We start from the raw sequence: 144,179 nt of genomic DNA on the forward strand, positions 1-144,179 counted from the left end.
TTTTTCTCTCTGTTTAAGGTGCAGCTCCATCCAGAGATTCGTCCGTGAATTGTTCTGTAATTTATGTTTGTAGCATGGCCCAAGCAGAGGGTCACCCCTTTGAGTCTGGTCTGCTTGAGGTTTCTTCCTTACCACTGTTGCTCTGGGGGTTGGTAAGGTTAGACCTTACCTGTGTGAAGCGCTTAGAGGCAACTCTGTTGTGATTTGGCGCTATATAAATTGAAATTTGAAATTGAAAAATCCGGCGTAAGACAATGTAGGCAGAGTTACCCGCTATTTGCAAAACGGCTCTTAGCACATTTTCCTCCCAAAACTCTGGAGCGGCCTGATTTTTAACAGAGTCCAGCACCCTTTCCAATACAGAAGACATTATAATATTGTTCAGCCTGCATGTGACAGCCTGATTTAAAAGATGCTACAGTTCATGAATGACATAACAATCCCTTACACCTCGACACAGATTAATCAGATAATTTCCCATGATAAATTGAACGTTGACATATATATATATATATATATATATATATATATATAAAAGCAAAAAGCTCTGCAGGTGACGATCAGATCAGGCCGTGCCAGACATCCTCCATTTCACGAATGTGAGTGGGATTTTCATGCTCCAAACAGCTGGGATATCTGCTTCAACACTCCACCAAAATTATCACAGTGTTTCAGCTCGTTCAAGATGTTTTCAGCCACACCCTGGCTTGCCAGCAATTTGAGCACTGCAGGAATAAACTGCTCCGTCCAGAGGCTTTTTATCACACGATGGAAATTGATTGGGTAAAAGAATTCAGATACCTCTTCCAGGCATTCGTGCTGCGTCTGACTCGGATGCTCGACCTGACAGCCATAACAGAGTTCCTTTCTACAATTCGCAATCACTCCAGCCAGCAGATGGATGACAGCCAGTTTCGTTGTTTTCAAAAATTCGTCGGAGAGAAGTCTGTCCGGCTGGTCACCGATGACTGGTGTGATGCACGACTTGCCACACAGCGCTTCTTGTATCAGGTGGGGTGGGAGGGATGTTTCACCCCAGACCTCCGCCGGAGCCGTAGGTTGACCCCCGACGTAAACACTGGGGGGTGATCCTGGTCCGTCATCTAAAATTACAGATGGTGACCAAGGGTACACCCCTTGGGCTTCTTCGCCCCACATCACCGATGCATCAGCCGAGGAAAGCTCGCGGTAACCCCGCCAGGATTCTGGCAGTGAGATGAAGAGGTCCTGCAAGCAGCCTTCTTCCTCGTAGCCGGTGTAATGACCCTCACGATCGACGTCCTCCTCTGGCGGGGGTGAAGCTGCAGGAATGTGAGCTGATGTGAAAGCTTGAGTCATGATGTCGGTTGTCTAATGGTAGCACATCCTGGCCGGCTAATGAATATATATAGTCGGGCGAGGTGGGAGTGGCCAGATTCCCCTTAACAAAAGAAAGGGTTCAGGTTTCTTCTGACTCCGATAATGTCTTTATATTCCCCATATGGCGAAAACATTTTTTCCCACGTTGGTACCGGGACTTCTACGATGGCCCGCTGATTACCGTGGATGCGTTCCAAAGTCATCCTGGCCGTAGTGGGTATCCCAGCAGGATATCTATCGAAGGTCATTTTATACAGAGAGCTGGCGTAACCAGTCCATGTAATCTGAAAATGTTTTTTGTTCTCAGCACGGATTGTCTGAGGATCTGCTAAACCCTCCCCTCTCAAATAAGCAGCGACCACAGTGGACATAACGCTCCAGTCATATGTGCACAAAGTCACTTTCAGGGTGTGGGGCTCGATCAAGGGTAACATGTAAAAACTCAGGTGGTCGAGCGGTAGAAGCAGTTTCACGTGATTTATGTATAATTTTACCTTCTTAGGCGCTGCCCCATCGTTAGAGACCGTTGTAATATTTACCAGAGTTTCGGCTATGCAGTGCGAAGTTAAAACATGTCGGGCCATTGCGGTTTGAAAAGCGAGATATTCCACCTCAGCACCAGCTTTAAAGGGAGACGCACACACACGTGCACGTGCGCACGCACACATCACCTGCAATGGGCGTTTCTGTCAGAACCTTTTTTTAAAGGGTTAACCCACAGGGCTCCCAGACTAAACAATTGTTTAATGAATTAAATAATTACATTTTATAAAGAATTAAATAATTACATTTTATAAATCTTTATTTTATATATAATATTATAGTGTCAGAGACTCATGGAAGGGGTGAAGCCCATCCATCCATCCATCCATCCATCCATCTATCCATTTTCTTCTGCTTTATCCGGAGTCGGGTCGTGGGGGCAGCAGCTCAAGCAAAGCCGCCCAGACCTCCCGATCCACACACACCTCCCCCAGCTCCTCCGGGGAACCCCAAGGCGTGAAGCCGGGGTGAAGCCCATTCGATGCAAATTGGGCATACTGTTGGGAGAGTGTAGGTACACGGACCCACAACAGGGGGCGCAAATGAACGGACAATGGAGGAGGTCAAATAACAACACTTTACTGTTGTGAATGGGCACAACAAATACAACAGATTACAACAATAGACAAAAGCCAAATCACAAAAGGTGTCGTGTGGGCAGGCTCGAAGATAGGAGACGTCTGTCCAAAGCAGAACCGGAACCACACGATTTCCTCCGCCACCAGACCCCGGGAATACTGGAGCCGCCAAGTCCCGAACTCCCAGGTGGCCACTGCCTCCGCGTGTCGGACCTGGTACTGCTGGCGAGGAACAAAAAACAATTAAATGTGGGCGCGTTTGCACCCAGCAATCCGCACGGCAGGAAAACTACCTCCACCTCTCGTTGGAAAAGGAGTCGCACAAAAGTCACAAAAGATCACTGTCAAACAGTCAGCTGAGTACGTTACCTTCCAGGTAGAACGATATCTCGGCAAAGAGGTGGAGACGTTGTCCTGCTGATGTACCCCTGCTGATCAGATGATTGGTAACAGCTGTTGCAGGTGATGCATGACAGCTGTCACCCTGGCTGCTCCTGTGAGGCGGCTGCGCCCTCTGGTGCCTGGAGCCCGCACTCCAGACAGGGCGCCCTCTGGTGGTGGGCCAGCAGTACCTCCTCTTCTGGCGGCCCACACAACACATACATGCCCATACATGCTCAGACTACCATTCAATGCAAATTGGGCTGATATGACACCTGTGTGTGAACTAATTATGGATGGGCGGGACTCCGGAGGCGGGCTCACGCTGATTGGCTGTGACGTCATGGGGTGGGATTAGGGGAGGGATTAGGGGTGTTTTCTCACGCTGATTGGCTGTGACATGTCATAGAGGGCGGGATTAGGGGCGGGTCTTTGTGACGTAGTCGATTCTGATTTGCTGTGACGTCATCCATCAAACTTTTGACAAGAGGTGGGTATTATTCTCTCTCAGGGGCACAAATTCATTTCATGAGGTGGAGCACAAAGTGTGGGGTGAAAGAAGGGTCTGTTGGGGTCATGGCTAATGTTTGGGGAGGGTACACACTTACGTTATGGTTACAGTTAGGAGAAGGGGAAGATTATAAATAGCAAAATAAAAAACCATGTCACGAAAAGTGGGTGCTTTTCCTGACGGGGCACGAAAAAAAAGTGAGACTGGGCTGGAATAACATCAAATGTATAAAGACATCCTATTACAAAATCAGCCTTTACGGAGGAAAGAAGCAGTTTATTTTTGCAGGAAGAAATTTTTATTTCATTTCCCTTTATCCTCATCACAGTGGATCCAATATGGACACGCATGTTGACTTGGCACGATCTCTACACTGGATACCCTTCCTCACACAACTCTAGATTAACATGAGAAATGGGTCACAAGTTGTAATGGTTTGGCAGATGACCCCAATGCAGAGAACCACAACAGAAGATTCATAAAAACCATGGTCCTGTAATTAGCAATAAGGCTTCACAAGCAAGTTCATTGGCCTGTTTGCCTTTATTTTGTTTTGCATGTTAAATGATACCAGTATCTCCCAAAAATAGGAGGTTCACTGATCCTCACCTGTATCTATGAGAACCTGAAATTTCAGTGCTGAATATGTAGCAGATTTTAAAGACTTAGTTAAGAAAGTATTACAGACCCATTCACTCATTCGTTGACTGACTAATCATTTGCATATTCTGATAATGGAGGGACAACTAAACTACACCATCACATTCCAAATCAATTTACTGACATTACATTTCCATTCCCTGTTCTGTCCTAATTTGTCCAATGTAAATAAAAAAAAGTGTGATTTGAAAAGCATAACCTGGTTTGGTACATAAGGTCGTGAGCAACAACTCTCCTCCAGACGAGGACCAACCTGGACCGAAAACCAGGAACACTGCCTGCTAAAAATGATGAGAGAATTTGAGCCAGGTGTACCAGCAGGGTCAGGTCACAGGGTCAGATGGAAACATGCTGAGGGCACTCAGAGGACAGATTGAATATGGCAACGTTTGATTTGATGAGACAGTTTGTAGATGAAGTGCAGAGCAGGCTGAAGAATAATAAATAGATTTTTGCAGAGATGGATGAAACTTTGACAGATTGTCTATAAGATTCTGATGGATAAATATATAAACAACGTACTTGAGATATTTACAGTAATATATTGCATGTGTCAAATGGACTCCATCCATCTCTGGAAGATAACTTACAAAATGACAGTTAAGGGCTACTCGGAAAACTCGCATATTACTGTAGTGTTGCTTTAATCAGGTAAAAATGAGAAGATTAACAGCGAAGTTCTCTGAATATAAAGATCCATGAGTAAAGTACCCAGAAGAAATTTAAAACCTCTGTACTAATCCACTGGGAATATGCTGGACACTTTTGCAGAACTATAGGGTTCACAGATGTGCCCAGTTTTTTTTTCCACACACTTATGGTTAGCTAAAAGATTTTCCAGAGGTCTTGGAGAGTTCCACCTGTTCATTACCCAAGATTACATTTTTTTTAACTGACTCTTAATTTGACCAGATTAGGCTCTTTCCTCACAGCAAGAAGGTCATGGGATCGATTCCCACCTGTAGCCTTTCTGTGTGGAGTTTACGTGTTCTCTCCGTGTTTGCGTGGGTTCCCTCCAGGTGCTACAGCTTCCTCCCACATCCAAAAGCATGCAGATTTGGTGAAATGGAAACTTTAAATTGTCCGTAGGTGTGCGTGTGGTTGTGAATGTGTTTATTTGTATGTATTTGTATTTATATGTATTTATAATGTATTTATAAATCTGGCAATAAGTGAAGTCACACTTCTTGTGGAGGTCTGCATGCAAACTGGAGGACTTGCAGACACGAGCATGAGAGACCCAAATTGAATATGAGAGTTCTCCTGTAAAAAAAGGCCTTGCAAGTTGCAGGGGATTTCATTGGGGTAACCAGAGGAGGTGCTTTCATATCTGATGACGCTCTCAAAATCAAATTGCGAAGCTCCTTGAGGTGACTTATATTGTGATCTGACACCATAAATAAATTGAACTGAATTCAGTTGAAGTACTGGGCAGTAAAAGGATGTAAGAAATTAAGCTGTGAGAACTCTCAAGCATAATTAATGAGCTGTTTGTTTGAAGAAGCTGTGATTAAGTGATTCACCATCTGTGGTATAGTGACCCTCAGACTGCTTACAGAGGAATCAACATGAGTTAAAATGACAAAACACTACTGTCTGTTCTTCCAAACATAAACCTCATCCCATTGTAGTTATGGAGGGTGATGGCGCAATCCTGACAGTTGTACAACACACTTGTGCTCTGGTTCAAGGAATCTGTGGTGTTGAAGCTGAGCTCCTCCAGGTGGGTGCAGATGGTGTTCTTCTGGCATTGCGAAAGATCTTTGTGCCAATGTGGGTCATAGGATCATCCGCATTGACTGGAAGAAAGGACAAAGGAGTAATCACTCTTATAACTCTCAGGAAAGAAAGGCTGATGGCTCAAATTGAAAATTTACAATTTTACTGCTTTTTGTACTGGAAAAGGTGCTTCCACAGTGGAGGTAGCTTAGCGGATAAAAAGCTGGCCTGTCAGTCTGAAGAACTGGGTTCTACTCCAGCTCATGCTACCTGTTTGTGTTGCTGGTCAAGGTAATCTGCACTGTTTCAATCCATCCAGCTAGCTGTACAGTGCATCTGGAAAGTATTCACAGCACTTCACTTTATCCACATTTTATTGTATCTTACAGCCTTATGCCAAAATGAATGAAAATAATTTTTTCTCTAAATTCTACACACAATACCCCATAATGACAATGTGAAAAGGGTTTTTTTTAAAAAATATATATTTCTGCAAATGTATTAGAGATAAAAAAAAAACTAACAAATCATATGTACATAACTTTCACAGCATTTGCCATGAAGCTCAAAATTGAGCTCAGGTACATCTTGTTTCCACTGATCATCCTTTAGATGTTTCTACAGCTTAACTGGTGTCCACCTGGGGTAATTTCAGTTGATTTGACATGATTTTTGGAGGCACACACCTGTCTACATATAAGGTCCCACAGTTGACGGTGCATGTCAGAGCACAAACCAAGCATGGAGTCAAAGGAATTGTCTGTAGACCTCAGAGACAAGATTGTCTGGAGGAACAAATCTGAGGAAGGGTCCAGAAACATTTCTGCTGCATTGAAGGTCTCAATGAGCACAGTGTCTTGCATCATCTGTAAATGTAAAAGTTTGGATCCACCAGGACTCTTCCTAGAGTTGGCTGCCCATATAAACGAGCAATTGGGGAAGAAGGAGCTTAGTCTGGGAGGCTGGAGGTGACCAAGAAACCCGATAGTCCTCTGTCAGAGCTCCAGCATTCCTTTGTGGAGAGAAGAGAACCTTCCAGAAGGACAACCATCTTTGCAGCAATCCACTAATCAGGCCTGTATGGTAGAGTGGCTAGACAGAAGCCACTCCTTAGTAAAAGGCACATGGCAGCCTGCCTGGAGTTTGCCAAAAGGCACCTGAAAGACTCTCAGACCATGAGAAACAAAATTATCTGGTCTGATGAGACAAAGTTTGAACTCTTTGGCGTGAACACCAGGCATCATCTTTGGAGGAAAGCAAGCACCATCCCTACAGTGAAGCATGGTGGTGGCAGCATCATGCTGTGGGGATGTTTTTCAGTGGCAGGAATGGGGAGACTAGTCAGAATTGAGGGAAAAATGAATGCAGCAATGTACTGTGACATCCTGGATGAAAACCTGCTCCAGAGCGCTCTTGACCTCAGACTAGGGAGACAGTTCATCTTTCAGCAGGACAATGACCCTTAAGCACACAGCTAAAATATCAAAGGAGTGGCTTCAGGACAACTCTGTGAATGTCCTTAAGTGGTCCAGCCAGAGCCCAGACCTGAATCTGATTGAACATCTCTGGAGAGATCTGAAAGTGGCTGTGCACCGACACTTCCAATCCAACCTGATGGAGCTTGAGAGGTGCTGCAAAGAGCAACGGCCAAAACCACCAAAAGACAGATGCCCCAAGCTTGTGGCATCTTATTCAAGAAGAATTGAGGCTCTAATTGCTGCCAAAGGTGCATCAACAAAGTATTGAGCAAAGGGTGTGAATACTTATGTACATGTGATTTCTTAGTTTTTTTTATTTTTAATAAATTTGCAAAACTTTAAAAAACATTTTTCATGTTGTCATTATGGGGTGTTGTGTGTAGAATATTGAAAATTAAAAAAAATTGACTTTACTCCATTTGGAAAAAGGCTGTAATATAACAAAATGTGGAAAAAGTGAAGTGCTGTGAATATTTTGTGGATGCACTGTAAATGGGTACCGGCCTTGGCTGGTGAAGTAAACCGCATCAGACTGGTGTCCTGTCCTGGGGGGGGGGGGGGGGGGGGGGTAGGGGGGGGGGGGGGGTCGGGGGGGTGTCATATACTCTCATTGGCTTGACACAATGAAATCCTGATATGAGCACCATGGGCCCGAGGGCCCATTAGTGCTGCAAGAAGCAATGATGAGCAATGCTTTCAGTGACTTCCTGGAGTCAGTCATGAGCTGTTTATCTGTATACTTGTATGAGACATCTGGGAAGAGCTAGAGGCAGTTTTCATAGCTGAATCATTTGTATAGTTTTATTTTATTACAACATTGGTTTAGACCGATTCATACTGTGAGTATTATTCTAATTATGTAATAAATCCTGTCTGAAAAAAGTTATACACTTCCTTTACGTGTGGTTTCTTCCAAAACCTGCTGGGGTCCTCAACACTGAGGCATCTGCATGCTGGATCATGTACACAGAAATGCACCACATGGCCAAATTGTCGTATGATGTTCCCTCACAAAGCAAGTGCCCCTTCCCACCTGAGCCTCCGTAATAATGGTTCATTCAACAAAAGTCATTTAGATTTACCCAAGAATCCTTCAAAGAGACCAAGCATCAAAGACATCTAGTTCATCTGCATGTGACTACAGGTCTGAACCATTCATGAATTTTGTTCACACCTACAAAAAACTTAAAATTCAAGAAAATAGGTGAATACTGAAAGTTATCTTAAATTGCTCCTACACTTATGAACAGATCTGTTTGTATGAGTGGCTTTTGCATGAGCCCAGTGTTTTAGGACTGTAAAAAAGTCCTTCAACACCAAATCCCAATGTGGGATCCAAGAGGTGTGAGGTTTGCCAGCTCTGAGTTTGTAAAAATTAGAAGTGCACTTCATGTTAAAGTCATAATAACACACTTACTGTACAACTGAAACTAATTAAAAAGCTTTTTTTCCCCTGAATGAACCAAAGACTTAATGGGATGAAAGAAAAGATATATGTGTAACTTTTGCAAATAAATAAATAAAATAAAACTAGAGCACTGTGCTTGTAGTGCACAAACCTCCACCAACACAAGTTTCCAATTCCACAAAATTTTACCTTGGAAAAGGTTTTCAAGGTCAAAGTCCTGTAAGAAGTGGCTTTTCATAAGCTAAAATATAATACAAAATATAGATCAAAAGGGCTTTTCAAAGTTAAAAAGAATCAAATAGCCACTAAATATGCAATACGGCTCAGATGTGGATCAAACGTAGTCTATTCACTGAGTGTGCCAGTTTGCACCTTATTGTCACAAATGAGAATGATTGAGGCACTTTTGATTGAGATATAGTGCAAAATGTACATCAGATATTCAATTCAAATCCACAATCTGGATCAGATCTGGATCAAACTTTGTCAGGCGAGTGCCAGTCTGCACCTTACTTCAAATATGAGAGTGACTGGGGCACGTTTGATTTAGATAAAATGTAAAATATACATTTAATGGGGTTAAATGTTAAATTTAAATGGCCACAAAATCTGTTATCTGGATCAGATCCAGATCAAACTTTGTCAGTCAATAAAGGATACCATCCTGCATAATGCTATCAAATATGAAAGAAATTTGTATCATTTTTGACAATGTTATGAATTTTTGAAATTCATTCAGTGTTAAAGAAAGGGATTTTTCCTGACTTTGTCCTTTGACCTATGACCTAGAAAACTGATTAAGTTCTTTCCTATCAGAATATGAATCTTCAGTAAAATCTTCATAACGATACATGAAGAATTGTGGACTCCATGCTGTTCACAAGCAAACAGACAAACAAACAATGGCAATAACATAACAATAAAAAATGTAAGCACAGGGTGTTGTGTGTGAGTGTGTGCGCGCGCATCTATATCACGATATAACTCATGGTTCTTCAATCACTGCCCTCCACTTACATCACCTCTGGTAAGGGAAAGGCAAGAAAGAGGAGGAGCAAGCATGGGTCCAAGCCTGACAGGAAGAGCTGCAAACCGGTGTCAGAAGAGACTGCAGTACTCCAGCCGGTGCCACCATTAGGGTGGGCTTCAGAGGAAACAACTGGACCTTTGCATCCGCCCAACACTGAGGTGGTCGTAGTATGACACATCTCACCTGATGTGTCCCTTGATTCTGAGTCGGTCGCGGCGCGACATGTGACCGGGGGAGGGGGACTTGGCTCCCCCAAGACAGCAGCAGTGGTCAGGCGTCGGGTCAGGGGGCCCACAGGAGAGGCGGATCTCACAGTGCTGTCTGGCCCATGGCAAGGGTGGACCTCTGTGGGCAGACCAGCAATCCGGCCATGGGTGAGACAGATCCCAGTGTGCCATCCGGAAATCTGCTTGCGGCTGAAGTGGATCTCAGTGCACCATCCGGCTATCTGCCTGTGGCAGGGGTTTATCTAAGTGAGACATTTGGCTGTCCACCCGCAGCTGAGGTGGATCCCAGTGTGCCGTCCGGCCATCCACCCATGGCTGCCACGGCAACCCGCCTGTGGCAGAGGTGGATCCCAGTGGGCCATCCAGCTATCCTCCACAGCAGAGGCAGATCCCGGTGGGCCATCTGTCCAACTGCCCGTGGCAGAGGTGGGTCTCAGGGTGCATCTGGCAATCCGCACACAGCAAGGTTGGGCCTCAATGGCCCATCTGGCAAGCCACCTGTCGCTGAGGCAGGCTTCAGTGCCATCTCACCATGGCCAAGGTCCAACTCTGTGTGTCAGCCAACTTGCTGAGAGACGTTAGCTGCCCCCTGTGCGGCTGTGGACCCTGACCACCCTGTCCACCCTGACTCCAACATGGACACAAGAGGGTTGCACAGTCTTCATCGTGACTCTGCCGTGGATACTGGAGGGTTGCACGGCCTCCAGCTAATCCCACAATGGACCCATGAGGATCGCTCGGCCTCCACTTTGACTCTGCCATGGACCCATGATGGTTGCATGGCCTCCACCCCGGCTCAGCCATGGACTCAGGAGGGTTGAACAGCCTTTTCCCTGGCTCAGCTGTGGATCCTGGAGGGTCACACAGACTCCGCTCTGTCTCCACCGCTGCCCCATGTGTGTCACACAGTCTCCGCCCTGGCTATGCTGTGGACCTTGGAGGGTTCCACAGTTGCACTCCTAACTCTGCCTTCGGCTCCATTCAGCATCGTGGTCAGTGACCGGACCCAACCATTGGCTTCTGCAGGCTTCTCTGTCGGCTTTCAGACTCTACATGTGATTGGACTCGTATATTTGACCCTTTGGGTGCTTCTACTTCACTGAGTTTGTGTGCTCCTGTGTTATTGAGTCAATGTACTCCTGTTTTGTTGCCTCAGTGTGCTCCCGTTTTATTGCATCTGTGTCTTACGGGTTTTCCTGATTTGTCTGTTGCCAGTTCAAACATTCCAGCCCCCAACTTCCTCCCTGGTTGTGCTTTTTGGGTTTGTGTTTTTTTTTTTTTTTTGTCATTTTCCTGTGTGGTGTCCCTGTTTTCCTCCCATGCCCGCTGCTTTTGTGTTGTTTCTATTTGCTTTTGGGGGTGGGTTGTTTTGGGCCATCACTGTCGGTGGTTGAGGGAGGGGGTCCTATTCTGTGCACATCTGTATCATGGTCTGTGTCTCTCTGGGGTTATGTTCAGTCTTTTGTCTTTTCTTGTACAGTGTTTGTCTTCATCCTGGTGTTGGCTGTCTGTCTGTCTGTCTGTCTGTCTGTCTGTCTGTCCACAGACTCCTCCTGGTGGCAGTGTCTAGTGTTGTCTGTGTTCAAGTGTCTGTGATCCCTCATATGTCTGTTGGATTCTTTTACCTTCTCCTGTCTTTGGTTATTTTTACTGTTTGCAGCCTTGTTTCCTGTAGTTTTTTAGTCTGGTTTTATTTGTGTTCCATTCCTGTGTTTATTTTATTATGGCTGCATTTCTATTTTTGTGGTACTGAAGATTTCCTGTTTTATTTTCATGATCAAGGATTGCTTGTATGTTTGGTTAACTTTCTTTCTGTGTCACTCCTCAGCTGTTAGTATTTTCCCACACCTGCCATTTGTTCATTAGTCCTTCTTTATATTTAAGCCTGTGTTTTCCCATGTTAGTTAGCTGGTTCTTTACATTGGTTCATGTCAGTTCCTTCTTGTCTTTTCCAAGACTTGTGAGTATGATGCGAGCCCTCATATGTCAATCAATCAATCAATTTTTTTATATAGCGCCAAATCACAACAAACAGTTGCCCCAAGGCGCTTTATATTGTAAGGCAAGGCCATACAATAATTATGTAAAACCCCAACGGTCAAAACGACCCCCTGTGAGCAAGCACTTGGCTACAGTGGGAAGGAAAAACTCCCTTTATATGTCTGTTGAATTCTTTCACCCCCTCCTGTCCTTTGTTATTTTTACTGTTGCAGTCTTGTTTCCTGTAGTCTGGTTTTATTTCTGTTCCATTCCTGTGTTTATTTTATTATGGTTCCATTTCTGTTTTTGTGGTAGTGAAGACATCCTGTTTTACTTTGATGATCTTGGTTGACTTGTATGTTTGGTTCCAGTGTCACTCCTCAGTCATTTGTTCATTAGTCCTTCTGTGTATTTAAGCCTGTGCTATCCCATGTTAGTTTCCTGGTTCCTTATGCTGGTTCATGTCAGTTTCTTCTGGTTATTTCCAAGACTTGAGTATGATCAACATTTATCTCTCCCCCAGTTCTGTCACTGTTAGTAGTTCTAAGTAACAGTTTAAGTGTGACTTTAAATCAAAATCAAATCAAATCAATTTTATTTATATAGCGCCAAATCACAACAAACAGTCACCCCAAGGCGCTTTATATTGCAAGGCAAAAGCCATACAATAATTACAGAAAAACCCCAACGGTCAAAACGACCCCCTATGAGCAAGACTTGGCGACAGTGGGAAAGAAAACTCCCTTTTAACAGGAAGAAACTTCCAGCAGAACCAGGCTCAGGGAGGAGCAGTCTTCTGCTGGGACTGGTTGGGGCTGAGGGGAGAGAATCAGGAAAAGGACATGCTGTGGAAGACAGCAGAGATCAATCACCAATGATTAAATGCAGAGTGGTGCATACAGAGCAAAAAGAGGTGAATTAAAAGAAACACTGGGTGCATCATGGGAAACCCCCCAGCAGTCTAAGTCTATAGCAGCATAACTAAGGGATGGTTCAGGGTCACCTGATCCAGCCCTAACTATAAGCTTTTTCAAAAAGGAAAGTTTTAAGCTTAATCTTAAAAGTAGAGAGGGTGTCTGTCTCCCTAATCCGAATTAGGAGCTGGTTCCACAGGAGAGGAGCCTGAAAGCTGAAGGCTCTGCCTCCTATTCTACTCTTACAAACCCTAGGAACTACAAGTAAGCCTGCAGTCTGAGAGCGAAGCGCTCTATTGGGGTGATATGGTACTATGAGGTCCCTAAGATAAGATGGGACCTGATTATTCAAAACCTTATAAGTAAGAAGAAGAATTTTAAATTCTATTCTAGAATTAACAGGAAGCCAATGAAGAGAGGCCAATATGGGTGAGATATGCTCTCTCCTAGTCCCCGTCAGTACTCTAGCTGCAGCATTTTGAATTAACTGAAGGCTTTTCAGGGAACTTTTAGGACAACCTGATAATAATGAATTACAATAGTCCAGCCTAGAAGAAATAAATGCATGAATTAGCTTTTCAGCATCACTCTGAGACAAGACCTTTCTAATTTTAGAGATATTGCGCAAATGCAAAAAAGCAGTCCTATATATTTGCTTAATATGCACATTGAAGGACATATCCTGATCAAAAATGACTCCAAGATTTCTCACAGTATTACTGGAGGTCAGGGTAATGCCATCCAGAGTAAGGATCTGGTTAGACACCATGTTTCTAAGATTTGTGGGGCCAAGTACAATAACTTCAGTTTTATCTGAATTTAAAAGCAGGAAATTAGAGGTCATCCATGTCTTTATGTCTGTAAGACATTCCTGCAGTTTAACTAATTGGTGTGTGTCCCCTGGCTTCATGGATAGATAAAGCTGGGTATCATCTGCGTAACAATGAAAATTTAAGCAATGCTTTCTAATAATACTGCCTAAGGGAAGCATGTATAAAGTGAATCAAATCGGTCCTAGCACAGAACCTTGTGGAACTCCATAATTAACCTTAGTCTGTGAAGAAGATTCCCCATTTACATGAACAAATTGTAATCTATTAGATAAATATGATTCAAATCACAGCAGTGCAGTGCCTTTAATACCTATGGCATGCTCTAATCTCTGTAATAAAATTTTATGGTCAACAGTATCAAAAGCAGCACTGAGGTCTAACAGAACAAGCACAGAGATGAGTCCACTGTCTGAGGCCATAAGATCATTTGTAACCTTCACTAATGCTGTTTCTGTACTATGATGAATTCTAAAACCTGACTGAAACTCTTCAAATAGACCATTCCTCTGCAGGTGATCAGTTAGCTGTTTTACAACTACCCTTTCAAGAATTTTTGAGAGAAAAGGAAGGTTAGAGATTGGCCTATAATTAGCTAAGATAACTGGGTCAAGTGATGGCTTTTTAAGTAATGGTTTAATTACTGCCACCTTAAAAGCCTGTGGTACATAGCCAACTAATAAAGATAGATTGATCATATTTAAGATTGAAGCATTAAATAATGGTAGGGCTTCCTTGAGCAGTCTGGTAGGAATGGGGTCTACTAGACATGTTGATGGTTTGGAGGAAGTAACTAATGAAAGTAACTCAGACAGAACAATTGGAGAGAAAGAGTCTAACCAAATACCAGCATCACTGAAAGCAGTCGAACATTTTCAGTGTATGGTGTATGTACTTTACAGTGTATGGTTTTGAGAACGCGTTTTTTAGTGTACTCCTGATTTTTTTTTTCCCTTCCTCGGCTGCCCTGGGGTTGTGGAACTGTTTGTCGTTGTTAAATAAATCACCATTGTTTGCACCTACTTCCTCATGTCTGAGACTGCTCTGCATATTGGGGTCAAATTGACTTTTTGCTGAAAACCATAACAGGATGCTCCAAGGAAAAATGGTTGGGAAGTACGGCTGTAGTAGAAGGAAAAGAATCACAGTTTAGATCTCTGCAATATCAGCATTTGGTGATTAAGTGCAAAGGATATAACACACCAAAATCAAGACATAAGTTCAAAAAAAATGTGCTGGGGGGGGGGTCGACTGTCAATGTATCAGGTCACATCATTGGAAAAATATGCCTGTTGAATTAAAATATAAAGGAACATAGTTTGTGCCTCTAATATGAAACAGTGTCACAGTATTTTAATAATTCATCAGTTTGGCTTTTTAATGCACAAAGGTCAGACTCAAACTGGGTAAAACAAAATAAGTAAAGATCAGTTCATCTTTATTAAATCTGAGGACAGAAGGACAAAGATGGGGCGGGGGGGGGGGGGGGGTACACGTAAAATGACACGATTAGTAATGTGCTCACAAATGTGGAACACTTGAATTAGCCTTGCAGCGTGACACAAAGTGTCACTGTTTTAAGAATGGATATTTCAGGCTTTAAATCAAAACTGAACAGCCTCCTTTAGTTGGTGAATAAATAACCAGGATATTAACTGTGATGGTGTAGATCTTTCAGCTCATTTCTAATCAATTGTGCCTGCAATTCTATGAACTACTGCACATTTCCAGCTCAAACACGATGCATTGCTTTTCATACGTTAGTTTGTGAAGCGCTGTTGCAGCATGAGGGGAAATGCGGTGTGGGTGATAAAGCAAAGTAATTTACTCAACCTGGCTGCATAGGAAATCTATACTCTGTGGCCCATCTGCCTTGTAGGATCACATGGCCCTCTCGCTGTGCAGATCCCCCTCATTCCACCACCTCCCCAAAAAGCCAATTGAAAGCTAATCCTATCATTGCTACTCTAAATCTGGAGCCACAGACTATGTGACTAGATGGGGGTGGAAGATAAAGGCGAGGAAGGAGCAGAGGATGAAGCCATGAAAAACAAAAGTTTCCACAAGTAGAAAAACCCAGTGTCAGTATTATACAGGGCTGCAGAAATAGCCAAGGTACTTGGTTGTGGCACATCTGCACCATATTTGATTGGTTCAAGAAGGTTGTGGGATCACTTCCTACCTGGGGCCTTTCTGTGTGGACTTTGCATGTTCTCCCAGTGTTTATGTGGGTTCCCTCGGGGTGCTCCAGCTTTCTCCCACATCCATAGACATTAGGGTGTCTCATTTTTTGCAAAGGTTCTCAGATCTTGCTGCTCTTTAAACCAGTTTGTCTCGCATGTGAACTGATGAAACAGTAAAATTTTCAGCAAAATCGGACAAGGCTTGACCACCCCCCCCGCCATCTTTCTTGCGTCAGCGTATTTTGCCGCCAAACACCCATTTTCGCATAAAAAACGTAAAAAAAAAAAAAAAAATCAACAGAAAACACTATTATCTGAACGGAAACTAGTTTACTGTGGTTTTGGGGGGTGCTGGTTTCATTTATGATGGTTACTTAGTCCATTTGTATGAGGCTGACATCAAGTTATATCAATTTCATAGAAAAATATACTCACATTTCACAATTTCATGTTATAAAAATCTTACTAAAGTTAGATACTTTTTTTCTAAGGTTACATTAACACATTTCCAACTAAGAAAGCATGAATAGTTGAGGGTTTTAACCACAGAGGTCACTGCAATGCTTTTGAGACTATTAATCAGTGCTGCTCCTAGTGGTCAAGATGCGTGGTTGTGGTGGTTAGATTTTCTGGTCAGCTTCCTTCAGTAAGTGCTTTTTTCCATGGTCTTTTAAAACTACCAAACAATACACCTACATGTTTTAAGTTAAACTTATTCATAAGTGTAATTAAAAGTGATTATGTAATGTTTGTGGAAATATAGATGTGAGCACAATTAATATAAAGTAAAATGTATATTTCAGATAGGTAGAGGTACTGTGACAGATGTAGATATGCCAACCCATCCAACGGGAAAGAAAAGAAAGACTGAGTAGTTCTGACAGACAGAAACATGCAGGAGGACCGTTCAAGAGGAGGGGAAGCTCAGTAGAGGAGGGGAAGCTCAGTAGAGGAGTGGGAGGATGTTGTTGGCCCGTCCCTGGCTGCAATGCCTGCCCACCAGCTTCCAACTATCAGAACCATATTGCAACACTACAGGTCCTTGCGCATTGAACGTGCCAGTGATGACACCTCTGCCATTGCTGAAGTCATCTCCACAGAAGCTGAGGCAATTTGGCAAGAACTGTGTCAAGAATGTTTCTGAAGTCATTGACAAATGGAAAAAGTGCCACAACCCAGGGGAACTGAGACACAGGCTGTCAGACACCCTGGACTCGCTCCTGGACTTGAAACCTAAGTTAAGGGGTGAGGCCAGTGAAGACACACAGCTTGAGAACCTGAAGTCTCTGATGAAGCAACAAAGAGACGGCTGGGAGACAGACTACAAGTTTTATATAGACCAGTACTCTGGAGCCTGTCTTCAACACCTAGGACCAGCTGATGTGACACTTCACAACAAAGAGAAAGCCAGAGAAGAACATGAAGCCAAGTGAGCCAAGTACTATGACCAGCAGACAGCTTCCACTGTACTTTCAGCCGGTGGATGCTCCTGTGGCCAAGGCTGTCAAGAAGCCCATCCAGAGACATCTGTGGTATCTGACAGAGCCACTCATTGTTCTCGGCCTCTTTGATAGCCATCTTGGATGTGATATGAAAGCTGCCATGGCTGTTCAGCTCCAGACTTCCTTGAAGCCACCAGTCTACACCCCTGGAAAGCCGACCTTTCCACGTACAGCTGTGCTTCTAGGGGATACCAGCCTTACCTCCCTGGTGGGAACACATTCCTGGCTGCTATTCGACCTGCTGGGTGAGACTGGGCACTGGCTGGCCTTGCCCCCTGGCCACTGGGACAAGGATGATGATTTTGTGAGAATCAAATCAATTGTGTGTAATATTTGGAATGGACCATCAAGGACATTCAGGACTTTGCAAATGTATCAAAAGATGAATCACACAGAGAGGAGGCTGTGCTAGTAACAGAATCCCACCGTCGGGTAAGATAGATGAGTAAGAGTATGGGTAAGAGTAAGATAGATGAAGGACTGTGAACCATGACTGTGCAATTATGTCAGATTACCTCAGGCTATTGTTTATGTTGTTTTATGTCAAGCATTATCTTATGTTTTGTATATTTTGCTGCTGTTAACAAAAAGATTGATATGTGTGACCTCATAATATTGTAACAAATTAAATATATATTGCCTACCTTACTTAGGTATTGTTTCATAGTTACCATCTGTCTTTAGAAACATATTTCACACATGGTTTTGATGATGAAAATGAAAACAAAAATCATTTAATTTCTATATAAATTGACTAAATAACCATCATAAATGAAATCAGCACCCCCAAAAACCATAGTAAGGTAGTTTGTGTTCAGATAATAGTGTTTTCTGTTGAACTCTTTAATGTTTTCTATGTGAAAATGGATGTTTCGCAGCAATGATGCATGAAAGATGGCGGGGGAGGGGGTCCAAACCTTGTCCGATTTTGCTGAAAATGTTACTGTTTCATCAGTTCACTTGGGAGACAAATTGGTTTAAAGAGCAGCAAGCTCTGAGAACATTTGCAAAAAATGAGACACCCTAATAGACATGCAGGTTAGTTGAATTGTGCTTAGGTGTGCATGCGGGTGTGTTTGTGTTTGTTTGTCTATATGTGACCCTGTAGGCTCCAGCCCCACCATGATCCTTAATTGGAGTAAGTGGGTATAGGAAATGAATGTTTTCAACATCTGCTATTGTCCATCTGCAAGGTTCATGACGTGCACGGTTGATGATTTGTGTGAATAAAGTACACTTCTTGTATATTTAGATACAAAGAGTTTCTGTATTTTTAAAACTTGCTTGACAGGTGCATTAACTGCTTTCACGGCAATAACACCGCGTGATGAAACACAGCGGGACTGAACTACACTATTTATCTGTGTGGAAAAAAACAGACTTGTGATGTATTTAAAGCGAAGAAGTGTGTCAATGCACTGCACTTTTAAAACATGAACTCAGGCTGTGCTGAACTCAGCAGCAGTGCTGACTGGCTGCTCCCTACACTGGCAATGCCTTTATCGTTATTTGATCTCACCTGGACATCTCTGTATTTACCGTATCCGCATGTCAGATCTGCGTCAAATTCTGCCTGAAAAGGAATAGATGCACGAGTGTTAGACCCATGCATCCGCCACCACCCCTTAGATCCACCAGTGCTGCATTGTGCAAAACTCTTGTATTGCAATCTTTGAAATTAACATAATTGTCAGGTGACTACTATTGATAAAAAAAAAAAACCAAAATGTTGTGACTATGGTAAAACAAATAATGATTAAAAAAATTCCCCATGCAAAATAAAAGTTATTGTGGGTCACCCAGTACATTCATGGAACTCGGGAAAAACCACTGATGACACTGTTAAGGTAAGAGGGTAAGACGCGGAAGCGATTAAGAAAACTTTGTGAAAGTGCATTTTTTGCTTTGTACAATGTGTTAGGGTCATGAAAGTAATTTATTTAAGGGTGAGCATTTAACCAACTTTCATTAAAAAAGGGGGTGGCTGGATCATTGGGTGGTGGTGGTGGTGGTGGTGGTGGGTGTCCAACATGCAAATATGGTAACAATGTCAGATCACTGCAAGTACAATTTAGCACTCATCTGGATGAACAAACTGATATAAAGCATTCCCTCACCACCAGAGAGTTTTTTGTGTCTCAATAGCAGTTGTCTGCTATCGAGACACAAGCTGTTATTTAAGGAACAAGTTCTCAGTACTAAAAGTATAGATTGTCCTTGCCCTCACAAACCTGGCTTTCCCACAACCCAAACAGACACCAGACCACAAACATTCAAGTTCTAGTATTACTATCTCCATGCGACACGCGTCTCAATGTGCCGAAAAAGTGCAGATGTCCACGTCTTTCGCAATTCCTGTGAAGTCAGATGACGTCCCGGATCAACACAGCATCCAGTGTGGAAATGAACGGCACATTCCACTGTTACAGGAGTTTTTGTCATGGAAAGAGGAGCGGAGGAGTTCCGCGCGTCACGGTGGAGCCGCATGGCGCAAAGCAACGCCGTGATGAAGCCTCACAGGACATGTTCTGGCATGTCCAGCTCATGCACAATTTCTCGGATAGTCACACGACTGAAAAGCAACCTGAAAGCCGTCCTGTGAGACCAACACGGAGGTGCTTTTGTCCCGCGCCATGAGTGGCATGAGTGGCGCATCCCTCCGCTTCTCTTTCCATGAAAAAAAACTCCTGTAACAGTGGAATGTGCCGAAAAAGTCTTGATGTCCACATCTTCTGCCATTTTTGTGGAAGTCAGATGACGTCCCGGATCAACAAAGCCTTCACGCTGGAAATGATCTGGTTGTTTCAGCAGGGTTTGAGCCTGTCGATCGGCGCTCGGAGTGCGCCGCACTCTCAGACGCTGTGGGCGGTCTTTAAACCGGCTGGAGCACTCTTTAATCTGTGTAATCCCCATAAAATCGTCCCTGAAAGCCATCTGAATCTTCCGAATGGTGTCCACCTGGAGGTCTCTCTCAGTTTCTGGAAAAAATTGATGCAGCAAAGCTCCAAATTGTTCAGACATTTATTCGCAATAAAAAGCCGACGAGAGGGGTGGACCACTGCTCACACAAAGCCTGCTCACAGGCGAATGACGCAACCAACAGGCGTGAAAAAACTCACGCATGCGCATGAAGGTTCAAGCTTGGCTGATGCAATCAAATGTGATTCAAATCCATATGGTTTTGCAAAAAATAAAAAGGTCGGATACTTTTCTAACAGACCTCGTATTGTCAAATATGCAAAACACACTGGTGTAAAAAACGACCATATTTTCCGAACTGCAGTTGTGGTCAGAATGAACAACAGTCCTTATTTCCTGTATGTGGTGTCACGGGCAGATTTCTATCAGTTCTGTCAGTGTGTACCTACCTGTCGTTGTCCCTGGCAGAGGAGTTTCTTCTTTTTTTTTTATAGCAGTTGGCATCCACCTTAATATTTCTTATTTGTCCAAAATTTTCTGGAATTATCTGTCAAATGGAAACTACTGTTTTTAATTTCATTAGCTCATTTAATTATTCATGTACATCTGGATCATCATCTGATCAGTGGCTGCACCAAGGGGGGTTTGGGGGGGCTTAAGCCCACCCAATAATGAGCCAAGCCCTCCCTCAGACCCCCCCAATAATTCTGCCAATAATGTGAATAGCGACTGACATATTTGTGGATCTCAACTGCAGTTTTGCGCTGAGAATGTCTCAATATTGCGTAACTGAACAAAGTGATGAATGTGTGTGTGTTTGGTGATCCACCAATGCTGAATCACCCTTCACAAACAGAATTTTCAGTTTTGCAAATAAACAATTATTTGTAAAAACCCACACACAAGTTACAAATCAGAAATTTGTGTTTGTGGATCCCAAAGCACGTGTACAAATCAAAGGCTATTTGTAAATCACCCTCTGTGCATTTGCAGGTATTAATGAAACAAATTTAACTGCATACTCCAAAAATTTCAGTTTCCTAAATATTTATTACAGCCACTCTTAAAACTTCACTTACCTTTATTTATACCTATGTGCAAGTTTACTGAACTTGCAGTCATTCTAAGTGATGTGTGTGTGCAATGATACCACATTTTAGAGGAGCACAGGTGACTAAAGCAAATACCTTGGTATTTATAAAGCAATTTACTATATTGTTCATTTCGACGACATTTTGTGGAGCCCCTCCAACTTTAACCACAGCCTCCCCTCAGCCCCCCCAACAAAAATTTCCTGGTGCCGCCACTGCATCTGATGTTGGTGCGCTCAACCTTATTAAAATTTCAGCTCTTTATCTTCTGCTTTTGGGGGTGTTTTGAGCCTTAAAGAAATCTACCCAGTGTTAAATACATGTATTAAAAGTTAGCGGTAACTTCCGCTCAGTGTTTTAGAGGTTTATTGGTGTAGCGTCATCGCTGTTAACTTTTCAGTTGGCGTATTAGTGGTTATAGAAGCTGTGCTCAGTTACCAGTGTCCACCATGGGTGCAAATGTACAGTTTTTGTGGTGTTTGATGAATGCCACGCAGTGTTTTTAAAATGCTCCACGGCCTTCTAAAGGTGTACTTCACACAACAGATTACTGACAAATGCCATAAGAAGCCACAGTCTTGTTTTTGCAAATGGAAAGATTACCAGTTGTCTCATCAAGCAGCTTCTGTGAAAGTAGATGAGACCAGAATGTGCTGCCATTTGTCTCAGCGTGCGCTCATGATTTATGTGGACACAGACATGCTGTGTTGGACTATCAGTGGTCCACCACAAATCCAGCAACTGTTCATCTCTCCCCATTCATTCTCTCATGCTGCCTGCTGTGATGAAAGAGCACAGTGGGGTCATTTTAACAGACTTTGATTCCATGCTGTCAATGCTTTGGTTTCTGACAAAACTGATAGAAAATTTCTTAAAGCTTTCACCAAATGCATTGTATTCTTGCTTTAAAAAAAAAACAAAAAAAAAAACAACTCAAAATCTAATCAGTTAATTATCATTAAACTTGGTCAAATGTTTGAACCTGGCCTGAAATACAAACCACTAATGTAGATGTAGAATTTTGTATTTTCTATCATGCCATTTTTTTTTTTGGCATTTCAGCCTTTATGATAGAGACAGGAAACATGGCATCGGAGAGACACGCAGCAAAGACATTGCCTCTGTTGGAATTTGAAACTGAGGATACTGCAAAACCCAGCATGTGGTGCACACCATAAGCCCTTAGCCATGGCTGCCCCTTTATTACATCCACCATGGACATAATAAAATCATCAGTTGTCTGTCTGTTAGCAGGATTACGTCAAAACTACTGCATGCATTTTGACAAAATTTTCACCACAGATAGATATTAGGCCATGGAAGGCGCCTTGGGGCAACTGTTTGTTGTGATTTGGCGCTATATAAAAAAATTGATTGATTGATTGATTGAATTACATTTTGGAGGTGATCCAGATTCTGGATCAAGATTTCACTTTATATAGGCTTTTAAGGATTACATCAAAACTACTGCACAGATTTTGATGAAATTTTCACCATGGACACATATTAGGCCATGGAAGAACCATTAACTTTTGGAGGTGATCTGGTTTGTGGATCAGAATTCAATTTGTACATTTCACTTTGACTATCTTTACATGCAGCCAGTAACCCTTTCATAACCCTTTCATAACCAGAATATTTGCAATAACCCGGTTGCGCACGGCCATGTAAACACCCGCAAAAACCCGAATATGTTCATATTCCGGTTTTTAAAAACCCAAATATGACCCCTGGGTTACTCCTTTTCTAACCCGAATATCAGGTCATATAAACGCGCATCGGGATATCCCCATAGAAAGGAACATTATTTTGTGTTCTGCACATGTCCTATCCAGAAGGAATCCAACCCGCAACCCACCAGACACCACAGAAGCAGAGGTAAACAAGTATGGGGAAATCCAGACGCGGCAGCACAGTACCACACTTTTGGAGCGAGGAGGAAACCGAATACTTTATTAGTATCGTGAAAGACATGAATATAATGTCTTTTATTGACGGTAGAAAGTACCGAGATAGCGACATTCACAAGAAGGTAGCCGAAAAGTTACGCGAAGCAGGATTTGCACGAATGCCAGACCAAATCAAGCACCGGTGGAAGACATGTGTCGCTGTTTAGATGGGGATATTCCAAATGATACCAATGACCATGTATACAGGAGTAACTCTGTCTGCTTAAGCATGTAAACGGGTTATTCCTAATGTTTCAGAAACCGGAATATTGACCTTATCCTGAATATTAACAGCATGTAAACGTAGCCTTTGTCTGATTTTGAGGATTATATCAAAACTACTTAACAGATTTTCACAACACATTGGTGTTAGGTCTTAGAAGACTCCATTAAATTTTGGAGGTAATCTGGATCTGGATTTTGGATCATAATTTCACTTTGTAGACTTTTAAGGATTACATCAAAACTACTTCACGGATACAACATCACAATTTAAAACCAAGATCAGGAAGACACTATTTTGTTCCAGCTTGTGAATTAAATATCAGTTTGCAAGATCTTGATCAGTCGGATTCTGGATCAGTGTGAAACTATTGCATTGTGTTGTGGAATCTGGATCCAGGTAAAGTCTGGGTGTGAATCGCATATCTTTTATCTTGAGTCCTCGTCAAGCCTTGGTGGATGTCAGAAATCACTGATTGCTCCTGTTTATTCATTTCATTAATTTGTTTTTTGGCAAACTGTAGCTGAAATTTTGTCTTCTTTCTTAAGAAATTTGCTCTGTTCCACTCCAACGTGATGATCTGTATTAACGTCTGTCCGTCTGTAACAAGGTGAAGTCCAGATGTACAAAAAAGACCTTACTGCGAGCTTGGCTCACTGGGATTCTGCTTTGGCAGACCTGGTGGAAGGTTGATCTTGCGAACAAGAAGTTCAAGTTTTCAACCCAGTTGAAGTTCAAGTTTTTAACCCAGTTAACTGGGTTAGAGTAGCTTTACAGCTAAGATTATTGAAGGCTTGATTTGACATAAGTGCAGTGTATTCACAGCATTTCACATTTCACTTTTTCCACATTTTATGTTACAGCCTTATTCTAAAATTATTTATTTTTTCCCCTCAAAATTCTACACACAAAACCCCATAATGACAAGTGAAAACAGTAAAGATTTGTTTGCAAATGTATTAAATATAAAAATCCCTAAGAAATCACATGTACATAATTATTCACAGGCTTTGCCATGAACCTCAAAACTGAGCACAGGTGTGTCCTTGTTTTTACTGACAATTCTTGAGATGTTTCGACAGCTTAACTGGAGTCCACCTGGGGCAAATTCACTTGATTAGACATGATCTGGAAAAGCATACACCTGGCTACATATAAGATCCCACATTTCTTATTTGAACCTACATATAACACCACATTTTCTGTATCCAGTGGCTTCACTTTTCAAAATACCACCCGATGTGCACAATTTCGTCCCAGATTTGTGACAGTAAAATTTCTGGTTTGCTGGGACAATTGCTGTAATCTTTGTGGTTCTTTTTGTGGGAATCTGTAGCATGATCTCTTGATCCCAAGCACCTTATCTTCCCAGACGAGTTGCTGCACAATGGAGCATCACAAAAACTACCTGTATGAACCACTTTCCTTCTTTTCAGTCCACTTAATTTGGGTGAATTACTAAAAAACTGGCACCTTCTGTGCCTGTCATTGCTCTCGTCTTTACCAGAATTTCTGTGCACTGATTTTAGTGCAAAAAAACATGTGTGGGAAAATTCTGGTGTATTTATGGAAATGTGAATCCACTGGATTAAAATAAATGTCACTATCATTTAAGGGTGAACAGTAAAACTTGAATTTGATATATTACAATATATGTTTTCAGGAACTCACAATTAAAATTGCACAGGATGAGAAATGATGTTAGTGTGTGGAAAGTCAATTTTTAAGAACTATCTCATACTTGTCAAGCTACTTGACAAGTACCTGGTGAAAAACTACAGGAAACACATATGATAAATATCAGAATCAGCAGTTCCAAAAAATGATTTAAAAAAATCTCCTACCTATGTGTGCTTTTTGGTTTGTAATGACTATGGAACTGTCGCTATAGGAATGATATCCTCATGAGCACTGTGTAAGCTTCTAATCATTTTATGGCATACTAGATTTAGTGTCCTGGTATTATGGACACATTTTTACGAAGCTTTAATGGAGTCGCTCAGTGTATGGAACCAAAGTGTGATTAGTGGAACCAAAATGCACAGTACATGACATCAGTCATACATTACACTATTTTTCTATGCAATAAGATAAACAATCAGTGATATGTGACGTACAGTCCATCAGGATATGTTTTGGTGTTGTAGCAGTCTGTCCCTAAATGTAGCCAAAAGTGATTCCTATATATGCCTATCAGTGTACTTTGACCAATCAACACATTTATGTCTTACTGCACTTGGTCTGATGTGAATGGATGAATCAGCTGAGCAACAAGGCTATTCATTTTCTTGTATAAACTTATGAAATTGGCACTTGGTGTTGGATGAAGTTGTCATGATATTTGACTGAGTTTCACTGCTTGAGCATCAAACAAACTACTTGTATTAGTGGCATTTATATAAAGCTGAGTGGATCCTTGTCATTTGATTGGTGCTTTGTCACATGACATGGATTAATTCATCCCATTTGTGTTGCATTGCATTTAAAGTGCACCTTGGTTCCATTTTGAGTGCAAATTTGGTTCCATACGTTTGGTACCATTGCACTCTACACATGCACACACAATGGGCCTCATGTATCAACGTTGCGTACGGCGATATTTGAGCGTATATGGGGTGTACGCCAAAACGGCTGCGCTACTTGGCATTTATCAATGTGGTCGTTGGCGTACGCTGCGCTGAAAATATACACCAGGTCGAGAGGTGGCGTAAATTATACACCAAAATGAACCAGCGCTGGAATCCACATAAAAATGAAGATGATCAACATGATAAACAGTGCCATTATACAAATCAATGCATATGTTACATAAATAACACTTTCTGATTATACTACATAATAATCAATACAAATCCCGCCTTTGCGGGATTGTTATGGAACACAATCCATGGTCACAGCGCTGACTGCAAAGACAGTGCTGCTCGCCTTTTTCTCCAGACTTCGAGCCTGGAGCCAGAGCAGCGCTGAGCTTAACTTCATGTGGTGTGATCGTTTTAAACAATGAAATTGATAATAACAACTGTAGTTTCGTCATTCCCTTAATTCGCCCGTGCTTTAACCAGGTTTTGTCGTCTCCATTCGGTTGTCACAATAAAATAAATACAGAAAAACATTTAAAAAATACAGAAATCTGACAGATTAGGCATGTCTTATTAATTGAGCGAGCAAATATCCACATGTTAAATGCCATCACAATTTTTTATAGGAAAACGTTCTATTTTTATTTCTCAAACAAATGTTTGGGCCTGAAAACAGTTTGGTATTATTTTCCTACTAAGGTTTGAACTTTGAGAGTGTTTACACACGAGAGAAAAGTGAGAAAATGTTCATGCCTGATTGAGAAAGTGTATAAACTGTGTAGTGAGGGGTTTTACAGCTTTGAAACGTCTATAATAATTGTAAAAAATAACGCTGACTACATCGCAGTTTCGCGTATTACGGGCTATTTTTTAGAACGTAACTCCAGCGATTAATGAGGGACCACTGTAACACTTTATTGATTATATACTACAAAACAATTGATACGACGGCCGCTTTTGATGCTCTATTGGCACGCGTCGTGATTGGTGAAGTTCTTTTTCATTGCCGTCTCCTGGCTTCCATGTCGTAAAATGAGGGTGTGTCTGAAGCGGAGGCTGAATATTTATGGGCGTGTTTATTATAAATACGATCGTTTCCACTCGCCGCATTTATCAAGATCACGTCAGGCATACGCCAGAAATGGGCAGGTGCGCACTGCTTGATACATGTCACGGCGACTTTGGTGTATTTCAAGTTTACGCTGTAAATTTACGCCACAAGTGTGCAACAATGATACATGAGGCCCAATGCGCACACGCACACACAAAACAGATCCACTGTACTGTCTGGAGGCTGGTGGCAGGAAGTTGGAATGAAAAGCTGGACTCATTTATGATGGGTTTTTTTTTTCCGCTGCACTGAGGATGTACACAGTCTTTTTTTGGTAGTACATGCATGCACAAGCGCTGACCAGGTTGTGTGTGTGTGTGTGTGTGTGCGCACAACTCCCAACGACTACCGAGACAGGATTTGATTGAGCTAGCTGATGCTGCTAATTCTTGTAACACACACACACACACACACACACACACACACACACACACACACACACACACACACACACACACACACACACACACACACAATACATATCCACTGCGCTATTATACTCTGTTGGCAGGAAGAAAGAATGAAAAGCTGACTAATTTCTGACGTGATTTTTTTTTTTTTGTTTGCTGCACTGAGGATGTACGCAGTCTTTTTTTGGTAATACACGCACGCACAAGTGTCTTGGTGCGCGTGCGGGGGGGGGGGACAACGACACGATGATTTGATTGAGCTAACTGACGCTGCTAATTCTTGTAACACAAACACACACACACGCACACAAAATCCACTCCGCTGTAAGGCGTCTGGATGCATGAAGGGCTGTTCAGATGAAAAGCTGACGTGATTTTTGGTTGGAGTGAGGGACTACACAAAATCTTTTTTTTTTTCTTTTTTTTATGGAAGTCTGAAGGCAGTGCACAGCATCACTGGACTACATGTCACAATTTGGACTTTAGCAGCAGTGGAGCGCCAAAATGTAACTCCCTTTTCTGTTGTTTATAAATTAATAAAATGTCAAATGACAAGGATCTATTTTAGCCGTTATATAAAACAAATAATGAATGTTTTTACATTCTTTCAATGGAACGACTATTTAATTCGGCTTTCACCTCATAAAATATTCATACCATTGAACTCATAAACATTCATTATTTGTATACAGGTACAGAATGCACACTGCGGAGTCATTCAAACCCAGATTAAAGACCCGTCTGTTCTCCCTTTAGTGTGACTAATATAATCGTGTTGCTCTGAGCTACCTTTCCCCTTTATCTTAAATTTGTGTTACTACTCATGAGCTGGACTCAATCTCATCAAATCTAAATTCTGCACTTGTTAGTGAAACATAGGGCGAGCTGCTGGTGCTTTCATGAGCATCCTGTCATTTATTTTGCTTCTGAGAAATGTTGTTCATGTCGGCTTATTTATTTCTGCCCTGTCTCTTTGAGGTGTTGCCAAAAAACTGCCAAGTGAGATCAATGGTGGCTGCAACAGGGAATATGAGCACTACAAGTTTTCCAACATTGGTCTCCTCGGTTCAAGAGTTAATTGAAGGCTGGATGTTGTGTGGGCCGCTGAAGAGGAGGTACTGCTGGCCCACCACCACAAGATGGCGCCCTGCTTGAAGTGCGGGCTTCAAGCACGAGAGGGCGTCGGAGCGACCAGGAGTGACAGCTGTCACTCATCATCCGTACCAGCTGTCACTCATCCACTACTCATCACCACCACCATAAAGACCGGACTGCAACTCCACCTCCCCGCCGAGAAATCAGTTACCATTCAGGTAACTTCTCTGCTGACTTAACACTGACTAATAGTCTGAACTTCTTTGCAGCCGTTTTCCTGTGGTGTGTCCTTATCTGTGGGATTGGCGTTTGGTGTGATCAGCGATGGCTTCGCTTCACACCCCAACCAGATAAGTGGTTAGACAGGAGCTGCACGAGTGTGTGATTGGAGGTGGAGGTTCTCCCTCCCAATTGTATACAGACTGTGGGATTACTGAGTGTGCGAACTCACACTCATCAGGACTGTCTCTGTTCTCTGCCAGCAGTACCGGGTCTGACTGCTGAAGACAGTGGCCACCTGGGGCGCAGGGCTTGGCGACTCCGGTGTTCTTCAGCTCCGTTGGTGGTGGAAGCTGTGTGGGATCTGGCTCTTCTCTCGCCAGGCGTCTTCTATCTTCGAGCCTGCCCACACGTCACTTTGTGTATAATTGACAGTCACCATATTGTTATTGTCTGTACGTCGTTGTGCGATTCACAACATTAAATTGTTACTTTTGGCTTATCCATTGTCCGTTCATTAACGCCCCCTGTTGTGGGTCCGTGTCACGACACTTTCACAACAGGATTTCTCGGCCAGCATCATGGATCCCGAGGGGCGTCAACCATTGCTTGAACAGCCAATGGAAGAGCGAGGTGCACAGGCGCCAGCAGGAGGCGTGTTGGGTGAGCTGCAGCACATCTTAACTGCCTTTACCGCTCGGTTGGACTTAGTTACCGAGCAGAGCAGTGTTCTCAATTGTAGGATGGAGGCTCTCACCGCCCAGGTGGAAGCGCATGCTCAGGGCGCTGCTGCAGCACCTCCTCCTGCTGACTGTGTGCCAGAAACAGACATTCCGCTGGTCATTCAACGAACCCCCCCACCTTCCCCTGAAGCATACATAAGCCCTCTGGAGCCGTACGGAGGCTGTGTGGAGACGTGCGCGGACTTCTTGATGCAGTGCTCGCTCGTCTTTTCACAGCGTCCCGTCATGTACGCGTCAGACGCTAGCCGGGTGGCTTACGTTATAAATTTGCTTCGAGGAGAGGCACGCGCCTGGGCTACGGTGCTCAGGGAGCAGAATTCACGGCTCCTAACGGTTTATACTGAGTTTGTTAGGGAGTTCCGACAGGTTTTCGACCACCCTCATGGAGGCGAGACCGCTTCAAGTGTGCTGCTGTCAATATGGCAGGGGCGTCGGAGCGCAGCGAAGTATGCAGTTGACTTCCGCATCGCGGCAGCGCGAGCTGGCTGGAATGCTGTTGCGCTCCGCGCCGCCTTTGTAAACGGACTGTCTCTGGTCCTTAAGGAGCACCTGGTGGCAAAGGACGAGCCGCGGGATTTAGATGGGCTTATCGACCTGGTTATACGGTTAGACAACTGATTAACAGAACACCGACGGGAGCGAGACGAAGGGCGTGGTCAGGCACAAGCTGTGCCTCTTCCTCCCGGGTCCGAAAGGGAGCCGACTTCCCCACGCTCCGCTGCCAGGGCTCTCCACGTGACGACAGCTCCCCCTGCTGACGCTGCTAGGGAAACGAGCAGGGCCAAAAAGGGATCAGATCAGAGACAAAGGAGGCTGATCCGTGGAGAGTGTTTTCTCTGCAGCTCTACCGAGCACACACAGAGAGAATGCCCCAAACGGTCAAAACAGCAGCACTCAGCCTTGGAGACTGGGCTAAGGGAGGGTCACAACACCCACATGGGGAGACCCTGACGATCTGCACGTATCCCAGTCACGATCCTGAGTGGGGATCTAACCCTTCACGCCCCAGCACTGGTGGACACAGGGTCGGAGGGGAATCTGCTGGATAGCAGATGGGCAAAGGAGGTTGGGCTCCCTCTAGTGGCCTTACCGTCACCATTGTCGGTGCGGGCACTAGATGGCACCCTTCTTCCACTAATCACACACCAGACACAGCCAGTGACATTGGTGGTGTCTGGGAATCACAGGGAGGAGATTGTGTTTTATGTAACACCTTCTACCTCCCGAGTGATTTTGGGTTTTCCATGGGTGTTAAAACACAATCCCCGGATTGATTGGTCGTCTGGAGTTGTGGTTCAGTGGAGCGAAACCTGCCACTGGGAGTGTTTAGGATCCTTGGTTCCACCCGGTGTGACAGCTAAGGAGGAGGTTTTAGTCCCCCCCAATCTGGCGGCGGTGCCAGCCGAGTACCACGACCTCACGACATCTTCAGCAAGGATCTGGCACTCACGCTGCCCCCACACCGTCCGTACGATTGTGCCATTGATTTGATACCGGGCGCTGAGTACCCGTTCAGCAGGCTGTACAACCTCTCACGTCCAGAACGCGAATCAATGGAGACCTACATCCGGGACTCGTTAGCTGCCGGGTTGATCCGGAACTCCACCTCCCCGATGGGTGCTGGTTTCTTTTTTGTGGGTAAGAAGGACGGCGGACTCCGTCCATGCATTGATTACAGAGGGCTGAACGAGATCACGGTTCGCAACCGATACCCGTTACCTCTGTTGGATTCAGTGTTCACGCCCCTGCATGGAGCCCAAATATTCACGAAATTGGATCTTAGGAATGCTTATCACCTGGTTCGGATCCGGGAGGGAGACGAGTAGAAGACGGCATTTAACACCCCGTTAGGTCACTTTGAGTACCTGGTCATGCCGTTCGGCCTCTCCAATGCGCCCGCGACGTTCCAAGCATTGGTTAATGATGTCTTGCGGGACGTCCTGCATCGGTTTGTCTTCGTATATCTATACGATATACTCATCTTTTCTCCGGATCCTGAGACCCATGTCAAGCATGTACGTCAGGTCCTACAGCGGTTGTTGGAGAACCGGCTGTTTGTGAAGGGCGAGAAGTGTGAGTTCCACCGCACTTCTTTGTCTTTCCTGGGGTTCATAATCTCCTCCAACTCCGTCGCCCCTGATCCGGCCAAGGTTGCGGCGGTGAGAGATTGGCCCCAACCAACGAACCGTAGGAAACTACAACAGTTCCTCGGTTTTGCAAATTTCTACCGGAGGTTCATCAAGGGCTACAGTCAGGTAGTTAGCCCCCTGACAGCCCTGACCTCCACAAAAGTCCCCTTCACCTGGTCGGATCGGTGCGAAGCCGCGTTTAGGGAGTTGAAACGCCGGTTCTCGACTGCACCGGTTCTGGTGCAGCCCGATCCCAAGTGCCAGTTCGTAGTTGAAGTGGACGCCTCTGACTCAGGGATAGGAGCCGTGCTATCCCAGAGCGGGGAGTCCGACAAGGTTCTCCATCCATGTGCCTACTTTTCCCGCAGGTTGACCCCAGCTGAATGGAACTATGACGTCGGCAATCGGGAACGTCTTGCGGTGAAGGAGGCTCTTGAGGAGTGGAGACACCTGTTGGAGGGAGCATCGGTACCATTTACGGTTTTCACGGACCATCGGAACCTGGAGTACATCCGGACCGCGAAGCGTCTGAACCCCAGGCAAGCCCGCTGGTCGCTGTTCTTCGGGCGTTTTGACTTCTGGATCACCTACCGCCCCGGGACAAAAAAACCAACGATCTGACGCCCTGTCCCGGGTGCACGAAGAGGAGGTCAAGACCAAGCCGTCAGACCCCCCTGACACCATCATCCCCGAGTCCACTGTCGTGGCCACCCTTACCTGGGACGTGGAGAAGACCGTCCGGGAGGCCCTGACACGGAGCCCGGACCTGGGGACAGGTCCGAAGGACAAGTTGTACGTCCCACCAGAGGCCAGGGCTGCGGTCCTTGACTTCTGTCACGGTTCCAAGCTCTCCTGTCATCCAGGGGTGCGAAGGACCGTGGCAGTGGTCCGGCAGCGCTTCTGGTGGGCGTCTATGGAAGCCGACGTCCGGGAGTATGTCCAGGCCTGCACCACCTGTGCCAGGGGCAAAGCCGACCACCACAAGGCCCAAGGCCTTCTCCAGCCTCTGCCTGTGCCTCGTCGCCCCTGGTCTCATATTGGCCTGTACTTTGTCATGGGCCTCCCGCCGTCCCAGGGCAACACCACCATCTTAACGATAGTGGACCGGTTCTCCAAGGCGGCCCACTTCGTGGCCCTCCCGAAGCTCCCGACGGCCCAGGAGACTGCAGACCTCCTGGACCACCACGTCGTGCGTCTGCATGGGATTCCATCAGACATTGTCTCGGATCGTGGTCCTCAGTTCTCCTCCCAGGTCTGGAGGAGTTTCTGCAGGGAACTGGGGGCCACCGTCAGTCTCTCGTCTGGGTACCACCCCCAGACGAACGGGCAGGCAGAGCGGACTGGAGCAGGCCCTCTGCTGCGTGATCTCCACGCACCCGACGGCCTGGAGTGACCATCTGGCCTGGATCGAGTACGCTCATAATAGCCAAGTCTCATCTGCCACCGGCCTCTCCCCGTTTGAGGTGTGTTTGGGGTACCAGCCCCCATTGTTTCCACTGGTGGAGGGAGAGGTCGGGGTGCCCTCGGTCCAGGCCCATCTGAAGAAGTGCCGTCGGGTGTGGCGTACCACCCGCTCTGTCCTGCTCAGAGCCCGGACGAGGGCTAAGGCCCTTGCAGACCGCCGGCGTTCCCCGGCCCCTGCATACCAGCCCGGGCAGGAGGTCTGGCTATCCACTAAGGACATCCCCCTGCAGGTGGAATCCCACAAACTCAAGGACAGGTACATCGGACCTTTTCCCATCCTCAAAGTCCTCAGTCCGGCCGCAGTGAAGCTGAAGCTGCCAACTTCACTGCGGATACACCCCGTGTTTCATGTGTCAAGACTCAAGCCCTGCCATACCTCACCACTGTGTGCTCTGGGACCAGCGCCGCCTCCTGCCTGGATCATTGACGGGGAGCCCGCGTGGACGGTACGCCGGCTCCTGGACATCCGTCGAAAGGGCCGGGGGTTCCAGTATCTGGTGGACTGGGAGGGTTATGGCCCCGAGGAGCGCTCCTGGGTGAAGAGGAGCTTCATCCTGGACCCGGCCCTCCTGGCCGACTTCTACACCCGTCACCCGGACAAGCCTGGTCGGGCGCCAGGAGGCACCCGTTGTGGGGGGGGTCCTGTTGTGTGGGCCGCTGAAGAGGAGGTACTGCTGGCCCACCACCACAAGATGGCGCCCTGCTTGAAGTGCGGGCTTCAAGCACGAGAGGGCGTCGGAGCGACCAGGAGTGACAGCTCTCACTCATCATCCGTACCAGCTGTCACTCATCCACTACTCATCACCACCACCATAAAGGCCGGACTGCAACTCCACCTCCCCGCCGAGAAATCAGCTACCATTCAGGTAACTTCTCTGCTGACTTAACACTGACTAATAGTCTGAACTTCTTTGCAGCCGTTTTCCTGTGGTGTGTCTTTATCTGTGGGATTGGTGTTTGGTGTGATCAGCGACGGCTTTGCTTCACACCCCAACCAGATAAGTGGTTAGACAGGAGCTGCACGAGTGTGTGATTGGAGGTGGAGGTTCTCCCTCCCAATTGTATACAGACTGTGGGATTACTGAGTGTGCGAACTCACACTCATCAGGACTGTCTCTGTTCTCTGCCAGCAGTACCGGGTCTGACTGCTGAAGACAGCGGCCACCTGGGGCGCAGGGCTTGGCGGCTCCGGTGTTCTTCAGCTCCGTTGGTGGTAGAAGCTGTGTGGGATCCGGCTCTTCTCTCGCCAGACGTCTTCTATCTTCGAGCCTGCCCACACGTCACTTTGTGTATAATCGACAGTCACCATATTGTTATTGTCTGTACGTCGTTGTGCGATTCACAACATTAAATTGTTACTTTTGGCTTATCCATTGTCCGTTCATTAACGCCCCCTGTTGTGGGTCCGTGTCACGACACTTTCACAACACTGGACTTCCAGTGCCCTCCAAAAGTACTGGAACACATATTTCATACATTTTAATTTGTTTATGCCATTTTGAATACAAAAATACAAATCATTCCAAAAAATTAAAAACTTCTAAAATTATCTTCCTTAAACTCAAAGTGAAACCATATCTCTACAACTTGATATAAATGAATTAAAAATATAAAAGCCAAGCTGATGGGTTGCATAACTAAAGCAATACAGGTATAATACCTGTAAATAATCAGTTTTATTGCCAGGTTTCTTCAGACAAGTCAGAGGATGAATACATGAACAATTCCCAAGTCACTGAATATGTTTTGGACTTTATTTACATCAATTATGAAGAAATACAAACAGTATAGCACTCTATGGTAAATCTGTGTGGAGGAGACAGTTCTCAAAAACTGACTGTACAAGAAGAAGTGTGAGGAAAGCCTCCAAGACACGCAGACAACCCAGAAGAAGTTATAGGCTTCTGTGGCTGTGATTGGAAAGATTGTGCACAGTGCATGTTTTGCATTTTGTGTACCACACAAAAATGCTAGAACACTCTTACAGTAATTCATGGACTACAAGGAAGGTACATCTTGTCATTGTTTACCGTAGCAAAGTTCCATTCATGTGATTAAACTGACTGGTAACAATCGCTGACAAACGTAATATTTTAATCCATCTCTTGAGCCCTTTGGGATTGTTCTTCTCAGTGGGAAAGTTGTGGGAAAGTTGCATAAAACAAACAGTGTTTTCCATGTGTCAAGTCTATAATAACGGTTTGCATGTTCAACAATAGTGCAATGTGCACCTGTTATGTTTCACCTGAACATATGGCTTAAGGTTTAAAAGCAGTTAAAGCCACACGTGTTCTGTAACGCACATAATCACACTACCTGGGTTTGGCCAGTGTTTGGTAGCGAAACAAGAGCGAGGCTCAGGGTTCGAGCTTGTACAGTCATGAAGTGCACTTGGCTTATTGAAAAATATCTTGCAGACAACCTATCTGTTGGGAAGGTGTCGTGACACGGACCCACAACAGGGGGCGTTAATGAAGGGACAATGGAATAGCCAAAAAGTAACAATTTAATGTTGTGAAGGTGCACAACGTGATACAGACAGATACAAATGTGTTATATCAATCCAACAAAAGGTGACGTGTGGCAGGCTCAAAGATAGGAGACGTCCGGTGAGAGAGAAGCCGGAACCCACACAAGCCTCACCACCAACGGATCTGAAGAACACCGGAGCCGCCAAGCCCTGCGCCCCAGGTGGCCACTGTCTTCAGCAGTCAGACCCGGTACTGCTGGCAGAAAACAGAAACAGTTCTGGATGAGTGTGAGTCCGCACACTCAGTAATCCCACAGTCTGTGTTCAGTCAAGGAGGGAGAACCTCCACCTCCAATCACACACTCGTGCAGCTCCTGTCTAACCACTTATCTGGTTGGAGTGTGAAGCGAAGCCGTCGCTGATCACACCAAACGCCAATCCCACAGATAAGGACACACCACAGGAAAACGGCTGCAAAGAAGTACAGATTATTACTCATTGTTTTGAGTCAGCAGAGAAAGTTACCTGTATGGTAGACGATTTCTCGGCGAGGAGGTGGAGTTGCAGTCCAGTTTTATAGTGGTGGTGATGGGTGACAGCTGGTGTTGATTGATGACAGCTGTCACCTCCAGCGGCTCCGACGCCCTCTCGTGCTTGGAGCCCGCACTCCAAGCAGGGCGCCATCTGGTGGTGGTGGGCCAGCAGTACCTCCTCTTCAGCGGCCCACACAACAGGACCCCCCCCCCCCCCCCCCCCTCAACGGGCGCCTCCTGGCGCCCGACCAGGTTTATCCGGGTGCCGGGCGTAGAAGTCGGCCAGGAGGGCCAGGTCCAGGATGAAGCTCCTTTTCACCCAGGAGCATTCCTCGGGACCATACCCCTCCCAGTCCACCAGATACTGGAAGCCCCGACCCTTGCGACAGACGTCCAGAAGCCGACGCACGGTCCACGCCGGCTCCCCGTCGATGATCCGGGCAGGAGGTGGTGCAGGTGCAGGGGTGCAGAGCGGTGAGGTGTGGTATGGTTTGATCCGGGACACGTGGAAAACAGGATGGATCCACAGTGAAGCTGGCAGCCGTAGCTTCACTGTGGCCGGGCTGAAGACCTTGGTGATGGGAAAGGGTCCAATATATCTGTCCTTCAGCTTGTGTGATTCCACTTGAAGGGGGATGTCCTTCGTTGATAACCATACCTCCTGCCCAGGCTGGTATGCAGGGGCCGGGGAACGCCGGCGGTCTGCATGGGCCTTGGCCCTCGTCCGGGCCTTCAACAGGGCAGAACGGGCGGTCCGCCACACCCGGCGGCACCTCCTGAGGTGGGCCTGGACCGAGGGCACACCGACCTCACCCTCCACAAGAGGGAACAATGGGGGCTGATACCCCAAACACACCTCGAACGGGGAGAGGCCGGTGGCAGATGACACTTGGCTGTTGTGGGCGTACTCGATCCAGGCCAGATGGGTACTCCAGGCCGTCGGGTGTGCGGAGGTAACGCAATGGAGGGCCTGCTCCAACTCCTGGTTGGCCCGCTCTGCCTGTCCATTCGTCTGGGGGTGATACCCGGACGAGAGACTCACGGTGGCCCCCAGTTCCTTGCAAAAACTCCCCCAGACCTGAGAGGAGAACTGAGGGCCACGGTCTGAGACGATGTCCGCTGGTATCCCATGCAGACGCACGACGTGGTGGACCAGGAGGTCTGCTGTCTCCTGGGCCGTAGGGAGCTTCGGGAGGGCCACGAAGTGGGCCGCCTTGGAGAACCGGTCCACTATCGTCAAGATGGTGGTGTGGCCCTGGGACGGCGGGAGGCCCGTGACAAAGTCCAGGCCAATGTGGGACCAGGGGCGATGAGGCACCGGTAGGGGTCGGAGGAGTCCTGAGGTCCTCTTGTGGTCTGCTTTGCCCCTGGCGCAGGTGGTGCAGGCCTGGATGTAGTCCCGGACGTCGGCTTCCATAGACGCCCACCAGAAGCGCTGCTGGACTACTGCCATGGTCCTACGCACTCCAGGATGACAGGAGAGTTTGGAGCCATGGCAGAAGTCCAAAACCGCAGCTCTGGCCTCTGGTGGGACGTACAGCTTGTTCTTTGGGCCGGTCCCCGGGTCCAGGTTCCGTGCCAGGGCCTCCCGGACGGTCTTCTCCACGTCCCAGGTGAGGGTGGCCATGACAGTGGACTCGGAGATGATGGTCTCTGGGGGGTCTGACATCTCGGCCCTGACTTCCTCTTCATGCACCCGGGACAGTGCATCCGACCTTTGGTTCTTGGTCCCGGGGCGGTACGTAATCTGGAAGTGAAAGCGCCTGAAGAACAGTGACCAGCGGGCTTGCCTGGGGTTCAACCGCTTGGCGGTCTGGATGTACTCCAGGTTCCGATGGTCCGTGAAAACCGTGAAGGGCACCGTCGCTCCCTCCAACAGGTGTCTCCACTCTTCAAGAGCCTCCTTCACTGCCAAGAGTTCCCGATTGCCGACATCATAATTCCTCTCAGCCAGGGTCAACCTGCGGGAAAAATAGGCACAAGGGTGGAGGACCTTATCGGACTCCCCGCTCTGGGACAGCACGGCTCCTATCCCTGAGTCAGAGGCATCCACTTCCAATGTGAACTGGCGAGTAGGATCAGGCTGCACCAGAACTGGCGCAGTCGAGAACCGGCGTTTCAACTCCCTAAATGCGGCTTTGCACCGATCCGACCAGGTGAAGGGGACTTTAGTGGAGGTCAGGGCTGTCAGGGGGCTAACTACCTGACTGTAGCCCTTAATGAACCTCCTGTAGAAATTTGCAAAGCTGAGGAACTGTTGCAGTTTCCTACGGCTTGTTGGGTGGGGCCAGTCTCTCACCGCCGCAACCTTGGCCGGATCAGGGGCGACGGAGTTGGAGGAGATTATGAACCCCAGGAAGGACAAAGAAGTGCGGTGGAACTCGCACTTCTCGCCCTTCACAAACAGCCGGTTCTCCAACAACCGCTGTAGGACCTGACGTACATGCTTGACATGAGTCTCAGGGTCCGGAGAAAAGATGAGGATGTCATCTAGATACACAAAGACAAACCGGTGCAGGAAGTCCCGCAAGACATCATTAACCAAAGCTTGGAACGTCGCGGGGGCGTTTGTGAGGCCGAACGGCATGACCAGGTACTCAAAGTGACCTAAGGGGGTGTTAAATGCCGTCTTCCATTCGTCTCCCTTCCGGATCCGAACCAGGTGGTACACATTCCTAAGATCAAGTTTGGTAAATATTTGGGCTCCATGCAGGGGCGTGAACACCGAATCCAACAGAGGTAACGGGTATCGGTTGCGAACCGTAATGTCGTTCAGCCCTCTGTAATCGATGCATGGACGGAGTCCGCCATCCTTTTTACCCACAAAAAAGAAACCAGCACCCATCGGGGAGGTGGAGTTCCGGATCAACCCGGGGCAGCTAACGAGTCCCGGATGTAGGTCTCCATTGATTCGCGTTCTGGACGTGAGAGGTTGTACAGCCTGCTGGACGGGTACTCAGCGCCCGGAATCAAATCGATTGCACAATCGTACGGTCTGCTCGTGTCCATAGCTTCGTCAGCAGGGGGAGCTGTAGCCACACGGGGCCCTCTGGCTGTGGAGCGTGGGGACGACGGCATCCTTTCGGACCCGGAAGGAAGAGGGACGGCCCGTGCCCGGTCACGGCCCCCGCCCTGCTCCTGACGGTGTTCCTCTAACCGGTTGTCTAAGCGTATAACCAGGTCGACAAGCCCGTCAAAATCCCGCGGTTCCTCCTTAGCCAACAGGTGCTCCTTCAGGACCGGAGACAGTCCGTTTATGAAGGCGGCGCGGAGTGCAACGGTATTCCAGCCGGACCTCGCAGCCGCGATGCGGAAGTCGACTGCATACTCGGCTGCACTCCGGCGCCCCTGTTGCATTGACAGTAGCATGCTCGAAGCAGTCTCGCCTCTGTTGGGATGATCAAAAACCTGTTTGAACTCCCTTACAAACCCAGCGTATGACATTAGGAGCCATGAATTCTGCTCCCAGAGCGCCGTAGCCCAGGCGCGTGCCTCTCCTCGAAGCAAATTGATGACATAAGCCACCCGGCTAGCGTCTGACGCGTACATGACGGGACGCTGTGCAAAGACGAGCGAGCACTGCATCAGGAAGTCCGCGCACGTCTCAACACAACCTCCATACGGCTCCGGAGGGCTTATGTATGCTTCAGGGGATGGTGGGGGGGGTTGTTGAACGACCAGTGGAGCGTTTGTGTCTGACAAAGGATCAGCAGGAGGAGGTGCTGCAGCAGCGCCTTGATCGCGCGCCTCCACCCTGGCGGTGAGAGCCTCCATCCTCCGATTGAGGATAACGTTCTGCTCGGTGACCAGATCCAACCGAGCAGTGAAAGCGGTCAGTATTTGCTGCAGCTCCCATAACACGCCTCCTGCTGGTGCCTGTGCACCTTGCTCTTCCATTGGCCGTTCAGGCTCAAGTTGATGCCCCTTGGGATCCATGACGCTGGCCGAGAAATCCTGTTGGGAAGGTGTCGTGACACGGACCCACAACAGGGGGCGTTAATGAAGGGACAATGGAATAGCCAAAAATTAACAATTTAATGTTGTGCAGGTGCACAACGTGATACAGATGCAAATGTGTTATATCAATCCAACAAAAGGTGACGTGTGGCAGGCTCGAAGATAGGAGACGTCCAGTGAGAGAGAAGCCGGAACCCACACAAGCCTCACCACCAACGGACCTGAAGAACACCGGAGCCGCCAAGCCCTGCGCCCCAGGTGGCCACTGTCTTCAGCAGTCAGACCCGGTACTGCTGGCAGAAAACAGAAACAGTTCTGGATGAGTGTGAGTCCGCACACTCAGTAATCCCACAGTCTGTGTTCAGTCAAGGAGGGAGAACCTCCACCTCCAATCACACACTCGTGCAGCTCCTGTCTAACCACTTATCTGGTTGGAGTGTGAAGCGAAGCCGTCGCTGATCACACCAAACGCCAATCCCACAGATAAGGACACACCACAGGAAAACGGCTGCAAAGAAGTACAGATTATTACTCAATGTTTTGAGTCAGCAGAGAAAGTTACCTGTATGGTAGACGATTTCTCGGCGAGGAGGTGGAGTTGCAGTCCGGTCTTTATAGTGGTGGTGATGGGTGACAGCTGGTGTTGATTGATGACAGCTGTCACCTCCAGCGGCTCCGACGCCCTCTCGTGCTTGGAGCCCGCACTCCAAGCAGGGCGCCATCTGGTGGTGGTGGGCCAGCAGTACCTCCTCTTCAGCGGCCCACACAACACTATCCAAAACATGAGGTCTATTTATCACTCAAACAGCATTTTACTTACAACCCAAGTGGTCATAAAATGGTCAGTACTATACTAGCATCACAAAACAGGCAATTCAAATTAAAATTTCTGGATTTGCATATGAATTAATAAAAAATACAAAATATGCTACTATACAGTGAGGAAAATAAGTATTTGAACACCCTGCGATTTTGCAAGTTCTCCCACTTAGAAATCATTCAGGGGTCTGAAATTTGCATCTTAGGTGCATGTCCACTGTGAGAGACATAATCTAAAAAAAAAAACAAAAAAAATCCGGAAATCACAATGTATGATTTTTTAATAATTTATTTGTATGTTACTGCTGCAAATAAGTATTTCATCCCCTACCAACCAGCAAGAATTCTGGCTCACACAGACCTGTTATTTTTTCTTTAAGAAGCCCTCTTATTCTGCACTCTTTACCTGTATTAATTGCACCTGTTTGAAATTGTTATCTGTATAAAAGACACGTGTTCACACACTCAATCAATCACACTCCAACCTGTCCACCATAGCCAAGACCAAAGAGCTGTGTAAGGACACCAGGGACAAAAGTGTAGACCTGCACAAGGCTGGGATGGACTACAGGACAACAGGCAAGCAGCTTGGTAGAAGACAACAACTGTCATGATTATTTATTAGAAAGTGGAAGAAACACAAGATGACTGTCAATCTCCCTCAGTCTGGGATTCCATGCAAGATCTCACTTTGTTGGGTAAGGATGATTCTGAGAAATCTCAGAACTACACAGGAGGACCTGGTCAATGACCTGAAGAGAGCTTGGACCACAGTCACAAAGATTACATTAGTAACACATGATGCTGCCATGGTTTAAAATCCTGCAGGGCAGCAAGGTCCCCCTGCTCAAGCCAGCACATGTCCAGGCCAGTTTGAAGTTCACCAGTGACCATTGGGATGATCCAGAGGAGGCATGGGAGAAGGTCATGTGGTCAGATGAAACCAGAATAGAGCTTTTTGGAATCAACTCCACTTACCATGTTTAGAGGATGAGAACAACCCCAAGAAAACCATCCCAACCGTGAAGCATGGGGGTGGAAACCTCATACTCTAGGGATGATCTTCTACAAAGGGGACAGGACGACTGCACCGTATTGAAGGGAGGATGGATGGGGTCATGTACGAGGTCTATTAGAAAAGAAACCAACTTTTTTATTTTTTTAAAAAACTATATGGATTTGAATCACGTGCGATTACGTCAGACAAGCTTGAACCCTTGTGCACATGCATGAGTTTTTTCACGCCTGTCAGTTGCATCATTCGCCTGTGGGCAGGCTTTGAGTGAGCACTGGTCCACCCCCCTCATCGGAATTCCTTTGTCTGACTTCTTCCTGAGAGACTGGCGCTTTGCTTGATCAAAATTTTTCAGAAACTGTGAGACACATCCAAGTGGACACCATTCGAGAAATTCAGACGGTTTTCGGTGAAAATGTTAACGGCTAATGAGAAATTATGGAGTGTTACTGTCGCTTTAAGGACTGCCCACGGAGCCGGACGGTGCGCTGCACCCCGAGCCGCCGTCGTCAGCCTGTTTCAAGCTGAAAACTTCCAAATTTAAGCCTCTGTTGACCCAGGACGTCGTGAGAGAACAGAGAAGTTTCAGAAGAACTTGGGATCAGCAGTTTATCCGGACATTCCACTGTTAAAGGAGATTTTGTAATGAAAGACGTGCGGACGGATTTGCGTGTCGGCACCCAGCCGCTCATGGCGCGGCGCCACATCAGTTAAAATCATCTAAATCATCAGCCGTTAAAATTTTCACCGAAAACCATCTGAATTTCTCGAATGGTGTCCACTTGTATGTGCCTTACAGTTTCAGAAAAAATTTTGATCAAGCAAAGCGCCAGTCTCTCAGGAAGAAGTCAGACAAAGGAATTCCGACAAGTGGGGTGGACCAGTGCTCACTCAAAGCCTGCCCACAGGCAAATGACACAACCGACAGGCGTGAAAAAACTCACGCATGCGCACGAGGGTTCAAGGTTGTCTGACGCAATCACACGTGATTCAAATCCATATAGTTAGTAAGAGCATTGAAGATGGGTCATTTCTGGGTCTTCCAGCATGACAGTGACCCCAAACACACAGCCAGGGCAACTAAGGAGGGGCTCCATAAGAAGCATTTTGTTGTGTGGGCCGCTGAAGAGGAGGTACTGCTGGCCCACCACCACCAGAGGGCGCCCTGCTTGGAGTGCGGGCTCCAAGCACGAGAGGGCGCCAGACCCAGAAGAAGTGACAGCTGTCACTCATCCTCTGCACCAGCTGTCACTCGTTATCATCACTACCATAAAAGCCGGACTGCAACTCCACCTCCCCGCCGAGAAATCGACTACCGTGAGGTAATTCTCTGCTGACTGACACATTGTGTTATTTGCAGCCCTATTCCTGTGGACGGAGCCTTATCTGGAGTGGCGGAGATTAACGACGACGACTGCGCCTTACTCTCTGGACAGATAAGTGGTTACACAGGTGTTGCACGAGTGTGTGATTCGGAGGTGGAGGTTCCCCCTCCTAACGGTGTACAGACCGAGAACCACTGAGTGTAAAGACTTACACTCATTCATCTTGTTTCTGCTTTTTGCCAGCAGTACCAGGGTCGACAGTCGAAGACAGAGGTCACCTGGGGATTCGGGACTTGGCGGCTCCGGTGTTCTTCAGGCCGTTGGTGGTGGAAGCCGTGTGGGACGCGGCCTCTCTCTCATCGGGGTCTCCTATCTTCGAGCCTGCCCACACGTCACCTGGTGTTAATTGACTTTGCAGATTTTGTGTATTTAGTTGTGTATTGTCACAACATTAAATTGTTACCTTTTGGCTTACTCATTGTCCGTTCCTTTGCGCCCCCTGTTGTGGGTCCGTGCTACGACACCCTCCCAACACATTTCAAGGTCCTGGAGTGGCCTGGCCAGTCTCCAGACCTGAACTCAATAGAAAATCTTTGGAGGGAGCTGAAACTCCAAACCTGAAAGATTTGGAGAAGATCTGTATGGAGGAGTGGACCAAAATCCCTGCTGCAGTGTGTGCAAACCTGGTGAAAAACTACAGGAAACATTTGACCTCTGTAATTGCAAACAAAGGCTACTGTACCAAATATTAACATTGATTTTCACAGGTGTTCAAATACTTATTTGCAACAGTAACATACAAATAAATTATTTAAAAAATCATACATTGTGATTTCCGGATTTTTTTTTTTGATTATGTCTCTCACAGTGGACATGCACCTAAGATGAAAATTTTCAGACCCCTCCATGATTTCTAAGTGGGAGAACTTGCAAAATTGTAGGGTGTTCAAATACTTATTTTCCTCACTGTATATTAGACTTTGAAGTAATGTGAAACGGTTTGAAAATTGTTAATTTAGCATATAATTTAAAATGTGTGATAGTTTACCAATATGCTCACAGGCCACTAGGGGTCACCCATGGGTTTGAGAAACATTGCTCTGGTTGTTAGGTTTGACGTTACCCTGATGAAGCACCTTGGGTGACTTATGCTGTGATTTATTGTGATGTAAATCTATTGAATTGAACTGAATATACTTTCCTTCAGTCTTAATAATCTCAGCTACATGCTCAAACCAGCCTTTACCCCAAATTTTAATCCTCAAACAGCCTTTTGAAGCAGTCAACATTATTGTTTATTGTTTATTTGGCTGAACTGCAGCTATTTTTCCTGGGATCCACACAAATCAACAAACACAATACACAGGAATCAAAAATGCATTCAAAAATATATAAAATGAGAAATAATAAAAAAGGGGAAAAAGCATAAAACAAAAACAATCAAGTTCCAGTCAATTTAATCTTCACATCTCGTCAATTCATATATACAAAAAACCTATCTACAAATGATCAAAAAATTAAACCCACATTGTTTATTATGTCCATAAATGTCGTTCTAAAGTACCTTAAAAGAACATTAATTTAAAATGAGTCTGATGCATTCCGGTAATGAATTCCATTCCTTCATACCCCTAAATATGACAGTGTTCTTTATGGCATTTAGTCCTGGCTACAGGTAGCGTAAAGCTGCCCACCACAACCTATCTAGTTATGTATTTATGATTTTCTGAACTGAAAGAGAAATTCCTAAACAAAATATACGGTAACTTCATGACAATAATCTTTCTGGTAACAATGATCACTGAATATAAAATTCTATCTTTAACTAACATCCAGTTCAAATTTTTAAGCATTGTAATAATATTTGTCCTATAACTGCAGTTGAGTGCTATACGAGCAGCCTTATTTTGAATAATCTGTAATTTATTTATCATTTCCCCAGAGGCATTTGACCAACCTGTTGGGCAATAATCCATTTATACTAATAATAATGCTTTAATAGCATAATTCACAGTTGAACAACTTAAAAACCTCGCATGTCTTCTCATAATCAATAAACCCTTGCCCATTTTTACAGAAATATCATTTATATGTTTTTTCCATGATAATTGTGAGTCTACCATTACATGCAGCAGCTTAGTCTCATGTACTTGATTTATTCTCATATTATTAATTTTAATGTTTAATACGGGATTTTTCAAAATAACATGACTGGAACCAAAAATCATGCAGTTAGTTTTTACTATGTTTATTGGACGTTACCCAGTCAACTACCTTGTGCAATTTCATATTTAACAGCTTCCAAGTCATTGTGTGAGTGTGCTGATGTATACATTAACTATACTAACTTTATCAAAGATATATGGTAAATCATTCGTGAAAATTGTAAATAATAGTGGACTGAGGCAACTCCCTTGTGGCACACCACATACTACACTTCTGGTGCCAGAAAAGCTGCTTTTAAAAAACACTGTCTGAGTCCTGTTAGATAGATAACTATAAAACCAAGGAAGAACTGATAGCTCAAAACCATAACCAGCATGTTTTTCCAATAACAACGCATGGTCAATGATATAGAAGGCAGCAGAGAAATCGAGAAACACAGTGCCGACTATATTCTTCTTATCAACCTCTCTGAGCCAATTATCAGATATATGAGTCAACGCCGTGGCAGTGGAGTGACTCTTTCTATATGTATGCTGGAAGTCCGTGATTAAATTATTCGACAAAAAATAGTTACTGATTTGCTCATATACAATAGACTCCATGATTTTTCCTAACACAGTACTTATTGGTCAACTGTTTAAAGTCGAGAACGGAATTTTCTTATTTTTCAGTAGTGGAATAATTTTAGCCTGTTTCCACGCATGCGGACACGTATTATAAGCAAAACAGAGGTTTATTATATGAGCAAGAAAAGGAGTGATTGGATCAATCCTGTTCTTGAAGAAGTCTGTGTACAGAGGGCCAACGTTCAAAAGGTGTTCTCGCAAAGTTAGACACATTTCTCCTTCCTCAACACATTCACAGGTAGCAAGGGAGAGTCAATTCCCATGCTTCATTTGGCGATGGCCATTCTTTCTCATTTCATTCAACCGAGTAACACATTTGGGAACATGGACTGGCTGTTCTCAGAGCTCACAAACTTATAAAGCACTCCATTTCCTCTGAGAAATGTCAAACCTCACTGGCAGCTTCTCAACAAATGAAACAACAAAACATACACTCCTTTAAAATTTGAAATGGAAAGTTGTTATAGAACCTGGTTCCTCAAAAAGCCCAGTTTTTTGTCGTAGTCTCTCCTGTAGGTGTGTTGCGCTCAGCAGGTGTTTGCTGCTCTGTAAGTTTGAAAGCAAATGCAGATCGATACAGTACCATCCTCGCTGATCTCTGTTCTGATAGCGATTTCTATCAGAACAGGCGCAAGCTGCAGCACATTAAAGGGACAAAGTGTCCTTCTGCTTCCTGTGAAGTTACCTTGACATGCACATTCAAAGAACACACACCGAAAATCTATTAGCACTGAATGTGGCTAACGCCGACTGATGGGGAGAACAATTTATACTGACAAACACACGAGAAGCAGACCTGATGTGAGTCCTTGATCAGGTCAGATTTGAGAGGCAGCCGCACATCGCTGCATCCATCCACAAAGCAGAACCACGTTAAGTCCTGGATGGCAACAATGGGTGGCTGTTCACTACAGTGTGCTGGGGTGCCACCCCCTCCAAAATATTGCAAAAGGAAAATGTACTACAATATAATTAATAAATAATAAATAAGTGTTAATAAATAAAATTTAATAAATAAGGAATAAGAGCTACTTTTGTCTTGTCTGTGTGCTTTTGCCATCACCATATGACTTCACATAATTCAAAAAAGATCAGGAATCTTAAAGCATGCTTCAAAGCTTTGAATTGAAATGTGTCGTTAGCTGAATTCAAAACAAGAAGCCAACTGTTAACTAACTAAGCTATGGTACCTAGTTATTGAGCAATCTTTGCTTTGAATTATGTGATGTCCTACATTACAGCTGAAGCACTCTGGAGGATTTGAATCTCTGAATCAAAGCTAGTCTCGCAGACTGAATTAAAACAAGAAACAGATGCTTAGCAGCATGTATCAACTTCAAATTTCAGCAGCTTCATCAAGCAGTAAGTTTTAAAGCATTTGCATAGTCCAACTACATTAGACATGTTCCCATATACTCCAACAGAGTGATGATAACATGCTGTAAAGGGCCGCCTGAACACTTTATAGCCATTCCACACTGTAATTGTTAAATACATTAATTATTGTCATCCGAGGACAGGTGATACTCTGTGTGTGTGTGTGTGTGTGTGTGTGAGAGAGAGAGACGGAGCGAAAGGTTACTGTATTTGGTTACAAATATAGACTCGATTGCCCATTTTTAGGTACACCTCGTGGAAAGTCATTTAGCCCTTTATGAAGAAGTGAAGGGATGCCCTCTGAAAAAGCAATACCACCAGCCGCCACTGATGGCAACCTCGTACGGAGACAATCAAACCATGCTCACCTGTTGAAAGTAGCCACTTACCTTCTGCAGCTGTTGTACAGACTTTTGGACTGAAGTCCCCAGACGTAGTTTCAGATTAAAGGTGTTTGGTTGTCCAAAAACAGATCTTCACAGGAGTTGATTATGGCAAAGTAACAAAAATACCTTTGTCGGCCAAAAGGAGAACAAAGTTCAAACAACAAAGAAATAACTTGTTCTGAACCACTCTGAATGTATGATGTCGTGTGCACATCATTTATACTGCATTGTACTGGGAGTACACAGTTTCTGGGCAAAATTCCTCAAGGGTACACACCTGGGGTGCAGTTACAGTACATGCAGAAAGTATCCACTGCGCTTCACTTTTTCCACATCTTTTGGCTGCTTCTAAATGCTTGTGATCACCACAGCAGATCCAGTACAGATCTGCATTGTGATTTGGAAATACACCCACAGCCCCTTCTGATCCCAAGCAGTCTCCCAGTCAAGTACTAATCAAAAATGAAGTGAATCCTGTGTGACGGGATCAGGAGCACACTAATGGGTATGGCTGCACTGAAGCCTTTGAGTCACTGTATTTTGTATGAAAAAAATTGAAAATGACTGGCATTTTTGGTCCGGCCCTTTCACGGCTGACATCTTTCTCGTCAGGTCGATCAGAGCGTGGTCATTATAATGTCACTGTTGTGGGTGTGTGTGTGTGTATGTGTGTGAGCACTCCCTGTCCTGCGTTTGTCTGTTACTTGGGTGTGTCCTCTTTGTGGGTCACCCTCTGTCGCTGTCTCGTGTCTGTCTCTCTGTGTTTTGTCTCCTTTGTTCTGAGTTCCCTGTGTAATGTTTCTCCTGTGGCCTCCTGGTTACACTCTGTTCTCGGTTGAGTTCCATTGTTATGTGCTTGTATTTCTTGGTTTAGTTTTTGGTTAGACCCCCATCACACTTAGTACGAATGAGCACGAGCCAAGCCGAATCAGGCAGAATGTGAAAAATACAGGATTTGTGCTACATCTGGGAGGGAATAAGAATTGCAGCAGACAGCCGTCCAAATAATTCGTGCACACGCCGTGCGCATTAAGCAGTACAAATGTTGTACAGTATGCAGTACAAATGTTGGTGGAACACCTTAGGATTACAGCTGTCAAGATGCAGTGAGAATATGACGAATCCACTTACTTACTTAGTGAGGTCTGATTGGAAGTGGAGGAAATATAATCCAGCAGCATTCGAGGTGCGCTTGTGGTGCATTCAGGCACATTCGGCCGTGGCGAATGCCATTTTAACGCCGTCCGATTGTTTAGAATGCAGTCAGATGGCACTTCGACTGCCAATCGATAGTTTTTCCACTTCGACTGCGCCAAGACTGTTTTGGACATTTGGAGCGGCCGCACAAATGGGCCCAACTGTGTCGACCCTTCTGAGACTGCTGTCTGACGTTTTCCAAATGCACATTGACGCTTCCCAACTGTGGGTTGACTTTTCATTCAGGTGCCATTTGTTGGTCCCCTTTAATGTGTTAATTTTTATGTTAGTTTTTCTACTGTAGCACTTTTATTTCTATGCTCAGCTCCATGTTGCTTTTCTGTTTGAGTTATTGACTTAGTAGTCTTTGGTTTTTGTATTTGATTGCCTCTTTTTATGTACTTGTACTTGAGTTTTCTATTAGAGCTGGGCGATACTGGGAATTTTGGTATTGATCCGATACCAAGTAAATACAGCCCCAGTATCGCCGATATCAATACTGATACCGATACTTTTTCATATTTAAGCTTCAGAGAGCCAAAGGATCCAAAAGACCTAGGATAGAATTTCGCCAAACATTGTATGTGACAACAAAATACTTTATTATCACAATCAACATTTTTGTTTAAAAAAATATCACTCAACACAACTTAAAACAAAATCTCCTGAGGTCGAGGGCTGACTCGAGGAGAGCGCTGAGTGGGCGGGCCAGGCTGAGCCTACTAGCATGGCTGTTGGCTGGCGCCGCTGAACCACGTGACGCGCAACAACAAAAGACTGGGCGGGGGGGGGGGGGTGCACTACAGATCACAGACAGAGAGGAGATTTTGATGAATCTGTGTGCGCAGTCAGTGTGTGCGGGAGAGAAAAAAGCTTGAGTATCGACCTTTTTACACGAGGATCGTTCAATATCAGTACCAGCGTTGGTATCGATATTATCAATATTAGGTTCGATCCTCGATCTACGCAACCTCTATTTTCTATTATATTACACTTTTTACACCTTTGAGTTCCATGGTTGTTTTTTCTTTTGTGCTCTGATTTATATTTTGGTTTTGTGTTTTATTATTATTTTTTTTACATATTTTCTTATAGTTTAATTTTTGTTTTTTTTCCTTTTCTCACCTTCTGTACTGTTGAGTTTTTGCCACCTTCCTGTTTGTCCTTGACCTTTAACTTTTGCACACACCTATCTTCGTTTCTTATCAGTTCTTTTTGCATTTAAGCCAGACCTCAGTTCCTGTTTGTTTTCCAGCTGTTTCATGTTGCTACCTGCTTCCTGTGAGTATCCATAGTTTGACTTTGCTGCTGTATCATTCCAAATCTTTCTTGTTTCATTTCCCTGTGACCCAGTTTAGACTCTGTTTTGTGTGTTTTTGGACCCTTTTCCCCACATCTCACTTTATGTCAGTGTTTGGAGTTTTTGACTGTTATTTGCACAATAAATCACCTGGTTTTTGAACATACCACCTGCCTCTTGCTACCTGCATTTTGGGATTTTGGGGTTCTATTAGACATTGTATAAAATGTAACAGTCACATCTGAATTCTCAATTATGAAGTATGGGGTACCTCAAAGCTCTGTTCTTGGTCCAGAGTTGTGTTTTTCTTTATGTAACACCTCTTGGTCAGATTATATTTCATTATGTGATTGACTTTCACTGTTATGATGATGACCTGCTTAGGTACATGTCTGTTTATGTAGGTAATGTCTCTCACATTGCAAAATGGCAGGTTTGTCTCTTTGTGGTGAAAAATTACATTTTTATTTTTTATTGTTGAAGTCAGAGACTACAGAGATGACTACTGTTGGCCCTGGTAGCAAAAAAATAAATAAATTAATGACCCATTAATCCAGTGCTGAAATACTGATTCATGCATCTGTCCTCCCCAATTGATTGTTTTATTGTCAGGAGTACCACATAAGATGTGGCGATGCATAAAATCATGCTGGGATGTTACCTGGAGATTGTTGTCTATTTTTCCTTTTAACCCTCCGATGTCTCGGGGTATTTTCTAGATTTTGTTCATACTTTCATTTATTCCCATTTGAACATACTTTGTGAAAGTGCCCATATATTTCATATCAAAATGTTCACAACAATCTGACCTTTCAGAATATGTCACATATTTGTCCAGAACACTACAAGCAGAAATTTTTCATCTCTAAATCTGAAAAAATGTAACTTCAGAAAATTTTTCAAATCTTTGTTGAAAATGCTCATTTATTCAACCATATGAACCGTTTTGGTGCTTGGAATGGCATCTTTGGCTCACAAACACAGTATATTATGCAAAAGAAATTGTATATCAATTATGGTCTTGCAATGTCAGACTGAACCCAGTTTTCAGGCAGCAACAAGGAGGAGGGTGAGTTGCAAAAACCAAGGTGATTTAATCCCACTGGTGACAAACAGTCCAAACCAGTGACATGGAGGAACAGGGGTAAAGACTACAAAAACACAACAAAGGGATCTAATCCAGGAGTACACACACAAACTGAATACCCCTGCAACAGGAGGTGACAAACAAGTGCCAACATCGAAACCAGGAAAACCAGAGTAATAGTGATTCAAAAAACAGGTGTACACAAAGGATTAAATGTCTGACCGAAGCTGAAGGTAGCACCTGGAGGCTGACTCAGCGGCCAACAAGGGCTGATAAGAGTCCACTGGGTGGTCGAGTGGTCAGTGGAACCTTCCGGCTGGATCCATGTGCAGACCATGAAGCCGGCTGAAGTCCATGTACTAACACTATCAAAGATGTCCTTTGAATGAAATTTTAGTAATATTTAATTTACATATTAGCACCATTAAGTAGGTAGCTTGGCGACATTAGGTTGACTGTTTACCAAGGCAATATGCCAGTCATACACAGTAAAATCACCTATATCAATGTCTGTTTAACACTGTCTGTGTTAGTTTTAAACTGGTGATTTTACTGTGTATGTTTTAATTCCTGCACCCAAGCCATCCCTTATGAAAACTACCAACCAGTCCACAAAAATATGCATTAATTAACCACATAAACCAATGTTAGCTTGTTAGCTTTGCTTGTAGGGAACCTTGAAGTGGACGGCATGTTCGGGCTTCATTATTAGGTCAAACTGCTCTTGATCCATTTCTTTACCCATTTATGGGTTGGCCTGGAGTTAAGTAGAATCCGGCTCTGCCAAGATGGTAACATATGGAGCCGAACTATTTTTCAGCTTCAAAACTGCTCTTCAGATATCCTGTGGGTGATGTCAAGGAGGATTTGTCCAGTACATAAACGGTCTGTATTCCCAGCTGGATCTCTGGTGACCTGCAGTTGTGACTGTCGCTGTCTTTCCCCCATTTAATGTAGTTTTTGACAGTTGAAGGTCTACTACATTTCTTTGGCACCGAAGCTAATGCGAGCATATAATGTAGCAGTGCCCTTTGACCCTCAAATAGTATGCTAGTAAAGTGAGATTTTAGTGTATTGTTATGGAATCTTGTCATGTGATTCAAAATTTTAAATCTTTTCTAGACAAGGTGAATTTGGAGCACATTAATGATATTAGTTTGTGAGTACTTGTAGAATAAAACTGCAGTGTGACAGAAAAACATTCTTTTATAACTTAAATGACAAGAAAAATCCAAAGGGAAGACGTCATTAAACACATTCCTCTTCAGACATTTTTGTTTTCCTCTTAAGATACTTTGAGTGTGAGAGCCAAATTTATATCTTGTTGGGGTTTTTTTCCCCCGTACAAAATGAAATTCAGGCTCCCATCTGTTGGATGACCGGTGGGAGTTTGGTGTTCTGATGACTATCATGTCCTTCAGTACTGAGGACGGCACAGAGCCAGACACTGGACAAAAGCTGAACAGTCACGAAACAGAGTTTTGTTTACAGTTTCGTCTTCATGTTCACATCTCACTCGTCGAGATGCGCTGTCATGTGACTTTATGTGTGTCTCTGTGCACTACTGTGTCATGTGTGGCAGATTTCTGTGTTGTGGTAATCACATGCCGTGCGCAGGCCTTATATAAACCATCACTGTCCATTTTTTGCTACAGTACTCTTCTCTCAGCTCCAACAGGTCAAACAGAATGAGAAATGATTTTTTTTCTATCTTCAAATTTATTCAAAGCAGGTAACATGATTGCTTCTCAGACTGTTTCTGTTAGTCCACGAGTGCCTCATACATTTTAGAATTTCGGTTGTTCAGCCAAACACAGTTAAAAGAAACAACAGCTCCTTATTCCATGTGTACGTATCAGCAGTGATTTATAATAAATTATTTCAATTTGAAGGAGGTAATGTGTTCTCAAACATAATGAAACATGTTGTAGCCAAAGCATGTGCAGTGATTTGTGTATGCATGTGGCATTAGAATTCAACCTCGGTCTCAAAACCATCTTAGTTTAGTCTCAGTTTTGAAAGCAATTCAACTTGATCTTGACTTGGTCTGGGACTATAATAAGTATATGCATTAATTAATTATTAAGTTAATTAATGATAATAATAATAATTATTATTATATGACTATAATGCTACATGCTCTGATTGGCTGATTTCGGGTCTGATATTTTCCCATATCAGACCGTTACCATGACAATTGGTCCAGATCGCGTATCCCATTCGTTACAAACCAGAAAGTTAAAAACACCATTAGAAAAACCAAAAAACCACATCAGACATGAATGTACTCCATAAATATCTAAATCGGATTGGAAAAAACACACAGATTGAATCAGATGCGCTCCTCTTTCCATGACAAAAACTCCTGTAACAGTGGAATGTACCGTTCATTTCTAAACTGGACGCTGTGTTGATCCGGGACGTCGTCTGACTTCCACAAGAACTGCGGAAGACATGGACATCTGCACTTTTTCGGCACATTGAGACAGACGTGCGGAGGAATTCTGCGCGTCGCAAAGCAACGCCGTGATGAAGCCTCACAGGACATGCCCTGGCATGTCCAGCTCATTCACAATTTCTCGGATAATCATACGACTGAAAAGCCACCGACAGCCGTCTGAAAGCCATCTGAAAGCCGTCCTGTGAGACCAACACGGAGGTGCTTTTGTCCCGCGCCATTCGCGGCTCCGTGCTGCATCCCTCCCCTTCTCTTTCCATGAAAAAAACTCTTGTAACAGTGGAATGTGCCAAAAAAGTCTTGATGTCCACGTCTTCTGCCATTTTTGTGGAAGTCAGACGACGTCCCGGATCAACAAAGCCTTCACGTTGGAAATGATCTGGTTGTTTCAGCGGGGTGTCAGCCTGTCGATCGGCGCTCGGAGTGCGCCGCACTCTCACACGCTGTGGGCGGTCTTTAAACCGGCTGGAGCACTCTTTAATCTGTGTAATCCCCATAAAATCATCCCTGAAAGCCATCTGAATTTTCCGAATGGTGTCCACCTGGAGGTCTCTCACAGTTTCTGGAAAACTTTGATGCAGCAAAGCTCCAAATCGTTCAGACATTTATTCGCAATAAAAATCTGACGAGAGGGGTGGACCACTGCTCACACAAAGCCAGCTCACAGGCGAATGACGCAACCGACAGGTGTGAAAAAAACTCACGCATGCGCATGAAGGTTCAAGCTTGGCTGATGCAATCACACGTGATTCAAATCCATATGGTTTTTGCAAAAAATAAAAAGGTCGGATACTTTTCTAACAGACCTCGTGTGTGTATATATATATATATATATATATATATATATATATATATCTCACTTGCTCGGTCTGTACAGGAATACCAGACCTCAATGTTTTTCGTACAGTCAACACCTCAGTCTGATATTTTCCGGTACACAACTCATGCTATCATTTTTACAATTATATTATTAACACACTCTGAAACATATATTTAGTGCTTTAGATGGCTCACATTAGAGACTTTTATAACATTCAGTTTTGGTATATTCTTTCCCTCATACAACCCATCAGAGGTGCTGAGCCGTTCTCCTCTAAAGAAACTTCACTTTTGAATATTAGCAGGGGTTAAGACCAATTAAAATCATGGTGTTGAAAACAGACTTGTTTTTTTTAGGTCTTGGTCTCGTTTCATCCAGAGACTCAGCCTTGAATTGATACTGAGTGCTCATACTCAAAGCTTTACGGTCTTGGTCGTGACTCATTTGATGTAGGTGGTCTTGTCACCAGCCCTGTGCGTGTGTATGTGTTTATTGTGTAACCTTCGGAAGCTAATAATGGTTAGGGTAGTGGTTCAAACTGACTCAGTCGTCTTCATTTCTATGGAGATTTTCTGTTGAAAGCAAATGCTTGTAATGTTTTGCCACCAAGGTGCAGCACACTAGGGGTAGGAATCTTCAGGCAACTCACGATTCAGTTTGATTACAATTCAGAGGACTGTGATTAGAATATAAAATGCTTATCAATGCATCTTGCTGTATGCAAGTACTTGCAATGGTTCATATTAGAATTTATTTCCAATACATTCTTAAAATTGTATTTTGTGATTCTTATATATATTCATTATTGCATAAATTTTTTTAGCAACTCAACCATGTTTGCACCTGTGTGCCTCTCATTCACTGACTCTAAATTCTAAAACCCCCTGGGGGGGGGGGAGGGTATGCACGTGCACACTGGCTGTGCTGCAGTACACTTTGTGCTTGTGTCAAGGTAATTAAATCAGGAAAGTGTGCATGTGCACTTCACTACAATGGGCTGCACAGTCCATGTTAAAATCAAAATAATGGTGGAGATGATTTTAGGTGCCCAGCCATGATACCAGACAATAACGTCCCTCATCAGTGCATGAAGACTGGAAACTTCCAAAGACTTCAACATTATACCCCCCAAGAAAGAGTGAGAGTCGAGCACAAACAGGACACACTGGTGGCAATCAGCTCATCTGTTCTAACCTTGCTGTAGATAAAATGGGTTCACAAAAAATTACTTTTATCAATGAAAATGACACACATTATATCTGAAAATGTTACATTTGTGTTTAGTAGCATCACATTTAATATTTTATTACCATAATCACCTATATTTGCTTGCCGATGTGTTTTATTTGCACAGATAGTAAGTGGTGGGCATAGTACCACTAATTAGCAAAGCTAATGTTTTCGTTAGCTGATTAGCTTTTTGGCTAACTTTGAAAACCATCAGCAGACCAATTCTCAAGGTTGGTGCTACGTCATCAGGCAAAGTGGCCAATCCAACGGCGAGAATTCGTACTTCCGTGTCCACTCGGTGACAACACACTCAGTCTCTATGCTGTTTTATTTAAATGAGACAGTTTTTTATTGTCTCTAACTTGCTGCTAACGGCCAGCTGACAGCTATCATTGCCTTGAATGGTGAGATTTATTCATTAAGACAGAGGTGGGACAAAGTCACTGTCAAGTCTTTCTCAAGTCATCAATCTACAAGTCCAAGTCGAGTCTCAAGTCAGCTTGTAAACAATTGGTGGTCATTATGACTTGAGACTTGACTTGGGATTTGCTGATTCATGACTTGAGAGTGACTTGGTTACTTTGTCCCACCTCTGCACTAAGATGACGTGAAATGAACCATTGTACATTAAACTGACTTTATTGACGAGTCTGACCCCTTTGAAAAGTGACCAAATTTGATGTATTTGAATGACCTCGGCAATGTTTTCACCGAGAAAACCCACCCCTCGAGGTAAACTGCCTGGACACTGACCTTGAGAATTAACCTCTGCTAAATTCCACTAACTTTAGTTCCACTAACTTTCAGTCTGCTATCTTTTTTTTTCTTTTTGCTGGTAAAGTGAGTAAATTTAATGGTCAAAAACATTTGTAAATGACTAAAATCATATATGTTAGTTCCTGTTTATGAACACAGAGAGCTAACACTTCTGGTTCATAGGTCAAAGCACACAAGTGCTGCAGTTGTTGCAACACAGAGCTGAAAGAAGTTACACTGTGGACAAAAACGGTATGCAAGCAGCTCAAAAGTTAGCATTTTTATTTATTTATTTTTTGTGCATTAGTTTTGTGTTTGTGATCCTGGGAATGCTCAGCAGCCCCTGTGGCATTTAAATGGCAAACTGGCTTATCACTGGCTGACAGTGTAATCTGATGTGGTCGCGATTGAGTCAATACTAAATGTTAGCGGTAACTTCCGCTAAATTTTTTAGCGGTTTATCAGTTTAGTGTTATTTTTAAACTTTATTTAACAAGGTAATCCCATTGAGATCAAGACCTCTTATAGAATTTAACTTTTCAGTTAGCGGTTTAATGGTTATCAAAGCTAACTTTTCAGTTAGCTGTGCCCACCACTGCAAATAGGCTGTATTTTTGGTGGCCATATTGAAAAACGGCCATCATTTTAAAATTTGATGTGACTAATGGCTTTTTTTTTTTTTAAGAAAAGGACTTCTCAGAAATATTTATACCACATTTGGTGCTTGTATCATCAACTGAATGTTTTTTACACTTATCTACTGGACTACAACTTAAGATGATGACAGCACAGCTTTATTATTAGATCTCTCCGGAGACTCTTGAGGTACCATTGGAATGACTTTGTCAAATGAGCGGTTACTCTGGGAGACCTGGATCTGGCTCATTATATGCATGTTGAAGGAGCATCAGCTGCAGCATCAACTGGTATGTGGCCCTCTCCATGGGGATGATCCAGCATGCGAGGACCATCACTGACAAACAGTGTTGGGGAAAGTAACTTTGGAAAGTTACTTCATTAGTTAGTCTCTACAGTTATATTTTACAGTTACTTCTTACATTTACTTCATTAGCAGCTGCGGACACCTTGTCGGCAGCTGCTGAATGTAATTAATAAAGTTACTCATAATCTAATTTGGTTATTTTTAAGATTTAGTTCTCAGAAAAGTAACTATTAGTTACTTTGCTGATTAGTTACTTTTCTGATTGCTCAATTTTACGAGTAACCAAGTTAGATTACTCGTTACCTTATTAGTTACATTACTTATTAGTTGCAAGTTTTCTGCAGATTCTAATAAAGTAATTGCATAAAGCTGCTAATAAAGTAACTGCATAAAGCACCTGTATAAAGCAACTAAAAAAGTAACTAAAAAAGTAACTTGTCAAAGTTACTTTCCACAACACTGCTGACAAACTTACCTTGATGTGCACTAATTTGGAATTTTAATTTCTGCCCCATTGGTGTTGTGCCTAATAACAAGTGGTCTTATTTTTTCAGCTGGGAAATACTGCAAACCACAGTCCCGAGGTGTCAAAAGTAGGGATGGCAATGTTACTACTCCATGCTGTGATATCATCCTGCTTACCAGGTCAACAAATTGCTGACAAGTTCTCCAAAATGTTGCTGCTAAACTGTTGACCAGGTCCTCTGTAAGGTCACTTGTGACATATTTTATTTCCCCTACCTGGCTGCCTATTGAAAATTCAAGTGGCCAATCAGTTTTTTTAAAGACTTAATGTCTATGGATTATTTGTGCCAAATTTGATGCTTGTATCACCATTTGCAGGATTCCACTCTAAATATTCTCTTATCTGCTGCACTATATATGAGATGTAAGATGCTGCTCCTCAGTGTTTCTCAATTGCCCTCACAAGTATTGGAACACTTGGTATTTCACACATTTTAATTTGTTTATTCCATTTTAAATACATTTTTTTCTAAAATTATCTTCCTAAACTCAAACTGAAAGCAAATCTCTACAACTTGATATAAATGAATAAAAAATATAAAATCCAGCTTCCTGATGAAGTGGTGTAGAAGAGGATTTTCTTAAAAAGAAGACCTGAAAGTTCAGCTACAATTTGACAGAAAGTACATTTGAGATGAAAGTCTAGATTTGATGTTTTGGTGAAAGAAACATTTGTATTTCTTAATAATTGATGTAAATAAACTCCAAGATATATTCAGTGACTTAGAAATGTTCATGTTTCCATCCCCTGACTTGTAAATAAATAAAACTGATTATTATTTACAGGTTTTATCAAGTTTTAGAGATTAGCAGCTGATCTGCTCTGTGTAAGCCTGATCCCGTCAGATCTCAGAAGCTAAACAGTGTGGGATCTGGTTAGTACTTGGATGGGAGACCTCTTTGGAACACCAGCGGCTGTATGTGTTTCTCCAGGTAACACTGGTGTTGCAATGCGGATCTGGTTGTATCTGCTGTGGCGACCCCGAACACAAAACGGGAGCAGCTGAATGGACAACAACATCAAGTTTTAGAGATTAGCTTTCAGTTTGAGTTTGAGGAAGATAAATTTATAAACTTTAATTCTTTATTTTTTGTATTTCTTGTATTTAAAATGGCATAAACAAATTAAAATGTGTGAAATTCCAAGTGTTCCAATACTTTTGGAGGGCACAGTATCCTAACCTTATGATGAGTGTGGTATTATTACTGTTTTGTTTAAGAATGTTTAATTTTAACTGTTGCTGCACTTTGTGTCAAATTATGGTCATATTATTTATCATATTGATATGAAAATTCAGTAAGGTATATCTTCTATTATACATTCCAAATCTAAGGTGGAACTCTACTATAGTGTTTACTAAGGTACACCGAAATATCTTAAAAAAAGAGACTAGAGTCACTTAGGTGCTTGGTCTTGAGAACCAGGGATGGTAGGTTGAAAAGCTTTTTTATCCCATGGGGACTCTCCCTACCCACCTAAGCGGCTCAAGAATATGGACAGCATGTATATAAGTGACATGTGCATGACAATTTATATGACAATATTGAGATACGATAATTTGGCCATATTGTACAGCCCTACTGTCAACTAGCTGAAAACTTTGAATATTAATTTACATCTACATTTAAAAAAATGCTTAAAGTGGCAGGGGGTTAAGAGGGCAGTAATGAGGGGGGTCAGCTGAAAAGCAAAAAAGAAAAATGCTTAAAAAGATGGAGAGTATAGGGGGCAGAGCTCCTCCAGAAGCTTAAAGGTTTTAGTCATGCTCATGCTCCCAAGAACCATTTTACTGAAAAACGTCTGAAGGATCTAAAGAACATGGTTAGATGGCGAGGAGCTTTTCCAAGTATGTGAGAGGCAAATAAAGAAAAATGCTTAAAAAGGCGGGGGGTCTGGAGCTTTAAGGTTTTTGCCATACCAATGCTCCCCTGAAGCATTTACTCAAAATAAGTCTGAAGAACTTAAATGACATGGTGAGATGCTGACGAGCTTCGCTCGTTCATGTCCGCGACATTTTTGCTTTTGTCACATATTAGTTTCAGCCCCTGCCTTTAATTGTCTTGTTGATCACTTTCCAGTTCTCACCTTTGTTTTTCTTGGTTTTGTTTCTTTGCTCCTTCAGTGTGTAGATTCTTCTGCATTATATTTAGGATTCACCTTTCAGTTTATATCTGTCTGCTTAGTGTTCACTCTACTGGACTCTCTTGCACCTGCTCACCTCATCTTTGTTTCCTCCCTCCATGCCTCTGAGTTCTGTCTGTTTTGCTTTTTGTCTGACTGCACCCTCTTGATCTCATCTTCATCCCTTTGTTTCTCACACCTGTGCCTTGTTTGCTGTGATTGCCACCTCTGTTATTTAAGCCTTGTGTTTGGTTCTTCTTGCTAGTTCGTTGTCTCTGTAAACCTCGTCCAAGCCTTTTGTCATAGTCCTGATTGCCTTGTTGATTTTTTTTTACTTTGCTTTGTATTTTTGTATCACGGCTTTGAACTTACTGTGTTACTGTGTTTTTGACCTCAGCCAGTTTTGACCACGCCTCAGTCTTACCCTTGCCTGATACCTCTGCCGCGCTGACTGCTACTCTGTGTACTGAACAACTGCCTGCTTATGAGATAAAGCCTTTTTTATCAATCCTACGCTCCTGTGTGTGAGTCTGTCTTTGTGTCCCCACCCTCTCTGATGCCTTACAGCATGATAATATTATAGTATCACTGAACCACAAATGGGTAATTTGCATGAATTTTTGTCAGGGCCAGGATCAGTCATTGGTGTTGTCAGTGCCTTGGACAGAGAGAAAAAGTGCAGAATCAGTTTGCTGGAAATAACTGCACCTGAGGCATTAATTCACCAGCAGTAAATCAGCAGAGAGATTACTAAGGTGGTCGCTGGCAGCTAGCCCTGTGTTTCACTAACAGACTCAGAATTTAAATGTAATGAGGCAGACACCTGCTCTGTTGCTACTAATATGAATTAAAAGGAGAGGAAGCATATGGTGCATCCGGAAAGTATTCATAGTGCTTCACTTTTTCCACAATTATGTTACAGCCTTATTCCAAAATGTAGTAAATTATTTTTTTCTCTCAAAATTCTACTCACAACATCCCATAATGTCAACATATTTTTTTTTTAATTTTTGCAATTTTATTAAAAATATAAAAACAAAGAAATCACATGTATTCACACTCTTTGCTTAATAGATTGTTGATGTACTTTTGGCAGCAATTACAGCCTCATGTCTTCTTGACTATGAGGCCATAAGCTTGGCGCACCCATCTTTGTGCAGGTTTGCTCATTCATCCCTGCAGCACCCCTCAAGCTCCATTAGTGTTGGTGCACAGCCAGTTCCAGATCTCTCCAGAGATGTTCGATGGGATTCAGGTCTGGGCTCTGGCTGAGCCACTCAAGGGCATTCGCAGAGTTTCCTGAAGCCACTCCTTTGATATCTTGTCTGTGTGCTTTGGGTCATTGTTCGCTGAAAGATGAACTGTCAGCCCAACCTGAGGTCATCCAGGATGTCTCTGTACATTGCTGCGTTAATCTTTCCCTCAATCCTGACAAGTCTCCCAGTTCCTGCCATTGAAAACATCCCCACAGCATGATGCTGCCACCACAAATGCTTCATGGATGGTGCCTAGTTTCCTCCAAACATGACGCCTGGCGTTCACCCCAAAGAGTTCAATCTTTGTCTCATCAGACCAGAGAATTTTGTTTCTCATGGTCTGAGAGTCCTTTAGATGCCTTTTGGCAAATTCCAGGTAGGCTGCCATATACCTTTTACTAAGGAGTGGCTTCCGTCTGGCCACTCTACCATATAGGGCTGGTTGATGGATTGCTGCAGAGATGGTTGTCCTTCTGGAAGGTTCTCCTCTCTCCATAGAAGATTTCTGGAGCTCTGGCAGAGTGGCCATCAAGTTCTTGATCACCTCCCTGACTAAGGCCCTTCTCCCCCTATTGCTCAGGTTCAATGGGCGGTCAGCTTTTAGAAGAGTTCTGGTAGATCTGAACTTCTCCCATTTATGTATGGATGATGGAGGCTACTGTACTTATTGGGACCTTCAAAGCAGCACAAATGTTTCCGTACTCTTCCCCAGATTTGTACCTTGAGACAATCCTGTCTCAGAGGTCTACAGACAATTCCTTTGACTTCATGCTTGGTTTGTGCTCTGATATGCATTGTCAACTGTGGGACCTTATATGTAGACAGGTGTGTGCCTTTCTAAATCATGTCTAATCAACTGAACTTACCCCAGGTAGACTCCAATTAAGCTGTAGAAAGATCTCAAGGATGATCATTGGAAACAGGATGCACCTGAGCTCAACTTATGTACCTGCAATTTTTTTTTTTTTTTTTTTTTTTTTTAGATTTTTGGTTTGTAATACATTTGCAAAAATCTGAAAAAAAAACTTTTTCACATTGTCATTATGGGGTATTGTGTGTAGAAATGAATTTCATCCATTTTGGGATAAGGTTGTAACATAAAATGTGGAAAAAGTTTAGTGCTGTGAACACTTTCCAGATGCACCATCATTCTCTGTCATCGTAGTTATGATAAACATAGAGGACAGCAACAGAGGTGATGCAAATCAGATGGCAGTGAACAGGGCACCTACTTTATGATGGAGGGAGCATACTGTAACGAAGAATTTTTGATAGTAACTGTAGTAGAAATGGCTTAGTGAGTTTACAATAGTACATGTCTGCAGTGTCAGTTCAGAACCAAACATCTGAAAGTGAGGTACGAAGAGGTAAGAGAAGTAATTCTGCAGTGGACATGGTTGGGTGTGTGTGTGTGTGCGTGTGTGTGTGTGTGTGTGTGTGTGTTTCTAAAGCACTTAAGTCAACAGGTTCTGCCCTGCCACACCCACAGAGCAGAGAACACACATTAAGTAAACAGTTTAAAAACAAAAAACACCACAAATATGTGCTAAGAGTTTCAGGCTTACCAAAGCTGACTGTGGGCTAGACCAAAAGAACAAACGTCTTTGTACAACAACACAAAGTTGCAGCATTCACATCACAGCCGAAGCTTCATGAATCTGTCTTTTTCTTTTTTTGGGGGTACATTTTTTGAGAAGATAAATTCTAAGAATAAAATTGAGAGAAATTGTGGCTGTACAGTTTTTTTTTTACCAAATTGTTTACTCACTGCATAATGAAGTGTGTTGGGTAAATTCCAGCACCTGTGTATCCATTTTTCCTCTTCTTCTCCATCATACTGTTCCTGTTGCTGAGACTAAGTGATGGAGAAACTGCACAACTCTTATGATCCAGTTTTTGATCCCAAAGAAATGTGAGTCAGCCCATAGATTCCTGGTTCAATGCCACCACTGCCCATTCTCCATGTAATGTGGAGTTGCGTCAAGAAGGGCATCTGATGTAAAACCTGTGCAAAATCACCATGCAGATCCACCTCAGATCTGCTGGTTTGACCCCTAGTGAAAAATACAAGGGAAAAGCTGAAGGGACCTACTCTATATAACCTTCCATGAATTCATCACTCCAGTGCCAGATTGTCTTGCTGCTATGCTTACTGTCTCACATTCTGTTTTCGTGTTTGGTTCCCAGTGGGGGACCCAACTGACATCCTGTGTTTCTTTTTGGATTTGTCACGTGGTATGTTTGACCCACAGCCTGTTTTTCTGGTTAACCCATTTGCTAACTCTCTCAAAGAGCTTGTTTTCTTGACTGCTTTCCTGTTGCTGGAATCTTTGCTTACATCCACGGTTAATCCAGTTCATTGTGAACCGGCTAATTTTTTTCCTGTGTGCCTTCAAATGCTTTTTTGTAAAGGCTATAAATAAAGAGTTTGCTTTTCAAATTAGTGTGTTTCTGGACTCAGGGGTCACTCACTATACTTCCACCATTATCCTGTGTGTAAAACTGCTGCCTGTATGACTCTACAATGCAATATTTAACTCAAAGCTAACAAACGAAGTATATAACTCGCAAATCCTCCACCAGCTATTACTGCAATTGCTGTGTGTGTTCTTTTTCTGTCCACTCTTTACTGAGACAGCCAGCATCATATACTGTCATCAACAGTTATTGCAGTATTTTCTTAAAAACTTTACTGTTCATGTTTGCTGCTTCCAGACTAACCTTTGCTGAAAAATGTCTTCAACAAGCTCAGTTTTGGCATGTCATACCATACCAACTTTATTTATAAAGCACTTTAAAACAGACAGCGCTGACACAAGGTGCTATACAATACAAACATAAGACAAATTAAAATAAAAGAACCACTAAAATTCAATTAAAAAAATTATCGAAGTAAGCCCTGTTTGTGTCAAAAGCCAAGGAAAAAAGATACGTTTTTAAAAATACTATTGAGGATGCCTCCCTAACACCCAGAGGCAAGCTGTTCCAAAGTTTGGGAGCAACAACAGACAAAGCCCTGTCCCCTCTGAGCCTTTCTCTTCGACCTAGGCAGGAGCAGCTGGTCAGCAGACCTGAGAGACCGATGAGGTGCATAAGGCTGAAGAAGCCCAGAGAGGTATGATGGAGCTAGACCGTGGAGGGACTTAAAACCGAACATAAGAATTTTAAAATGAACCGGCAACCAGTGAAGTGCAGCCAGGACAGGAGTCATATGCTCCCTCCTCCAAGCCCTCGTCAAAAGCTGCGTTGCAGCATTCTGGACCAGCCGTAAATGATAAAAACCACATTTCACCACTGCTGCAATTTGACTGTCCAATTTAAGATCACCATCAATCTTAAAATGAAGATTAAGAATAACTGGTTTAAAAAATGCTTCCAGGGGTCCCAAATCGACAGAGGAGGACTCACAAAGATTACTAAGTCATAAACAATAAATTAGTGTAGCTGCAACGCCAGAGTGGAAAGATAAAGATGGGGTTTTGAAAAAATCACTGGATTAGTGTGGGATTACACCAGTCTGGGTTTAAAAAAAAAAAAAAAAACCCATTTGAACTGCATGAACTTCCACCATATCAGGAATCCAAATAAACATAATCAGAAGGTGCAAAATGTATAACTCCACCAACCTCAAACAATCCTGAATTTGAGCAGACCCTGCACTGAGTGTAGCCTTTAAATAGGAAATTACGAATTTAATATGCAGGGGTGGTGGCCAAGTGGTTAATGCACTTGGTTTCAGTTCAGAAGGTTCTGGGTTCAAATCCCACCCCTGCCACATTTCTCCATATAATGTGGAGTTGCGTCAGGAAGGGCATCCGGCGTAAAACCTGTGCCAATTCAACATGCAGATCCACCTTGGATTTGCAGTGGCGACCCCGAGTGCAAACAAGGGAGCAGCCGAAGGGACTTACTTTATATGCATGCACAATTCTGAACAGTCCAGTGTTGGCAGCACAGCACGATATGTTTTATTTCATGCGGACTCCGGAACAATGTTCATAGAACGGATGTCAAAATGAAACATTTTGAAGCAGTGTTTTAGTTCGGCATCAGTAATTCACAGTTCAGACCAAGGGACACATTCTGATTTGACTTTCCCATTCTGGTTTGCATTTCAGCTTGTATTATGTCTTCCTTTTTGTGTTTACTCTGGAAATGGTCCAAAGAAAAGGTGTTTCAAAACATTTTGAAGCCATGTTTCAAGTTGTACTTTCGAGTTGCAGTAATGACAAAACCCTCTGGCACCATTCAATGTCACACACTTAATTCAGATTTTACTTTCTCACTTTCTGTCGTTTTTAAAACTTCATCTCGAATGTGCCCACATAGTGTTCATATGACTCATTAAGTGATGCTAACAATGGTGTGAAGCAGACTATTGGTTGCAACATATTGTATATATGTTTTTGGAATGATGTTGGAATGATGAACAAATGATCTTCTTATGGCCTCGGACAGTGGACTCATCTCTGTGCTTGTCCTGTTAGACCTCAGTGCTGCTTTTGATACTGTTGACCATAAAATTTTATTACAGAGATTAGAGCATGCCATAGGTATTAAAGGCACTGCGCTGCGGTGGTTTGAATCATATTTATCTAATAGATTACAATTTGTTCATGTAAATGGGGAATCTTCTTCACAGACTAAGGTTAATTATGGAGTTCCACAAGGTTCTGTGCTAGGACCAATTTTATTCACTTTATACATGCTTCCCTTAGGCAGTATTATTAGACGGCATTGCTTAAATTTTCATTGTTATGCAGATGATACCCAGCTTTATCTATCCATGAAGCCAGAGGACACACACCAATTAGCTAAACTGCAGGATTGTCTTACAGACATAAAGACATGGATGACCTCTAATTTTCTGCTTTTAAACTCAGATAAAACTGAAGTTATTGTACTTGGCCCCACAAATCTTAGAAACATGGTGTCTAACCAGATCCTTACTCTGGATGGCATTACCCTGACCTCTAGTAATACTGTGAGAAATCTTGGAGTCATTTTTGATCAGGATATGTCATTCAAAGCGCATATTAAACAAATATGTAGGACTGCTTTTTTGCATTTACGCAATATCTCTAAAATTAGAAAGGTCTTGTCTCAGAGCGATGCTGAAAAACTAATTCATGCATTTATTTCCTCTAGGCTGGACTATTGTAATTCATTATTATCAGGTTGTCCTAAAAGTTCCCTGAAAAGCCTTCAGTTAATTCAAAATGCTGCAGCTAGAGTACTAACGGGGACTAGAAGGAGAGAGCATATCTCACCCATATTGGCCTCTCTTCATTGGCTTCCTGTTAATTCTAGAATAGAATTTAAAATTCTTCTTCTTACTTATAAGGTTTTGAATAATCAGGTCCCATCTTATCTTAGGGACCTCATAGTACCATATCACCCCAATAGAGCGCTTCGCTCTCAGACTGCAGGCTTACTTGTAGTTCCTAGGGTTTGTAAGAGTAGAATGGGAGGCAGAGCCTTCAGCTTTCAGGCTCCTCTCCTGTGGAACCAGCTCCCAATTCAGATCAGGGAGACAGACACCCTCTCTACTTTTAAGATTAGGCTTAAAACTTTCCTTTTTGCTAAAGCTTATAGTTAGGGTTGGATCAGGTGACCCTGAACCATCCCTTAGTTATGCTGCTATAGACTTAGACTGCTGGGGGGTTCCCATGATGCACTGAGTGTTTCTTTCTCTTTTTGCTCTGTATTCACCACTCTGCATTTAATCATTAGTGATTGATCTCTGCTCCCCTCCACAGCATGTCTTTTTCCCGGTTCTCTCCCTCAGCCCCAACCAGTCCCAGCAGAAGACTGCCCCTCCCTGAGCCTGGTTCTGCTGGAGGTTTCTTCCTGTTAAAAGGGAGTTTTTCCTTCCCACTGTCGCCAAGTGCTTGCTCACAGGGGGTTGTTTTGACCGTTGGGGTTTTTACATAATTATTGTATGGCCTTGCCTTACAATATAAAGCGCCTTGGGGCAACTGTTTGTTGTGATTTGGCGCTATATAAATAAAATTGATTGATTGATTGATGTAGTGCACTGAAGTTCAGCATGAAATAACTTCATCCTCATTATGCACTCTCTTCAATTAGGTAAGTTACAAAATGATTGCATTTATTGTTTTTGAGTTATTGTCTACACAAGCTGGCTGGGATCAAGAAAAACCCACTCATCTACATTTGTGCTGTCCAAAAATCCTCTAAAATCAATCAATCAATGCTTGGAAACTTTAAACTCACATTTAAAAAGTCAACTGCTCCATTTTCCCACCAGATAATATCAGGTTTAAGGCTTTAAGGACCGCCTCAAGAGGTGTTGGAAGATAAAATGTTGCTGTGTGTCTCAAAGCAGTTTTAAAATAACATTTGTTTGAAACCAAACCAGATTATTAAGCATGCTCCTTATTCTCATGAAAAAAAATTCCTTGCTACTTGCTCATTAAATGAAGTGACAAGACAACATTACAGGCCTAGAATTTCATTCTACAGAAAAATAGCAATTAAAACAGCAATAATGGGAAAATATAAACCAATTAAATGTTGAGCTGTTTGGCAGAGCTTCATGCTCGATACCTTTGTACAAACATTTTTATGCTTTTATAGAATTTTAAAATAGGCCAAACTCGCATGCCGTGTTAGTAGCAGCAAGATCATGAAAATTATTACAGCATGGGCATGGCTGACCTGTTTGCCTCTTGCTTCTGCAATCAATCAGCGCAATTTGAAAGACCGGCTCATTCATCCACTCCATGCAAGTTCATTGATGCACCTCCTCTGCTGGCCATACCTAGCCTTGCCACCTGTTTTGTCCACACCTTTGTTACACTTTGGACTGTTTGGATGGATCCCTGTCTTTTGGACTCTGATTCTTCTCACTTGGTAAATAAAATCACTTATATCACCCAGTCAGTGTGTGGGTGTTTGCATTTTGGGGTTTAAGATTAATCCAAGATTGAAAATCCCTCCCCTTCCCCCAGTCCCAGAAGGAAGATGGGATTATTCAAAATGGAAATACTATCTGAAGGCAATAAAGTGGCATTTGTAATCTTGTAAAATTTCTAGAATAATTGTTTTGTGTTTTTGTTTTTCCGATTAAAATTTGGTAATAGTCTTAAGAGTGATGATACTTTAATATCAGTTCTTAACACCACCCCGATGCAACTGGCCTGTTCAGATTGAGGCTGGGTTGGGATTGCCCTGGTCAATTTGTGAGTCGGAGCTTGTTGCTATGAGCTCATATAGCAGCAGATGATTGTCAAAAGTGACAAAATCACCACATACATTATAATCAATGGAAAATCATAGTGTTAAAAACAAATCTTATCAGTTAATGCAATTTTTTAAATTCATTTTGGTAAAGTAATCTAACAACCACACATCATTTATTCTTTGTTGCATGTGAAATAATGCTCCTGTCGATATGATGAATAACTATTGATAAAACATTTTCAAAATTACACTCTCATGAAACAGATTTAGTTTGTCTCTCACTTGGGTTTTTCCTCATTCTTCCTCCTCACTGCACAACTTTTTCCGAGAAGAATTGTATCTTTTTCTCAGTACTGGCCTTCTCTCTTTTCCTCAGTGTCATTTCATCTTGTTCTCAAAGCCCTCTTTAATTTAACCTCTTCACAAACTGCTCAATAAGAGGGAGTGATTGTTGCCAAGGTAACACTGAGTCTAGTTCAGTATATTAACAAGGGCAATCGGATTTCAGATCCTAACCTGCCAACATTCAGGTCGTCTCTACAGCTGGGTGATTAGAGCAACATCAATAGAAAAATCAGAATACAAATGCATCATTTGATTACGTCACATAGTTTATTATTCATTAGTAGCCAGAAATAATCTGTTTTATTCATTTCAGGATTTGGGGTCAGGATCCTGGCCCAGATATGGAAGAGTAAATATAGATGTATTTTTAAATGAGCCTGCTTCACAATGAGAAAGAATAATTAAAAATAAAACTAGAAGCACTCAGAGAGTGCAAACCTCCGCCAAGGCCATAGGGTCACTGACCCTAAAGAGATTCCTTCCTTGGCACAGTGATCTATTCAACAATTCAGTTTTACAACCAAAACTATGATACATACACTTTTCTTTCTTTTATATTTGACATCCTTGACCATGAAAACATACCACTAGAACGTGGAATCACTTTTATGTCTTTATTAGTTCAAAAGTTATTGTATAAAAACAATTTTTCAGTAATGGCGGTTTTCTTCTGGATCTAGCTCCATAACATTTGAAGCTACATCAAATCTGATGACACCTTACTGAATCAGTACAGATTCAGCTACAATTTTGTGTTAGTTGTGCATCTCTAGCTTCATTTGTCACCTCACACTGACACATTTTCTATTTTCCCTATATTTTTGCATATTCTGGACTTACGCGTAGCTAGGGGTGGGCCTGGATGGGCCTGGGCCCACCCACTTGTCAGCCAGGCCCGCCCCATCCAATGAGAAGGCTGAGTCGCCACTCGACAGTCACCTGTTGTTGCCTCTTTGTATTCCTATGATATGGTATTGCATTAGCACTGAGTGACAATTAATAAACTTTGTCAAAAAAATCTGGTTCATCTTCTGTGATTTTTATTAATTCATTTTCAGAGTACAATGGTCCACCTTTCGCAGCCTCGAAGTTTCGCGGATTGTTTTTAGAGCAATTTTGCATGCTTTTTTTTTTAACGGCGCATTATGTTCTGCGTCCTTATCAGGCGGACCGGTCGCGGCACTGGTTGGCATCACCGCGATTGCTCTCACTGCCTCTGATGCGCTTTCTGCAGGCTCGGTAAACGCAGCAGCAGGCCACTCACACCGCCCTCCTGTCTGCTGTGCGGAATTGCGCCAAATCTGGCAACAGGTCCAGAGACTACACTCACTGTTTTGGAGTTTATGTTGACCGCAGGCACAGAGCTCCGTGGCCACCAAGAGAGGACTTGGATTCTTTGCGAGTCCCGCATCCGTACCTCCGGAGGCAGTGAGCAAAGGGAGAGCATGTGCACTGTGTTCTGCGTATGTCTGTTTATAATCTTCTCGCACAGAAGAAAAAAGAGAGTGTTTACACAAGAGAGAAAAGTGAGAAAATGTTAATGCCTGTTTGAGAAAAGTGTATAAAGTGTGTAGTGAGGGGTTTTACAGCCTTAAAACATCTATAATAATTGCAAAAAATAGCGCTGACTACTTCGCGGATTTCGCTGTTTTCTACTGTTAATCGGATAAAAACGTCCACCAGAACATCCATGTTGACTCTCAGACTGAATGCACTCTCCGTGCTTTCCCTTGAAAGAGAACTGACCGAATCGTTGGACTATGATGACGTGATAAGAGATTCAACAAAGAACCCCGTCGTCTCCTGTTGTAGCATTAAAAGGATTCATCAAATGTAAGTGTGAGACCATTAATTACTTTATTTCTTCTAAATAGGCCTAATTATTGTTAATATTATATTGCAACTGCCACGAATCATGTTGGTGTCCATTCTGATGGTTTTTAATTTGGCCGCCGAGCCAACCTGTTTTCATGTTGCAGATATATTTGGAATTTTAAAGGACTTTACATGACTAAGCGTTGCGTTGCTGCATTGTCCATGGGGTGCTTGTGTCTGACACTTTGCGTCTGTGTAACTGTGCACACAGCGTCTGTGCAGTTGGCTGAGATGTGTTCATCATTAAACTTGGAATTCATTTTTGAAACAATGCCTTATTTAAATACCTATTGACGTTTTGGGTTTAGGCCGAGCCAAGTAGGCTACCAGACTTGCACTGAATGTGTGTGTGTGTGGCGCTGCAATGCAGCTTGCATTATCCATGAAGAGTACTTGTGTCTGACATGTCGCGTCTGTATGCTCACTTTGCCAGAGCTGTAGGCTAAGTGATAACATTGCTTGCGATGTCCAAACGAGGCATACTTTTTCAAACGGTGTATTATAATACCTACACCTTACCTACAACCCCAAAGGTTGGGCCTGTCTGATTTTTTTTCTGGGCCCACCCGTTTTCTGATTTCTGCCTACGCCCCTGATTCTGGATCACCAGATCCGGAATCCAGATCCGATCATCACCAAACTTTGTTGTTTGATAGAACATTTGACTATGTTACACCCTAATTTTTTTCAAGCCTTTCTGCCTTGTTTTTGTGGCGTTAGAAACTAGAATGTCAAAATTCCCCGTATCCCACAATGGTGAAGAATCCTTTAAAAAGTTTCTGGATCGTGATCCGGATCACCACTAAAATTTAATCACTTGTCCTCTTGTCATTTCCAACCACTCCACAAAATTTCATCAAAATCCGTTCAAAACCTTTTGAGTTATCCTGCTGACAAACAAACAAACAAACTCGACCGAAAACATAACCTCCTTGGAAGAAGTAAAAATCCCAAATGCACTTTATATTGTGACCTATAGGGATGTAGTGCATGATGACATCAAATATTTTTGAAATAATATTGAGTTAAAAGTTTGATTAAAAAAAACAAGGGTGCCAGTAATGATTTTTTTCTACCAATAGATGGCACCCTTGCACCACATTTCAAGAAGTAAACAAAGCTTCCCTCTTTGGCCACTCCTCTTCAAATCACCCTCTTCTGCACTGAGTAGAAGGCATGGCAGGTGGAGGGTTTTAACAGGTCTAACAGGTTTCTATGTGGCAAAAGGCAAACATATGGATTCTAGTCCTACCACATTCTTGGCCAGAGGCATTTTTAGCTGCTGAATATGTTTTCTGGAGGAATTTCTGGAAGGTAGTTACTTCCACATTTCATAGCTTATTTTTAATTTGCACTAATTATACTTCTTTATTAATAATTCTTTTAAGGACAAATTGTGGTGTAATTATTGAAAAAAATATTTTTAATATCTAGACACAGTTGATTCATCAATTGTGTAGAATCATTCCAGAGAGATTTTCTATCACATCTGTTATTGTAAGTGACTATTTGTTATGGTTGGAACCACTAAGAACTAGGTTTGTACTAGAGGGTGACACGGGAGTAGATTTTCACTCCTGCCATCCCACTCCCATTCAAAATGACTCCCGCTTCTGTACCGCTCCTATTTTGTTCCTTTTAGCTTTTAGGCAATACACTGAATTTGATTTGATCTTCTCCCTATTCTTTTTTAGATTACTTTGTGTTCTGCAGTTTTATTTCAAAAGATACGGCAACAAGAACAGTTCACCTGCGGTACTATAGAGAGGCACTTATTGCCTAAATCTAAATTTAATTAAATTAATTTAATTTAATTAACAGGGGTGGTGGCCAAGTGGTTAATGCGCTTGGTTTCAATGCAGAAGGTTCCGGGTTCAAATCCCACCCCTGCCACATTTCTCCATGTAATGTGGAGTTGCGTCAGGAAGGGCATCCGGCGTAAAACTTGTGCCAATTCAACATGCAGATCCACCTTGGATTTGCTGTGGCGACCCCAAGTGCAAACAAGGAGTAGCTGAAGGGACTTACTTACTCGCTTATAATGCGCCAAATCACAGCAAAAGCCGTCTCAAGGCGCCTTACATAAAACAGTTCAACATAAAATTTAATAAATAATTTTAAAAAATTCAAATACATAAATAAAAACAGAAGTAAAAGAATAAAACAGATAAAAAAATGAAAACTATTCATAAGAGAATAAAGGGCCTATCACACTGAAAGCTTCAGCGTGACGCTTTAATGCCAGACCGATGCGTTCCAACGCGTCGTGACATCGCACGCGTGCTTCGGAAGCGGCAAGGGGGCAGAGAATGCGGCTACTTCGCACTCTGGGCGTGGATGAGCACTCCGACAGTCGTCATCATGGATTCGCTGCAGGAGAAAGCTTTAGCGCTTGTTCTGCTGAGAAGAAGAAGACGACGACGACAACAACGGCATTCAGTTAGGAGACTGTGGGTTCATGAGACCCTCAGGTCGAGGGCACAGCTTGGGAAATTTTGCCTTGTGAAGGAGATCCGATTTCACGACGACCGCTTCCAGGTCTATTATCGCCTGAGCAGTTAGCAGTTTGATCAGCTGCTGGGGAGAGTCGGGCCTCGGATTACCAGGATCCAGACAAATTTCACAGCTGCAATCACTCCGGTGGAGCATCTGGCAATTTGTCTGAGGTGGGTATGAAAAATTTAAAAGCTCATTAGTATATTGGCAAACACTTGTTTGCGTTTTGTTTCGGCTAATGTTAGCAGTAGCATACGAGCTACAGGTGCTACCTTGAGCCAAATTGCGCTCCAAATATTTTCTGTTTCTTTAATTCTGGGACTTTTTTGTTTCCAGCATTTTGTTTAGATTTCGTAAATATTTAATAGGCTGTAACCAGATTGAAAATGGCACATCTGCCTTGATTGGAGATTTTGCGACCCTTTTCAATATCAGAACAGGCCAAAACAGGCCTTTTTTTCAAGAGCGATGTTAGACCAAAGTTAAAAAATAAAACTAGGTTATAGTAAACAGTTATAGTAAATAATTCTTTGCATACACTAACCAAATATTAAAATGTCTGAAAATACTGGTGGAAAAAATCTTAGACAAGTCTTGTAGCAACAATACTAACATTCTTCTGGCTAGTTTCATTCAAATTCAGTAAACCGTGATTTATATAAAAAAAAATGCCTGAAACATGACATGGGAAAGTTGCTTTGTGTGTGCGTGTGTGTGTTTAAAAAAAAAAAAAAAAAGCTTGGGTCGGGGGGGGGGAACTAAAATTATGGTATTTTGGTGATTTGGTTCATTAAATATTAGGTGGTATTACACCAGTGTAATAATATCACAACCCATCTGTATCCACACATACAGGCAGGAACATGATGATACTCATCAGGCGTCCCTGTGTTTTTACTGTTTAGATCTGTTGTGTTGGTTTGTACTCATTTTGATCTATTCTTGATTGCATTTATGATGTGTCCAAGGCCATTTGGGATAGCCTAGTGGACGACTACCTGCCTGTACCAAAACCTGCAGATTGGCAGGAGATTGCTCAAGGAATTAGGGAGAGGTGGAACTTCCCCAACTGTGTGGGGGCCATGGATGGGAAACACATACTGATCCAGGCACCACGTAATTCTGGTTCCCAGTATTTTAATTATAAGGGAACATACTCCGTCGTACTTCTGGCGGTTGTGGATGCCAAATATCTTTTCAAATCAAATCAAATCAATTTTATTTATATAGCGCCAAATCACAACAAACAGTTGCCCCAAGGCGCTTTATATTGTAAGGCAAAGCCATACAATAATTACGGAAAAACCCCAACGGTCAAAACGACCCCCTGTGAGCAAGCACTTGGCAACAGTGGGAAGGAAAAACTCCCTTTTAACAGGAAGAAACCTCCAGCAGAACCAGGCTCAGGGAGGGGCAGTCTTCTGCTGGGACAGGTTGGAGCTGAGGGAGAGAACCTGGAAAAAGACATGCTGTGGAGGGGAGCAGAGATCAATCACTAATGATTAAATGCAGAATGGTGCATACAGAGCAAAAAGAGAAAGAAACACTCAATGCATTATGGGAACCCCCCAGCAGTCTAAGTCTATAGCAGCATAACTAAGGGATGGTTCAGGGTCACCCGATCCAGCCCTAACTATAAGCTTTAGCAAAAAGGAAAGTTTTAAGCCTAATCTTAAAAGTAGAGAGGGTGTCTGTCTCCCTGATCCGAATTGGGAGCTGGTTCCACAGGAGAGGAGCCTGAAAGCTGAAGGCTCTGCTTCCCATTCTACTCTTACAAACCCTAGGAACTACAAGTAAGCCTGCAGTCTGAGAGCGAAGCGCTCTATTGGGGTGATATGGTACTATGAGGTCCCTAAGATAAGAAGGGACCTGACTATTCAAAACCTTATAAGTAAGAAGAAGAATTTTAAATTCTATTCTAGAATTAACAGGAAGCCAATGAAGAGAGGCCAATATGGGTGAGATATGCTCTCTCCTTCTAGTCCCCGTCAGTACTCTAGCTGCAGCATTTTGAATAAACTAAAGGCTTTTCAGGGAACTTTTAGGACAACCTGATAATAATGAATTACAATAGTCCAGCCTAGAGGAAATAAATGCATGAATTAGTTTTTCAGCATCACTCTGAGACAAGACCTTTCTAATTTTAGAGATATTGCGTAAATGCAAAAAAGCAGTCTTACATATTTGTTTAATATGCGCTTTGAATGACATATCCTGATCAAAAATGACTCCAAGATTTCTCACAGTATTACTAGAGGTCAGGGTAATGCCATCCAGAGTAAGGATCTGGTTAGACACCATGTTTCTAAGATTTGTGGGGCCAAGTACAATAACTTCAGTTTTATCTGAGTTTAAAAGCAGGAAATTAGAGGTCATCCATGTCCTTATGTCTGTAAGATAATCCTGCAGTTTAGCTAATTGGTGTGTGTCCTCTGGCTTCATGGATAGATAAAGCTGGGTATCATCTGCGTAACAATGAAAATTTAAGCAATGCCGTCTAATAATACTGCCTAAGGGAAGCATGTATAAAGTGAATAAAATTGGTCCTAGCACAGAACCTTGTGGAACTCCATAATTAACCTTAGTCTGTGAAGAAGATTCCCCATTTACATGAACAAATTGTAATCTATTAGATAAATATGATTCAAACCACCGCAGCGCAGTGCCTTTGGTGCCAGTGGTTGATGTTGGGGCTTTTGGTAGGAGCAGTGATGGAGGGACCCTTGCTGCCTCTGCCTTTGGAGAAGCTCTGCGGGAGGAGAAGCTGGGTCTCCCAGAAGATGCTCCTCTTCCAGGTGCTGACCATCTGGGATCTTTGCCTCATGTGTTTGTGGGAGATGAGGCTTTTCCCCTCAGGTACGTTTTGGGAGAGATTAGAACATTAATTGTATACAGTGATTTTCATGGAAAACTATTACTATTTTATAGTAATCATTACTAAATTTGAGGGTTCATTACTATGCAGTTTTAGGCCTTTGTACATGTACATTGTCATCGTTACTCATTTACTAATTTGAAATGTTTGTTTTCAGTTGTAATGATTTTCTGCACATTTCTTCTTTCCCCCTCCCCTCTCCAATTCAATAGGAGGAATCTGCTAAGGCCCTACCCTGGAAGACACCTTTCCCAACCAAAGAGCATCTTCAACTACCGCCTATCACGAGCCAGGCGAGTAGTTGAGAATGCCTTTGGTATCTTTGCTGCACAATGGAGGATCGACCACCGGGTAATTGGGGTGTGCCCTGAAAATGTGGATGCCATTGTGAAAGCCACGGTGGCCCTTCACAATTTTCAGAGGTGGAACAACACAACAGAAGCCCCTGTCCCAGCGGATGACCAGCCCATCCCTGCTTTTAGAGATGTGAGGAGAATGGGTGCAAACAACTCTGCCCAACAGGCCACAGCTGTACGGGAGGCCTTCTGCAGCTACTTCTCCTCTCCCGCTGGTGAAGTTCCCTTGCAGAACACTTGAACATCTGTCGTCTCTGCAACCCACACCTGCTGCTGCTCGTCTGTCTTCTTCGAAATAAAGGCCCTTTTAAGAGCCACTCTCATTTTTGAAAGGGCTCTTTCCCATTAAATGTCAACACACGTTTTTGCATGTTATTAGTTATTTTGTAGTGATTACTACATTACAAGCAGTAACAGGCCCAGTGGTGATGGTAAGTATAGAAAACATAAATTGTGTACATATTGTTACAGTTATTCTCTAGTGATTACTACATTTTAAGCAAAATCAGACCCAGCGGTGATGGTAAGTATTGAAAACAATGGATATTTGCGCACTGGAAAAGTACTCATGACTGTTAACTGAAATATGACTTAACAGACAAGGTGCAGAAATTTTGTCATTTCATGTTGTTGCACACAACGTGAAGTTTCTTGTTTAAGCATTTAACTAAATTCACCATGTCTCTCATGGTTGAAATAGAGATAAGAATACATTTGGCTTTTTAGAACAAACACTTTATGTAATTTTAAACAGTTTTTGAACAGAAACATTAACAACAATAAATTACTGTACACAAACATATGAATAAATAACTATATACAATCAAAAGGAACAGGAAAATAAAACTGTATAAACTGAACTGATTTTTTTTTTTCTCTCTCTCATGGAAACTCTCGTTTATGAATCACTGCTCTGCGTTTGAGGCAACATGTTCCTCAAACGCGGAGCCAAACTGTGGAGGAACTCCTCCTCATCATCAGGGGGCTGGGTCAGGATCCTGGGGATCTCCCTTTCGAAATTGTCCTCTGTTGGCTGTCTCCTGCGGGGACGTTGCTGGGGTGCCTCTGGGGGGCAAGAGGCAGGTGGTGGGTGGAATGTTGATGGGGTGTCCTGGGTTGGGGGCAGAGGGAGATGTTCTTCTGGGATGGGGTTAAACAACTGGGGGAGACACTTGGGTGAGGAAAAGGGTGAAGCTTTCTGGTGATGGGGGAGGTGAGGCAGAGGTGGATGGAGCGGCGGTGGAGGTGGATGGAGCGGCGGTGGAGAGGTGAGAAGACAGCCATGGAGCAGAGCCAGCCAATGAAGAGGAGGAGGAGAAGGTGGTTTGGCTCAGGGACCGGGACATGTTTGAAGAGGTGGCCCTCTGCTTCATATGAGGCTCCAGGAAGCTCATGATGTGGAAGAACTTCCATGGCTTCCTGGAGTCTACAGCAGTACCACTTCTTTTTTCTTTGAGGGCCTTCTGCTCCCTAATGTACCGGTCCCTGAGACTCTTCCAACAATGTCTACATTCTTCTATGTGATGTGAGATGTGATGTGAGATATGTTGATGACACATGGGTTAAAATCAAGCAACAGGAAGTTGAAGACTTTACAGAACACATCAACTCGGTGGACGCCAACATCAAGTTCACGCGTGAGGATGCCAGAAACAACCATTTAGCCTTCTTGGACTGTGATGTTACGATTGGAGAGAACAGGCAGCTCCAGACAGGGGTTTACAGAAAACCAACTCACACTGACCAATATCTGCTCTTTGGCTCAAACCACCCCCTTGAACACAAGCTCGGGGTGATCAGGACGCTTCAACACAGAGCCCTACAGGTGCCCACAACTGCAGAGGGAAGGGCTAAAGAACAACAACGTGTCCGGAAAGCCCTCACAGTATGTGGGTACCCACGATGGTCCCTGAACAAAGTGCAGAAGTCCCAGAGAACAAAGAGACCAGATAGACAAGAGATGGAGACAAGAAGAAGAGGAGTGTCTCTCCCTTATTTAGCAGGAGTAGGGGGAAAAACTACAGAGGATCTTCAGACAGCACAAAATCCCAGTTTACTTTAAACCGATTAACACCTTGAGACAGAAATTAGTTCACCCTAAGGACAGGATCCCTAGTTACAAACAGAGCAATGTAGTGTATTTTATCAGATGTCAGGAAAACTGTAACAAACACTACATAGTTGAGACTAAGCAACCTTTACACAAAAGGCTATACCAGCACCGCAGAGAGGGCGCCAGTGGACCTCAGTCTGCAGTTCATCGCCACCTTAAAGACACTAACCACACATTTGAGGACAAGGAAATGAAAATATTAGCCAGAGAGAACAAAAATGGTTTGAAAGAGGGGTCAAGGAGGCATTCTTTGTGAAACGTTTGAAACCCAGCCTTAACCGGGGAGCGGGTCTCAGACACGCTTTACCCCCTGTTTACAATGGGGTACTCAGGTCAAAGGAGTTTCAGTCTTTTGTTCATGGTAATGAGTCATTCACGTCATCAGGAGAGTCATCAAGGGAGCCATCAAGAAAGGCATCCATCCCATCATTAGGAGGGACAGCTGCCCTGTCATTAGGAGGGTGCTAACTAGAGCACAATAGCTGCTAATTAGAGCTATTGTTTAGTCACTAGCCTATAGCAGTCTGCCTCTCAGTAGGAGGGGTCTGCTTAGGTTTAAAACTCCAGCTTTTGTTGGCTTCTGTTCATTCGTCTCTACAAGAGTCAGACAGAAGTCAGACTACCAGAGCAAGAATTTTAGCTGAGGAAGCTTCTGCGATTTGAAGCGAAACATCCTCACGTTAAGCAACCCAGTCCAGTCGAAGATTCAAGCTTCTCTACTACATTCTTCTTCTAAATTAGTAGAGAAAATAGAAATTTTGTGTAAATAATGTGCCTGGGCTGACAAGTAAATTTTCTTTTCTCTGTGAATATATGGGGTGAACACAAACATACTCTGTGGTTTCTAATGTCACATGAATAATTTTTCAATTTTGAAGAACTGCAAAAGAGGAAAAAAACGGGTTTCTGCAACTATAGATACCAAAATTGAAAAAACCATGTGACTTTTGATATTGTAAATATTTTAAATCATTGTGTTTTGTTGTCCACCCTCTGTATGTATAGACAATAAGCACACACACGCTGTATGTGTGTATATATATATATATATATATATATATATATATATATATATATATATATATATATATATACACACACACACACACACTCAACAAAATATAAACGCAACACTTTTGGTTTTGCTCCCATTTTGTATGAGATGAATTCAAAGATCTAAAACTTTTTCCACATACACAATATCACCATTTCCCTCAAATATTGTTTACAAACCAGTCTAAATCTGTGATAGTGAGCACTTCTCCTTTGCTGAGATAATCCATCCCACCTCACAGGTGTGCCATATCAAGATGCTGATTAGACACCATGATTAGTGCACAGGTGTGCCTTAGACTGTCCACAATAAAAGGCCACTCTGAAAGGTGCAGTTTTGTTTTATTGGGGGGGGGATACCAGTCAGTATCTGGTGTGACCACCATTTGCCTCATGCAGTGCAACACATCTCCTTCGCATAGAGTTGATCAGGTTGTCAATTGTGGCCTGTGGAATGTTGGTCCACTCCTCTTCAATGGCTGTGCGAAGTTGCTGGATATTGGCAGGAACTGGTACACGCTGTCGTATACGCTGGTCCAGAGCATCCCAAACATGCTCAATGGGTGACATATCCGGTGAGTATGCCGGCCATGCAAGAACTGGGACATTTTCAGCTTCCAAGAATTGTGTACAGATCCTTGCAACATGGGGCCGTGCATTATCCTGCTGCAACATGAGGTGATGTTCTTGGATGTATGGCACAACAATGGGCCTCAGGATCTCGTCACGGTATCTCTGTGCATTCAAAATGCCATCAATAAAATGTACCTGTGTTCTTCGTCCATAACAGACGCCTGCCCATACCATAACCCCACCGCCACCATGGGCCACTCGATCCACAACACTGACAGAAAACCGCTCACCCACATGACGCCACACACGCTGTCTGCCATCTGCCCTGAACAGTGTGAACCGGGATTCATCCGTGAAGAGAACACCTCTCCAACGTGCCAAACGCCAGCGAATGTGAGCATTTGCCCACTCAAGTCGGTTACGACGATGAACTGGAGTCAGGTCGAGACCCCGATGAGGACGACGAGCATGCAGATGAGCTTCCCTGAGACGGTTTCTGACAGTTTGTGCAGAAATTCTTTGGTTATGCAAACCGATTGTTTCAGCAGCTGTCCGAGTGGCTGGTCTCAGACGATCTTGGAGGTGAACATGCTGGATGTGGAGGTCCTGGGCTGGTGTGGTTACACGTGGTCTGCGGTTGTGAGGCTGGTTGGATGTACTGCTAAATTCTCTGAAACGCCTTTGGAGACGGCTTATGGTAGAGAAATGAACATTCAATACATGAGCAACAGCTCTGGTTGACATTCCCGCTGTCAGCATGCCAATTGTACGCTCCCTCAAATCTTGCGACATCTGTGGCATTGTGCTGTGTGATAAAACTGCACCTTTCAGAGTGGCCTTTTATTGTGGGCAGTCTAAGGCACACCTGTGCACTAATCATGGTGTCTAATCAGCATCTTGATATGGCACACCTGTGAGGTGGAATGGATTATCTCAGCAAAGGAGAAGTGCTCACTATCACAGATTTAGACTGGCTTGTGAACAATATTTGAGGGAAATGGTGATATTGTGTATGTGGAAAAAGTTTTAGATCTTTGAGTTCATCTCATACAAAATGGGAGCAAAACCAAAAGTGTTGCGTTTATATTTTTGTTGAGTGTGTGTGTGTGTGTGTGTGTATATATATATATATATATATATATATATATGGGCAGCACGGTGACTTAGTGGTTAGTACTGTTGCCTCACAGCGAGGAGGTTGTGGGTTGAATTCCCGTGGCCTTTCTGTGTGGAGTTTGCATGTTCTCCCCGTGTTTGCATGGGTTTCCTCCGGGTGCTCCGGTTTCCTCCCACATCCAAAGACATGCGGGTTAGTCGGATTGGAATCTTTAAAATTGTCCATAGGTGTGTGTGTGTGGGTGTGTCTGTGTTTGTTTGTCTATTTGTGGCCCTGCGACAGACTAGCGTCCTGTCCTGGGTGTACCCCGCCTCACGCTCTATGACTGCTGGGATAGGCTCCAGCCCCCCGCGACCCTTAATTGGACTAAGCGGTGGAAGATGGATGGAGATATATATATACATAGATAGATAGATAGATAGATTACAGTGTGTATTGGTGGTATTAACTAATCTACCTTTATACAACAACCTCTCTTTTAAAAAACACCTGATACGCCCACTTGATCAGCAATTTGTTTCCAAGCTAGTGATCTCCTTCCATTATCTCTGTAAGAAGAGGAGGACATGTTAAAAAGCTCTGGGTGTGCAGACACGCAAAAAATTAGCTTCTCCTCCATGATTTCAGTGTCTTTTTCAGTCGCAGACCCAGCTTTCCCAGTTCTCGTTTGGATGTCTCATTTCTTTTGGCTGCATAAAAATAGCGCTCCTGCCTCGTTCCTATTGGACAACGTGAAGGTACGTCACAGCTCAGAGTGTCGAAAGCTGGATTGGATTGAACTTTGACCGCATCAGCCTGCCGACAAGCGGCAATACACGCTCCCGTCAAAAGCGTCATTTTAGCTCGGCTTTTGACGCGACACTCCTGATGCGTCCAAAAAGCAACGCGGCTCATTGAAAATAATGCTTTTAAGACCAATTTTTGACGCTTCTGACGCGTTCAGTGTCAAAGGCCCTTAAAAATAGATTTTCAGTCTTGACTTAAAAATGTCCATGGACTCCGACTGCCTCACGGTTGCAGGAATACTGTTCCACAGGGTGGGTGCACGATACGAAAAGTCTCTTTGACCTGCTGACTTCTTCTTCACCCTGGGAACACAGAGACGTCCCGCATCCTGTGACTGCAAAGCCCGGGCGGCACGGCCGGCAAATAAAAAAAAACTTCACTCAAGCACAAAACTCAAATAATGCATGGTCTGTGGTTGTTTTCAGTGGGGACCAGCTGCTACGTCCCTGTTTCCAGCTCTTTTGGAGGTCAGTTACAGGAGAAAAAAAAAAAAAAAAAAAAAAAAAAAATTATATATATATATATATATATATATATATATATATATATATATATATATATATATAATAATAATAATAACAAAAGAAAACACGGGTCACACCATGTCTACCTTAGTTGAATAAACCCAAACATAACATAAAACTGCATTTTACTAATTTACTGAGCAATTCTTTCCCTTAAAACAGTGGCATTACTTTTATGTTTCAAATTGCTAAAACCACAACACACAAGCAAGAGAAGTGTCCTCAATGAACAAAAGTGCATAAAGGCATCATCATTACATTTCACAATTCACATACTGTACCTGAGTTTTGGAAAAAGAAAAAAGTGCATATGATAATAAAAAATGCAACGGCCATATCAGTCGACTTTCTCACTCTTCAACGCACTTGAATATTTGTCTATTTGCAAGAAAAGACTAATTAGGGCTACGAACTATCAGAATCATCACGTTCAACGAACATCTAATACGTTCTTACCTTAAATATTGCTATGTAGGAAAAAAGTGCATCAACATTTTCTGGACTGAGGGTGGTTCGCCTCTCCTCATGTTTCACAAGCAGCACACAGCGTGTTAACACCGTCACACTTGACTCTCCTGAAGATCAGTAATATTTGCGACTTCCTGCCAATTCTGTGAACTTAATAGACAAGTCGTTATTTCTGACTTTGTGTTGCAAATCACTTTTTAACACACTGGTTTCTTTGCTGATGTTTGCTCCCTCCATTGCTCTTCTTTTTTGAATTCCAGTGGAAAGCAGCAGCCGGAAACACTGTTGGCTTCTGGGCCGTGTAGTTCTTTTGACTTGCGTTACAGTGTAGGCTTACTGAAAGAAAACTACAGAACGGCGGCACCGGTCCTTTTTCTTTTATTTCAATTAGTTGGTTCCCGCTCCCATCTGCTCCCATTAACATTTTATCCTGTACCATCCCAATCACGCGATGAACAGTAAAGTTGACTCCCATCCTGTGGGAATCCCATGGGAATCCCGTGACCTGTGGTACAAGAACGTGGACACAGATTCAGAGAGCCCAACAACAGGTGACAAGACACACATGCTCACAGACCACGGGAGACAGGACAGGTGACCAAGGACAAAAAAGACACAGGGACAACACACACACACACAAAAAACCCAGCGAACCCCAATCACGGATCAAACCCCAACAATTTCTTTAGTCACGTTGGCTTTGAGGTATCTTTTATTTATAAAGGGCTTCAAAATGTCTATGCATTGTGCTCAATCTGCCATGTCTGTTTGTGGATCCTATATCAGTCTGAAGCCTTTGTCTCTGCTGTTCACATTGTCGTCTGGAGGCTCCTTCTGCTTCGTTTCATGACCTGCTCTCCTGGGTGGTTGTCTTCATGCAGACAGTTTCCCCATGCTTCACTGGCTGTCTGAGAAGACAAAAAAGAGACTGGCACAGACAGCTTGGTGGTGGTGGAGATGGGGGGGGGGGGGTAGAGGGCTGGAGACGAGGATACAAAGACAGAGGGTGAAAGAAACAGAGAGTGAGAAAGATAGCCTGGGTTATAGAAAGAGAGATTCAGTGTCATTTTGTGAGAGAATAAGAAAATGAGTGGGTGGCTTTGAGTGAACAAGGTAGGAGTGGGTAGGAGGTGAAGACAATTTAATCACCCTTTTATCCATTCAGGCCATCTCATAACACCTTCCTGAATCAAGATTTTCATGGTGTCATGGCACACCTAGATTGAATGGAACCGCTGGACTCTCTTTTCTGGGTTCAAAAGGTTAAATGACTTGAGTCATTGTGGCACCCGAATCAACACTGCTGTGACTCTGCTGATGAAGAAGGATGGGCCTGGAGCTGCAGCTCCCTCTATTACCCATCTAATTACACCTACCATAATGATGGAGGGCAGACTTTTTGATATTTCTACAACAGCAACACACTGAGAGGCACACAACAGTGTGACATTCCAGTATCACAATAAATATAAAGACAGTGACATTTCAGACATACTGCGTTTATTATTATTATTTTTAGCCTGTTAGTTTATTATTTAATTTTTTAGACACTTCAACATTTCTGTCACTGCATGTTCTGACAATTCTGCTTATTTATTGTTTAGGATGGCCAAAGTAAATGGTCACCAAACTGAGTTTGGTCTGCTTGAGGTTTCTTCCTGTAATTAAAAAAAAAAAAAAAAAAAAAAAAACCGCTCGAGGGCACTTTTCTTTACCATGGTTACCAACATGCTTGCTCATGGTTTAAGGTTTAAGGTTTAAACCTTGCTAATGTGTAGCATCTTGTGATGACATGTTGTGATTTGGTACTGTATAAATACATGGAATTTAACTGAATAGTTAACCTTGTTATTTGTTAAAAAATTTCTGTTCACATATTTATTTTAAAACAATGTAAAATTCTTTCATCTGTTCCTGTTAGGGGTCACCACAGCAGATCATTCATTTCCATCTCATCCTGTCCTCTGTATCTTCCTCTGTCACACCAACCACCTGCATGTCCTCCCTCACCACATCCATAAACCTCCTCTTTGTCCTCCCTCTTCTCCTTCTGCCTGGTGGCTCCATCCTCAGCATCCTTCTCCCTATATACCCTGGGTTCCTCCTCTGCACATGTCCAAACCATCTCAATCTCACCTCTCTGACTTTGTCTCCAAACTGTCCCACCTGAATTGTCCCTCTGATATGTTCATTCCTAATCCTGTCCATTCTCGTCACTCCCAAAGAAAACCAGCTCTGTCACCTCCACCTCTGCCTCCTGTCTTTTTGTTCGTGCCACTGTCTCTGAGCCGTACAACATAGCTGGTCTCACTACTTAATTTATTGTTTTATTTTATTTCCTTTATATAGCGCCAAATCACAACAGAGTTGCCTCAAGGCACTTCACACAGGTAGGGTCTAACCTTACCAACCCCCAGAGCAACAGTGGTAAGGAAAAACTCCCTCTGAGGAAGAAACCTCAAGCAGACCAGACTCAAAGGGGTGACCCTCTGCTTGGGCCATGCTACAAACATAAATTACAGAAATAATTCACAGAACAATTCACGGACAAATATACAAGAATTGTTGTTGGTGCACAGGACAGGAGGATCGCCAACACAAACAAAACTCCCATCTCTGGATGGAGCTGCACCTTAAACAGAGAAAAAACAGAATCAGGCATCAGAAAGACAAAAAATACTGTATAATTTGCCAGCATTAATCAACAAGAAAAACAGAAGAAATACTAAGGTGATTGCCGGCTGCTAGCCCTAAGCTTCACTAAAAGACCCAGAATTTAGGTGAAGTTGAGGCCGCGGCCCGCTCCAATTATTAATACCATGAATTAAAAGAGTAAAAAGCGTAAAACAAAACTGTACCAGTATGCTAGCCATATGAAAGGGAAAATAAGTGCGTCTTAAGTCTGGACTTGAAGGTTTCCACAGAATCTGATTGTTTTATTGATGCAGGGAGACCATTCTACAGAACAGGGCCACGATAAGAGAAAGCTCTGTGACCCGCAGACTTCCCTAGGGAGACAAAGTAGTCCTGCACCCTGAGAATGTAAAGCCTGGGCCGGTACGTAAGGTTTAATTAGGTCAGCTAGGTAGGGAGGTGCCAGTCCATGAATAATTTTATAGGTTAGTAGCAGAACCTTAAAATCTGATCTCACTGGAACAGGAAGCCAGGGAAGAGACGCCAAAATGGGTGTAATGTGGTCAAACTTTCTGCTTCGTGTCAAAAGTCTAGCTGCAGCATTCTGAACCAATTGGAGACTCCAATGCTAGACTGCGGTAAACCAGAAAATAGAACATTGCAGTAGTCCAATCTAGAAGAGATGAACGCATGGATCAGGGTCTCAGCATCAGCCATAGACAGGATGGGACGAATCTTAGCTATATTTCGCAGGTGGAAGAAAGCAGTCCTAGTAATATTTCTAATATGGAGACCATAGGACAACGAAGGATCAAAAATTACCCCAAGGTTCCTCACTTTGTCAGTGTGATGTATGACACACGAGCCTAGGCTGAGTGTTAACTGGTCAAATTGATGCTGATGTCTCACTGGACCAAGAACCATCATTTCAGTCTTTTCAGAGTTTAAAAGTAGGAAGTTTCTAGACATCCAACTTCTCACTGCTGCAAGGCAATCTTCTAAGGATTTTATGTGAACGAGATTACCAGCAGTTATCGGCATATATAACTGAGTATCATCTGCATAGCAGTGAAAGGTAATCCCAAAACACCACAATATGTGCCCAAGCGGTGCTATATAAAGGGAGAAAAGCAGGGGTCCTAAGACAGACTCCTGAGGAACCCCAAATTTCATGTCACTAAGGTTAGTCAAAAGTGAGGCTAAGACATTAGGCAGTCTAGCTTCTAGTTCAGTCTTAGTTGAGGAGTTGATGCATCGCCATAATGATAAATAAGGTTGTTGTTCCACTAAACATGGCAGTGAAACTGTAAACTTAATAAGTGAGTGATCAGACACCACTGATGTAAGAGGCATGATGTCAATATTCATGACAGCAATACCACGTGCGAGAACCAGATCCAGGGTATTTCCACTAATGTGCGTTGAATCCCGAATGCATTGCCGAAATCCTAATGCCTCCACAATTTCATAAATGATTTGCAGAGGGGATCAGAAGGCTTAATGATCAGAATGTTATCTGCTCTCGATGACAAGTTAGAAATTAACGCACCAAATTCATCTAAGAATTCAGAATATGGGCCCGGAGGCCTATATACAGTGACAAAGTAATACGGCTGATTTTTTATTCTTCTGAAGTCTACAAGACTACTGTCTTGTAGACTTTCCCCTTCACTCTTGCAGATATTCTTCGGTCACAAATTACTCCTGATACTTTTCTCTACCCACTCCACCCTGCCTGCACTCTCTTCTTTGCCTCTCTATCACACTCTCCATTACTTTGACCCCAAGTATTTAAACTCATCTACATAAACCACCTCTACTCACTGTAACTACACCATTTCACTGGCCACTGCCCTACTTATCACGGCTTGGGACAGGCACTCGGAATGTACTGGCTCCACACCCCATGTGGCTACATCCTTTCAACTGAGAATTGAAATATGTACCACCATTAAAATGAATATTGAAGGATGAATATTAATTACTGTAACCAATTTTCCGTACCACATATACAGTTTATCCAGAATGAATTCACAGCTCTTCACTTTTTCCACATTTTTTGTTACAGCCTTATTCCAAAATGGATGAAATTCATTTCCCCCTCACAATTCTACACACAACACCCCATAATGACAGCATGAAAAACATTTGAGATTTTTGAAAAATTATGAAAAATAAAAAACTAAACATTGCATTTCCACTGGACATCCTTGATGTTTCTACAGCTTAATTGGAGTCTACCTGGGGTTGCGTTCAGTTGATTGGGCATGATTTGGAAAGGCACACACCTGTCTACATATAAGGTCCCACAGTTGACAGTGCATGTCAGAGCACAAACCAAGCTGGAAGTCAAAGGAATTGTCTGTAGACCTCCGAGACAGGATTGTTTCGAGGCACAAATCTGGGGAAGTGTACAGAAACATTTCTTCTGCTTTGAAGGTCTCGGTGACCACTGTGGCCACCATATTCCATAAATGGTAGCAGTTCAGATCTACCAGGACACTTCCCAGAGCTGGCCACACCTCTAAACTGAGTGATTGGGGGAGAAGGGCCTTACTCAGGGAGGTTAGCAAGAACCTGATGGTCACTCTGTCAGAGCTCCAGCATTCCTTTGTGGAGAGAGAACATTCCAGAAAGACAACCATCTCTGCAACAACCCACCATTCAGGCCTGTATGGTAGAGTGGCCAGACGGAAGCCACTCCTTAGTAAAAAGCACATGGCAGCCCACCTGGAGTTTGCCAAAAGGCACCTGAAGGACTCTCAGACCATGAGAAACAAAATTCTCTGGTCTGATGAGACAAAGATTGAACTCTCTGGCATGAATGCCCGGTGTCATGTTTGGAGGAAACCAGGCACCATCCCTACAGTGAAGTGTAGCTTCACTGCATGGGATGTTTTTCAGTGGCAGAAACTGGGAGACTTCAGATTTGAGGGAACGATGAATGCAGCAATGTACAGAGACATCCAGGATGAAAACCTGCTCCAGAGCACGCTTAACCTCAGGCTGGGGCGATGGTACATCTTTGATAGCCACTAGTCACATTCACTGTAGATGATAATAATTCATAATTCTTATCACAATGAAGCTCTCCACATACATTTCAACAGTTCCTTTGCGCTCCCGGGGAGGCATTATTATATGTGGCACGTGCAGGTCATACCGGCAGGCTTTGCTGTGCCAGATCCATCTCGAGGTTCCCTTGTATGCACTAAAATCATTTTGGATCCTGTTTTGCCACCATCGGAATATGTAAATTGCGGTCAGATGGCTCTCAGACTGCACATCAAATCAAATCAATTTTATTTATATAGCGCCAAATCACAACAAACAGTTGCCCCAAGGCGCTTTATATTGTAAGGCAAAGCCATACAATAATTACGGAAAAACCCCAACGGTCAAAACGACCCCCTGTGAGCAAGCACTTGGCGACAGTGGGAAGGAAAAACTCCTTTTTAACAGGAAGAAACCTCCAGCAGAACCAGGCTCAGGGAGGGGCAGTCTCCTGCTGGGACTGGTTGGGCCTGAGGGAGAGAACCAGGAAAAAGACATGCTGTGGAGGGGAGCAGAGATCAATCACTAATGATTAAATGCAGAGTGGTGCATACAGAGCAAAAAGAGAAAGAAACACTCAGTGCATCATGGAACCCCCCAGCAGTCTAAGTCTATAGCAGCATAACTAAGGGATGGTTCAGGGTCACCTGATCCAACCCTAACTATAAGCTTTAGCAAAAAGGAAAGTTTTAAGCCTAATCTTAAAAGTAGAGAGGGTGTCTGTCTCCCTGATCCGAATTGGGAGCTGGTTCCCGAGGAGAGGAGCCTGAAAGCTGAAGGCTCTGCCTCCCATTCTACTCTTACAAACCCTAGGAACTACAAGTAAGCCTGCAGTCTGAGAGCGAAGCGCTCTATTGGGGTGATATGGTACTATGAGGTCCCTAAGATAAGATGGGACCTGATTATTCAAAACCTTATAAGTAAGAAGAAGAATTTTAAATTCTATTCTAGAATTAACAGGAAGCCAATGAAGAGAGGCCAATATGGGTGAAATATGCTCTCTCCTTCTAGTCCCCGTCAGTACTCTAGCTGCAGCATTTTGAATTAACTGAAGGCTTTTCAGGGAACTTTTAAGCCAACCTGATAATAATGAATTACAATAGTCCAGCCTAGAGAAAATAAATGCATGAATTAGTTTTTCAGCATCACTCTGAGACAAGACCTTTCTAATTTTAGAGATATTGCGCAAATGCAAAAAAGCAGTCCTACATATTTGTTTAATATGCGCATTGAATGACATATCCTGATCAAAAATGACTCCAAGATTTCTCACAGTATTACTAGAGGTCAGGGTAATGCCATCCAGAGTAAGGATCTGGTTAGACACCATGTTTCTAAGATTTGTGGGGCCAAGTACAATAACTTCAGCTTTATCTGAGTTTAAAAGCAGGAAATTAGAGGTCATCCATGTCTTTATGTCTGTAAGACAATCCTGCAGTTTAGCTAATTGGTGTGTGTCCTCTGGCTTCATGGATAGATAAAGCTGGGTATCATCTGCGTAACAATGAAAATTTAAGCAATGCTGTCTAATAATACTGCCTAAAGGAAGCATGTATAAAGTGAATAAATTGGTCCTAGCACAGAACCTTGTGGAACTCCATAATTAACCTTAGTCTGTGAAGAAGATTCCCCATTTACATGAACAAATTGTAATCTATTAGATAAATATGATTCAAACCACCACAGTGCAGTGCCTTTAATACCTATGGCATGCTCTAATCTTTGTAATAAAATTTTATGGTCAACAGTATCAAAAGCAGCACTGAGGTCTAACAGAACAAGCACAGAGATGAGTCCACTGTCTGAGGCCATAAGAAGATCATTTGTAACCTTCACTAATGCTGTTTCTGTACTATGATGAATTCTAAACCCTGACTGAAACTCTTCAAATAGACCATTCCTCTGCAGATGATCAGTTAGCTGTTTTACAACTACCCTTTCAAGAATTTTTGAGAGAAAAGGACGGTTGGAGATTGGCCTATAATTAGCTAAGATAGCTGGGTCAAGTGATGGCTTTTTAAGCAATGGTTTAATTACTGCCACCTTAAAAGCCTGTGGTACATAGCCAACTAATAAAGATAGATTGTGTTGTGAAAGTGTCGTGACACGGACCCACAACAGGGGGCGTAAATGAACGGACAATGAAAGAGTCAAATATGAACACTTTACTGTTGTGAAAAGCACAACCAAACACAGCAGATTACAGAATAAGTACAATAGTCAATTAGCAAAGGTGACGTGTGGGCAGGCTCGAGGATAGAAGACGTCTGTCCTGAGAAGAACCGGAACCACACGATTTCCTCCGCCGCCGAACCCGGAGAATACTGGAGCCGCCAAATCCCGAACACTCCAGGTGGCCACTGTCTCCGCGTGTCGGATCTGGTACTGCTGGCGAGGAGCAGAGACAATCAGATGTGGGTGTGTGTACACCCAGTAACAACAACAGTGGGAATTCCACCTCTAACACACACTCTTGCAGCGTCTGTTTAACCACTTATCTGACGGGAAGTAGGACGAAACAGTCACGACCCACGCCGGTCCTCTGGTTAGACAGCTGCAACACAATAGCACTTGGAATCAATCAATGCCGGCAGAGAAAGTTACCTCCTAAGGTAGACGATATCTCGGCAACGAGGTGGAGATGACGTCCGGTCTTTATGGAGTGGGATGATGACGTGTAGATGGGTGACAGCTGTCAAGAGATAATGAGTGACAGCTGTCACCCCTGGCTGTGTCCGTGGCGGCAGCGCCCTCGCGTGCCTGAAGCCCGCACTTCAGGCAGGGCGCCCTCTGGTGGTGGGCCAGCAGTACCTCCTCTTCTGGTGGCCCACACAACAAGATTGATCATATTTAAGATCGAAGCATTAATTAATGGTAGGGCTTCCTTGAGCAGCCTGGTAGGAATGGGGTCTAATAGACATGTTGATGGTTTGGAGGAAGTAACTAATGAAAATAACTCAGACAGAACAATCGGAGAGAAAGAGTCTAACCAAATACCGGCATCACTGAAAGCAGCCAAAGAGAACGATATGTCTTTGGGATGGTTATGAGTAATTTTTTCTCTAATAGTTATAGGTATTAAAGGCATTGCTCTGCGGTGGTTTGAATCATATTTGTCTAATAGATTACAGTTTGTTCATGTAAATGGGGAATCTTCTTCACAGACTAAAGTTAATTATGGAGTTCCACAAGGTTCTGTGCTAGGACCAATTTTATTCACTTTATACATGCTTCCCTTGGGCAGTATTATTAGACGGTATTGCTTAAATTTTCATTGTTACGCAGATGATACCCAGCTTTATCTATCCATGAAGCCAGAGGATACACACCAATTAGCTAAACTGCAGGATTGTCTTACAGACATAAAGACATGGATGACCTCTAATTTCCTGCTTTTAAACTCAGATAAAACTGAAGTTATTGTACTTGGCCCCACAAATCTTAGAAGCATGGTGTCTAACCAGATCGTTACTCTGGATGGCATTTCCCTGATCTCTAGTAATACTGTGAGAAATCTTGGAGTTATTTTTGATCAGGATATGTCATTCAAAGCGCATATTAAACAAATATGTAGGACTGCCTTTTTGCATTTACGCAATATCTCTAAAATCAGAAAGGTCTTGTCTCAGAGTGATGCTGACGCCACCCCCAGACGCGTCTGGGGGTGGCCGTGACACTAAAGCACGATGCAAGCGCTCCACTCTCACATCCACGGATGATGGCACAGACAGATTTTCACGTAGCAGGCGTTCCACAAATGCATTCATGTTTGGGTCATTATCTTCGAGACCCTCTTTCACATTGTAGATGCGACTACAATCCCGTCTTGCGTGGCTCTCCAAGTCAACAGTTTTAGCATGGAGTTGTGTGTGGAGTTTGAGCAGCTCCAGCAGCGCGTCCTCTGATGCCTGGATGCGCGTCTCTGCTGCAGCTATCTGCTCCTCCGCCTCTTCTATTCTCTTATTAGCACTTTGAATATCCTCACGAATATCTTTCAGCTGTTGGGAGCGTCTTTCCTAAATTCTCTTAATTCCTTCAGAATGATGGTCAAGTTAGCGCTGTCGTTTTCTTCCTCGCCCACAGTTAGCATGGTTTCTCCCTCGATGCTAACCGACTCTTCTTCATCACGATCTCCGAGGTTTTTACCTTTTGCTTTAGGCATTGTGGTTGCCCTTGTTTTAAAATGGAGCTGTCACTTATAAAAGTGGTCAAATCGAGTTTTAACGGGCAATATCTGAACAACTGTCGGGAGCACACGCTTACGCTGCCGCCATGTTGCGAGGCTTGACCGGAAGTCATGTGGACATTTTTTAACAAAAAACAATGTAAGTTCAAAAAATGATCAGGTAAGCGCAATAGACAACATGCAACTACAAAGATAGATTTAGAACTTAGATTAAAATAACTAATTAACAATTACAATAGACCTGGGTTAGTACATGAACTTATCACATTCATTTTTTTTCAGTTCTACAATGAAAACTTGGCATCCTAACAGCTTTAGCTAATATTATACTTTCAGAACAAAGATTACCTAATATTCCACTTGTCATAAAAGATTTAGCTAACTTTAGGTTAGGTTTACAAAAAATGGGCAAACTACAATAACCAAAGATGATAATAAATCTTTCTTGAAAATTCCTTTTCACAACAAAGGCATTGAAATGATCAAACTATCACAGATTCTACATAGCAAACCAATCCAAAAACTATACCAAATTTCATCAATGATAAAACCCCTCGTTATTAGCTATTCATATACTAAATCTATATCTGGTAAAGTTTCTAATTTCAAACAAAGCATAAAAAATTTTGACTTTGAATTAGGTACTACAAACCTTTTGTTGTGATTGTGACCCGTCTAATTTCAAATACGAGCCAACAGGACATATAATAACCGGTAATCTCAGAATAGTTGAGAACAGGAAGCTTAGAAAATTACTTAGTAAAGGACCATCATTTAGAGAACAAAATAATATTAACTGGGACACAAACCTCATAATAGTTAAAAAAAAAAAGCCATTAAGGATTACAAAAAATACTGGGCTAAAAAAGAAAAAGTAGATACTAGAACATTGGACGAATGGGAAGGTCGAGTATTAGAAACAGTTCAAATGCATGGACCCATAACAGGGGGCGCAAATGAACGGTCAATAGATAATCCAATAAATACAATTTATTGTGGCAAATGTGCACAACAGGTCAAATACTGCTTTTAGACAGTCAATCACAAAATACAATTGGTGACGTGTGGGCAGGCCCGAGGGTAGGAGACGCCTATCCAGACAAGAGCCGGGGCCCACCAGGTTCCGCCGCCAACGAAGACCTGCAGTATACTGAAGCCGCCAAGTCCCGAGTCCCCAGGTGGCCTCTGCTTCAGCTGTCAGATCCGGTACTGCTGGCAGGAACAAAAACAGGTTAATGGTGGGTGTGTGGACACCCAGTAAGCAGTCAGCTAACTCACAGTTCTTATCCACTTGGAGGGGACACCTCCAACTCAGGAACAATTCAACGGCAGAGCCTGAACTACTACTTATCGTAAGTGGAGCGAGGAGTGAAGGTCGTCACTCCTCCACCGTCCACAAACCCAGCTCCAGCTGCGAGTAGAGTTCCAGGTACTCCTGCAAAAGGTTCAGAACAGACAAGGTACGTGTGTTCAGCACAGAAAAACGGCTGAGAGAATTACCTGTGTGGTAAACTGATATCTCGGCAGAGATGTGGTGTCTCCTCCAGGCTTTTATGGTGCAGTGATGATGATTACTGACAGCTGTCAGTCCTGGCTCCTGGGTAGTGACTGCGCCCTCTGGTGCCTGAAACCCGACCACAGGCAGGGCGCCCTCTGGCGTAGGCCAGCAGTACCTCCTCTTCGGGCGGCCCACACAACATAGACTTAGGAAAAAAGGAAAAATCCATATAAAAAAAACATGTACTGTCAGACAAGGTGTGCCTAGAATACCTAAATAACTTTCAAAGATGTTTTGTTTTAGTACCAGCAGATAAAGCCAGCAACAATATCCTAATAGTTTGCAAAAAATATTACTTAGATGTAGTTTTAAAGGAACTCAACACTAGTGATGGGACTAACCCACAAACATATATATCTTATAATAGTCACACAGAAGATATTGTTACAAAACACCAAGAATTTATGACTAAATCTAACATTAAAATTACTAACGATATGAAACAATTACCATCCTTCTACTTCCCAAAATGCATAAAAATCCAATAGGTAGTAGATTTATAGCGGCCTCTAATGCATGTACTACTAAACCATTATCCCAACTACTAACCTCTACCCTTAAATTAGTTGCAAAACATTTCAAACAATACTGTGAAGGCATAGCTCGTAACACTGGAGTTAATTGCTTTTGGATTATCGATAATGCTACAGAGGTTTTAAATAAACTAAAAAAGTTAAATAAAAGTAAAGTAGCTACTCATTTTGATAGTTTTGATTTTTCCACCCTGTATCCGACATGACAAACTTATATATAGTATCAGTGAACTCGTCAGGGAAGCTTTTAGAATTAGAAGTTCTAAATATATTGTTATTAAAAATGATAGCACAACATATTGGTCTAACACTACATCAACACGGTATCATAATATAACTGAGGAAAATATGATTTAGCATATAGAATTCCCTGTGGACAATATCAATATAGAGGGTGGCAACATAATTTTCAAACAAACAATAGGGATACCTATGGGAACAGATTGTGCTCCACTTTTAGTGAACTTTTTCCTTTTTTATTATGAATACAAATTTACGAAAGATAAACTTAAAACTAATAGCAAGTAAGCAAAAACCTTTAATAATACCTTCCGTTACATTGATGACCTACTTACTTTAAATAACCCTAATTTTGAGAATAAAATTAAAAATATTTATCCATCAGAATTAGAACTAAAAAAGACTACAGAAAACAATAAAAAAAACTCCATACTTAGATATAGAGTTGAGCATTATAGATAGACAGTTTAGAACAGCCATTTTCGACAAACAAGATGATTTTAACTTTCATATTGTAAAATTTCCTTGTATGAGTAGTAACATACCAAGTAAACCTACATACGGTGTCTCTCAATAAGTCAGAATTGGTCGCATCTGTGATAATTACCAAAGTTTTTCCACTAGACACCATAAACTTGCTAGTAAATTAGTTAAACAAGGGTTTCTGTATAACAAATTGGTTCTTCAGTTCAAAAGATTTTCTAACAGACATTAACAAATAATATCTAAGTTTGGGGTTCCCATTAAAAAACATGTAGAAGATGGAATTTCTTCTACCTAGATTAGCTAACCATAACCTAACAAATAGTGTAGATAAAATCTATAACATATCTGAGCCTTTGTTTATACAGTTATACTGCTACAATTATAGCTTAGCCTATTAGCTGCCTTATATATATATATATATATATATATATATATATATATATATATATATATATATATATATATATATATATATATATATATATATATGCCAGTTTAATGTTTAATGCTTTAAGTGGTTACTGGTATGATCAGCGGTAATTACACGTGTTCCCACACAAGGGCGAAGCTACTGAATACTGTTAGAAATATAAGCAGAAGAAGAAGAAACAGCAGGATGTGTAACGCTGGCAGCTGCAGGTTTGATGATTAAAACGGCTGCCGTTTTTCTCTTTTCTGCAAATATATGTACTTATGTATCCATATACATTTCTACATGCTTTACTTTTTCTTGTTCCCCCTTTTAATATTATTATATTTAAGCAAATGTTGGAGGAGTGGTGTACAATTAGTTATACCTAACAGCTAACGTTAGCTTATCTAGCTGGCCTTAGCAGCGTTCATTGTAGCTTACAAAATAGTTGGTTCCTTTGTGTTTGATAACAGTCTTCTCCTGTGATGTCTTATCCTTCTTATGTCTTATTACTTATTATATTATATATACCTTTTTCTTGAGCTGCTTGGGTGGGTAAGGAGAGTTCCCATGGGATAAAAAAAAGCTTTTTAACCTACCATCCCTGGTTCTCAAGACCAGGCACCTAAGTGGCTCTACTCTGCTCTTTTCTACTCTCCTATTTTACTCTTCCTTTTTAGATATTTAGATATACCTTTGTATACTGGCATAGTTCCACCTTAGAATTGGAATATAATATATAAGATATACCTTACTGAATTTTCATGGAATTATATTACACAGTATACAAATAATCAACGTTTATGAGTTCAATGGTATGAATATTTCATGAGGCGAAAGATGGAACGTACACTAAATGGTACGTTCCATCTTTCACTGACTTATATATTTGTTCCATTGAAAGAATGGAAAACATTCCTTATTTGTTTTATATCAGAATCGCCTTTATTGTCACTGTAATTTGCATTACAACGAGATTTGAGTGCAAAAATAACAGCAAAAATAGATTCTTTTCATTTGATATTTTATTAATTTATAAATAGAAAAGGGACTTACATTTTGGCAGTGTTGTATAGTAACGAAGTAAAAATATTTCACTACTGTACTTAAGTACGTTTCGGGAGACTTTGTACTTTACTTGAGTTTTTTTTATTCAGCTTACTTTCACTTTTAATTCACTACATTTCAACAAACACACACACACGAAAAAAGTCATGTTTTCACCCAGAGACACCACTGATTACTAGTGACTGCAACAAAGTCAGGCTGGCATATCCAGTAGGCTTTTTTGCAGTTGCGCACTTGGAGGGTGTTTGACAGGAAAATTCTAATTTCTCTACATTGATTACAGACCTGCAGCAGGTCTGTAATCAACTTTTCTGCAGCGCGGCTTTGCTTTGAACCTTGAACCAATCGAAGCAGTGATTCGCAGGTCGAAGCAGTGCTTCGATCTACGATTCGTGGATTTATTTTGCTTTATCCTAGGTATTAAAAGCACTGCGCTGCGGTGGTTTGAATCATATTTATCTAATAGATTACAATTTGTTCATGTAAATGGGGACTCTTCTTCACAGACTAAGGTTAATTATGGAGTTCCACAAGGTTCTGTGCTAGGACCAATTTTATTCACTTTATACATGCTTCCCTTAGGCAGTATTATTAGACAGCATTGCTTAAATTTTCATTGTTACGCAGATGATACTCAGCTTTATCTATCCATGAAGCCAGAGGACACACACCAATTAGCTAAACTGCAGGATTGTCTTACAGACATAAAGACATGGATGACCTCTAATTTCCTGTTTTTAAACTCAGATAAAACTGAAGTTATTGTACTTGGCCCCACAAATCTTAGAAACATGGTGTCTAACCAGATCCTTACTCTGGATGGCATTACCCTGACCTCTAGTAATATTGTGAGAAATCTTGGAGTCATTTTTGATCAGGATATGTCATTCAATGCGCATATTAAACAAATATGTAGGACTGCTTTTTTGCATTTGCGCAATATCTCTAAAATTAGAAAGGTCTTGTCTCAGAGTGATGCTGAAAAACTAATTCATGCATTTATTTCCTCTAGGCTGGACTATTGTAATTCATTATTATCAGGTTGGCTTAAAAGTTCCCTGAAAAGCCTTCAGTTAATTCAAATGCTGCAGCTAGAGTACTGACAGGGACTAGAAGGAGAGAGCATATCTCACCCATATTGGCCTCTCTTCATTGGCTTCCTGTTAATTCTAGAATAGAATTTAAAATTCTTCTTCTTACTTATAAGGTTTTGAATAATCAGGTCCCATCTTATCTTAGGGACCTCATAGTACCATATCACCCCAATAGAGCGCTTCGCTCTCAGACTGCAGGTTTACTTGTAGTTCCTAGGGTTTGTAAGAGTAGAATGGGAGGCAGAGCCTTCAGCTTTCAGGCTTCTCTCCTCTGGAACCAGCTCCCAATTCGGATCAGGGAGACAGACACCCTCTCTACTTTTAAGATTAGGCTTAAAACTTTCCTTTTTGCTAAAGCTTATAGTTAGGGCTGGATCAGGTGACCCTGAACCATCCCTTAGTTATGCTGCTATAGACTTAGACTGCTGGGGGGTTCCCATGATGCACTGAGTGTTTCTTTCTCTTTTTGCTCTGTATGCACCACTCTGCATTTAATCATTAGTGATTGATCTCTGCTCCCCTCCACAGCATGTCTTTTTCCTGGTTCTCTCCCTCAGCCCCAACCAGTCCCAGCAGAAGACTGCTCCTCCCTGAGCCTGGTTCTGCTGGAGGTTTCTTCCTGTTAAAAGGGAGTTTTTCCTTCCCACTGTCGCCAAGTGCTTGCTCACAGGGGGTCATTTTGACAGTTGGGGTTTTTCTGTAATTATTGTATGGCTTTGCCTTGCAATATGAAGTGCCTTGGGGCAACTGTTTGTTGTGATTTGGCACTATATAAATTAAATTGATTTGATTTGATCTGATTTATCCTAATTTTTTCCTGCTAAAATCCTGAAGAGCATATGCCTGTGAGTAATATTTAATATTTTATGTTAAACCGACCTGTTATGGTCTTCTGAAACAGTTGATAGATGTATTTTATAACTTAAAAATGGGACCGATGCTAACGCATTAGCATGTCTATGGCGTTGTCAATGTTAAAGTTAGCATTAAGCTGTTCGCATCAGCACGTTTGTGTTGATTTGTTTTCTGTATAATTAATGGCTCAGTGTTCGTTGCCGTAAGAGTCAAATTGTAATTTTTTAAATTTATTTTTATTCATATATTATGGCAACAACAATAATAGTCTACATAATGGACAATAATAGTCAATAATAATAGACTAATAATGTTACAATACAATTTTCGAGAAAGAGACAAAAAGAACAACAGAAAAGATAAAACCATGTAACAATGAAAATAAATAAATAAATACATATAGAAATAAATAAATGTTTCCTGTGAACACCTAGTGAGTATCCTACTCTCGTTTAGGTTTTGAAACCTCGTTTCTGAAGTGTTTTTGTGTGATGTGCACAATTTTCAGTATTTTGACTAATACTACCAGTCATTTACAAGCCTAGATAAACTTTGTAATATAAAAAAAATCAGTCCGCTCTTGATTATTAACATTTACTTGTATTTTTACTTTCAATACTTGAGTACATTTAGTTGTACATTACTTGTCATACTTAAGTACAATAAATACTAGATACTTTAAGACTTTTACTTGAGTAGCATTTCAATTGGTGACTTGAACTTCTACCAAAGTCATTTTTAATGGGTATCTGTACTTTTACTTAAGTGTGATTTTTCCGGTACTTTATACAACACTGCATTTTGGTGTGTGTAACTGGTGCTTAACAGTCCAATACAAACTTTAAATAGGAGTCCAACTTGGTTCTCAGTTGTCCATGATGCTGTCCACTGACTTTGTGTACAGTCTGCCATCTGCTTTCCTCGTTCCAGCGAAAAATAGCATCAGAAATTTCTCCAGCTTTTCATCCTAACTTCATCGCAACAACTCTTTGTGCCTCCAGATGTCTTACGGCGTGGTGGATTTGGGTTTTGTGTGTGTGTGTGTGTGTGCATCAATTAGCTCCTTCAAATCATCGTCCGCCAGCAAAACAAACTCTGCCATGTTTAGATAAAGCTAAAGCAGTGTGAGCATGCACGGCGGTCGGGCGTGCAATAGCACATTTCATGTAGCACCAACAAAAAAACAAAAACTATTGCACGGTCAATGAAACACAACAGCAAAGGGTACAAATAGTCCATGTCATGTGATATACAAGCCACCAATCAAATGACAAGAATCCACTCAGCCGCTATATACAAAGAAATTAAGTGTTGGAGCACATTTAAATGCATACTGATGCTTGACAGTCACTTCCATACTATGAGCAAACTAATTTCTTATTGAGCAATTGTGTTGACTACATTTTCTTTTGCCAATACTAGCGTGCCCTAGTGCCCTCTAGTAACTAGCCACCCCTTTTGTTTTGTCTTGGGGGAAAAAAAATCACGCAATGACTCATTAGATTGAGTCTAGAAGGATACACCTGTTCTTGACAAGTGTATCCTCCCAACCAGGTTAAACTCACAGATTAATTTACCATTGACACCATTGACAGACTGATATACAGACAATGAGGCAAATATTCAGTGAAATCGTGAAAGTTATCTTGTGTGGGAACTTTTCTGTGCAGATTACTCCAATTCAGAATTCTTTTATACCCTGACAGCTGCAGAGATTTTGCAGCTTTAAATGATCTGTCAACAGTAAAATCTCTTCAAGTGATGTAATCAGCTGCTTTTCTGCCACAGCAAATCCCTCAAAGGCTCCTTAAATCTCATGGCCTCAGGGCAAAGCAGTAATTGTGTGAGAGTGAGCAAAAAAAAGAAAAAAGAAAAAACTTCTGAGGAAAACAGAAACCGTTAGGGATGAATCAAAAGACTCTATGAACTGGAGCCACTGAGGGTCAACAGTCTCCAGACTTTCAGACTCTCCATTGCTTATTTCATTGCCCATTTGAGAACAGGTAATGACTTCACCACTGAAATCACCTGCTATTTACCTCAAGGGACCGTAAAGTGATGCTACACACATGCTTTGTAATTTTCATTAAGAATTTTTGATGAAACGTTCACATCAGGGAGCGCACACATATCCAACTGATATGACAAGTCAGGACATCGCGCACAGTCAGGACCTTTTAAGATTTGTAAAACACCAAATTTCTAATGTGTAATGAAACCAGGTCTAAATCATGTATACCTTAGATCACACCAGGAAGTCAGAACCCTTTTTAAAGTTGGGGGAAATGGTGCAATTTGGTCCCCCAGACCCCCTAACTCAATATCGCTAGCTTTCAAGCTCACCTCTCTTTTCGAAGAATTTGGTTAGCAGCTGCTTTCCCTTGTTTAGTTTTCTTTCCCTATCCTTTTTTTTTCTTTTCTTTTTTGAAATCCGGACTTTGATTTTTAGGAAAGACATATTTTATTTAAGCCTAAACACTAGGGCTGCAACTAATGATTATTTTAGTAATCAATTCATCGGTCAGTTATTTTTTCGATTAATCGTTTTGTTTTTTTACTTACATGTGAGTTTTGCCATTATTTCTTTAAGTGAGTTATTATTTAAAGGCCTTTATCACGCAAGATCAACGTTTGAACTTGTAACAAAGTTATGTTATATTCTCGTCAAAAACATAGCTGGAGTAGTGTTTTGTTTTATTTTGCACATATACGAGGTCTGTCCATAAAGTATAGGTCCTTTTTATTTTTTTCAAAAACTATATGGATTTCATTCATATGTTTTTACGTCAGACATGCATGAACCCTCGTGCGCATGCGTGAGTTTTGCCACGCCTGTCGGTGACGTCATTCGCCTGTGAGCACTCCTTGTGGGAGGAGTCGTCCAGCCCCTCGTCGGAATTCCTTTGTCTGAGAAGTTGCTGAGAGACTGGCGCTTTGTTTGATCAAAATTTTTTCTAAACCTGTGAGACACATCGAAGTGGACACGGTTCGAAAAATTAAGCTGGTTTTCAGTGAAAATTTTAACGGCTGATGAGAGATTTTGAGGTGACACTGTCGCTTTAAGGACTTCCCACGGTGCGAGACGTCGCGCTGCGCTCTCAGGCGGCGTCATCAGCCTGTTTCAAGCTGAAAACCTCCACATTTCAGGCTCTATTGATCCAGGACGTCGTGAGAGAACAGAGAAGTTTCAGAAGAAGTCGTTTTCAGCATTTTATCCGGATATTCCACTGTTAAAGGAGATTTTTTTAATGAAAGACGCAGCCGACGCGGTGCGGCGGCACAGGAAAAACACCTCCGTGTTGATAACCATTTGTAAAATCCAGGCGGCTTTTGATGGCTTTCAGTGGAGTGAGTATATGAGAAATTGTTTAACAGCTGGACATGTTCCAACTTGTCCTTAAGGCTTCCAACGGAGGTGTTTTTCCTGTGGCGGAGCGTCACGGCGGCTGCGAGCCGACACGCGGACCCGTCCGCACGTCTCGACAGTGTCACCTCAAAATCTCTCATCAGCCGTTAAATTTTTCACTGAAAACCAGCTTAATTTTTCGAACCATGTCCACTTCGATGTGTCTCACAGGTTTAGAAAAAATTTTGATCAAACAAAGCGCCAGTCTCTCAGCAACTTCTCAGACAAAGGAATTCCGACGAGGGGCTGGACGACTCCTCCCACAAGGAGTGCTCACAGGCGAATGACGGCACCAACAGGATTGGAAAAACTCACGCATGCGCACGAGGGTTCAAGCATGTCTGACGTATTGAACAATCCTTGTGTAAAAAGATCGATACTCAAGCTTTTTTTCTCTCCTGCATGCACTGACTGCTGCACACGCAGATTCATTAAAGTCTACTCTCTGTCTGTAAGAGCAGCACTGCGTTGTGTCACACAACATGGAGCAGCGCACCCTTGTATTGTGGTTTGTCAGCCCTCGACCTCAGAAAATTTTGTTTTAAGTTGTGTTGAGTGATATTTTTTAAACAAAAATGTTGATTGTGATAATAAAGTATTTTGTTGTCACGTACAATGTTTGGCGAAATTCTACCGTAGGTCTTTTGGATCCTTGGATCTATGAAGCTTAAATATAAAAAAGTATTGGTATCGATATTGGCGATACTGGGCCTGTATTTACTTGGTATCGAATCAATACCAAAATTCCCGGTATCGCCCACCTCTAGTGTGTGTGTGTGTGTGTGTGTGTGTGTGTGGCAGCGTGCTGCCTGTGCGCCTGGACTAAACCATTGTACAACTGAAGGGGTGGGAAGGGCCCTCAGAGATCTTTCAATATTATTGTTAGAGCAGAATTATGTTTCGCAACATTTATACATTCATGCTAATTATATTCTTTTACAACATGAATTGTATGGACATTAATAACATGCAACACAAAAATGTATTTAATGACAGTTTTTTGTGCCCCTCCCCCATGCTCTGGGCCCTGGGCACATAGTACCCTTTACTCCCCCAATCCGATGCCCCTGTTCAAGGATCACAAACACAAAAAGAACACACGAAAAATGAATAAAAAAATAAAACCCCAAACACTGTCATCATCTTTCAAAAGCAGTAAAACACAGTATTAGAAGCCACAGTTTATCTTGGTATTATATACACCATCATTTACGAACTAAAAGCTGCTGCTTTTTTCACACACTTTGAACCCTGTGGCTTAAACAACCGGAATACGTCCATTAATGCATTGATTGGCAGAGTAAAAGACACATAGTAAATATAAATTCTTACCTGTTAGTTTCACTGGGGTTCATTAAGTTCTGAAGAAATAATCCACATAAATTGTCCTGATTATCCAAAGCAGTGTCTAAGAAATGTCGCTCTGTAACACAGCTGCGCTGTGAGATCTCCTCTCTCCCACCAAGTCTTGGCAATTAAATTATGCCATCAGCCATAAAGAAATAAAATAATGTTAAAATTGGTCCATTTTGTTTCTGCGTCAAGCGGACAGTAACACTCACTGTAACGTCCAAAATGAACCTGAACTGCACTACCCACAATGCTCCCTGCGTCAACCGGCCAATCATGTTTTGCGCTTAATGATGATGTCATCACCAAGCAACAGCCACAAACACACAACAGACAGACTAAAATGTTTGATTTTAGGTTTTACAAATGTTTTTGACAAGATGGCGGCGCGCATGGGTACAACGGCTTTTAGCTTTTCAATTTGGTGCTTGTTTTTCTTACTTTTTTCACATATATTCTTCGGGTTTTGTAAAGCGACCCACAGTTTTCAGCCGTCAAAACCTTACTGACCTCGGTCTGAGGTACAAAATGTTGGTTACTAGTAGGGATGTCCCGATCCGATCACATGATCGGAAATCAGGTCTGATCACGTGGTTTCAGACTTGATCAAAATTAGTCGTTGCATCCCGATCAGGAATCCAATATAGATTTTATCCTCACTATTTTGTTCAGCGCTATTTCAGGCTCATTATTGCAGATTAATGGCCCTTTCACATGTCAGAAGCATCAGAGGCGTGAGACACGTTGCTTTTTAGAGGCGTCAGAAGCGTGACTTTAGCTCGGCTTTTGACGTGACGCTTCTGACGGGAGCGTGCATTTCCGCTTGTCGGCAGGCTGACGCCGTTAAACTTCAACCCAATCTTTTTTTTTCTTTGAACAAAAGAAAAAACATAGGTGACAGAGGTGGGGGGAGTTCCGTGCGCAAAGTTTCTTTCGCAGAACTGCTGTTGTTGTATTTACATGCTCAGCCTGACGCCTCGATGGAATGACAAGAGGATGATGGACACTTTCCCAACGAAACTCTTGCTCAGTCATCCCTCCGTGCACAGAAGGACCCAGTGATGACCAAGTCCTCAGGACGACGATCTGTCATCGGATTAACAAAAAGAAAACAGATTGTCCTGTGATCATTTGTCTGCAAAACGGAGCGAGAGATGGTGTGCGCACGAGCGACGTGCGCACTCATCACATTTAGGAGCGCGTCTTAAGGAGCTTCCGTCTTCATTCACGTTCACTGCGCTGCTCTGAACTTGTTGAACACTGATAAAGCATCAGAGGGGCACACTGAGGACTGACAGGACGCAAATGTAAGTTGTTTTTTTTTTTTCCTTTTACTTTTGAAGTTGACTTTTGAACTTTCGACGCTCTGAGCTGTGACGTAGCTTCGCGCTGTCAAATAGGAACGACGCATCGGGCCAAAACACGGAAGACTAGTGGCAGAAACCATTGATCTGTACAAATGGTAAATGGACTGCATTTATAAAGCGCTTTTCCATCTGCATCAGACGCTCAATGTGCTTTACAATTATGCCTCACATTCACCCCAATGTCAGGGTGCTGCCATACAAGGCGCTCACTACACACAGGGCGCAATAGGGGATTATAGACCTTGCCCAAGGGCCATTAGTGATTTTCCAGTCAGGTGGGGATTTGAACCACAGATCAGTGCAGAAACTACGTGTCTGAAGAAAAATCCTTGGAAAGGTTTTTTGTTGTTGTTGTTTGTTACCTCAAAATTTCTGATTACTGTTTAAAAAAAGTTTAGAAGTTTACTACTTGGCTTTGTGTAAAGGGAAAAATTGTCGCTTGTTCTCATATACCGACGCTCTTGCTTGCCTCTACTGGTGGTTGGCTCTTTTGCTGTATCTGTTAGCTGTTTAATCTGCGCAGTTAGATTGATCTAGTTATCTAGATAACGATTTGTTTCCCAGTGTAATCTTCACGTACCTTAACTAAAGCACTCCCTCTGCTGAATCACCTCTAAATTATTTACACATTATTCACTTTGCGTGTTTTTAGGAATCCGCTAGCTTAGCGCAGCTACTAGCTCTTAGCCGGTTTAGCATGGCGGCTTCTCCTGTCTCTCCCGCACTTTTCTGCTCTGGGTGTGAAATGTTTAGTTATTCCTCGGCCTCCTTTAGCAGTAATGGTACTTGTAATAAGTGTAGCTTATTCATAGCTTTGGAGGCCAGGCTGGGCGAATTGGAGACTCGGCTCCGCACTGTGGAAAATTCTACAGCTAGCCAGGCCCCTGTAATCGGTGCGGACCAAGGTAGCTTAGCCGCCGTTAGTTCCCCCTTGGCAGATCCCGAGCAGCCGGGAAAGCAGGCCGACTGGGTGACTGTGAGGAGGAAGCGTAGTTCTAAACAGAAGCCCCGTGTACACCGCCAACCCGTTCACATTTCTAACCGTTTTTCCCCACTCGGCGACACACCCGCCGAGGATCAAACTCTGGTTATTGGCGACTCTGTTTTGAGAAATGTGAAGTTAGCGACACCAGCAACCATAGTCAATTGTCTTCCGGGGGCCAGAGCAGGCGACATTGAAGGAAATTTGAAACTGCTGGCTAAGGCTAAGCGTAAATTTGGTAAGATTGTAATTCACGTCGGCAGTAATGACACCCGGTTACGCCAATCGGAGGTCACTAAAATTAACATTGAATCGGTGTGTAACTTTGCAAAAACAATGTCGGACTCTGTAGTTTTCTCTGGGCCCCTCTCCAATCGGACCGGGAGTGACATGTTTAGCCGCATGTTCTCCTTGAATTGCTGGCTGTCTGAGTGGTGTCCAAAAAATGAGGTAGGCTTCATAGATAATTGGCAAAGCTTCTGGGGAAAACCTGGTCTTGTTAGGAGAGACGGCATCCATCCCACTTTGGATGGAGCAGCTCTCATTTCTAGAAATCTGGCCAATTTTCTTAAATCCTCCAAACCGTGACTATCCAGGGTTGGGACCAGGAAGCAGAGTTGTAGTCTTACACACCTCTCTGCAGCTTCTCTCCCCCTGCCATCCCCTCATTACCCCATCCCCGTAGAGACGGTGCCTGCTCCCAGACCACCAATAACCAGTAAAAATCTATTTAAGCATAAAAATTCAAAAAGAAAAAATAATATAGCACCTTCAACTGCACCACAGACTAAAACAGTTAAATGTGGTCTATTAAACATTAGGTCTCTCTCTTCTAAGTCCCTGTTGGTAAATGATATAATAATTGATCAACATATTGATTTATTCTGCCTTACAGAAACCTGGTTACAGCAGGATGAATATGTTAGTTTAAATGAGTCAACACCCCCGAGTCACACTAACTGTCAGAATGCTCGTAGCACGGGCCGAGGCGGAGGATTAGCAGCAATCTTCCATTCCAGCTTATTAATTAATCAAAAACCCAGACAGAGCTTTAATTCATTTGAAAGCTTGACTCTTAGTCTTGTCCATCCCAATTGGAAGTCCCAAAAACCAGTTTTATTTGTTATTATCTATCGTCCACCTGGTCGTTACTGTGAGTTTCTCTGTGAATTTTCAGACCTTTTGTCTGACTTAGTGCTTAGCTCAGATAAGATAATTATAGTGGGTGATTTTAACATCCACACAGATGCTGAGAATGACAGCCTCAACACTGCATTTAATCTATTATTAGACTCTATTGGCTTTGCTCAAAATGTAAATGAGTCCACCCACCACTTTAATCATATCTTAGATCTTGTTCTGACTTATGGTATGGAAATAGAAGACTTAACAGTATTCCCTGAAAACTCCCTTCTGTCTGATCATTTCTTAATAACATTTACATTTACTCTGATGGACTACCCAGCAGTGGGGAATAAGTTTCATTACAGTAGAAGTCTTTCAGAAAGCACTGTAACTAGGTTTAAGGATATGATTCCTTCTTTATGTTCTCTAATGCCATATACCAACACAGTGCAGAGTAGCTACCTAAACTCTGTAAGTGAGATAGAGTATCTCGTCAATAGTTTTACATCCTCACTGAAGACAACTTTGGATGTTGTAGCTCCTCTGAAAAAGAGAGCTTTAAATCAGAAGTGCCTGACTCCGTGGTATAACTCACAAACTCGCAGCTTAAAGCAGATAACTCGTAAGTTGGAGAGGAAATGGCATCTCACTAATTTAGAAGATCTTCATTTAGCCTGGAAAAAGAGTCTGTTGCTCTATAAAAAAGCCCTCCGTAAAGCTAGGACATCTTACTACTCATCACTAATTGAAGAAAATAAGAACAACCCCAGGTTTCTTTTCAGCACTGTAGCCAAGCTGACAAAGAGTCAGAGCTCTATTGAGCTGAGTATTCCATTAACTTTAACTAGTAATGACTTCATGACTTTCTTTGCTAACAAAATTTTAACTATTAGAGAAAAAATTACTCATAACCATCCCAAAGACGTATCGTTATCTTTGGCTGCTTTCAGTGATGCCGGTATTTGGTTAGACTCTTTCTCTCAGATTGTTCTGTCTGAGTTATTTTCATTAGTTACTTCATCCAAACCATCAACATGTCTATTAGACCCCATTCCTACCAGGCTGCTCAAGGAAGCCCTGCCATTATTTAATGCTTCAATCTTAAATATGATCAATCTATCTTTGTTAGTTGGCTATGTACCACAGGCTTTTAACGTGGCAGTAATTAAACCATTACTTAAAAAGCCATCACTTGACCCAGCTATCTTAGCTAATTATAGGCCAATCTCCAACCTTCCTTTCTCTCAAAAATTCTTGAAAGGGTAGTTGTAAAACAGCTAACTGATCATCTGCAGAGGAATGGTCTATTTGAAGAGTTTCAGTCAGGTTTTAGAATTCATCATAGTACAGAAACAGCATTAGTGAAGGTTACAAATGATCTTCTTATGGCCTCGGACAGTGGACTCATCTCTGTGCTTGTTCTGTTAGACCTCAGTGCTGCTTTTGATACTGTTGACCATAAAATTTTATTACAGAGATTAGAGCATGCCATAGGTATTAAAGGCACTGCGCTGCGGTGGTTTGAATCATATTTATCTGTTATGTGTCGGACGCAGGCGGAGAACCGACCAGCGTTTGAAGTAAGACCCAGTATAAAATAAGCAGAGCATGGTACAAAGGATAACAGAATTTAATGAACATAACAGTGATGTGCTAAATTACAAACAAATGAGTGCGCGGTCTGGCGAGGTGGAATTACGGTGCGCTCCCAGCAGCAGAAACGGTCCGGAGCCAGAAACAGTTCGGACCCAAGGACCCCGCCGACACCCCCCAGGTGGCCGCGACAAACCGAGTCTGTGAAAGAATAAACCATCATGTGAGTCCACACTCCACACACAGAGAGACCACTCAAACGTGTACATAAACAGCAAACACTTCCTGGCTTAATCACTAATCAGCTTCCCACCCTGCAGGCATGGAACACCCAGTTCACATTATCCACTGCAGTGGAAGCTGATTAAACGACTAACATAACAGCTCAATATAATAAGGTGTGAGGGCCACCACATTTACTGACTGTAATAATGTTAGTCACAAAACCAACTGTTACCTCAGGAAGTGTGCTGACGAGCATGAGACCTCACCCCCTCCTCTTTCACAGACCATGGCATCAAAACCTGGTACGGTCTCTGCATCCATGATGATGAGATGGCTCTCGAGACGACGATCTCACCCGTCTGGTCACAAGGTTGAGTCTCTGGCAAATACACACTGTGTACTCCAGCCTTAAATGCAACGATGCCCCAATCCATAGAGATGCACCACAGCTGTGAGTCCTGACGAGCTGCACATGACCAGCCTCAGGTGATCAGGGTGAGGTCCTAATAACTCAGCCACTCAGTCCTGAACGCAAGCCACCTGGAAGGAAAAACAAAAGACAGAACAAAAGACAGAAACAAAAGGCAGCCAGGCACCCCCAGCCATACAACATTTATCTAATAGATTACAATTTGTTCATGTAAATGGGGAATCTTCTTCACAGACTAAGGTTAATTATGGAGTTCCACAAGGTTCTGTGCTAGGACCAATTTTATTCACTTTATACATGCTTCCCTTAGGCAGTATTATTAGACGGTATTGCTTAAATTTTCATTGTTACGCAGATGATACCCAGCTTTATCTATCCATGAAGCCAGAAGACACACACCAATTAGCTAAACTGCAGGATTGTCTTACAGACATAAAGACATGGATGACCTCTAATTTCCTGCTTTTAAACTCAGATAAAACTGAAGTTATTGTACTTGGCCCCACAAATCTTAGAAACATGGTGTCTAACCAGATCCTTACTCTGGATGGCATTACCCTGACCTCTAGTAATACTGTGAGAAATCTTGGAGTCATTTTTGATCAGGATATGTCATTCAAAGCGCATATTAAACAAATATGTAGGACTGCTTTTTTGCATTTATGCAATATCTCTAAAATTAGAAAGGTCTTGTCTCAGAGTGATGCTGAAAAACTAATTCATGCATTTATTTCCTCTAGGCTGGACTATTGTAATTCATTATTATCAGGTTGTCTTAAAGTTCTGTTATGTGTCGACGCGGGTTGAGGAGTGGACCTGCGTCAGACGGAACCCAGCGCTACAAACAACCAGAAAAGCGGTTCCAAAAACAATATATTTATTTCACCCACTGGTGCATAAAAAGTGTAAAAACAGAAATAGCATCCTTCTGGTGGAGTGAAGGCAGGCACGCTCTCCAGCGCCCAAAAGGATCGAAGCCCGGCGCTCCTGGACCCAATACCACCGCCAAACACCCCCCAGGTGGACACGACAAACCGACTCCCTGCGAAGCATAGAAGAGGTGAGGTAAGTTAGCAGTTACAACTAATATCCTTCAAAAGACACACACTATCAGCACACATACAGGTCTGTATTTTAAGCTTTATGCAAATAAGCAGCTTCTCACAACAGGTGGAGGACCACTTGTCCGCATGCCACAGCAGTGAGAAGCGAGCTGCACAATCCTCATCACAATTCAAGTATACTGCGTAACAAAATACCAAGTTACTATCAACAATTAGTCAAACACTTAATCACTTTGATGTGTGCTGACAGCATGTGTCCCTCACCCTTCCTTGCTTCACGGGCTCGATGTGTCAAACCCAGGCGCGGTCCTCAGCGTCTCACAAACGAACATCACAAGGTCGAGTTCCCGGCAGTTCTGCTTGATTCACACATGACTTAAATGCAGAACGCCATCCAATTATCTGCTTCAGCTGAAAGTCTTTAAGGTTGCATGTGAGCACCATTCACAGGTGCTACACATGATGTTGATAAGGGTGAAGGATTCTTCAGCCAGCACCTTCTCCACAGACAAATCAGTTCTCATGCCACCTGGAGAGCAAAGAAAAGAAAAGAACACCAAAATATCCAGCCACACCCCCCCAACACACAACAGTACCCCCCCTTTAACGGGAAGCCTCCCGGCGACCGAACAGACCAGGCCCGAGAACAGCACCTCCCTCCGGGGTCCTCGTCAGGAAGCAGACAGCACCACGCTCCCAAGGTCCACCACAGACAGCAGGACAGGGCACCGCAGGTGGAAGGCCGGCTGGCATCAACAAAAGCCCCAAAACATTCCCCAGTACAATCCAACACACAGGAAAAAACACAAAACCCACCCAAAACCTCCCCAGGGGACCGTCCCATCAAACCCCGGGAAGAAAAGAAAAACTCCCAAACGCAAAAACCCACACTTGGCTAGTTGGCCCCAAGCCAATTCCCCCCCAGAGGACCGTCCCATCAACCCTGGAGATGGAACCCGGAAGGAAACAGAACAAAATCAAAACTCAACCCCCGGAGGACTACCAAAAACAACCCCGGGGGGATATAAAACGACCGTAAACCCTGTTACCCTCCCCGGCACCCCGAAAGACCCCAGGTCCCTCCCAGAGCCCCTCGGCGGCTCAATTTTGGCGAACGGCTCAAAACATTAAGCCGGGGAAGGGAACAGGAAAAACTAACCCAGCCCCAACCCCAAGGCGCAGCGGAAAACCGGAAATACGTCCGGTGCCCCAACTCGACCATACCCCAGCCTCTCGGGAGGGGTGGAACTACAGAAATGGCGAACGGCAACAGATCGGCCCACCCCTCCGACTGAGGTATGTCTCCGCTGCACCACCCCCGGCAACACCAATGACGAACGGTACAAAGGCTCACCGAGGCTGGAGTGGAACCGGGCCCTAACCAAACCAAGAAAAACGCCCCTGACACCCCCCCCCCCCCAGGTGCAGAGGTCTTCTGAGAATGCTCAGCGTGACCAACCTGCACCACCCCACAACCCACAAGACAAACGGTCTTGGGGCAAGTGAGGTTGGGGTTAGGGATGTAGGGAAATAAAAAACAACAAAATAAAACGACCCAACAACCCAAACAGAAATACCTAAAAACACATAAAAATTAACAATTAAGTGAGCCCAGACGGGCTTCTAACCGCCTAACATTCACTCCACCAGACACGCCTCTGACTCCCCAAACAAATTATAACCCCTATTTAAAGAAAACAAAACATTAACCCGTACTAGATTTTTTTTTTTTTTATGTGTGTTATTTTACCTGTCCTAGAACACCTGGAGATACGTCACCATTATTTTTCTTGACGCTTATATGTCGGGGCAATACAGTAATCTCTGCTCGTCCGAGCTGCATGGGCTCGTCAACAGGAGGAGCCGGAGGTCCCGTCGGAGGAGCCTCAGTGGGGCGAAGAAGAGGCGGCCCAGATCTGTGTCGGGGAAAGCCCCGAGACGAAAAAACCCGCTCTGAAGGCCGCCCTCTCTCGCGTCCACGCTCCTTCATCCGATCATCTAGACGAATCACCAATGATATTAGCTCATCTAAATCGTTTGGCTCGTCACGGACTGCCAGCTCGTCTTTTAATGACTCATTTAACCCATCTACAAACACGCCTCGTAAAGCTGCGGCATTCCAACCTGACTGAGCAGAAAAAATCCGAAAGTCCACGGAATATTCCGCCGCACTCTGCCTCCCCTGCCTGAGATTCAGCAACCGTTGAGCAACGGTATTCGTTTTCACCGGATGGTCAAAAACCAGTCGGAACTCCCGGGAGAAAGCCTTAAAGGATCCTAACAATGGCGAGTTGTTACTCCACAACGCTGTGACCCAAGCTAAGGCGTCACCTCGGAGCAAATTTGTCACATATGACACACGACTCCCATCAGAAGAGAAGGAAGCCGGTCGCTGAGCAAAAACCAGAGAACATTGCATCAAAAACGAAGCACAGGCTTCGACGTCTCCCGCATAAGGATCCGGATGACAAATAATCGGTTCGGACGCCGAATCTCTGGGTGACGGAGTTATCTGCACCGGTATCGATGATGCCACAGGTGGAGCAGCAGGAAGCGGAACGGCTTGCGCTGCGAGCTCCATAACACGGGCGTCTGTTTGTTTAATTTGGTTTGCGAGATGCTGTAATTGCTCCCATATTTTCTCCAAGTGTTCTTGAACTTTTTCGGCAAAAGGAACCGCCTCTGCCGCTGGGTCCATTATGGAATGGCCGGGAACTACTGTTATGTGTCGACGCGGGTTGAGGAGTGGACCTGCGTCAGACGGAACCCAGCGCTACAAACAACCAGAAAAGCGGTTCCAAAAACAATATATTTATTTCACCCACTGGTGCATAAAAAGTGTAAAAACAGAAATAGCGTCCTTCTGGTGGAGTGAAGGCTGGCACGCTCTCCAGCGCCCAAAAGGATCGAAGCCCGGCGCTCCTGGACCTACTACCACCGCCAAACACCCCCCAGGTGGACACGACAAACCGACTCTCTGCGAAGCATAGAAGAGGTGAGGTAAGTTAGCAGTTACAACTAATATCCTTCAAAAGACACACACTATCAGCAACACATACAGGTCTGTATTTTAAGCTTTATGCAAATAAGCAGCTTCTCACAACAGGTGGAGGACCACTTGTCCGCATGCCACAGCAGTGAGAAGCGAGCTGCACAATCCTCATCACAATTCAAGTATACTGCGTAACAAAATACCAAGTTACTGACGTGGTTCGTCTTTAGTCTTCTCGGGATGTCGTCTTTTAGATAACACAAACTAATTGCAAGTGATATGCTAGAAAAGGACACAACACTTTAGAATAATTCAGCCTTAAGCAAGATAAAATGCACAGAGTTTTTAAGTTTATTTAAGCCTTCGACACAGAGCTTAGACAAACTGAGTCCTCTAGAGAGACTGAATATGTGACAACCGCGCTCATCTATTTATTGGAGACCCGCGGGCATCGCTCCTCCTTCGACTTTTTTATTTATTTCATTCCCAAGACATGGTTTTCTATTGGAAGCGTCCTCTAGTGAACCCTAAGCAGGTGTTAGGCCATTATTTCAATGTGACAAACGCTCCCATTAAAACGTGAAGGATTTACAACTGATTTTTTTTAAAAGACCTTCAGCCACAGGTGCAGCTGGCCTGAGGCCCCCCGCACGTGGCCTCAGCCACAGGTGCAGCTGGCCCGAGGCCCCTGCACGTGGCCTGCGGGAAAGCACCTAAGAGGCCTTGGAAAGCCCCTGACTATGACTAATAGAGCCCTTTTTTTGGGTTGAACACCTGCTAGTTCAGCCAGAGGACATACAGTTCAGATCAGGACACTTGATAGTTCATCACAGTTCAAATAAGGACCTAAAAATTCTTCTACATTACTATCAACAATTAGTCAATCAATCAATCAACTTTTTTTTTTATATAGCGCCAAATCACAACAAACAGTTGCCCCAAGGCGCTTTATATTGTAAGGCAAGGCCATACAATAATTATGAAAAACCCCAACGGTCAAAACGACCCCCTGTGAGCAAGCACTTGGCTACAGTGGGAAGGAAAAACTCCCTTTTAACAGGAAGAAACCTCCAGCAGAACCAGGCTCAGGGATGGGCAGTCTTCTGCTGAGACTGGTTGGGGCTGAGGGAAAGAACCAGGAAAAAGACATGCTGTGGAGGGGGGCAGAGATCGATCACTAATGATTAAATGCGGAGTGATGCATACAGAGCAAAAACAGAAAGAAACAGTGCATCATGGGAACCCCCCCCACAGTCTACGTCTAAAGCAGCATAACCAAGGGATAGTCCAGGGTCACCTGATCCAGCCCTAACTATAAGCCTTAGCGAAAAGGAAAGTTTTAAACCTAATCTTAAAAGTAGAGAGGGTATCTGTCTCCCTGATCTGAATTGGAAGCTGGTTCCACAGGAGAGGAGCCTGAAAGCTGAAGGCTCTGCCTCCCATTCTACTCTTACAAACCGTAGGAACTACAAGTAAGCCTGCAGTCTGAGAGCGAAGCGCTCTAATGGGGTAATATGGTACTACGAGGTCCCTAAGATAAGATGGGACCTGATTATTCAAAACCTTATAAGTAAGAAGAAGAATTTTAAATTCTATTCTAGAATTAACAGGAAGCCAATGAAGAGAGGCCAACACGGGTGAGATATGCTCTCTCCTGCTAGTCCCTGTCAGTACTCTAGCTGCAGCATTTTGAATTAACTGAAGGCTTTTTAGGGAACTTTTAGGACAACCTGATAATAATGAATTACAATAGTCCAGCCTAGAGGAAATAAATGCATGAATTAGTTTTTCAGCATCACTCTGAGACAAGACCTTTCTGATTTTAGAGATATTGCGTAAATGCAAAAAGGCAGTCCTACATATTTGTTTAATATGCGCTTTGAATGACATATCCTGATCAAAAATGACTCCAAGATTTCTCACAGTATTACTAGAGGTCAGGGAAATGCCATCCAGAGTAAAGATCTGGTTAGACACCATGCTTCTAAGATTTGTGGGGCCAAGTACAATAACTTCAGTTTTATCTGAGTTTAAAAGCAGGAAATTAGAGGTCATCCATGTCTTTATGTCTGTAAGACAATCCTGCAGTTTAGCTAATTGGTGTGTGTCCTCTGGCTTCATGGATAGATAAAGCTGGGTATCATCTGCGTAACAATGAAAATTTAAGCAATACCGTCTAATAATACTGCCTAAGGGAAGCATGTATAAAGTGAATAAAATTGGTCCTAGCACAGAACCTTGTGGAACTCCATAATTAACTTTAGTCTGTGAAGAAGATTCCCCATTTACATGAACAAACTGTAATCTATTAGACAAATATGATTCAAACCACTGCAGTGCAGTGCCTTTAATACCTATGACATGCTCTAATCTCTGTAATAAAATTTTATGGTCAACAGTATCAAAAGCAGCACTGAGGTCCAACAGAACAAGCACAGAGATAAGTCCACTGTCCGAAGCCATAAGAAGATCATTTGTAACCTTCACTAATGCTGTTTCTGTACTATGATGAATTCTAAAACCTGACTGAACCTCTTCAAATAGACCATTCCTCTGCAGGTGATCAGTTAGCTGTTTTACAACTACCCTCTCAAGAATCTTTGAGAGAAAAGGAAGGTTGGAGATTGGCCTATAATTAGCTAAGATAGCTGGGTCAAGTGATGGCTTTTTAAGTAATGGTTTAATTACTGCCACCTTAAAAGCCTGTGGTACATAGCCAACTAACAAAGATAAGTTGATCATATTTAAGATTGAAGCATTAAATAATGGTAGGACTTCCTTGAGCAGCCTGGCAGGAATGGGGTCTAATAAACATGTTGATGGTTTGGATGAAGTAACTAATGAAAATAACTCAGACAGAACAATCGGAGAGAAAGAGTCTAACCAAATACCGGCATCACTGAAAGCAGCCAAAGATAACGATACATCTTTGGGATGGTTATGAGTAATTTTTTCTCTAATAGTCAAAATTTTGTTAGCAAAGAAAGTCATGAAGTCATTACTAGTTAAAGTTAATGGAATACTCAGCTCAATAGAGCTCTGACTCTTTGTCAGCCTGGCTACAGTGCTGAAAAGAAACCTGGGGTTGTTCTTATTTTCTTCAATTAGTGATGAGTAGAAAGATGTCCTAGCTTTACGGAGGGCTTTTTTATAGAGCAACAAACTCTTTTTCCAGGCTAAGTGAAGATCTTCTAAATTAGTGAGACGCCATTTCCTCTCCAACTTACGGGTTATCTGCTTTAAGCTACGAGTTTGTGAGTTATACCACGGAGTCAGACACTTCTGATTTAAAGCTCTCTTTTTCAGAGGAGCTACAGCATCCAAAGTTGTCTTTAATGAGGATGTAAAACTATTGACGAGATACTCTAACTCCCTTACAGAGTTTAGGTAGCTACTCTGCTCTGTGTTGGTATATGACATTAGAGAACATAAAGAAGGAATCATATCCTTAAACCTAGTTACAGCGCTTTCTGAAAGACTTCTAGTGTAATGAAACTTATTCCCCACTGCAGGGTAGTCCATCAGGGTAAATGTAAATGTTATTAAAAAATGATCAGACAGAAGGGAGTTTTCAGGGAATACTGTTAAGTCTTCTATTTCCATACCATAAGTCAAAACAAGATCTAAGATATGATTAAAGTGGTGGGTGGACTCATTTACTTTTTGAGCAAAGCCAATAGAGTCTAATAATAGATTAAATGCAGTGTTGAGGCTGTCATTCTCAGCATCTGTGTGGATGTTAAAATCGCCCACTATAAGTATCTTATCTGAGCTAAGCACTAAGTCAGACAGAAGGTCTGAAAATTCACAGAGAAACTCACAGTAACGACCAGGTGGACGATAGATAATAACAAATAAAACTGGTTTTTGGGACTTCCAATTTGGATGGAAAAGACTAAGAGACAAGCTTTCAAATGAATTAAAGCTCTGTCTAGGTTTTTGATTAATTAATAAGCTGGAATGGAAGATTGCTGCTAATCCTCCGCCCCGGCCCGTACTACGAGCATTCTGACAGTTAGTGTGACTCGGGGGTGTTGACTCATTTAAACTAACATATTCATCCTGCTGTAACCAGGTTTCTGTTAGGCAGAATAAATCAATACGTTGATCAATTATTATATAATTTACCAACAGGGACTTAGAAGAGAGAGACCTAATGTTTAATAGACCACATTTAACTGTTTTAGTCTGTGGTGCAGTTGAAGGTGCTATATTATTTTTTCTTTTTGAATTTTTTTGCTTAAATAGATTTTTGCTGGTTATTGGTGGTCTGGGAGCAGGCACCGTCTCTACGGGGATGGGGTAATGAGGGGATGGCAGGGGGAGAGAAGCTGCAGAGAGGTGTGTAAGACTACAACTCTGCCTCCTGGTCCCAACGCTAGACAGTCACAGTTTGGAGGATCCAAGAAAATTGGCCAGATTTCTAGAAATGAGAGCTGCTCCATCTAAAGTGGGATGGATGCCGTCTCTCCTAACAAGACCAGGTTTTCCCCAGAAGCTTTGCCAATTATCTATGAAGCCCACCTCATTTTTTGGACACCACTCAGACAGCCAGCAATTCAAGGAGAACATGCGGCTAAACATGTCACTCCCGGTCTGATTGGGGAGGGGCCCAGAGAAAACAACAGAGTCCGACATTGTTTTTGCAAAGTTACACACCGATTTAATGTTAATTTTAGTGACCTCCGATTGGCGTAACCGAGTGTCATTACTGCCGACGTGAATTACAATCTTACCAAATTTACGCTTAGCCTTAGCCAGCAATTTCAAATTTCCTTCAATGTCGCCTGCTCTGGCCCCCGGAAGACAATTGACAATGGTTGCTGGTGTCGCTAACTTCACATTTCTCAAAACAGAGTCGCCAATAACCAGAGTTTGATCCTCGGCGAGTGTATCGTCGAGTGGGGAAAAACGGTTAGAGATGTGAACGGGTTGACGGTGTACACGGGGCTTCTGTTTAGGGCTACGCTTCCTCCTCACAGTCACCCAGTCAGCCTGCTTTCCCGACTGCCCGGGATCTGCCAGGGGGGAACTAACGGCGGCTAAGCCACCTTGGTCCGCACCGACTACAGGGGCCTGGCTAGCTGTAGAATTTTCCACGGTGCGGAGCCGAGTCTCCAATTCGCCCAGCCTGGCCTCCAAAGCTATGAATAAGCTGCACTTATTACAAGTACCGTTACTGCTAAAGGAGGCCGAGGAACAACTAAACATTTCACAACCAGAGCAGAAAAGTGCGGGAGAGACAGGAGAAGCCGCCATGCTAAATCGGCTAAGAGCTAGTAGCTACGCAACCTAGCGGATTCCTAAAAACATGCAAAGTGAATAATGTGTAAATAATTTAGAGGTGATTCAGCAGAAGGAGTGCTTTAGTTAAGGCACCAGACAGGCCATGAATCAGCACAAGTAACGCACGGCAACAGCGAACGCACGACAACGGTGCAAAAATAAAATAAAAATCCACTAGACAGGCTGTGGAGCAGCACAGGTAACGCACGACAACAGTGGTAAAAAATAAAATAAAAATCCACTAGACAGGCTGTGGAGCAGCACAGGTAACGCACGACAACAGTGGTAAAAAATAAAATAAAAATCCACTAGACAGGCTGTGGAGCAGCACAAGTAACGCACGACAACAGTGGTAAAAAATAAAATAAAAATCCACTAGACAGGCTGTGGAGCAGCACAGGTAACGCACGACAACAGTGGTAAAAAATAAAATAAAAATCCACTAGACAGGCTGTGGAGCAGAACAGGTAACGCACGACAACAGTGGTAAAAAATAAAATAAAAATCCACTAGACAGGCTGTGGAGCAGCACAGGTAACGCACGACAACAGTGCTAAAAAATAAAATAAAAATCCACTAGACAGGCTGTGGAGCAGCACAGGTAACGCACGACAACAGTGGTAAAAAATAAAATAAAAATCCACTAGACAGGCTGTGGAGCAGCACAGGTAACGCACGACAACAGTGGTAAAAAATAAAATAAAAATCCACTGGACAGGCTGTGGAGCAGCACAGGTAACGCACGACAACGGTGCTAAAATAAAATAAAAATCCACTAGACAGGCTGTGGAGCAGCACAGGTAACGCACGACAACGGTGCTAAAATAAAATAAAAATCCACTAGACAGGCTGTGGAGCAGCACAGGTAACGCACGACAACGGTGCTAAAATAAAAATAAAAATCCACTAGACAGGCTGTGGAGCAGCACAGGTAACGCACGACAACAGTGGTAAAAAATAAAATAAAAATCCACTAGACAGGCTGTGGAGCAGCACAGGTAAATCCACTAGACAGGCTGTGGAGCAGCACAGGTAACGCACGACAACAGTGGTAAAAAATAAAATAAAAATCCACTGGACAGGCTGTGGAGCAGCACAGGTAACGCACGACAACAGTGGTAAAAAATAAAATAAAAATCCACTAGACAGGCTGTGGAGCAGCACAGGTAACGCACGACAACGGTGCTAAAAAATAAAATAAAAATCCACTAGACAGGCTGTGGAGCAGCACAGGTAACGCACGAGAACGGTGCTAAAAAATAAAATAAAAATCCACTAGACAGGCTGTGGAGCAGCACAGGTAACGCACGACAACAGTGCTAAAAAATAAAATAAAAATCCACTGGACAGGCTGTGGAGCAGCACAGGTAACGCACGACAATGGTGCTAAAATAAAATAAAAATCCACTAGACAGGCTGTGGCGCAGCACAGGTAACGCACGACAACGGTGCTAAAATAAAAATAAAAATCCACTAGACAGGCTGTGGAGCAGCACAGGTAACGCACGACAACGGTGCTAAAATAAAATAAAAATCCACTAGACAGGCTGTGGAGCAGCACAGGTAACGCACGACAACGGTGCTAAAATAAAATAAAAATCCACTAGACAGGCTGTGGAGCAGCACAGGAAACGCACGACAACAGTGCTAAAAAAATAAAATAAAAATAAAAACGAAAGCGTTAGCAAGCTAGTTAGCTTGCCAACGCTGATGAAAGTTAGCTGATAAAAGTGCTCCGTCGCGATGTTTCGACCGTTAGAGGTCTTCTTTAGGCGTTGGAGCACGGTGAAAAAGTAAAAAAAAAAAGTTAAAAAAAAAGTAAAAAAGTCTTGAAAAAGACTGTTAGTTCAAAGTCCAAAGCAGCAGGTAGCAGTCTCTGTGTAAACAGTTCCAACAGAGAGCCAAAATTCTGATGCCAAAGCCCAAGTCAAACACTTAATCACCTTTGATGTGTGCTGACAGCATGTGTCCCTCACCCTTCCTTGCTTCACGGGCTCGATGTGTCAAACCCAGGCACGGTCCTCAGCGTCTCACAAACGAACATCACAAGGTCGAGTTCCCGGCAGTTCTGCTTGAATCACACATGACTTAAATGCAGAACGCCATCCAATTATCTGCTTCAGCTGAAAGTCTTTAAAGTTGCATGTGAGCACCATACACAGGTGCTACACATGATGTTGATAAGGGTGAAGGATTCTTCAGCCAGCACCTTCTCCACAGACAAATCAGTTCTCATGCCACCTGGAGAGCAAAGAAAAGAAAAGAACACCAAAATATCCAGCCACATCCCCCAACACACAACAAGTTCCCTGAAAAGCCTTCAGTTAATTCAAAATGCTGCAGCTAGAGTACTAACGGGGACTAGAAGGAGAGAGCATATCTCACCCATATTGGCCTCTCTTCATTGGCTTCCTGTTAATTCTAGAATAGAATTTAAAATTCTTCTTCTTACTTATAAGGTTTTGAATAATCAGGTCCCATCTTATCTTAGGGACCTCGTAGTACCATATCACCCCAATAGAGCGCTTCGCTCTCAGACTGCAGGCTTACTTGTAGTTCCTAGGGTTTGTAAGAGTAGAATGGGAGGCAGAGCCTTCAGCTTTCAGGCTCCTCTCCTGTGGAACCAGCTCCCAATTCAGATCAGGGAGACAGACACCCTCTCTACTTTTAAGATTAGGCTTAAAACTTTCCTTTTTGCTCAAGCTTATAGTTAGGGCTGGATCAGGTGACCCTGAACCATCGCTTAGTTATGCTGCTATAGACTTAGACTGCTGGGGGGTTCCCATGATGCACTGAGTGTTTCTTTCTCTTTTTGTTCTGTATGCACCACTCTGCATTTAATCATTAGTGATCGATCTCTGCTCCCCTCCACAGCATGTCTTTTTCCTGGTTCTCTCCCTCAGCCCCAACCAGTCCCAGCAGAAGACTGCCCCTCCCTGAGCCTGGTTCTGCTGGAGGTTTCTTCCTGTTAAAAGGGAGTTTTTCCTTCCCACTGTAGCCAAGTGCTTGCTCACAGGGGGTCATTTTGAGCGTTGGGGTTTTACGTAATTATTGTATGGCCTTGCCTTACAATATAAAGCGCCTTGGGGCAACTGTTTGTTGTGATTTGGCGCTATATAAATAAAATTGATTGATTGATTGATACTTGTAATTAAAATAGCTAAATCAATAAATGGTTCTTTTTAAAACCTTTCATCTATAAATTAAAACCACCTGTTATTTCAGATTAGATAATTTCTTGTTTAACATAAGGAACCTTGGACATTTATTTTTAGACAAATAAAATAACATGGAAATTTGTACATTTTAAAGTCTGGTAGATTACTTGATTGTTCAAACTACCTCAAGGAGAAGTGCACTGTTTAAGTGATAAATAATAAAATAAGGTGATTAAAATGAAATTATTATATATTTAGCTTTTGTTCATTGTTCATTCAGTTTTTTAAAGTATCGGATCGGGACTCGGTATTGGCAGATACTCAAAATCAGATGACTCGGAATCGGATCGGGGCCAAAAAAACCTGATCAGGACATTCCTAGTTACTAGTGAATTCCACCAGTACCACAACATCCCTGAGGACATAGCGAGAACACCGGGCTCTCCGTGGATTACCAGCCAGCCCAGCATGCAGAGACGGTGGTGCAGAGACAGGAAGCAGAAGTGAGAATGTTGGCCGGGCTCTGATGCTAGGCTACGTAAACAACCTCACAGGCCAGCATTACCGAGCCTCTTCCTCTCCAACGCTAGATCCATCACCCACAAAATGGACGAATTGGAACTATGATGGTAGGCTGAAAAGTTCTAAGGCTCACTATAATGCAGTTAATGCATTACTCCTTCATGGGGAGCCTTAGAACTTTTCAGCCTACCCTCGTACAGATGGCTACAAACAGCTTTGTATGGAACGACAGCGTTATTTTCATCACGTGGCTTCACCCTCTGATCCCCGACACTGCAGTCGAGCTAGCAGGCCGCACGCTACACCGGCAGGATAGAACCAGAGATTCGAGTAAGAGCAGAGGTGGGGGGCTCTGTGTTTATGTGAACTGCGAGTGGTGGGGCAGCAGCAGGATCATTCAGTCTCACTGTTCTCCTGATTTAGAGGTGCTGGCAGTCTCGTGCAGACCTTCGTATCTCCCAAGGGAGTTCACAGTAGTTGTGTTTGCTGTTTACATCCCACCTGATGCTAACGTTAGCACGTTCAACCAAGCGTGTTTAAAGACTGTGCTCCCTAAGTTCATCCAGTAAGTGAAGTGTGCCACCAGAGGGGAAAATACTTTGGACCATGTTTACTCAAACATAAAACATGCGTACAAAGTCACTCCCCTCCCCCATCTTGCTGGATCAGACCATCTCTGCCTGTCTCTCAGCCCCACCTACACCCTCCTGCTGAGGCAGACAAAGCCACAACAAAGGACAGTCCAAACCTGGCCTGAGGGAGCGCTCTCCCAGCTACAGGACTGCTTCTCACGGACTGTATGGGACTTATTTTCCAGCCACAACCTGCAGGAGTACACTGACACTGATACTGTCTTACATTAACAACTGTGTTGACACTGTCACTGTCAACAAAAGGGTCAGGGTTTTTCCAAACCAGAAACCCTGGATGAACAGCGTAGTCCAGTCCCTATTAAAAAGCCACAACACTGCCTTTAAATCAGGGGACAGGGCCCTGTACAGCGCGGCCAGGTCTGACCTGAAAAGAGGCATCAGAGAGGCCAAAGCTGCCTGCAAGAAAAAGATAGAGGACCACTTTGCTGTAAATGACCCCATAAAGATGTGGCAGAGAATAAATCATATAACCAACTACAGAAGCAGCAACCCAGGAAATGCCAGGTCTGACGCCTCGCTGGCAGAGGAGCTGAACTGCTTCTTTGCCCACTTCGAAGCAGACAGACCAGCAGCAACTCCACACCCAACACCCTCCAGCACTAGCACACTAACACTTCAGGAGCACGAAGTGAGACGTGTGCTAGGCGGCCGGCCCCGATGCTGTACCTGGCAAGGTACTCAAAGCGTGTGCTGACCAACTGGCTGGAGTTTTCACCTGCATCTTGAACCTGTCACTGTTGCAGGCCATCATTTGACTCTGCCTCAAGTCTTCTACCATCATCCCAGTCTTAAAGAAGTCAACTGTGGAGAGCATAAATGACTACAGGCCTGTTGCACTTATGCCTGTGGTCATGAAGTGCTTTGAAAGACTGGCCTCTCAGCACATCAGGGCCTGTCTGCCTCCCACTCTGGATCCCCACCAGTTTGCCTACAGGGAAAACCACTCCACAGAGGACGCTATCACCACAGCGCTCCACACTGCGCTGAGCCACCTGGAGCACCAGGGAGCTATGTGAGGATGCTCTTCCTGGACTTCAGCTCAGCCTTCAACCACATCATCCTGGTCCAGAAACTGACACATCTGGGCATCTCAACCCCCATCTGCCAGTGGATCAAGGACTTCCTCACAAACCGCCCACAGTCCGTGAAACTTGGCCCCCACCTTTCCTCTACCATCACACTTAGTATCAGTTCCCCTCAAGGCTGTATACTGAGCCCCCTCCTGTTCACCCTTTATACTCACGACTGCTCTCTGACCCATCTCTCAAACACCATCATAAAGTTTGCGGCTGACACCACTGTGGTTGGGCTCATCTCGGCGGGGGGGGAAGTCTGGTTACAGAGACGAGGTCAACCAACTGACAGCGTGGTGTTCAGCTAACAACCTGCCACTGAACACCACAAAAACAAAAGCAATAATCCTGGACATCAGGAAGAGCAGGGTTGACCCAGCCCCGCTCTACATCCATGGGGACTGTGTGGAAAGGGTCAGCTCCATTAGCCCAGCAGTGACTCCACTTCCTGTGGGTGCTCAGGAGGAAGAAGCTAGAGGAGAAGCTGCTGGTGTTGTTCTACAGAGCCACCATCGAGAGCATCCTGACAAACTGCATTACAGCGTGGTACGGGAGGGGCTCAGCAGCAGACAGGAGAGCACTGCAGAGGGTGATCAACACAGCCCAGAGGATCACTAGCTGCTCTCTGCCCAGCCTGGAGGACATTGCCAGTTCTCGCTACCTCAGCAGATCTGCCAGCATCATCAAAGACATATCCCACCCCAGAAACCACCTGTTTGACCTACTACCCTCAGGCCGACGGTATAGGTCAATCAAAACTACGACAAACAGACTCAGGGACAGCTTTCTCCACATAGCGATCACTGCACTGAACAATAACAAACCACATTAATCTGTACTATACAAAGTTCTTGTGCAATATCTGTACCTATGTGCAATATTTTCCCTTGCAGTATCATTCCACAGTTGTACATAATTCTCGTTTTACATTTTACTTTTGTCCACATTTTATTTTAGTTGTACATATATTTAAATTTATGCTGTTAAATTTCATTATCTTTTATTTGGTTAATAATTACTCGCACCTCGGAAAAAGCACCTTTTGGGGTTGCACTCAAATCTTGTTGCAATGTAAATTACAATGACAATAAAGGTGATTCTGATTCTAAACTTTGCTCACTTTACCAGCAAAAAAAAAAAAAAAATGTTAGCGGACTGAACGTTATTGGAACTAAATTTATCGGAAGATAATTGGTCCGCTGATGGTTTTAAAAGTTATCTGAAAAGCTAATCTGCAAGCAAAAACATTAGCTTCGATAATTATTGGTTATTGGATTTTCTGAACTGTGTCCGCCACTGGTAACGGAACAGGTCTCTGCTTCAACTTTATCTAAATTTTGGGTCTGTGAGTGAAGCTTAGGGCTAGTGGCCAGTGATCACCTTTAGTAATTTCTGTTTTTCCTCTTGATTTACTGCTCATGAATTATACCTAGGTATAGTTTTTTTTTTTTTTCTGGTTGACTGATTCTGCGCTTTTTTTTCTCTGTCCAAGGTACAAACAACAGACTGATCTGAACTGAAGGGCCTGGACGGACTGTGAGGTGGAAGGCCTGAGGTGGGTGCTGCATGATGCAGTCTGCATTTGCAAGTGGCCCTGCTGCCGGGACAGGTCCACTGACGCCGTGGATGACCCCTGCCTGTGGTGCTGATGCCTGTGTGGACTTCTCCTCTTCTTTATATTATTATGTTTGATTTTCTGTTTGTTCAGCTTTTCAGATCTTCCCCTTCCGACAATCTTAAGTACGCCCCGACAATCGTGATGACGCTAAAGATAATCTTATCAGATATTCCTACCATGTGTGGTGTGTTAAGAGCGCTCTGATCTGCTCGGAAGGACGTCTGGGGCGCTCCAATTGCAAATCTGGGATATTCAACGTGTTGGATTGTTTTGGCCCTATATCGCAGCATGTGTTGTGTCCTCCGACCACAAATGAGCATGTGACGTGCAGCCAGTCAGAAAGCGAGGTGACAGACGGACGGAGTGGAAAATAAAATCATAACACCTGTTCTGACTTACCAGAATGTCCAGTGGTTGCACTGTCTCCAGTCCTTTAAAGCACACCTTTTCTTTTTCTTTTTGTATCATTTTTTTCCTCTGTTGTAAATAGTCCATAAAGTATCTCCGTTTGTTTACTCTGAAGTCACGTTTAATCTCGAGATTTTGCGAGATTTCCTGTCTGACCTGGGACTGTTAATGTCTGAAATCTGTTCATGCGTGGTGTGTTGACTTCACCGTGTGGCTGCACACCACACACTGTATGAACAACATTGTTAGATCTATGATTTTTTTCTCCGTGTGTGGTCTCTGAGGTTTTGGAATCCTACAGACAATTTTAAAATCCTGCCATGTGAACCAGGCTTTTCTTGTGTGAAGCAACTTGAGGCAGCTTTGTTGTGATTTTGGTGCTGTATAAATTAAATAAATTGATTTGAAATTGGTCTCTATCGTTTTGTGCTGTTCAAAGAAACATTTGTGCTATTATGGTTTTGATGTTTATACATCTTATTTTTACATCACCAGCTCCCCTCCATGTCCAAATCATGTCAAACTGGTCGCTATTGTTTGTGGTGTTTAAATAAACATTTGTGGTTTTAACGTTTTTACATCTTATTTTTCAACTCAGCCACATGGGGTGTGCAGCGAGTACATTCTGAGTGCCGGTCCCAAGCCCGGATAAATGAGGAGGGTTGCGTCAGGAAGGGCATCCGGCATAAAACAAGCCAACCAACTATGCAGACTAAGAATCGAATTTCCATACCGGATCAGTCACGGCCCAGGTTAACAACGTCCGCCACCGGTGCTGTTGCCCAACAGGGTGCCGGTGGAAATTGGGCTACTGCTGGGCGAAGACGACGAAGAAGAGGAGGAGAACGTTTCCACAAACAGCGGGAGAAGAAAAAAACTAGAAGGGTGGAACTGAGAGTGGGGATTTTGAATGTTGGTAGTATGACTGGTAAAGGGAGAGAGCTGGCTGATATGATGGAGAGGAGAAAGGTAGACATATTGTGTGTGCAAGAGACCAAGTGGAAGGGAAGTAAGAGCAGGAGCATCAGCGGTGAGTACAAGTTGTACCATGGTGAGGACAGGAAGAGAAATGGTGTTGGGGTCATTTTAAAGGAAGAGTATGTTAAAAGTGTGTTGGAGGTTAAATGAGTGTCTGACAGGGTGATGAGTGTGAAGTTGTAAATTGAAGAGGTGATGATGAATATCATCAGTGCATATGCCCCACAGGTAGGTTGTGAGATGAAGGATAAAGAAGATTTCTGGAGTGTGTTAGATGAGGTGGTGGAGAGTGTGCCCAAGCATGTAAGAGTGGTGATAAGAGCGGACTTCAGTGGGCATGTTGGTGAAGGGAACAGAGGTGATGAGGAAGTAATGGGTAGATATGGTATCAAGGATAGGAATGGTGAAGGACAGATGGTAGTTGATTTTGCAAAAGGATGGAAATGGCTGTGGTGAATACCTACTTTAAGAAAAGGGAAGAGCACAAGGTAACATAAGAGTGGAGGAAGGTGCACACAGGTGGACTACATTCTTTATAGGAGATGCAAGCTAAAAGAAATCAGAGACTGTAAGGTGGTGGCAGGAGAGAGTGTCAGACAACATAGGATGGTTGTTTGTAGGATGACTTTAGAGGTAAAGAAGAAGACAGTGAGCTCAACAACGGATCAGATGGTGGAAGCTGAAGGAGGAAGACTGTTGTGTGAAATTTAGCGAGCAGGTGAGAGAAGCACTGGTTGGAGGGGAAGCAATTTTGGACAACTGGAAAAGTACTGCAGATGTGGTGAGGGAGACATCTAGGACAGTACTGGGTATGACATCTGGACAGTGGAAGGAAGACAAGGAGACTTTGTGGTGGACTGAAGAGGTCCAGGAAAGCATAAGGAGAAAGAGGTTGGCGAAAAAGTTGTGGGATAGTCGGAGAGGTGAAGAAACTACACAGGAGTACAAGGAGATGCGGTGTAAGGTGAAAAGAGAAGTAGCAAAAGTGAAGGAAAAGGCATATTGCGAGCTGTACAAGAAGTTGAATAGTAAGGAAGGAGAAAAGGACTTGTACCGATTGGCCAGACAAAGGGACAGAGCTGGAAAGGATGTGCAGCAGGTTAGAGTGGTAAAAGATACACATGGTAATGTGCTGACAAGTGAGGAGTGTGTGCTGAGAAGGTGGAGGGAATATTTTGAAGAGCTGATGAATAAAGAAAATGAGCGAGAGAAAAGGCTGGATGATGGGGTGAGAGTAAATCAGGAAGTACAAGAGATTAGTAAGGAAGAAGTGAGGGCTGTTATGTGTCGGACGCAGCCCGGAGAACCGACCAGCGTTTGAAGGACCCAGTATAAAATAAGCAGAGCACGGTACAAAGGATAACAGAGTTTAATGAACATAACAGTGCTGTGAAAAAAGTGCGCGGTCTGGCGTGGTGGTTTTGCGGTGCGCTCCCAGCAGCGCTAACGGTCCGGAGCCAGAACCAATTCGGACCCAAGGACCCCGCCGACACCCCCCAGGTGGCCGCGACAAACCGAGTCTGTAAAAGAAGGAATCATTATGTGAGTCCACACTCAACACACAGAGAGAACGCTCAAAGGTGCACAAACAGCAAACACTTCCTGGCTTAATTACTAATCAGCTTCCCACCCTGCAGGCATGGAACACCCAGTTCACAAAACTCCACTGCAGTGGAAGCTGATTACACGACCAACATACAGCTCAATATAATAAGGTGTGAGGGACACCACATTTACTGACTGTATAAATGTTAGTCACAAAATCTAACGTACCTCAGGAAGTGTGCTGACGAGCGTGAGACCTCACCCCCTCCTCTTTCACAGACCATGCATCAAACCTGGACATTCTCTGCATCCACTGATGATGAGATGGCTCCCGAGACGACGATCTCACCCGTCTGGTCACAAGGTCGAGTCTCTGGGAAATACACACTGTGTACTCCAGTCTTAAATGCCACCATGTTCCAATCCATGTAGATGCACCACAGCTGTGAGTCCTGACGAGCCGCAGGTGATCAGCCTCAGGTGATCAGGGTGAGGTCCTGATAAACTCAGCTACACAGCCACTCAGTCCCAAATGCAAGCCACCTGGAAGGAAAAACAAAAGACAGGACAAAAGACAGAAACAAAAAGGCAGCCAGGCCCCCCCAGCCATACAACAGTACCCCACCCTCACGGGAAGCCTCCCGGCGACCACACAAACCTGGCCCAGGAGAAACACCCCCCTCCAGGGACCATGGCTGGAAACCGTATCCGCATTCATCTTCCAACAGAATCTTCATCTAACAGAACGGTTGATGTCTTCTCCTCTGGCTGCATCTTTGCCCTTGTTTCTATCAGTCAATTAGCACAGGTGTGGCCAGGAGTTCTTGAACCTGTGCGGTCAGCCTTTGTCCAACCATGTTCACAGTCTGATTAGTCATAAAACAAAAAAGACAAACACAAACAACCAAAACACCCCCCCCCCCTCCCCAGGGGACCGTCCCATCAAACCCCGGGAAGAGGAGAAAAGAAAATCACAACCCAAACTTAAGCTTACGAATAAAATGCTAACACCCCCCCCCCCCCCCTCCCCAGAGGACCGTTCCATCAAACCCCGGGAAGGGGAGAAAAGAAAAACCCAAACTTAAGCTAGCAAATAAAAACACTAACACCCCCCCCCCCTCCCCAGAGGACCGCTCCACAAAACCCCGGGAAGGGGAGAAAAGAAAAACAACCCAAACTGAAGCTAACAAATAAAAACACTAACACCCCCCCCCCCCCAACGACATGTAGGGACCAACACCCCCCAGAGGACATCCCGCCAGCTCCAGGAGTAATAACCACAGCCGAGGTCCCTCTGGGATCCAATGTCACCCACGGGGACTCCCAGCGCCTCCCAGAGGACCATTCCATCAACCCCAGGAGATGCCTCCCCTCATGACCAACGGACCCAGCCCCGGCCGTCTATGGCTAGATGGACCCACAGCCCTTTCCCCCCCAGAGGACACCACAGTCAAACCCTGAGGGCAGAAACTGGGGGGAAAAACAAAAGGAGAAAAAAAAACATACAAACAAAACAACCCCAACCCCACCCCCTTGGTGCAGTGGAAACTGGAAGCACGTCCAGTGTCACCAACCGTGACTATACCCCAGAAGCCAACCGGGAGGAGTGGAACAGCGGTTATGGCAGACGGCACAAAACGGCGCCACTCCTCCGACTTCCAAACCAGCCACCAGCTGCGGGTATATCCCACTGCCCCAAACCTCAGCCACGCCGATGGCAGACGGCTCAAAGGCGTGCTGAAGCCCGAGGTGGAACAGGGAATCAACAAACAAACCCCCCCCCCCCCAGGTGCAGAGGTTACCTGGGAAACGCCCAGCATAACCAAACTGCACCACTCCAGCAATGCCGACACTATGGCTCACACGGCTGGAGCCAGAGGAGAAGAGAGGGAACAAAAGAAAATACTCCAAACCCCCCCCTCCCCTCCCGGGTGCAGAGGTTACCTGGGAAACGCCTAGCATAACCAAACTGCACCACTCCAGCAACGCCGACTCTACGGCTCACCCGGCTGGAGTCAGAGGAGAAGAGAGGGCATAACAAAAAACAAAACAAAAAAAAAGAAAAAAGAAAAAACAACCCAATTACCCCCCATCACCCCCCAGGGGACCGTCCCATCAAACCCTGGGGAGGTGAAACTAAAAGAAATAAAAAGAAAGACTAACAGACTAACATAAAGTTGCTTGGGTCCTTTTTTGTTGCTCCAAACAGGCTGCAGGGTCACAACCCCAGACACTAATAGTGGAAAACAAAAAATAAAATCCCACACAAAAACCAACTCAAAAAACACCCACACAAAATGAACTAACACAAAACAAATAAGTGATTTATACAGTCAAGCTCAAACAAATGGAACACACCTGTTCCAACTTAAGAGCTTGACGGTAATGTGACTCAGTCACCAACAGAGGGAGCCAGAGTGCTAAAAATGAAAAACCCCCTTTGGTGACAGAGAAAACAAACGAGCTGCTTTTCTGTGCGCAGCTGTGTGCAACACACAACCAAAAATGTGATTCAACTAAATAACACCGGAGCTGACACAACAGACGCAGTAGCTATCATTACCCGGGGAAACGGGGCTACGACTGTAACACAGGAAGCACCGCGACCCGTGCCACAGAGCTCCGCCATGCGCGTTCACCCATTACAGACCCACTCCTGCAGCTCCCGTTTAAACCTCTTATCCGATCGAAGTGTGACGTGAAGCCGTCGCCAGTCACACTCCACCACGACCCACGGATAAGGCACAAACACAGGAACACGGCTGCATGAGCGCTCAAATCAGTATTCCGTAATGGGTTCTCCAACGCGCACCATCCGGGCGGAGAGCACCCGCAACTGATCCGGATAACTTCTGAACGTCTGCTGCCACCTTCCCGGCGCATTACCGTCTCTGCTACCGCTGGGTCCGCGATGTTTGGCCAGAGACTACTGTTATGTGTTGGACGCAGCCCGGAGAACCGACCAGCGTTTGAAGGACCCAGTATAAAATAAGCAGAGCACGGTACAAAGGATAACAGAGTTTAATGAACATAACAGTGCTGTGAAAAAAGTGCGCGGTCTGGCATGGTGGTTTTGCAGTGCGTTCCCAGCAGCGCTAACGGTCCGGAGCCAGAACCAATTCGGACCCAAGGACCCCGCCGACACCCCTCAGGTGGCCGCGACAAACCGAGTCTGTGAAAGAAGGAATCATTATGTGAGTCCACACTCAACACACAGAGAGAACGCTCAAAGGTGCACAAACAGCAAACACTTCCTGGCTTAATTACTAATCAGCTTCCCACCCTGCAGGCATGGAACACCCAGTTCACAAAACTCCACTGCAGTGGAAGCTGATTACACGACCAACATACAGCTCAATATAATAAGGTGTGAGGGACACCACATTTACTGACTGTATAAATGTTAGTCACAAAATCTAACGTACCTCAGGAAGTGTGCTGACGAGCGTGAGACCTCACCCCCTCCTCTTTCACAGACCATGCATCAAACCTGGACATTCTCTGCATCCACTGATGATGAGATGGCTCCCGAGACGACGATCTCACCCGTCTGGTCACAAGGTCGAGTCTCTGGCAAATACACACTGTGTACTCCAGTCTTAAATGCCACCATGTTCCAATCCATGTAGATGCACCACAGCTGTGAGTCCTGACGAGCCGCAGGTGATCAGCCTCAGGTGATCAGGGTGAGGTCCTGATAAACTCAGCTACACAGCCACTCAGTCCCAAATGCAAGCCACCTGGAAGGAAAAACAAAAGACAGGACAAAAGACAGAAACAAAAAGGCAGCCAGGCCCCCCCAGCCATACAACAGTACCCCACCCTCACGGGAAGCCTCCCGGCGACCACACAAACCTGGCCCAGGAGAAACACCCCCCTCCAGGGACCATGGCTGGAAACCGTATCCGCATTCATCTTCCAACAGAATCTTCATCTAACAGAACGGTTGATGTCTTCTCCTCTGGCTGCATCTTTGCCCTTGTTTCTATCAGTCAATTAGCACAGGTGTGGCCAGGAGTTCTTGAACCTGTGCGGTCAGCCTTTGTCCAACCATGTTCACAGTCTGATTAGTCATAAAACAAAAAAGACAAACACAAACAACCAAAACACCCCCCCCCCTCCCCAGGGGACCGTCCCATCAAACCCCGGGAAGAGGAGAAAAGAAAAACACAACCCAAACTTAAGCTTACGAATAAAAATGCTAACACCCCCCCCCCCCTCCCCAGAGGACCGTTCCATCAAACCCCGGGAAGGGGAGAAAAGAAAAACCCAAACTTAAGCTAGCAAATAAAAACACTAACACCCCCCCCCCCCCTCCCCAGAGGACCGCTCCACAAAACCCCGGGAAGGGGAGAAAAGAAAAACAACCCAAACTGAAGCTAACAAATAAAAACACTAACACCCCCCCCCCCCAACGACATGTAGGGACCAACACCCCCCAGAGGACATCCCGCCAGCTCCAGGAGTAATAACCACAGCCGAGGTCCCTCTGGGATCCAATGTCACCCACGGGGACTCCCAGCGCCTCCCAGAGGACCATTCCATCAACCCCAGGAGATGCCTCCCCTCATGACCAACGGACCCAGCCCCGGCCGTCTATGGCTAGATGGACCCACAGCCCTTTCCCCCCCAGAGGACACCACAGTCAAACCCTGAGGGCGGAAACTGGGGGGAAAAACAAAAGGAGAAAAAAAAACATACAAGCAAAACAACCCCAACCCCACCCCCTTGGTGCAGTGGAAACTGGAAGCACGTCCAGTGTCACCAACCGTGACTATACCCCAGAAGCCAACCGGGAGGAGTGGAACAGCGGTTATGGCAGACGGCACAAAACGGCGCCACTCCTCCGACTTCCAAACCAGCCACCAGCTGCGGGTATATCCCACTGCCCCAAACCTCAGCCACGCCGATGGCAGACGGCTCAAAGGCGCGCTGAAGCCCGAGGTGGAACAGGGAATCAACAAACAAAAACACCCCCCCCCCCCCCCCCAGGTGCAGAGGTTACCTGGGAAACGCCCAGCATAACCAAACTGCACCACTCCAGCAATGCCGACACTATGGCTCACACGGCTGGAGCCAGAGGAGAAGAGAGGGAACAAAAAGAAAATACTCCAAACCCCCCCCCTCCCCTCCCGGGTGCAGAGGTTACCTGGGAAACGCCTAGCATAACCAAACTGCACCACTCCAGCAACGCCGACTCTACGGCTCACCCGGCTGGAGTCAGAGGAGAAGAGAGGGCATAACAAAAAACAAAACAAAAAAAAAGAAAAAAGAAAAAACAACCCAATTACCCCCCATCACCCCCCAGGGGACCGTCCCATCAAACCCTGGGGAGGTGAAACTAAAAGAAATAAAAAGAAAGACTAACAGACTAACATAAAGTTGCTTGGGTCCTTTTTTGCTGCTCCAAACAGGCTGCAGGGTCACAACCCCAGACACTAATAGTGGAAAACAAAAAATAAAATCCCACACAAAAACCAACTCAAAAAACACCCACACAAAATGAACTAACACAAAACAAATAAGTGATTTATACAGTCAAGCTCAAACAAATGGAACACACCTGTTCCAACTTAAGAGCTTGACGGTAATGTGACTCAGTCACCAACAGAGGGAGCCAGAGTGCTAAAAATGAAAAACCCCCTTTGGTGACAGAGAAAACAAACGAGCTGCTTTTCTGTGCGCAGCTGTGTGCAACACACAACCAAAAATGTGATTCAACTAAATAACACCGGAGCTGACACAACAGACGCAGTAGCTATCATTACCCGGGGAAACGGGGCTACGACTGTAACACAGGAAGCACCGCGACCCGTGCCACAGAGCTCCGCCGTGCACGTTCACCCATTACAGACCCACTCCTGCAGCTCCCGTTTAAACCTCTTATCCGATCGAAGTGTGACGTGAAGCCGTGGCCAGTCACACTCCACCACGACCCACGGATAAGGCACAAACACAGGAACACGGCTGCATGAGCGCTCAAATCAGTATTCCGTAATGGGTTCTCCAACGCGCACCATCCGGGCGGAGAGCACCCGCAACTGATCCGGATAACTTCTGAACGTCTGCTGCCACCTTCCCGGCGCATTACCGTCTCTGCTACCGCTGGGTCCGCGATGTTTGGCCAGAGACTACTGTTATGTGTTGGACGCAGCCCGGAGAACCGACCAGCGTTTGAAGGACCCAGTATAAAATAAGCAGAGCACGGTACAAAGGATAACAGAGTTTAATGAACATAACAGTGCTGTGAAAAAAGTGCGCGGTCTGGCATGGTGGTTTTGCAGTGCGCTCCCAGCAGCGCTAACGGTCCGGAGCCAGAACCAATTCGGACCCAAGGACCCCGCCGACACCCCCCAGGTGGCCGCGACAAACCGAGTCTGTGAAAGAAGGAATCATTATGTGAGTCCACACTCAACACACAGAGAGAACGCTCAAAGGTGCACAAACAGCAAACACTTCCTGGCTTAATTACTAATCAGCTTCCCACCCTGCAGGCATGGAACACCCAGTTCACAAAACTCCACTGCAGTGGAAGCTGATTACACGACCAACATACAGCTCAATATAATAAGGTGTGAGGGACACCACATTTACTGACTGTATAAATGTTAGTCACAAAATCTAATGTACCTCAGGAAGTGTGCTGACGAGCGTGAGACCTCACCCCCTCCTCTTTCACAGACCATGCATCAAACCTGGACGTTCTCTGCATCCACTGATGATGAGATGGCTCCCGAGACGACGATCTCACCCGTCTGGTCACAAGGTCGAGTCTCTGGCAAATACACACTGTGTACTCCAGTCTTAAATGCCACCATGTTCCAATCCATGTAGATGCACCACAGCTGTGAGTCCTGACGAGCCGCAGGTGATCAGCCTCAGGTGATCAGGGTGAGGTCCTGATAAACTCAGCTACACAGCCACTCAGTCCCAAATGCAAGCCACCTGGAAGGAAAAACAAAAGACAGGACAAAAGACAGAAACAAAAAGGCAGCCAGGCCCCCCCAGCCATACAACAAGGGCTGCTATGAAGAGGATGAAGAGTAGAAAGGCAGTTGGTCCAGATGACATTCCAGTGGAGGCATGGAAATGTCTAGGAGAGACGGCAGTAGTTTCTAACCAGATTGTTTAATAAAATCTTGGAAAGTGAGAGGATGCCTGAGGAGTGGAGACGAAGTGTGCTGGTTCCTATTTTCAAGAACAAGGGTGATATACAGGGCTGCAGTAACTACAGAGGCATAATGTTGATCAGCCACAGCATGAAGTTATGGGAAAGAGTAGTAGAAGCTAGGCTTTGAAAACAGGTGAAGATCTGTGAGCAGCAATATGGTTTCATGCCGAGAAAGAGCACTACAGATGCAATGTTTGCTCTGAGAATACTGTTGGAGAACTACAGAGAAGACCAGAAAGAGTTACATTGGGCCTCATTTATCAACACTGCGTAAAAACAGGCGCAGATCTGAGTGCATAATTGGTCTTACGACAAGACACGTGTGATTTATGAAACATTCATATCTGACCAATCCCAGTGTACAAATGATCGGCTCTTGATAAATGCGGCGGCTGAATTTAATCGTCATTAGCATGTTACACCCTTAAATATTCATGGTTTGGAAGCCTCGCCCACTGAGCTCAACATAAAGAGAAGAAGCACTGGGAAGAAGAAAAACTTTTCGGAGATGGAAATCGGCATCCTAACATTGGAGGTGGAGGAAAACAAACTTGTACTTTTTGGCAGTCTGAAAAGTGGAGTCAAAGGTGCTCATAAAAATGCCGTGTGGAAGAGTGTAACAGAGGCGGTCAACAGCGTTGCCGCAGAGGAACAGACTCTGGCTGAGGTATGAAGAATTCTTTGACTTAACCTATGCCTAATGATTTTGAATCAATCTTTTATGCACCCACAGTTAAAAGCTTATGCCTGATAATTGATTAAGAATTCTTTGCATTTAGGTCAAGAAAAAGTGATCCGATTTAAAGCTGGCCACCAAAAAACGTGTTGCGGCACTTAAGCGCAGCATTAGGCAGACTGGGGGAAACCCAGTGGAAAACCGAGGCTATTTTGAGTTTGTTTGCAAACACAGATTTCAGTTTATTTATGATTATTTCACATTTTAATGTGCAGTGATTAGTTGTCATGTTTAGGCTATTTAGCATATGTATTTTTTTATTTTACAAAGGAAGCAGTATCATTAAAAACGTGGGCTTTTTTTAATTAATTTTGTTTAATCCATTTTAAGAATCCGTTTTGATCTGTTCTGAATATGTGGCTGCTTATGCTTGGATGACAGCTGAGGTTTGTTTCATAATTATTTTCAGACTCAGACAGATTTTGTAGTGCTGTGCGGCAAATCCACAGACTCAGATTTGCGTACACGAGCTCAGACCAGACGTGAGCTCTGTAGTGAGATTCGTCTTAGCCTCCGCTCACGTCCAAATGGATAAATACCAAAGTTTCCGTAAAAATGTCGTTTGATAAATGAGGCCCATTGTGTGTTTGTGGACTTAGAAAAAGCTTATGATAGGGTGCCAAGAGAAGAGCTGTGGTATTGTATGAGGAAGTCTAGAGTGGCAGAGAAGTATGTTAGGGTAGTGCAGGACATGTACAAGAATAGTGTGACAGCGGTGAGATGCGTAGTCGGAATGACAGACTCATTCAAGACAGACAAATTCAGACAGGCAAGATTGAGATGGTTTGGACATGTGCAGAGGAGGGACCCAGGGTATATAGGGAGAAGGATGCTGAGGATGGAGCCCACAGGCAGGAGGAGAAGAGGGAGGCCAAAGAGGATGTTTAAGGATGTGCTGAGGGAGGACATGCAGGTGGTTGGTGGGACAGAGGAAGATACAGAGGACAGGGTGAGATGGAAACGATTGATCTGCTGTGGCAACCCCTAACGGGAACAGCTGAAAGACAAAGAAGACATCTTATTTTTCACATGCGTGACATCACCAGTCCTCCCTCCACATCCAGATCACACTGGTCTCTGTCATTTGTGCTGTTCAAATAAACATTTGTGCTTTTATGGTTTTTACCAGAGGCCATCAAATATGGCAGTCGGGTACTGCAAAGGCTTTGTATCCGTCCATCCATTTGTCTGTCCGTCTGTGCTCAGCATAAGTCCAGTCCTGTTACTGCCAAAGTCTTCAAATTCACAGGAAACATTCTTGGGGGACACACCTTGGACAAGTTCAAAGATGGCTAACCTTCACCTATTTTAAGAGGTTTAAAAAGTCACATTCTGTTTCAGTCTGTTCAGTTTCTTTTTGAGTGGTGGGAGTGACAGCCAATCAGAGTAGAGCTGCACTTTGACGTCAGTGTCTGGTCTCGCCAAAACCACTTCATTTTGTGTGTTTTATACACAAGTTTATTATATATATTTTGTAAAAGCTAGCAAGAAATAAACACTTCTTAAACTGAAAACGCTGTTTTGGAACCTAATACCTCTGAAGTTATTATTTTTGTGGACATTAGCATGGTAACGTCACAGGCTGGTAGCTAGCTGCAAAACTCAGTTTCATTTGTGTGTAAATATTACCTCTTTGTCATATACTGCATAAAAGCTAATGAGAAATAAACACTTCTAAAACTGAAAATGCTGTTTTTGTATCCTGATAACACCTCTGGAGTCATTTACAAGACATTTTGTGGACGTTAGTCTGCGCGCTAACTTCCTACGGAGATAAATTTGTCTCATTAATACCTGCAAATGGCCAGACGTGATCTACAAATATTCCTTGATTTGCACAACTTCTGCTTTTGTCTAAGGTTCATGTACACACACGCAAGGCCTCCTGCAAATGCCATGAAAACGTGAAAATTGTTATTGATTAATTGAGGGGCTTTATTGAACATGTACAAATTGTACGTAAGACAATAGGATCTTAATAATTAATTCAACTGCAAAGTATAAAGAAAACATTGCTCATATGGCTGACAGTATTTTAGCATTGCCTTATATTTGCAGTTGTACACATCTTCCATGTCCAAATCTCATCATTTTTGTTCCAACAAGGCAGGGAAGAGTGATCGCTGTGCTCAATCCGAGACACGCAAATTTTGGGCATGGCTTTCGTCATTTCCTCCCTCCAGGGGCTCTGCATGGGTAAACTATAGCGTGACAAATTGGTGATGTAGTCATTAAACCCCTCTGCTTCCCTGCATGCACGGTGGAGGAGAGTTGGGTACCTGGAGATGGGAGGGGCGGGAGTCCCCCCCACTCTCACACGCAGAGAGATGTGTTGCGAGGAGTACCTCGGGACGGGACAGCCCTAGGTTGGGTGAGGAGTGGGCACCATCCCTCAGCTCGTCAGCTGACCTTGAACTGAAATTGGTTTTGATTAAAGAACACTGTTTGAACATATCCTGCATTCGAGGTCACATCAGATCCCAACCGTAACAATGTTGGCTGCGTTCAACACTATATCATAAGAGTGTGGTTAGAGAAAATTCAAATGGCTAGTTTGGTTTTTGTCACTGACGTTGTACTTGACTACAGTGCCAGACTTAATTGCTCCTTGAAGTATGCACCTGCCCCAGTGGTGGCTGGTGGGGAAAAAAACCTTTGTGGGTGGGTCTGCTGTACTACAATTCCACAATAACCATTTCATGTCCTTCTCAAAATCAGCAATTTCACAGATAAAGTTAACCATTTGCAGCTATATTAGGTCTCATTGATACTTTGGAAAGGAACAATGTCAAAGACAATACAACACTCAAGTTCTTGAGCAAAGAACATTTCACCATTTGACACCAATTACACACATAGTACACCAAACTGTACTGCACTATCATTATCTTCAGCCAAACAATTACACCAAATAATTACAGCGGATAGCCAGCTGCATTACAGTTGATGACTCCCACCCCCTGGCTAATGAATTTCAGCTCCTACCTTCTGGCCGTAGGTTTAAAGTCCCAAGGTGTAGGACAAAACACTACAGGAGTAGTTTTGTCCCAGCGGCAATTGTGCATTTGAACAAATCTTAGTAGGTTTTGCACATATTTATATATTTATTTGCCCTTTGCACATCAGTTTTATGCTGACCATCTTTTAGTGGTTTTTCCAAATGCTTCTTTTTTAGTGGTTTAGTAAGCTTGTGAGTTCCCGGTGGTGTTTGTGTTACATTTTGTTTTGCATATGTTCTTCGTTAGTGTTTTTAGTGTTTTCATTGTTATTGTTGTGTTTGACTAACATGGATGCCCTTTTCTGTTTGCTGCAGTCAAATCTACCTACGGAAAAAGTCACATGAACCTGAAACAGATCGCGGGTTTCACAATGACACCGACCTCAACAGAATAGAAAATATCACCAAATTTAGACTCTTTCAAAATATGGAAAAAAAAATCCTCAATTGACAAAAGAACATTATGTACATACTACAATGTTCACACCACCTTGAGGGAGAGAGAGAATTAAGGTAATAATTTGCATGATTTCTCAGTGGAATGGAGGCAAAATTAAGAAACTAGAATAACTTAAATTAAATAATCTGGCTAACTAATAACACCAAAACCTTCAAATTAAATTGGTTAAAATTAATTAACAAACAGAGGACAAAAGCAAATTAACTACACAAAACCACTTAATTAAATGCTTTGCTAAACTTGAGTTAGTCTGACTATAAGCGTCTTGTGTGTACTCAGTAGTGGCTGAGTTAGAATTTCTTTAAAAAACATGCAAATTGCTATTTTAGTTTTGTTTTAGTTTTGGTTTTTTTAAGCTTAGCAAATCATTCATTTTAAACTGTGGAATAGTCCAAAGAATATTTCACTTTTGTAGGCTGATCCTCATTACGTGTAAACTGAAATCAAGTTGAAACTACTCCTATATTTTATTGCCAAAATGCCACCATGGCTGCAGCTTTGAACACTGTTACAAACAGCCCCGGTCCCCCTAACTATTATAACTGGTCCGCTGTACCAATAAAGATCACAGCTTTGACCCCCTAAAACAAACAAACATCATTCATTAATTTTATCTTAAATTTTCTTCCTCATTTCCACACCAGGAGCAACATTCGGGAGTAAATCCTAACCGATGTGGGATCCGAAAGTGAATCCACAGCTGAAAACCACTGAGACATAACGAGCAGGAGGAGCAGCAATTGTAAAGTCCCAAAGTTCTTCAACTTACTCCAGCAAAACACATGGAGACAAAAAATAAATAAGTAAAACCCAAACGTCAGTGGGGTTTCTGTTTCTGCCAAAAACAGCAGCACTTTGATAAATCCAGGGGCGACCCAAGCCATTAAATTAGGCAATTCTGATTGGCCAAATATTCATAATTATTCAACCACAAACAATTGGTCCAGGGTGAAAATTCTATGGCCCACAAGTTATTAAATTTGGCAGTGCTGATTGGCCAAATATTTATTATTTCTCCTTAGCAACATACACAATTTGTCATTTTGCTGCACTTCAAGGGGCTGATGAGTCCACTCCACTTCTCTTATCTGGACAGTGAGTCACTGTACTCTTGCTAAGGTCTTTTATCTGCATGAGAAGGTGCAACAACAGAACACCAGTGTGGTGAATCAACTGAATCGCCAACCCAAGGTTCTGCTTTTGTGTGTTCCAGTTTGAACTAGTTTAACTACATGGCCTCAGATAACACCACTATAAGATTCAGTACTTTTCTGATCATGGGCTGAGTACACAATATGGGAGGAGCGCCCCTCTATCGCTGTATGCCCAATAGGAACCGGTTGCAAGAACAGGTCCATCCATTGTAATGGGGAAAAGACTTGCATTCTCTATGAAAACATCACTGTATTGTTGTGTGTTGGGGGGTGTGGCTGGATATTTTGGTGTTCTTTTCTTTTCTTTGCTCTCCAGGTGCCATGAGAACTGATTTGTCTGTGGAGAAGGTGCTGGCTGAAGAATCCTTCACCCTTATCAACATCATGTGTAGCACCTGTGAATGGTGCTCACATGCAACCTTAAAGACTTTCAGCTGAAGCAGATAATTGGATGGCGTTCTGCATTTAAGTCATGTGTGATTCAAGCAGAACTGCCGGGAACTCGACCTTGTGATGTTCGTTTGTGAGACGCTGAGGACCGCGCCTGGGTTTGACACATCGAGCCCGTGAAGCAAGGAAGGGTGAGGGACACATGCTGTCAGCACACATCAAAGATGATTAAGTATTTGACTAATTGTTGATAGTAACTTGGTATTTTGTTACGCAGTATACTTGAATTGTGATGAGGATTGTGCAGCTCGCTTCTCACTGCTGTGGCATGCGGACAAGTGGTCCTCCACCTGTTGTGAGAAGCTGCTTATTTGCATAAAGCTTAAAATACAGACCTGTATGTGTTGCTGATAGTGTGTGTCTTTTGAAGGATATTAGTTGTAACTGCTAACTTACCTCACCTCTTCTATGCTTCGCAGAGAGTCGGTTTGTCGTGTCCACCTGGGGGGTGTTTGGCGGTGGTAGTGGGTCCAGGAGCGCCGGGCTTCGATCCTTTTGGGCGCTGGAGAGCGTGCCAGCCTTCACTCCACCAGAAGGACGCTATTTCTGTTTTTACACTTTTTATGCACCAGTGGGTGAAATAAATATATTGTTTTTGGAACGGCTTTTCTGGTTGTTTGTAGCTCTGGGTTCCGTCTGACGCAGGTCCGCTCCTCAACCCGCGTCGACACATAACAGCAGTTCCCGGCCATTCCATAATGGACCCAGCGGCAGAGGCGGTTCCTTTTGCCGAAAAAGTTCAAGAACACTTGGAGAAAATATGGGAGCAATTACAGCATCTCGCAAACCAAATTAAACAAACAGACGCCCGTGTTACGGAGCTCGCAGCGCAAGCCATTCCGCTTCCTGCTGCTCCAGCTGCGGCATCATCGATACCGGTGCAGATAACTCCGTCACCCAGAGATTCGGCGTCCGAACCGATTATTTGTCATCCGGAGCCTTATGCGGGAGACGTCGAAGCTTGTGCTTCATTTTTGATGCAATGTTCTCTGGTTTTTGCTCAGCGACCGGCTTCCTTCTCTTCTGATGGGAGTCGTGTGTCATATGTGACAAATTTGCTCCGAGGTGACGCCTTAGCTTGGGTCACAGCGTTGTGGAGTAACAACTCGCCATTGTTAGGATCCTTTAAGGCTTTCTCCCGGGAGTTCCGACTGGTTTTTGACCATCCGGTGAAAACGAATACTGTTGCTCAATGGTTGCTGAATCTCAGGCAGGGGAGGCGGAGTGCGGCGGAGTATTCCGTGGACTTTCGGATTTTTTCTGCTCAGTCAGGTTGGAATGCCGCAGCTTTTCGAGGCGTGTTTGTAGATGGGTTAAATGAGTCATTAAAAGACGAGCTGGCAGTCCGTGACGAGCCAAACGATTTAGATGAGCTAATATCGTTGGTGATTCGTCTAGATGATCGGATGAAGGAGCGTGGACGCGAGAGAGGACGCCCATCAGAGCGAGTTTTTTCGTCTCGGGGCTTTCCCCGACACAGATCTGGGCCGCCTCTTCTTCGCCCCACTGAGGCTCCTCCGACGGGACCACTGGCTCCTCCTGTTGACGAGCCCATGCAGCTCGGACGAGCAGAGATTACTGTATTGCCCCGACATATAAACGTCAAGAAAAATAATGGTGACGTATCTCCAGGTGTTCTGGGACAGGCAAAATAACACACATAAAAAAAATTAAATAAATTTAAAAAAAATCTAGTACGGGTTAATGTTTTGTTTTCTTTAAATAGGGGTTATAATTTGTTTGGGGAGTCAGAGGCGTGTCTGGTGGAGTGAATTGTTAGGCGGATAGAAGCCCGTCTGGGCTCACTTAATCGTTAATTTTTTATGTGTTTTTAGGTATTTTCTGTTTGGGTTGTTGGGTCGTTTTATTTTGTTGTTTTTTATTTCCCTACATCCCTAACCCCAACCTCACTTGCCCCAAGACCG

At 43.6% G+C, this 144,179-nt stretch overlaps 1 protein-coding gene across 1 annotated transcript; it reads left to right on the forward strand.

Moving 5' to 3' along the window:
- Positions 1-17,244: 17,244 nt before the first annotated feature.
- Positions 17,245-77,021, forward strand: LOC117518085 (protein ALP1-like). The gene is made up of 4 exons (XM_034179147.1): positions 17,245-17,607; positions 74,494-74,641; positions 76,204-76,381; positions 76,613-77,021. The coding sequence occupies exons 1-4, from the start codon at positions 17,245-17,247 to the stop codon at positions 76,995-76,997; spliced, it is 1,074 nt and encodes a 357-aa protein (XP_034035038.1). The 3' UTR covers positions 76,998-77,021.
- Positions 77,022-144,179: the final 67,158 nt, after the last annotated feature.

The sequence above is a fragment of the Thalassophryne amazonica genome, chromosome 10 (genome assembly GCF_902500255.1).
Source record: "Thalassophryne amazonica chromosome 10, fThaAma1.1, whole genome shotgun sequence".
NCBI lineage: Eukaryota > Metazoa > Chordata > Actinopteri > Batrachoidiformes > Batrachoididae > Thalassophryne > Thalassophryne amazonica.

Coding starts and splice junctions, on each gene's coding strand:
- LOC117518085 (XM_034179147.1), top strand. CDS start 17,245: ATGACCAGCAGACAGCTTCCACTGTACTTTCAGCCGGTGGATGCTCCT. Junction 17,608..74,493: donor GGGACAAGGATGATGATTTT/GTGAGAATCAAA, acceptor GATGTGTCCAAG/GCCATTTGGGATAGCCTAGT. Junction 74,642..76,203: donor CATACTGATCCAGGCACCAC/GTAATTCTGGTT, acceptor CTTTGGTGCCAG/TGGTTGATGTTGGGGCTTTT.